Below are 127,962 nucleotides of genomic sequence, written 5' to 3'. Positions count from 1 at the left end.
AAAATACTAGGACTAGGGGGCATGCGATGAAGCTACTACAATGTAGTAAATTTAAAATGAATTGGAGAAAATATTTCTTCACTCAACGTGTAATTAAACTCTGGAATTCGTTGCCAGAGAATGTGGTAAAGGCAGTTAGCTTAGCGGAGTTTAAAAAAGGTTTGGACGGCTTCCTAAAGGAAAAGTCCATAGACCATTATTAAATGGACTTGGGGAAAATCCACTATTTCTGGGATAAGCAGTAAAATGTTTTGTACATTTTTGGGATCTTGCCGGGTATCTGTGACCTGGATTGGCCACTGTTGGAAACAGGATGATGAGTTCGATTGAGCTTTGGTCTTTCCCAGTGTGGCAATACTTACGTACTTATGTTATGTAGCTTATGAAAAGAGACCAGCCAGCAAAAAAGTTAGGGGCCTTTTCATAAAGGCGTGGTAGGCTCTATGCACTTGAAGCATGTGTCAAAATGAGACTACCGCCAGGCTAGTGCATCCCCCCTGGCAGTAATTTCGGATTTGGCATGTGCCCATACTGCCAGGACAAATGATTTTTTCAATTTCCTACTGCACGTGGCGTTACCGGTGTTAATTGGCACTTGTTGCGTACCGACCGGTCACCGCCCTTACAGCTAGATCAATGGGTAGCGTTAAGGGCTCAGGCCGTAAATAGGCGAACGCTGGTTTTAGTTTTACCGCAGGCCCTTTTCCCGGCCCATTGAAAAAAGCCCTTTTTCCCCAGACACGGTAAAAACTGGCCCGGCACACATCAAAGTCAAGCACCCAGACTACCGCAGGCAAATGTTTGCTGTGGCTTAGTAAAAGGACCCCTACCCTAAATAAACTGCCATGAAAAACTGTAGCACTGAATTAACACTTGGCAGCTCATATGGGAATGAGTTCCAGAGTCGTGCTCCCTCGACCTGAACCATTGTCGAACTATAAATATCAAGTCTAATCTGTCTAAATGTAGAAACACCCAACAATAATTTATTAGAAGATCTCAGGTTACAATTTGGATGGTATGTTCTGAGAGCAGCTGCCAATGCCAGTTGGTTATCTGACATTTCTCATGTCTGTTCCTTACTCTGTCGCCTATTCTCCACGTGACCTTGGTCAAATTTCTCTATGCTTCAGCTCAGATTCTGGCGTTGCCATTGTCTTTCAGCTGATTGACAGCAGGTGGCTTTAATTTCCTCTACATCATTTCTAACCTTGCTTTGTTACTCTCTTTGACTTTAGTCAGGTCATATTATCTGCCTGTCCCTGAGTTCTAATCCCAACTCTGCCACCTACAGTCTATGTGTGACCTTGGTCAAATTGCTTCACCTCCCTGTTTTGTGCCATTATCTGCGATTATGGGAAGGTCACTTTGAGGGGCATTTTCGAAAGGGACGTCTACGTTTCGATTTGATTTGCAAAACGTCCCGATCCAGGGGCGGGGAAACTCCTATTTTTGAAACAAGATGGACGTCCATCTTTCGTTTCAAAAATACCGTCAGGGATGTCCAAATCCTTAAATTTGGCCGTCCTTAGAGATGGACGTACCTAGACATGGTCATTTCTGTTTTACAGCGATAATCGAAACCAAGGACGTCCATCTCAGAAATGACCAAATGCAAGCCATTTGGTCATGGGAGGAGCCAGCATTTGTAGTGCACTGGTCCCCCTGACATGCCAGGACACCAACTGAGCACCCTAGGGGGCACTGCAGTTGACTTCACAAATTGCTGCCAAGTACATAGCTCCCTTACCTTGTGTGCTGGGCCCCCCCGAGGGCGGGCGGGTGAGTCTGCAGCACCAGGCCCCACTTGGAGGCCCGGGCCTGGGGAATTTTGCTCCCCCCTGCCCCCCCCCCTTGGCGGCCCTGTTGAAAGTACCACATTTCTCCAGCTAGGTGTTCGGACAACACGTACAGCATCTGAGATTCTCCACATCACTGTTTACATTATCAGAATATCCCCAGCCCAGCTCAAATTTATAATTTGGATAATGAAGTACATAAAATACGTCTTTCAGAACAAACTGAAATTAGAGCTGTTTCTTTTCAGCATCAGAACTGATACCTAGTGGCATAGGGCCAACCTAACATTTTATTTTATTTTATTTTTTGAGGGGGGGGGAGGCAGTCTTTCCCCTAGCTTACTAATTTTGTTCTGCTATGACATCTGTGCACTGTGAATGAGGTGCCTGAGGATGCTCGTAATTCAGCCATCCTGCCACACTTAACACAGCAGTCTGCGCCTGGCCCCTGTCTACCATATGGATGAATAACATTCATCGAACAGTCGTTCCTCCTTTTACCACCTTGTCAGGCACTTCTGAGCACAGAACCTGAAAGCTCTCAGGAAAACATATTTTTGGAAGCTGTCTTGTCAAAGCTCGTTGAGAGCTGTTAAAAGAGAGAGTGTTTCTTGCCAGAGTAGGACTCAGGGACTGATACATGTGCAAAGACACCGAAATAGCTTGAAAACTTGACAGAACATCTTCTAATCATAAAGCTAAGAAAAATTGTTTAAGGGGGAAAGGGGAAAGATTATAAAGCATCTTTTTATTTTGGAAACTGGGATCAACCGTGCAATAATTTCACTTAACCATTTTGAGAGCATTTCTGTAACTGAATGGTTCTATTTAGGTGCCCGAGGGAATGCTGTGTGGACACCCAGATTTCGTTATTTATTCAATGCTGGGCCATGTCTGGTCTTTGGAGCTGAATTTCCGGTTTCCAGAGCTGTTTAAGGGCCTTTTGTACTAAACTGAGCTAGTGATTCCCGGTGCGGCAATGCGACATAGCCTATTAAATTGAAACGGGCTGCCTTGCATTTGCTGCGCAGTAATTCCTAGCGCGGTTTAGTAAAAGAGACCCTAAGTGCAATATTCCGCAGTTAACCGACTGTGGGTTGCTTCATAAAGATAGGACTTACTTTTTTGCTGCCTATTTAGGGGCATAATCGAATGGTGCCAGCCAAATAGCTGGCCGGCCATCTTTGGGGCCGGCGCCGTAAGTGGGCGGAGCCAACCGTATTTTCAAAAAAGTGGCCGGCCATCTTTTTCTTCGCTAATACGGTTGGGCCTGGCCAAATGTCAGAGTTCGCCGGGTTTGAGATGGCTGGCATCGGTTTTTGGCCATAATGGAAACTCACGGCGGCGATCTCAAACCCGGCAAAATCCAAGGCATTTGGTCGTGGGAGGAGCCAGCATTTGTAGTGCACTGGCCCCCTCACATGCTAGGACACCAACTGGGCACTCTAGGGGGCACTTCTAAAAATTAAAAAAAAAATAGCTCCCAGGTGCATAGCTCCCTTCCCTTGGTTGTTTAGCCCCCCAAATCCTGCCAAAAACCCACTCCCCACAACTCTACACCATTATCATAGCCCTAAGGGGTGAAGGGGAGCACCTACATGTGGGTACTGTGGGTTTTGGAGGGTTCCCATTTACCACCACAAGTGTAACAGGTAGGGGGGATGGGCCTGGGTCCACCTGTCTGAAGTGCACTGCACCCACTAAAAACTGCTCCAGGGACTTGCATACTGCTATCAGGGAGCTGGGTACGACATTTGAGGCTGGTATACAGGCTGGCAAAAAAGGTTTTTTGTTTTTTTTGGGTTGGGAGGGGGTTGGTGACCTTTGGGGGAGTAAGGGGAGGTCATCCCCGATTCCCTCTGGTGGTCATTTGGTCAGTTGGGGCTCCTTTTTGAAGCTTGATCATGAAAAAAGGGACCAAGTAAAGCTGGCAAAATGCTCGTCAAGCCTGGCTTTTTTTTTTTCCATTATCGGGTGAAGCAGGCCATCTAGTGAGCACGCCCCCGTCCCGCCTTCACTACCCTACCGACACGCCCCCTTGATGTTTCACCGGCTCCGCGATGGAAAGCAGTTGAACCTGGCCAAAATCGGCTTTCGATTATACCGATTTGGCCGGGTTCATGAGATCGCCGGCCATCTCCCGATTTGTGTCGGAAGATGGCCGGCGATCACTGTCGAAAATGAGCTGGAAAGTCACATTGAAAATTAGCAGTTAACCCAGAACAGGAGATTTAACCGGCTAGTAGCCATTTCTGTCTGGTTAAATTGCTTTGAATATTGAATATTGTCCCCTTAGTGACATTTTGAGTAAAAGTTTACGCGGTCCGCCCTAGTACATTTTCAGAGGCCAGTTTAGCAGCATAACTCTCAAAAGGGTTCTTTTACTAAGCCTTGGTAAAAGTGGCTTGCGGTAGTGCGAGCACGTCTTTTGGCCGCACGCTGATCCACTTTTTACCGCATCTAGGAAAAAGGGCCTTTTTTTTAAAGGCGCCGGAAAATGGACACGCGCTAAAATCGAAACCAGCGCACGTCCATTTTCAGCCTGACACCTTACATCACCCACTGACTTAGCGGTAAGGACTCACATGCTTTATGTACGGTGACCGGTTGCCGTGCGCCAACCGCCGATTAATGCCAGAAACGCCGCAAGCGGTAGGAAATAAAAAATAATTTGTCCCGGTGTTATAGGCACACACCAAATCCAAGGTTACAGCCAGGGGGCGCACTAGCCCGTGGTAGTCTCGTTTTGGCGCACTCTGCACGCACATAGAGTCTACCGCACCTTTGTGAAAGGACCGCAATGTTAGGAGCATAAATCCTTTGAATAAAGGGCCCATTGATTTTTCTCTAACCATCTGTTTTCTTGCTCCTGAGTGTGACGCGCAATAGGAATTTCATGCAGCAACAGCATAATATGATTTTCATACATGATTCTGTGAATTGCATGTGGCTTGTGTACTTAAATGCATATGAAGTATGTATGTATGTACTCTATGTACTGTAGGAAATATACATTATAGCAACTTAGTGCCATCTAGTGTCACATAAGAGTATTGCAGTTTTAACCATATTGAATAGATGACGTTTTTGATGGAGTCTTGTAGGTTCTGATATTTGAGGACCGTTAAAAAAAAAGATGTTGTAATACATGAGCTTCACAAACCTCACAAACTTCTTCCTCAGATGTGATTGCAGAGCTAGAGAAGGAAATTTATAGAGCCGAAGATTACTGTAGAGAGTTATCAGGAGGTGTCTGCAGGAAATTGAAGTACCACCAGTCACTGGAAATGTGACAGTTTTTCTGGACAGGATGTTCAGACAAAAACTCATCAGGGCTGTGAAGAGAAAGCGTTAGAGGCTTCCATAATCAGTCCTGAAGGCAGTGTCTTGATTCAGTGCCCTCTTTTCTCATTAAAAAAAAAAATATGAATGATTTCAGTTACAATGGCTGTCTTTCTCGCAAGCATTTGGATAAAACGGTGCTGTAGCCGCGTTAATCCACTTTTAAGGTAATAAACACAAATAAAAATTTTAAAAAAGGAAATAACATGATACCTTTTTTAATTGGACTAACAATATATTTTTGACTGGCTTTCAAAGGCAAAATACCTTCTTCAGAACAGAAATGAGCAAAAGATGACAAATAATTAGAATATATAAGTGAAATATAAAAGCATTCCAATGACAGTCTGAGGGGGAAAGGTAGGAGTTGGGGTGGGGATGAGAAACAGAAAGAGATGGATGGGTGATCAGAGGGTGATGAAGCAGTATCCGCAGGGCCGTGCCAACCCAGTAAGCGAGGTAAGCATGGCAGGAGGGCACCGACCTCTGGAGGGCGCCGCTGTGCCATGCTTACCCTCGTGGCATAGGCGCCCTGTATAAGAGGCTTGGGGAGGCTAAGCCTCCCCAGCCCAACCGTAACCTTCCCCTTGCTGCTACCCCCCCCCGCCCCCAAACGCGGGGCTGCCTGGCACTGCAGCCAAGCAGCTCTCTGATGTTTTCTCCGATCCTTCCCCCCTCAGCTGAGCTTCCCCATGACAGCCCTCCTCTCTCCCTCCCCCCCCCCGGCGCATGTTTAACTGTTTTACTTACTGGCAGCGAGTGGCGACGACAGTGAAGAAGAAAGCACTGCGAGCTCCTCCAGCTTCTCCCTTCCCTTCCCTCACATGTGTCCCGCCTTCTGCGATGACGTATTTCCTGTTTCCGCGAGGGCGGGACACTGTGTGACAGAAGAGAAGGGAGAAGCTGGAGGAGCCCGCAGTGCTTTGTTCTTCATCACTGTCGTTGCCACTCGCTGCCAGTAAGTAAAACAGTTAAACCCGCGCCGGGGGGGGGGGGGGGGACGGAGAGAGGAGGGCTGTCATCGGAAAGCTCAGCTGAGGGCGGGAAGGATCGGAGGGTAGGGGCACCGACTAATAGGTTGCAGGGGGGCGCCAGAAACCCTAGGCCCGGCCCTGAGTATCCGGACGATATTTAAAACCATTTAACCAGCCAGGAACGGCACCTGGCTGGTTAAATAGTACTTAGCCAGCTATCTGCCGAAATTCAGAGGGAGATAGCCAGCTCCCACTGAGTGTCGCTGGTTAGCATGTAACAGCTGGTTATATCGCACGATATAACTGGCTATCTGTCAATTTTCAGCATATCGCTGGCCTAGTGGCCAAATATGGCCACGTCAATCCCTGGAATATCTTTGGCCAGTTCCAACTTAACTGGCCAGCGTTGCCCGGTTAAGTTGGAACCGGCCAAAAATAAACCTAATATTCAATGACGGCCACCGGAAATGGCCCAGTATTGAATGTAGTAAAAGCGGTTAGTTTAGCGGGGTTTAAAAAAGGTTTGGATGGCTTCCTAAAGGAGAAGTCTATAGACCATTATTAAAATGGGGAAAATCCACTGCTTATTTCTAGGCTAAGCAACATAAAATGTATTCTACTTTCAGGTACTTGTGACCTGGATTGGCCACTGTTGGAAACAGGATTCTGGGCTTGATGGACCTTCGGTCTATCCCAGTATGGCAATACTTATCCAGGCTCAGCCCTGACTGCGGGAGGCAGCCTGGGTACCTCTCATGGTCTCAATATCAGCCTCTATAATTTTATGTTTTATAATGTGATAGGAAACGCAGATTTTGTTAAGTCCTGTCTGGTGGGTGTCAAAATGTGTCATCAGTTCCTGGATTGTTTTTACAATTTCCTTTTAGTATAAAGTCATTGATGCAGTCCTGTCATCTGTTTATTTATTTGTTGCATTTGTATCCCACATTTTCCCACCTTTTTGCAGGCTCAATGTGGCTTTCATATTGCGTTAACGGTGTTAGCCGATTCCGGTCTAGAGAACTTTCCCATGGACCTGTCACCCTGATTAGCTTCAGTGGCGTAGGAAGGGGGGGGGCAGGCGGTGGGGCGGTCTGCCCCGGGTGCACGCTGCTGAGGGGGTGTCGGCTCCGCTGGTTCACTGCTCTCTCTGTCCCGGAACAGGCTACTTCCTGCAGAACATGTGAAGGAGGATGCCATGTTGGAGAGACAGGCCAGATGCTACAGACAAAAATCAACTTACACAGGCACCACATTAAAAACCGCAAAGATAGCCAAGGTGATATTTCTGTGGGGGAGCAACTTGCGAGACCGGAGAACTGCATCATTGATTTTATAGTCAGAATATTAATGTTTCAAAAACAATTGAGGAACGTAAGACCTTTGAAGTGAAAATGTTGAAATATTTTGACATCCACCAGACAGGGCCTCTTTTACCAAGCTGCGGCAAAAGGGGGCCGGCGCTGGAGTCGGTGCGTGTTTTACACACACGTTGTTGCCTCATTTTACTGCAGCTGGTAAAAGGGAAGTTTCGCTTTCCTACAGGAAATGGCCAGGCGGCGAGTAAACCACTTGCCGCATGGGCATTTCGGGGGGTGGGGGGAACCCTTACCACCACCCATTGAGATGGCGGTAAGGGCTCCCGTTTTAACCCGGCATTAACCGGGCAGTGATTACCACCGGGTACACTGGAAATGACGGTGCGCTAGAGGTAGGAAGTATCGCCAGGCTGCTACGGTAGCCCAGCGGTACTTCCTGTATAGCGAGCGGTACACCTGCGTTGGGCTTACCACCACTTAGTAAAAGGAACTCTTAACAAAGACCTGGGTTTCCTACCACATTATAGAAAATATAATTAAATGGCTTTCTCACCTTCTGATCACTCACCACCTCTCCCTGTGCCCTGCCCTCCCCTACCTTTCTCCTGAGACTGTCATTGCAGTGCTTTTATGTTTCAATTGTGTCTTCTGATTTTTGTCTTTTTGCTCATTTTGGACCCAAAAGCTAGTCAAAAAAATGTTTTTTAAGATATTCCAGTAAGAACGGTATCCTCTTTTTTTGTTTGTTTTTATGTCTGACTATTACCTGCAGGCTTTTAAAATTCTTTACTGGACTAGAACGTGTAGGTTAGAAGCTGAACAATCATACTGTACCTGAGAGAACGGCTGTCCCTCAGGTGTGTTGCTGTTTGGGTTAGACACAGTGGGGATAATATCGTAGAGATGTTTCAGAATTGCACAGAGGTACATGTGCCTAGAAAGTGTGCACACTAACGGGCCCTTTTAATAAGCCGTGTAGGCGCCTACGTGCACCCAAGGCGCGCCAATTTGGAGTTAACCACCAACGTTGGTCAAAAAAAGTGACTACCATACTGCTACGCAGAGCTGCCAAGTTACCCATTCCACCTCATCCTGGTGCATTCTGGCACCATGGCCCTCCACCCTGTGGTGTCAGATGCCTGGACTTGCTTCTGTTTTCTAGGTAAATTTAGGAAGTCCAATGTGTGTGGGGAGAAAAGGGGACCCTTGGCAGGTTATCAGACCTCACATTCAGCCAGTTTAGGAATAATCCATACACATAGGTTCCTTCGTCAGATGTGAGAGAGAGACAACAGAGATGCAAGTTACCCAGTTTCAAGCTGGAGATATCGGGACATTCCTGGTCCATCTCAAAGTAGCGTGAGATTTGTAGTGCCTGATCCTGCCCATTGCACTCAGGGGGTCTTTTACAAAGCCTCACATTTTTTAGCTCGTGGTAGAAATCAGCTGGCGGTAAACGCCGAGACACCTATTAAATTCTCATGGGCGGGAGGCGGTGGAGATGAAAACGGCAGCGGAATTCAAGCATGCGTGGGATAAACATAAAGGAATCCTGTGCAGAAGGAATGGATCCTCAGAAGCTTAGCCGAGATTGGGAGGCGGGGCTGGTGTTTGGGTGGTGGGGCTAGTTCTGGGCAAGACTTCTACGGTCTGCGTCCTGAAAATGGGGCTAGTTCTGGGCAAGACTTCTACGGTCTGTGTCCTGAAAATGGCAGATACAAATCAAGGTAAGGTATACACAAGAAGTAGCACATATGAGTTTATCTTGTTGGGCAGACTAGATGGACCGTGCAGGTCTTTTTCTGCCATCATCTACTATGTTATGTCACAGCATTTACTGCCAGCTAATTCTACTGTGAGCTAAAGAAATGCTACCATGGCTTATTAAAAGACCCCCCCCCCCCCTCCAGGTGCTGTAAGCCTTATAATGCACCAGGATGGGGTGAACAGAAATCCAGGACTGTCTCAAAATCCCCTGCCTGGAACTAGTTAACGTGGCATCTCTGAAAAAAACAAACAAAAAAACAGCACGACGGGCCTTTAAAAATGCCTTGTTGCTTTGTAGCTTTTACTATATGAGACGTGGGGACCCCTGACGCAGGCGCTAGTCACCGAAACACGGCCCGTGTCGTGTCTTTTTGTCAAGGCTTATTCATTAAAGAACTGTGTTCCATTTTTAAAGGCCCGTGGTGCTGTTTTTTTTTTGTTTGGACTTTAGTTTGTACTTCGTTTCCTCTCTTTTGCTATATCTCTGAAAAAAACAGCAGAATCCTTGGGGGCCCTTCCTTCCGAATGCCAGTTGCATGGGAGGGATAACAGGGAAGAGTTTTCTCCCTTTTATGAGTGCCTGGCCCCCTCATAAACAGCTCTCTTCTGGGTAATGCTTGAAGCAGTTTTTAAAAAGCTATCTGTAATTCCTTCATCTGGTAAGGAAGCAGCTCTCTCTAGACAAAGGTAAACATAGTTCCACAGTGACCGAGAATGAACACCACACCTTCAGAGCTGCACCCGCCCTGTACCCACATGTGACAAGAGTCACCAGCGGGATCCCACACCAGGTTTCTGCTGCTCTGGGCGAAGTGTGACCCCCACTCATTGGCAGCAAAGCCTGAAAACCTCCAGCACTCCTCTCTCACCCTTCAAAGAGACAACATAACCAGGCAGTCACCCTCTCTACAGGAAGACAGCCAGGGGAGGAGGGTTTCCTGGCACCAGCAGCAACTTCCTAGTTTCATCTCTCTGACAACTAACTGAACCAAGAAGCAGCTTGGGGTGAGAGAAGTGAGAGCCAGAAAAAAGAGAAATCCAGAGGAGGCATAGTCCATCCCCAGGCAGGTAAGACAAACACCTTACATCCAGGGCTGGACTTATATGTATCACAACCTCTAAGTTTAACATTTAGAGCCCCCCCCCCCCCCCCCCTTCGATTAACCAGGAAATACATTTCAGGTTTAATACTTTTCTGTGCAAGTGAACTGAGAGGCCCCTTGTTAGCTGTAGCTTGTCTATCTTTTACCTAAATCCAGCCCTGTTTACCCTCTGCAAACAGCATCTCCCTTTCTTGCATCCAGCCTGCAAGAATTGGAAGAAGGGATGCAGCCTGGAAATCAGGGTGGCAGGTGCAGGAGCAGCGAACCAGGAAGTGAGGCACCAGGTACAAACAGCTGCAGCTGCTGGAAAGCAGTGCACTTTTCCCCATCTCAGGTTCAGTTCACTGATCCCTGGGACTGTTGTGCAAGGGGGAATCACTAGTGGTCCGGCAACAAAAAACATTTATCCATGGCTGACTGTCAAGTTGTAGGGTGTAACTTGTAGGCTTGGACGTGAGAGTATTGTGTCCCTGTTTTAAGGACGAGGAATGCAAGTTTCGCCCATAGGCAGCAGGTGGCTTCTTCCTTTTGTTTGCATTTCTCAGTTACTGAAAATCAGGTCGGAGAGTCTGCCAGCTTTAGCCGCCTGCTTTTTTCCTGAAAGGCAGGATGGATCACCCTGGCTAGTAGCCCTGCCAACACACACCTGGCGAGATTTCACCTGAATTCTATACAACAGTGGTTCCCAGACCTGGTCCTGGAGGCACCCACCAGTCAGGTTTTCAGGATATCCACAATGAATATTCGAGATGGAGATTACCCCTCAGGTTGAGAAGGATTCAGAGTTTTGACCTATTTCAGAAAGGGTTGAAGACATTTTTGTTCATCTAAGCTTATGGTGCAGACTGACATTTCTATGTTGAGAACTGAGTCTTGTACTATCAGAATTAGAGGAAGATGAGTATTTGCAGCCGGGGGTGAAATTGTTGTAAGGATTTTGAGATTGCTTGTCGTATTCTATGTATGTCGTTTGATTTATTTTACTGCCAGGTACACTGTGGGGCCCTTTTACTAAGCCGCGTAAGTGTGTACGCCAGGGGCTTAGGCAGACTTCAACAGTAGGGGGGTCCAGAGCCGAGGTGAGGGGGCACATTTTAGCCCCCCCCCTGGCGCCACCGACCCCACCTGCCCGCCCGCCATTGCTGACACCTCCAACAACTTTGACCCACCGTTGCCTACCACCTTTGCTGGCGGGGGACCCCAACCCCCGCCAGCCGAAGTCTTCTTCCTTTGTTTGGTTTCTGACTGAGTCTGACGTCCTGCACGTACAATGTCAGAACCAAACGAAGGAAGAAGACTTCAGCTGGCGGGGGTTGGGGTCCCGCCAGCAAAGGTAGCAGGCGGCGGGTTGGTGGTCGGAGGGGGGAGGGTTGAGAGGGTCTCTGGCAGGTGGGTCCAGGGCCAAATCTACGGGGGCCCAGGCCCCCGTGGCCCCATAGCAGCTACGCCCCTGGTGTACGCATGCCCAACATGCACCAAAATGGAATTACCGCCCGGCTACTGCGTGGCTCTTGCGGGAATTTCATTTTTGGTGCACGTCTGATATGCGTGTGCGAAAAATAATTTTTAATTTTGGACGCGCATATCGGACACACACCAAGTGGCATTTGACGCAAGCAGGTCATTACCGGCCAGTTACCGTGTGAGACTTTACCGCAAGGTCAATGGCTGGCGGTAAGGTCTCAGACCCAAAATGAACGTGCGGCAATTTTCATTTTTTTTGGCAAAAATTTTAAAAAGGCGCCAAGAAATGATTCTACGCATGCCCAAAACACGTGTCTACATTACCGCAGGCCATTTTTCAGTGTGCCTTTGTTAAAGGGCCCCTTGGCATTTCCTGTTCCCAATGTGAGGTAGTGGAGGGTTAAGTGACTTCCCCAAGATGACGAAGATCTGCAGTGGGATTTGAACTAGAGAATGATCCAGGGACGGGGAACCACAGTAACCGTGGGGCTGGGGACGGGGACAGAGCTCACGGGGACAGGGTGGGGACAGAGCCCACAGGGAAGGGGACAGGGGACAAACTTTGTCCCCGTGTCATTTTCTACTTTGAAGCCTGTTAATGAACTGGACTGTTATTTATGTTTAAGTGATGCCTACAAAGATATTTTGATTTTTTTGGAAAAACAAGCAAACATACTGGCCACAACTAGCAAAATTTGCATGGGGGGGATCCTGTACATCCTGCTACCAGCACATCTTCTAAGAAGACAACTTCTATTCCAGGAAGGACTGTGGAAGACAGGAGAGCTAGACTGAATCCTGAGATTGTTGATGACTTCTTATTCATCCACAGATTAAAAAATCATAACAGTGCTTCATAGGTCATATTTCTCCCCTCTAGGGCATACAGAACGGTTGTATTTTGTACCCCTGGACATTTTAACAGTGTGGATTAGGATTCCTTGGGGTAGTAGAAGTCAGCTATTGTTGGGGTTGGAAGGGTAGAGGGTGGTGGTGAGGAGGGTTGTTATAGCTGCTCATTGTTATTATTGTTCTCTATTTGTAATTTATACACAACAGTTGCACAGCATATTGTTCCTTTTTATATTTTAATACAAAGATTTGAATATAAAATCATAAGGGTTCAAGGCTTCTGCAGATGAGGACAGAGCCCACGGGGACGGGACGGGGACAGAACCTGTGGGGACAGGCCGGGGATGGAGACAGGGCCTGCGGGGACAGAAACAGAACCTGCGGGGAAGGGGTGGAGACAGAGACAAACTTTGTCCCCATGTCATTCTCTAATTTGAACCCTGACTTCCCTGGTTCTTAGCCCACTGTTCGACTATTAGTTGGAAAAGTAGTTAGAATACAATGTATAATGACCTATTAGTATTATTACTGCCAGCAATAGATTTATTACATTTTTCTTCTCACATTGAAAGCACTCGACCATCCTTGGACATTTTTGGGAGAAAGTTCTTCGCTCTGGATTTTTAAAATTAGTTTACGGCACGCAGATCACTAGTTTCCCTCATGTTTACAGGTTCCAAAGATGTCCCAAAGCAGCGGAAGCACGGATTTACGAGCTGTGGAGCTGGGAGAAGACAATAAGCAGAAAATTCCTCTAAAGACGGATGATGACGATGCTGCCACCGGGGAGGCCGGGAAGCAGAACCAGGAGAATGTTCTAGCATCGCCTCCAGTACCATTGGACCACTATGTTCGCAGGAAATTCTTCGTTGCCAGGGTAAAGAGTTCCCCTTCACCCCCCAAAGTCTCTCTTTCTAAGGGGTCCTTTTACTAAGGTGCGCTGAAAAATGGCCTCGGTAGTGTAGGCGCATGTTTTGGGCGCGTGCAGATCCATTTTTCAGCGCGCCTGCAAAAAAAATACCTTTTTAAAATTTTTGCGGAAAACGGACGTGCGGCAAAAATCAAAATTGGCGCACGTCCACTTTGGGTTTGAGACCCCACCGCCAGCCATTGACCTAGCGGTAAAGTCTCACACGGTAACTGGGTGGTAATGACCTACGCGCGTCAAATGCCATATTGGATGCGTGCCAAAAATGAAATCACTGCAAGGGCCACACAGTAGCCGGGTGGTAACTTTATTTTGACGCTTGTTGGGCACGCGTATAGTAAAAGGGGCCCCTAAGTAACACAGGAATTTTGCATGGGGGGGGGGGGGGGAGGGAGGAGAGGAGAAGGAGGAGGGAATGTGAAGCAGGTTCAGCGGCTGTGCTGTTCCGTTGGGAAAGTTCAGCTCAATTTCCGATTATGGGTCTTGGTTTTAGAAATTACAAACTGAAACTGCTGTCCACTTCCCCTCAAGACTGGTAAATTCATTTCTAAAACCATAATGACCTTCATGGGTTTAAAAGGGGGACAAGCACAGAGGGCCTTTAAAAACAAAAGGGACAGAAAACTTATATATTTGACATTTACACTGAAGGAGTGCGTGAGCTCAATCTCGTATGATATATGGAGGAAGGAATATATTATAGACAACTTTGAAAATGAACAGATGTTCTGAATTTGTCTGTATAAGCCTCCTCGTTACTGGTGTGACCCCTGACGCAGGTGCGGTAGCACCGAAACACGGCCTGTGTCGGGTCTTTCTTCAATCTAATTTCATAATTAAAAGTATTTTTTTAATATATAAGTTTTATGTCCCTTTTGTTTTTAAAGGCCCTCTGTGCTGTTTTTTTTTTTTTTTTTGCTTGGACTTTGTACTTTGTTCCCTCTCTCTGTTACTTTAAAAGGGGGGCCCCACATGTGAGATGTGTCTGCACAGTGGGGGCAACCCGGGCAGATATTGTACATCACATAGGGATGGGCCGCCGAAAGATTTTCATTGGGGATGTTTGTTTTATTCCTGTTCATTTGCCCATGTTTTTTGCTCAAGGAATCAAAGTCGTTGCGTGCACATTCTTTCTGACAGAGTGTGGAATTGTATTATTTATTTATTTAGGACATTTGTATCCCACAATTATCCCAAACAAGTGTTCAGGTTCAATGTGGCTTAACATTAAAAGTAGAACATTTGATTTTTATTTTTATTTATTTGTATCCCACATTTTCCCACCGATTTGCAGGCTCAATGTGGCTTACATTTGCCGTAATGGCGGTTGCCATTTCCGGGTAACAGAATTACAAATGGTATTGCGTTAAGGTGCATACATGCATGGTAACATACATGGAACATAACATATGTGGAACAGATCATGGTATATATATATACAACATGTGCATACATATATGTTGAAGAAGAATAAATTATGGAAGTGCATGAAGGTTCCTGAGTAGTAAATTGGAGAGTAACAGCATAAGGTTTAAAGTGGTATTGCTTTATCATTAAATCCAAGTTACATTAGTTATAAAAAACAGAAACCTATGTGAATTAGTTGCTTTCGTCAGTGAGAGACGATCTTAATAAGTAACTTTTTAGAGGTGGCTGGAACATGTGCTATGGATGTCCTCTTTGCAAATTCCATCATGTCGAAATAATATTAACATAGTAACTCGTAACATAGTAGATGACGGCAAAAAAAAACCTGCACGATCCATCCAGTCTGCCCAACAAGATAAACTCACATGTTCCATTTTTTGTGTATACCTTACCTTGATTTGTACCTGTCTTTTTCAGGGCATAGACCGTATAAATCTGCCCAGCACTATCCCCGCCTCCCAACCACCAGCCCCGACTCCCACCACCAGCTCTGGCACAGACCGTATAAGTCTGCCCAGCACTATCCCCGCCTCCCAACCACCAGCCCCGCCTCTCACCACCGGCTCTGGCACAGACCATATAAGTCTGCCCAGCACTATCCCCACCTCCCAACCACCAGCCCCGCCTCCCACCACCAGCTCTGGCACAGACCGTATAAGTCTGCCCAGCACTATCCCCGCCTCCCAACCACCAGCCCCGCTTCTCACCACCGGCTCTGGCACAGACCGTATAAGTCTGCCCAGCACTATCCCCACCTCCCAACCACCAGCCCTGCCTCCCAACCACCGGCTAAGCTTCTGGGGATCCCTTCCTTCTGAGCAGGATTCCTTTATGTTAGACCCACGCAAGTTTGATAGTGCACATTCTCTTGAATGAGTGCACAGTATTGTCCGCAAATGATAAAACATTAATTTTCATGTTTCTCTGCCTCTTTGATAATGACATTACATTTCCCATATCAAACGTCCATCTCATGCATATTTACCTGGCAATTCTTAAATGCAGACTGATTTACAACCCTCCTGGATTAGATTTGTGGATCCCTGGTTTAGATAATTAATATTTATCTATATACCTTACACGAAATTCTAACCACCTTCAACCCTACTGATACATTTTAAAATGTTGCATATTTTTTTTACTTGTACAGGGATCGGAGTATTTCCAAAGCAAAAGTGTGCGACTACTTTTTAAAAAAAATTACTCCAGGAAATTTATGATTCTTCATTGACACCTGTTCTTTGGTTATAAGTACATATGTGTTGCCATACTGGGAGAGACCGAAGGTCTATCAAACCCAGCATCCTGTTTCCAACAGTGGCCAATCCAGGTCACAAGTACCTGACAGAAACCCAGATAGTAGCAACATTCCATGTAGAACCCCAAAGAGTAGCAAGATTCCATTCAGAATCCCAAGCACTTAAGTGTTGCCATACTGGGACAGACCAAAGGTCCATCAAGCCCAGCATCCTGTTTCCAACAGTGGCCGATCCAGGTCACAAATACCTGGCGAGATCCCGAAAAAGTTCAATACATGTTATGCTGCTTATCCCAGAAATAAGCAGCGGATTTTCCCCAAGTCAATTTAATATTGGTCTATGGACTTTTCCTTTAGGAAGCCGTCCAGACCTTTTTAAAACCCCGCTAAGCTAACTGCCTTTACCATATTCGCTGGCAACGAATTCCAGAGTTTAATTACAAGTTGAGTGAAAAAAAACTTTCTCCCCCTAGTCCTAGTATTTTTTGGAAAGAGTAAACTGACGCTTCGTGTCTACCTGTTCCACTCCACTCATTATTTTGTAGACCTCTATCATATCTCTCCTCAGCAGTGTTTTCTCCAAGCTGAAGACAGTTGGGTTAATTATTGTGTCTGACAGGGCACCTTTGGTGTGCTGAAATGGCAGCTCTAGCGTTCCCTGTCCAGCTACTGAACTCTCTTCATTTTCCCCGGTATGCGTTCTTCTACTCCATCTATCTCCTTGTTGCTTCTTTCAGTGTGTTTCTCCTTGATGGCTTGACGAGGTTGGATCTTACCATTTCTGTTTTCCTGCTGTTCTCCCAGGTTCCCTTTTTCTCTGAATCTGGCAAGAGTTAAACTGGAAACTGAAGAAAACCCTTCACAAGTTTGTCGATTTCAAGCCTCATTAATTGTATGTGGGGGTGGTTAGAAACTCATTTCATAGGCTCCTTTCTCAGTCTGTTGTAAAAATATGCATCAAAATCCTGTAATCTGTGTGTGCAGGGTCCTGCTTATCCACTTGAAACCTTTGTGCTTTCTTGAAATAAAGTGGCACAGAGGATTATAGATGCAACATAACCCTCCCTCAGAGCTCAAGGGCAGTAGGGACAGACTAAACCACTCCTGTGACATCTAGCTCCAACTTTTTAAAAAAGGCAGGACCTTAAGTCTGTGGATGCAGTGGAATTAAAACCAGGATTGGATAAGCTATGATCTGGAGCTCTGTGGTAACCCTAAATATACAACTGAATCTGGCAGGTGCATCTGTCATCTGGTAATGGAGGCTATGGATTAACATAACATGGTATAACATAGTAAATGATTGCAGATAAAGACCTGTATGGTCCATCCAGTCTGCCCAACAAGATAAACTCATTTTACATTGTGATACTTTAAATGTATACCCGTTTGATTTGTCCCTGCCTTTCTCAGGGCACAGACCGTAGAAGTCTGCCCAGCACTGTTCCTGTACTAAAAGTTCTGAAGCTAACGTCAAAGCCCCTTAAAATGTACACTCCAGCCCATCGCTATCTATTCAGTCACGATCAGGGCATAGACTGTAGAAGTCTGCCTAGCACCAATTTTGCTTCCCAATTACTGGTGTCGCCACCCAATCTCCGCTAAGATTCCATGGAACCATTCCTTCTAAACAGGATTCCTTTGTGTTTATCCCACGCATGTTTGAATTCCATTACCGTTTTCATCCCCACCATCTTCTGTGGGAGGACATTTCATATATCGACCACCCTCTCCCTGAAAAAAATACTTCCTTACATTACTCTTCAGTCTGCCCCCCTTCAACCTCAATTCATGTCCTCTAGTTCTACCGCCTTCCCGTCTCCGAAAAAGGTTCGTTTGTGGATTAACACCTTTCGAATATTTGAACGTTTGTATCATGTCACCCCTGTTTCTCCTTTTCCTCTAAGGTATACATGTTCAGGTCGGCAAGTCTCTCCTCGTACGGTTTGCAAATGCAAATCCCATACCAGTTTTGTAGCTTTTCTTTGCACACGTTAGTACTAGAGATGGTGATAAGGGATCCCGCGGTAACCCAGTGGTAACCGGGCAGCACACAGCGATGCTCAACTACCCCCAGGTTACTGCTGCTCTAACCAATCTGGGGTTTTTTCCCCTTGAAATGAACAGCGTTTTTTTCCCTGTAAGTTTTTGGGGTTTTTTTTTTCACTGTTTCGTTTTTCTCTTTGGCTAATGAAACCGGTGATAATCTCAATTGAAGGGAGAGTCAGCTATTTGCAAACATCACCCGGGGTTTAAGGTTTCCTTTATTGAATTATATTGGGTATGAAGTATCATTCTTCACATTTTGCTAATTGATAGTCTATATAATGTGATGTAACCCATGAAATCTACCATCATAATAGAATCTACGTGGACAATGAAATATCAACATTCTCATTTTCAAAGCACATAGACTTACAAAGTTACATAGAGGGGCATTTTCGATATGACGTCTAAGTCTGACTGCGGATGTTTTGCAAAAAACGTCCATAACTTGATTAAGAAAGGTTAGTGACCACTGGGGGAGTAAGGGGAGGTAATCCCCAATTCCCTCCGGTGGTCATCTGGTCAGTTCGGGCACCTTTTTGAAGCTTGGTCACAAGAAAAAATGGACCAAGTAAAGTCGGCCAAGTGCTCGTCAGGGACGCCCTTCTTTTTTCCATTATCGGCCGAGGATGCCCATCTGTTAAGCACGTCCTAGTTCCGCCTTCGCTATGCTTCCGACACGCCCCCGGGAACTTTGGTTGTCCCCGTGCGGAAAGCAGTTGAGGACGCCCAAAATCGACTTTCGATTATGCCAATTTGGGCAACCCTGGTAGAAGGGCGCCCATCTCCCAATTTGTGTTGGGCGCCCTTCTCTTTTGAAAATAAGCCTGCAAATCACTAGAACCAACAAGACTGAGGATCCAGTCTCCCTACGGCCGGATCTTCTGCCTTAGGGCAGTCTGTGACTCAGAGGAATACCTGTGGATCAGACTGACTTGTCTGTACAGTTCAATACAGGTTGGAAACACTTGGATCTGCTCTTTAATGCTTCAGGAGACAGCTGGCAGCCCCTGTATTATTAATCCTTCTCCTGTCTTAGTTTCCCTTTGCTCTGGTGGGTCCCTGTGTGGGATTCCCCACTCACTGCTTCTCTACATCCTTAGCTGGACTCCCTTTTGGGGAGGAGGGACATGGCTCTTCCCTTGATCTTGGGTTGTATATTTCCCTTCAAAAGCTTATGGTTGTATCCTTATGGATCACAATCTGTGAATGTAAGCCCTACTGATACACTTCGATTGGCGCCTGTTTTCTTGAAAAGGCGCTAGAATGTATTTTGCATCCTGCTACACAGTAGTGAAGTTTAATCAATTATCTGGTCATCTTTAATATATCATGGATCCAGCTTCTCATATATAAGTACACAACTCTGGAACGCACTCCCAAAGGCCGTGAAAACTACGTATGACCACCTCAACTTCCGGAAATCGTTAAAGACTTATCTGTTCGAAAAGGCATATCCTAATGATCCAACTTAATCAACTGAATCCAGCGACTCAAGTTAACTTAGGCTTGTTTTGAACTTAGTGAACTTTACATAACTTCCCTCTCTATGTTTCCTAATGTGTCTGTACATATCTATTTCATTTGTAATACATTGCTCTGTATTTGTTTATTGACCGGAGGAGGCTTTCGCACCACGGCGCTATGTGAGCCACATTGAGCCTGCAAATAGGTGGGAAAATGTGGGGTACAAATGTACCAAATAAATTATGCCTGTTCAGCAGTGGTGAAGGAGTCCCATGGCCGGTAATTGTAAAAATGGATTTGGCCACCAGTTTTCAATCAGTGCGTGGTTATGTGACTACCAAGAATCAAAGCTACTTTGGCATGGCACAAATCAGGAAAACGTTGAGGATGTGCTTCATATTTTTAATGAAATGAAAGAAAAACAAATAAAATCTACAACCCCCCCCTGAAAAAATTGTTACAAGAGTTATGGGCATGAACGTTTCTTAAGAGAAACTGGAGTGATAACTCCACAGACACATACACAAGATCAGTCTGTCTCTCATGACATGGAGGTTAGGGTTACCATATTTTGTCCCCCCAAAAGGAGGACACAAGCCCCGCCCCACCACGCACCCCGCCCCACCCCTGTCACACCCTCACTCCGCCCCCTGTCACATTTTCCCCTCCCCCCTGTCACACACCCCGTCACCCCCCCTCCCCTTACCTTATTACTGCCCTGGTGGTCTAGTGACCTCTTCGGGGCAGGAAAGAGCCCCCTCTTTCCTGCCCGCATCCTTCCTGTTCCTGATCTCGGCTCCGATTCAAAATGGCCGCCGAGAGTTGAAGTCTCGCGAGGTCACTTCAACTCTCGGCGGCCATTTTGAATCGGCGCCGAGATCAGGAACAGGAAGGATGCATGCAGGGCAGCGCTCCGGTTAGGAAAGAGGGGGCTCTTTCCTGCCCCGAAGGCGGAAGAGGCCACTAGACCACCAGGGCAGTAGTAAGTAAGGGGAGGGGAAGCTAGCAATCTGCCCGCTTGTCCGGATTTCTGGATCCTATGGGCGGCCCGCCCACCAGCCTGCCCGTTTGTCCAGAAATCCGGACAAACGGGCAGATTGGCAAAACCCGCCCGGTTGCCTGGACATGTCCTCAAAAAGAGGACATGTCCGGGTAAATCCGGACATATGGTAACCCTAATGGAGGTTCCTGGCAGTCCACCATTTGCCCTCTCATCTTTGGAAACCATCTACCAAACCAAGCCCCAATACTGGCTGCCAGAACTTCCATCTCAGGAGTGGCTGACAGCATCTTTCTGAAGTCCTGTAGATAACAAAAGCACATTGGGAAAAAGGCATTTGCTAAACCTTACTTAAAAGTTGAGTGAAGTACCAGAGCTTGAGGACATTTGCTTACGTGTGTTTTTTCTTCAGCCAGGGGCACTGGACCAAGCTGTGGAGGACCTGAAGTCCCAGGTGCTGGTGAAGGAAAATGCAGTGGTGCAAAGCGTCTGGCTTTTAACGGAGTGAGTCTATGTGTGTGACATCGGCTGTGCTTTGTTTCATGTCACCCTCCTCTCTCTCTTTGAGATTTCCAAGATCACAAATCAGGATGCACAGAAATATATATTTATTAATTTTTTTATTCTATTTGTTATTAACTTTTATTAACACTTGATTCATTCAACAAATGCCAAACAATCTACAGTAAACACTATAGAAAAAAATGAATCCCAACTGTGAACACTACATTAGAATGGCAATCCTTCCCATCCTCCATCCTACCAATACCCCCTTTGCTCCTCCTCCCTCTCCCCCTACCACTCCCCTCCCCTCCATTAACAAGAATATACTGAAAATTACTACTACTACTACTACTACTATTTAGCATTTCTATAGCGCTACAAGGCATACGCAGCGCTGCACAAACATAGAAGAAAGACAGCTAACCATGATTCCTTCGGTCAGCCAGTTACTACCCCACACCCGATACCTTTAGATTGTAAGCTCTCTTGAGCAGGGACTGTCCTTCCCCATGTTTAAACTTGTACCGTACAGCGCTGCGTAACCCTGGCAGCGCTATAGAAATGCTAAGTAGTAGTAGTAGTACCCAATATTTATTAATTAAAATTCATTTGATAGTCTATTTTTTCTTAGGGAATAGAAACAAAACATATTGCATAAGTACATAAGCATTGCCATATTGGGACAGACCAAAGGTCCATCAAGCCCCGCATCCTGTTTCCAACAGTGGCCAATACTGGTCACAAGTACTTGGCAAGATCCCAAAACAGTACCATACATTTTACGCTGCTTATCCTAGAAATAAGCAGTGGATTTTCCCCAAGCCTATTTTAATAATTGCTGATGGATGTTTCTTTAAGGAGACTAGCCAAACCTTTTTTTAAACCCCGCTGAGCTAACTGCTTTTACTGTATTCTCTGGCAACGAGTTCCAGAGTTTAATTACACATTGAGTGAAAAAGTATTTTCTCCGATTCATGTTAAATATACTACTTTGTAGCTTCATTTTGTGCCCCTTAGTCCTAGTATTTTTGGAAAGAGTAAACAAGCGATTCACATCTACCTGTTCTACTTCACTCATTATTTTATAGAACTCTATCATAGCTCCCCTCAGCCGTCTTTTCTCCAATCTGAAGAGCTCTAGCTGCTTTAGCCTTTTCTCATAGGGAAGTCGTCCCATCCCCTTCATCATTTTGTCACCCTTCTCTGCACCTTTTCTAATTCCACTATATCTTTTTTGAGATGTGGTGACCAGAATTGCACATAGTACTCGAGGTGCAGTCGTACCATGCAGCAATGCAAAGGCATTATAACATCCTCATTTTTGTTTTCCATTCCTTTCCTAATAATACTTAACATTCTATTTGCTTTCTTAGCCGCAGCAGCACACCGAGCAGAAGGTTTCAACAAATCATCAATGATGACGCCTAGATCCCTTTCTTGGTCCGTGACTCCTAATGTGGAACCTTGCATGACGTAGCTATAGTTTGGATTCCTCTTCTCACATGCATCACTTTGCACTTGCTCATATTAAATGTCATCTGCTATTTGGATGCCCAGTCTCCCAGTCTCGTAAGGTCCTCTTGTAATTTTTCACAGTTCTCTTGCGATTTAACAACTTTGAATAACTTTTGTGTGATCAGCAAATTTAATTACCTCACTAGTTACTCCCATCTCTAGGTCATTTATAAATATGTTAAAAAGCAGCGGTCCCAACACAGAGCCCTGGGGAATCCCACTAACTATCCTTCTCCATTGAGAATACTGATCATTTAACCCTACTCTCTATTTTCTATCTTTTAACCAGTTTTTAATCCACAATAGAACACTACCTCCTATCCCATGACACTCCAATTTCCTCTGGAGTCTTTTATGAGGTACTTTGTCAAACGCCTTCTGAAAATCCAGACACACAATATCAACCGGCTCACCTTTATCCACATGTTTGTTCACCCCTTCAAAGAAATGTAGTAGATTGGTGAGGCAAGATTTCCCTTCACTAAATCCAAGTTGACTTTGTCTCATTAATCCATGCTTTTGAATATGCTCTGTAATTTTGTTCTTTATAATAGTCTCTACCATTTTACTTGGCACCGACGTCAGGCTCACTGGTCTATAATTTCCCAGATCACCTCTGGAACCCTTTTTAAAAACTGGCATTACATTGGCCACCCTCTAATCTTCCGGTACCATGCTCGATTTTAAGGATAAATTACATATTACTAACAATAGGTCCGCAAGCTCATTTTTCAATTCTGTCAGTACCCTGGAATGGGCATCTTCGGATCCAGGCGATTTACTACTCTTCAATTTGTCAAATTGCGCCATTACGTCTTCCAGGTTTATAGAGATTTCATTAAGTTTCTCTGACTCGTCAGTTTCGAATACCATTTCTGGCACCGCTATCCCTCCCAAATCTTCCTCGGTGAAGACTGAAGCAAAGAATTCATTTAATCTCTCTGCTACGGCTTTGTGTTCCCTGATTGTCCCTTTTACCCCTCGGTCATCTAGCATCCAACAGATTCTTTAGCTGGCTTCTTGCTTTTATTATACCTAAAAAAGTTTTTACTATGGGATTTTGCCTCCAACACAGTTTTTTTTTTCCAGAAGCCCTATTTTCCTTCCTTATCAGTGCTTTGCATTTGACTTGACATTCCTTATGCTGTTTCTTATTATTTTCAGTCGGTTCCTTCTTCCATTTTCTGAAGGATTTTCTTTTAGCTCTAATCGCTTCCTTCACCTCACTTTTTAACCATGCCGGCTGTTGTTTGGTCTTCCTTCTTCCTTTTTTAATACATAGAATATATCTGGCCTGGGCTTCCAGGATAGTAATTTTGAACAGCACCCTCGCCTGATGTAAATTTTTGACCTTTACAGCTGCTCCTCCAAGTTTTGTTTTTTCATCGTTTTTCTCATTTTATCATAGTTTCCTTTAAATGCTAACGTATTGGATTTCCTGTGTGTACTTACTCCAAAGCCGATATCAAATCTGATCATAGTATGAACACTTCTCTGAATCTGTGCCGAATGACTTCTAGCCTCATTACTATTAAACAGGTTCTGGGGTGACTGCATAAGGCTTCAGCATGGTTAGCTCATGCGCAAAAAAACATTTTTACACAGGGTGCCCACAAAATTGTACGCAAAGCCTGGCGCACTTTACAGCACTGGCCCCAATATGTCTGCCTAGAATGGGCGATAGACACATGAAACAGCCTCCCCTGGGTGGGGTGAGAGCGGTGGGGCGGGGGGGGGGGGGGGGGGAGCAGCAGAGGCAAAAACAGTGAAGGAATTAATTTATGTGAACTGTCTTGAGTTTAAAACATTGGGGACAATATGTACATTTATTTATTAAAAAAAAAAAATAAGAAATATAAGAAAGCAAGGGATAAGCATAGGAATGGGGTCATCTTTGATCTCTTCCCTCTCCTTCTCTGCGCATATCCAGCAGATAGCCAAGACCTGTCGCTTCTTCCTCTATAACATCAGCAAAATTCACCCCTTCCTGTCGGAGCACACCACCCGAACTCTCATCCACTCTCTCATTACCTCTCGCCTTGACTACTGCAACCTACTCCTTATTGGCCTCCCACTTAGCCATCTATCCCCCCTTCAGTCCGTTCAGAACTCTGCTGCATGTCTTATGTTCCGCCTGGACCAATATACTCATATCACCCCTCTCCTCAAGTCACTTCACTGGCTTCCGATCAGGTACCGCATACAGTTCAAGCTTCTCCTACTAACCTACAAATGCACTCGATCTGCAGCCCCTCCCTACCTCTCTACCCTCATCTCCCCTTATGTTCCTACCCGTAACCTCCGTTCTCAAGACAAATCCATCCTTTCAGTACCCTTCTCCACCACTGCCAACTCCAGGCTCCACCCTTTCTGCCTCGCCTCACCCCATGCCTGGAATAAACTCCCTGAGCCCATACGCCAGGCCCCCTCCCTGCCCATCTTCAAATCCTTGCTCAAAGCCCACCTCTTCAATGTCGCCTTTGGCACCTAACCATCAGGAAATCTGGACTGCCCCTACTTGACATTTTGCCCATTAGATTGTAAGCTCCTTGGAGCAGGGACTGTCCTTTTTGTTCATCTGTACAGCGCTGCGTAACCCTAGTAGCGCTCTAGAAATGTTAAGTAGTAGTAGTAGTAGGAGGGTCAACTGAGAGCTTTAGCACTGTAGTACAAATGGGGTTGTGTAGAGCAGGTTCCTGTCTGATACTGGGCTTCAGTACTGCCATCATATAAACAGCCTGTGCTGGGGAGGATCCTTGGCTCAGTGTGGGAACACCTGCTCCCGTAGTTTGCCATCACCAGCTTTCCCCAGGGGCCTCCGATTCCTTCCATGAAAACAACAAACTGAAAGTGAGAACATCAAACCCCACAAAACAACAATCCCTCATCCTAAGTCAAAGCTATAAGTGACAGACCTTAAACAAAGCAACATTATCGAACTCCTGAAATAGTCTCTCTCCCGACAATCATAGCAAACCACTCTTAAAAGTCCTTTCTCCATAAACTGAAATGGTCTTTGCCGTCCTCTCCCTCTGCTCACTTCCTCTGAGAGTTTTCAGTAGAATGTGGGGTTGTGTTGTCCTGCTACATCAGAACAAGCTTCACTTGTGAAGTGTTGCGGAGACCCAGCAAGAGACGGGTCAGGGCACAGAAAGGGGAATTTCAGGTGCGAGATGACGTCTGCAAACAGGCAGTGTGTCAGGCCTTTCAACTGGGCTGACGCTTGATACAAGTGCAGTGAGCTTTCCAGAACGGTGCTGCCTTCATCCAGGGCATCGCAGATTCGTCATGATTTAATCCAGTCCGTAGGTCTTGTCTACAGCTGGCCTGTTGGGCTAACGTGACAAGTGGGCAACTTCATTCAAGATGCGACACAGACACTCATCTTACCCGGATCTTCCAGACGGGCACTGGGAATTGTTGGAGAGGGTGGTGGACGCTTGGAATGCCCTCCCGCGGGAGGTGGTGGAGATGAAAACGGTAACGGAGTTCAAACATGTGTGGGATATGCATAGAGGAATCCTGTGCAGAAGGAATGGATCCTCAGAAGCTTAGCTGAAATTGGGTGGCGGAGCAGGTGGGGGGAAGAGGGGGTGGTGGTTGGGAGGCGAGGATAGGGGAGGGCAGACTTATACGGTCTGTACAAGAGCCGGTGATGGGAGGCGGGACTGGTGGTTGGGAGGCGGGAAATACTGCTGGGCAGACTTATATGGTGTGTGCCCTGAAAAGAACAGGTACAAATTCAAGGTAAGGTATACACATATGAGTTTGTCATGGGCAGACTGGATGGACCATGCAGGTCTTTTTCTGCCGTCATCTACTATGTTACTATGTTACTATCCTATATGATGGTCATGTACAGTGATAACAGCCTCTTTGGACTACTGATGTACATACTTTACAGCAGATACTTCAAGTGGCCTATGCAGCTGAGACGGAATATTGTTTGCTCCATTTTAAGCCCGTGGGAGTGAAAAAGGAACAACATAAATTAGCTACTAGCTATTTTATAATGTATTTATTTATTTGCTGCACTTGTATCCCACATTTTCCCACCTATTTGCAGGCTCAATGTGGCTTACAAAATGTTACAACGACTTATACACATTATAGAATAAGAATTTCAGAATATGGATACAGATAGGTGCATAAGAATATCATAGCAATCATATTAACGGAATAATAATTTTACAATTGTTACAAATAAGAGTCCATAAGTAAATCATGTAGGATTGGAAGAGGATTGATAGATAAACATAACGTACTATATCAGGACAAGATATAATATTCAGTCATGAGGATGTAATTAGGATGAACAGATAGGAGGGTTCCATAATCGTTGTAACTGGAATAATTTGGGAGTCAGATCGTTATGGGGAATCTTTTTTGTACGTCTTTATGAATAAGTAAGTGTTTAGTAATTTTTGGAAGGTTGTCAAGTCAAGTCAAGGCAAACTGGTATTGGCGGCCAGTTGGAAACAAAACAGTCACAACAAGGGCAATGAAAAAAGGGGGGGGGGGTTATTTATTTATTTATTACATTTGTATCCCACATTTTCCCACCTCTTTGCAGGCTCAATGTGGCTTACAATAAATCGTGGCTAGTGGAAATGAAAAGAGAGTTGACACTTAGTATTACAGAAGTGTTTTGGGTTGTATGGTAATAGAAAACATGATGATGGTATAATGTATGGCGTTCTTAACATTGCTTGCTAGATATATGTGGGAATTTCATATGTATTGGTCTTTGTGATATGTCTTATCGAAAAGATGGGTCTTCAGCAATTTGTGGAAGTTGGTCAGTTCATAGGTCGCCTTTAGGTTGTAAGCTCTTCCGAGCAGGGACCGTCCTTATTGTTAACTTGTACAGCGCTGCGTAACCCTAGTAGCGCTTTAGAAATGTTAAGTAGTAGTAGTAGTAGGTTACGTGGTAATGCGTTCCAGAATTGCGTGCTCATACAGGAAAAGGTTGATGTGTGCATTAGTTTATATTTTAGGCCTTTGCAGTTGGGGAAATGAAGATTAAGGAATGTGCGAGATGATCTTTTGGCATTCCTGGGTGGTAGGTCAATCAGGTCTGACATGTAGGCTGGGGCCTCGCCGTGGATGATCTTATGTACTAGGGTACATACTTTGAACGTGATGCGTTCTCTGAGTAGAATAGCAGATGATGTAGAAAATTCCACTTTATTGAACATCCAGGACTCGACACTAGCCGTGTTTCGGCCCACAAGGGCCTTCTTCAGGAGTCACTAAGAACATATATACAAATTAAAAAATTACAAACATATTCATTGACACAGATAAAATATAAATAAGAATACAATAAAATGTAAACAAAACGGATAAAGTTTCCAAAAGTAACAATACGATGCATGAAATGTAAATGGTAACAGATAAATATAATCGGATCTAAATGTAAACATGGTCCAAAGATAATCCAACATAAAAACTTTAATAATGTATAGACCAATAGTGAGCATAAAAAATACAAACGTACAGCACCATACCTTGGAAACGGCCACATGTACCTCCAGAGGACAAGCCCCTTCGTGAAATGGACTATATTTATCAGATGACTAAACTTTACTGCCATACAGCATGGTCCAGATGCTTTCTTTTCATAAGACTTGGGATTTTTATCGTCCTTGGTGATCGTCTAAGGTGTTGGGCCCCCTCTAGGGGTCCTGAGTAAATTAACACTGTGGAGTTTTTGTTGGGGGGGGGGGGGGGGAAGGGACCTTCCTGTTTTAATGAATGCATATTGGCCTCCCGTAGGAGGAGTTTGGAGTTTGGGTTTTTTGACTGTTTGGGAACGGGAGGGTTGGGGAGTGTTGGGGTTAGGAAGGTGCTGGGAGGGATTCTTTGGATATTTGATTGCGTGCAATGTTTTGTGATATTTTGTTTTTCTTATTAAAATTCAAAAGATTAAAAAAAAAAGTGACACTGAAAAGATGTGACAGAGGAAGAAATGAGCAAAAAAATCTTTTCCGGAGATGGGAAGGCGGTAGAACGAGAGGACATGAAATGAGATTGAAGGGGGGCAGACTCAGGAAAGATGTCAGGAAGTATTTTTTCACGGAGAGGGTGGTGGATGCTTGGAATGCCCTCCCGCGGGAGGTGGTGGAGATGAAAACGGTAACGGAATTCAAACATGCGTGGGATAAGCATAAAGGAATCCTGTGCAGAAGGAATGGATCCTCAGGAGCTTAGTCAGGATCGGGAGGCGGGGCTGGTGGTAGGGAGGCGGGGATAGTGCTGGGCAGACTTATACGGTCTGTGCCCTGAAAAGGACAGGTACAAATTCAAGGTAAGGTATACACATATGAGTTTGTCTTGGGCAGACTGGATGGACCATGCAGGTCTTCTTCTGCCGTCATCTACTATGTTACTTTTTCACGGAGAGGGTGGTGGACGCTTGGAATGCCCTCCCGCGGGAGGTGGTGGAGATGAAAACGGTAACGGAGTTCAAACATGCGTGGGATATGCATAGAGGAATCCTGTGCAGAAGGAATGGATCCTCAGAAGCTTAGCTGAAATTGGGTGGCGGAGCAGTTGGGGGGAAGAGGGGGTGGTGGTTGGGAGGCGAGGATAGGGGAGGGCAGACTTATACGGTCTGTACCAGAGCCGGTGATGGGAGGCGGGACTGGTGGTTGGGAGGCGGGAAATACTGCTGGGCAGACTTATACGGTCTGTGCCCTGAAAAAGACAGGTACAGGGGTCTGTGCTGGGTCCGTTGCTTTTTAATGTATTTATAAATGACCTAGAGATGGGAATAACTAGTGAGGTAATTAAATTCGCCGATGACACAAAATTATTCAGGGTCGTCAAGTCGCAGGAGGAATGTGAACGATTACAGGAGGACCTTGCGAGACTGGGAGAATGGGCGTGCAAGTGGCAGATGAAGTTCAATGTTGACAAGTGCAAAGTGATGCATGTGGGTAAGAGGAACCCGAATTATAGCTACGTCTTGCAAGGTTCCGCGTTAGGAGTTACGGATCAAGAAAGGGATCTGGGTGTCGTCGTCGATGATACGCTGAAACCTTCTGCTCAGTGTGCTGCTGCGGCTAGGAAAGCGAATAGAATGTTGGGTGTTATTAGGAAGGGTATGGAGTCCAGGTGTGCGGATGTTATAATGCCGTTGTATCGCTCCATGGTGCGACCGCACCTGGAGTATTGTGTTCAGTACTGGTCTCCGTATCTCAAAAAAGATATAGTAGAATTGGAAAAGGTACAGCGAAGGGCGACGAAAATGATAGTGGGGATGGGACGACTTTCCTACGAAGAGAGGCTGAGAAGGCTAGGGCTTTTCAGCTTGGAGAAGAGACAGCTGAGGGGAGATATGATAGAAGTGTATAAAATAATGAGTGGAATGGATCGGGTGGATGTGAAGCGACTGTTCACGCTATCCAAAATACTAGGACTAGAGGGCATGAGTTGAAGCTACAGTGTGGTAAATTTAAAACGAATCGGAGAAAATTTTTCTTCACCCAACGTGTAATTAGACTCTGGAATTCGTTGCCGGAGAACGTGGTACGGGCGGTTAGCTTGACGGAGTTTAAAAAGGGGTTAGATAGATTCCTAAAGGACAAGTCCATAGACCGCTATTAAATGGACTTGGAAAAATTCCGCATTTTTAGGTATAACTTGTCTGGAATGTTTTTACGTTTGGGGAGCGTGCCAGGTGCCCTTGACCTGGATTGGCCACTGTCGGTGACAGGATGCTGGGCTAGATGGACCTTTGGTCTTTCCCAGTATGGCACTACTTATGTACTTATGTACTTATGAGTTTATCTTGGGCAGACTAGATGGACCATGCAGGTCTTTTTCTGCCGTCATCTACTATGTTACTATGTTACTATGTAGTCCTACCGCCCTTTAGTAAATAGGCCCTGTAGACAGTATCAAATACCAGCTTAGTGTTCATTTCATGCCTAACTTTGGGCGCGATTGTTTATGCCTGCCAAAGGCTGGTGTAAATGCTGGCGCCATCTGATGGCAGTTAGGTACAAATGCAGGTATTCTATGACATCGTGCCTCATTTCTGGAAATGCCCCTAACCCGCCCCTGCCCCTCCCTTGGCCACGCCCCCTTTGGAGGCACACGCTATGAAATTTAGGAGTGCATGTTACAGAACAGGGCCTAGGCAGATCCACACGTAACTGCTAATTACTGCCAATTAAGTGCTTATTAACTCCAATAATTGATTCTTTTGCATCTAATTGACTAATTAGTTAACATGCAGACCTGGGATCTTTGCCCAAATTTGGGCGACCTATACAGAATCCGGGGGTAAGAGCAGATATTTGGTGCTGTACAAGTCTGGGCCAAAATTTTCATGCCACGTTAGCATAATACATACTTTTAAAAAAATGATATGATGTAATAAAAGATGGCCCATATGTGAACTATTAACTTTTCATGCCCCTGACTTTCTATTTTTTAGTGTGTATAATTCTGACAATTCACTTGTGTGGCTGGAGCACCGTGCTACAGATATATTTCTTTTAATTTTCATCCTCCAGGCCGTTGGCATTCGTAATCCTCTGTCCCCAGAACTATCCAGGTACATCTCCCTGTTCAAATACATCAGTAGCAGGATGAACTTTTTCCACTTGTGTTAGAAAGGACAGGGTGACTGTCTGGTGCCATCTGGTGGTCACTGTGCAGTATGTTTGCTCTGCAGCATTTTTGGAATCTGTATGCCGAATTCAAGTGTTTTGAGCCTTCTGGATATCCTGGCAAAGAAGGATCAAAACTGACCACTATCTGGAAGGAAGAGTTTAAGAAGGCTCAGTGGGGCTGAACATTGCGTTTCATATACAGGACAGTGGGACTAAAAATGTTTTAATCAGTTCTGTCTCCGTCCTCACCCCATGCCCGCAGGTTCTGTCTCTGTTCCTGTCCTGTCCCCACAGGCCCTGTCTCCGTCCTCTCCCCATCCCTGCGGGTTCTGTCCTTGTCCCCGCCCCATCCCCGTGGGCGCTGTCTTCATCTGCAGAAGCCTCGAACACTTATGATTTTATATTTAAATCTTTTTATTAAAGTATAAAAAGCAACAATATGCTGTGCAACTGTTGTTTATAAGTCTCAAATAGAAAACAATAATGATAATGAGTAGGGTTACCATATGTCCGGATTTACCCGGACATGTCCTCTTTTTGAGGACATGTCCAGGCAACCGGGCGGATTTTGCCAATCTGACCGTTTGTCCGGATTGCTGGACAAACGGGCCCGCCCACCAGCCTGCCCGTTTCTCCAGCAATCCGGACAAACGGGCAGATTACTAGCCTCCCCTCCCCTTACTTACTACTGCCCTGGTGGTCTAGTGACCTCTTCCGCCTTCGGGGCAGGAAAGAACCCCCTCTTTCCTGCCCGGAGCACTGCCCTGCATGCTTCCGTCCTGTTGCTGATCTCAGCACCGATTCAAAATGGCCGCCGAGAGTTGAAGTGACCTCGCGAGACTTCAACTCTCGGCGGCCATTTTGAATCGGTGCCGAGATCAGCAACAGGACGGAAGCATGCAGGGCAGTGCTCCGGGCAGGAAAGAGGGGGCTCTTTCCTGCCCCAAAGAGGTCACTAGACCACCAGGGCAGTAGTAAAATAAGGGGAGGGGGGTGATGGGGAGGGGGGTTGACAGGGAGGAGGGGAAAATGACAGGGGGCGGAGCGAGGGTGTGAAAGGAGGCGGGGTGGGTATGTGGTGGGGCGGGGCATGTGTCCTCCTTCTTGGGGGACAAAATATGGTAACCCTAACAATGAGTAACTATAAAAACCCCCACCACCAACCTCTACCCTTCCAACCCCAACAATAGCTGACTTCTACTACCCCAAGGAAACCTAATCCACCCTGTTAAAATGTCCAGGGGTACAAAATATAACCCATTCTATTCATCCTAGTGGGGGAAAATATGCCCAATGATGCATTGTTATGATTTTTTAATCTGTGGATGAATAAGAAGTCATCAACAATCTCAGGATTCAGTCTAGCTCTCCTGTCTTCCACAGTCCCTCCTGCAATAGAAGATGTCTTCTTAGAAGATGTGCTGGTAGCAGGATGTACAAGATCCCCCATGCAAATTTTGTCAGTTATGGCCAGCACTTTTGCTTCTTTTTCAAAAAATGAAAACATCGCCTGCATCACTCGAACATAAATAACTGTCTAATTCATTTACAGCCTCCAAAGTTTGTCCCCGACCCTGTGGGAACTGTCCCTCTCCCTGTCCTCATCCTCGTGGTTACCGCGGGTCCCCGTCCCCTTGTCATTCTCTAATGGAGAAGGTCCTCTTTACACTGCCATCTCATGGACATATGTAGTAATGCACTTGGAAACAGGGCAGTTTGTATCTGGTTAGTAAAGTTCATGTGCGTAGGGTTCTTCATTCGCAGCAGTAAGTGGTGACCTCTCTCTTCTCCTGAGTGATTTTCTGAATGAAGGCTCATGGGCCGATGATCAGAAGCAAACACAGCTGCTAGAGGCTGTTTGCGCCATACTAACACCTGCGTTTGCCACCGCCCCATGGTCAGAGCCCCTGAGCACGTGAGACAACGCACTTGTGGGCTCTGAACGCAACTAGCATGCAAAACAGGGCTTTTAGCACAAGTACTTAAGCACTGCCATGCTGGGAAAAGACCAATAGTCCATCAAGCCCAGCACTCTGTCTCTGCCAGCAGCCAATCCAGGCCCCAAGAACCTGGCAAAAACCCAAAATTTAATAACGATCAATGGATTTTTCCTTCAGGAATCTGTCCAGACCCCCTTTAAACTCAGCAAGGCCTCCGAATCCAACCCAGGAACCACACGGTGGTCAGGAGAGTCAAGAAAAAGGAACTGAACTTTATTTAACAAATTAACGGTTGTCATTAAAGTCCTCAGCGTACAGTTACGATGGCATCACAGGCTTGATCTTACAGAGCAGGGGTATAGCTACGTAGGGCCATGGGAGCATGGGCCCCCACAGATTACGCCCTGGCCCCCTCTACATTTGACCCCCCCTGCCGCCGCCCGCCCTGCCCTGCCGCCGCCTACGCATCATCAGGTACCTTGTTTGCTGGTGGGGGTCCCCAATCCCCACCAGCCGAAGAGTCTTCTTCAGCGCAGGTCGACTCCAGCGCCTTCGTTTTGTGATCATCTGTTTCTGACGCCTTACATCCTGCACCATGCATGTAGCCCCATGCAGGACGCAAGGTGTCAGAAATAGATGATCACACAACAAAGGCGCCGGAGTTGACTCTTCGGCTGGCGGGGATTGGGGACCCCCGCCAGCAAACAAGGTACCTGATGTGGCGGTGGTGGCGGGGAGGGGGTTCCATAGTGACGGCGGGGGGAGGCGGCTAAACAGTGCCCCCCACCTCGGGCTCTGGCCCCCCCTCCCGCCGAGGTTGCTACACCCGTGTTACAGAGTCATGAGAGCTTATAACCTTTCCTTCTTGGGTTATGCATATGAGCAAAACCCCTAAAGCCTGACCTGTAGCCAGATAACACCCCACAGTCAGTTTTCTCCAATGTAACATCACTTTCATCGGAGATTTACATCCAGCATTACCGTCTCAGCCCCTGAAAGGAATCACCAGCCTCGGGCACACAGCTTCCTACCCTTGAACTCTGTTTGCGGCAAGACTCCCCAATCTCATCCCGCAGGTTGGCTCCTCTGTTGGCTAAGGAGATTAACGGCAATGACCCTGATCCTGCTCTACTGTCAGGGTTGACTCAGCAGGTACCCCTCTCGCTTTTCAGCGGGTCACTTGGCGGGGGTAAAGAAGTTCTCAAACACAGTCTACCAAGGACAAATCTTACAATACTGTCCTTCCTTATATAGCAATTATAGATCCACCCCGCACCAAGATTCCACGAATCAGGGCAGTCTCAAGTGTGAGATGGACTCATGACCAGGGGCGTATCTGCGTGGAGCCACAGGGGCCTGGTCCCCCGCAGATTTCGCCCTGGACCCCCCCCTACTGCTGCCGTCACCTACCTTTGCTGGCGGGGGACCCCAACCCCCGCCAGCCGAGGTCCAATTCCTCCTGCCGCTGGTGCCTTTAAAAATATTCCTTCAGCTGGCGGGGGACCCCAACCCCTGCCAGCCGAGCCGAGGTATTTTAAGTTGTTCTCCGTCCTCCCACTCCTCCGTGCTGCTATTCAAAACTGCGGAATCCAGTTTCGGAGTCTGACGTCACTGCACGTGCACGACGTCAGACTCTGAAACTGGATTCCGCAGTTTTGAATAGCAGCACGGAGGAGTGGGAGGATGGAGAAGAACTTAAAATACCTTGGCTCGGCTGGCGGGGGTTGAGGGTCCCCCGCCAGCAAAGGTAGGTAATGGCGGCAGGGGAGGGGCGGTAATGGCGGCAGCGGCGAGGGGGGCTATAATGTGTCCCTTCACTCTGGCTCTGTCCCCCCCCCTACCGCCGAACTTCAGATACGCCCCTGCTCATGACTACTTCCTTGCTGGGCTCCTCCCACCCAGGGTTCCAGTATAGCAAAGGGTAACACTTAGGAATATAATGGGCTGCGTGGCATTTAACGCACACTAAGGCCCCCCCCGATGCTGAAAGGTAAACGCAGGGGAAGCGATGATACTGGGCAAATTCAGTCTACCGGATGTGGAATGGAGTATCCCATCTGCAAATCTTGAAAGAGGTGGGGATTGTCCAGCAAAGCCTCTTGTAAAGCATTCACAGATGATGAGGGAACCCAGTCTAGGGTTGCCAACTAGATCCAGATTCTCCCAACAAAGATGATCGAGTCCTGGGTTTACCCCAATGCATGCAGGGACTTGTAGCCTTGCTTTTCTTAGGGATTGCTGCCTTTGATGAGCGGCGTTCTATATGGCGCATAAATACATACCCTGGAGGAAAGGAAAAACAGGGGTGATACAGACGTTCAAATATTTGAAAGGTATTAATCTGCAAACGAACCTTTTCCGGAGAGGGGAAGGCGGTAGAACGAGAGGGCATGAAATGAGATTGAAGGGGAGGGGGGGGGGGTAGACTCAAGAAAAATGTCAGGAAGTATTTTTTCACGGAGAGAGTGGTGGATGCTTGGAATGTCCTCCCGCGGGAGATGGTGGAGATGAAAACGGTAACGGAATTGAAACATGCGTGGGATAAACATAAAGGAATCCTGCTCAGAAGGAAGGGATCCCCAGAAGCTTAGCCAGTGGCGAGAAGCAGCAGGGCTGGTAGTTGGGAGGTGGGGATAGTGCTGGGCAGACTTATACGGTCTGTGCCAGAACTGGTGGTGGGAGACGGGACTGGTGGTTGGGAGGCGGGGATAGTGCTGGGCAGACTTATACGGTCTGTGCCCTGAAAAAGACAGGTACAAATCAAGGTAAGGTATACACAAAAAATGGCACATGTGAGTTTATCTTGTTGGGCAGACTGGGTGGACTGTGCAGGTCTTTTTCTGCCGTCATCTACTATGTTACTATGTTACATGTTCCCTCGCCCTTCCATTACTGGAGCTATGGGAGTGATAAAAGGGCTCAGCTGACGACGCTCACGACAGAGTCATTTCGAATGTCCCAACCCATCCGTAGTTCTTATTACGTTTGTGATTGTCTCATTCTCTAAATCTGGGCATTGGATACCTTTAGTTCTGCCAAACCAAAGAAGCTAATAAAATGTCTGGAACAGTTTCTGAGAGGGAGCTTATAATTAAATGGAGTAACGTCATCCCATGGCCATTGTTGGCGAATGTCACTCGCATATAGGCTGGTAGTGTAGCCTGTGGCTGGGAAGGAGACTGGTTTGTAGGATTTTCCGAGACAAGGTGAGTTGGAAGCTGGTGATTAAAAAGTGAGAAAACTGCAATGAACCCCTTTGACTAGAAAATTAAGGACCCTGTTTACTATGGCACGCTAGCTTTTTTAGCATGCGCTAAAATTTTGTGCTCGCTAATGCTTGAGACATATTTTCCTATAGCATTACAGCATGCTAATTTTTAGCGCACACTAAAAACTCTAGCTAGCTTAGTAAACAGGGCCCTAAATTAGTTACAGACTGGGAAATAAATACGAGCCAGCCGATATTCGAAGCAAGTTAACCGTCTGGAAACGGCTGCTGACTGGTTAACTTGATTGGTTGCGGCTATCCAGTCATTTTCTGCGGCACTTAACCAGTATCTGGGATAAGCAGCATAAAATGTATTGAACATTTTTGGAATCTTGTCAGGTATTTGTGACCTGGATTGGCCACTGTTGGAAACAGGATGCTGGGCTTGATGGACCTTTGCTCAGTCCCAGTGTGGCAATACTTATGTACTGCCCCAATTTGACTGCCCCTATCGGACTGACCGTTCACTTGTCTATTAGATTGTAAGCTCTTTGAGCAGGGACTGTCTCTCTCTGTTAAATTGTACAGCGCTGCGTAACTCTAGTAGCGCTCTAGAAATGTTAAGTAGTAGTAGTAGTAGTAGTATTACATATAGCAGTGATTTAACCAGAGCTGAGATTGTGATGTCATAATGCCTCATTCCACCAATGCCTAAGAGCCAACCTCATCAGTGATGTCACAATGGCTCGACTGTCCTATACTTGGCCCACTTCCCCCCTTAGTGTGAAGAGTTTCAGTCTCTGGTATCCAGAGCTGAGATTGTGATGTCATAATGCCTCATTCCACCAATGCCTAAGAGCCAACCTCATCAGTGATGTCACAATGGCTTGACTGTCTACATAGGCTTACTATTATTACATATAGCAGTGATTTAACCAGAGCTGAGATTGTGATGTCATAATGCCTCATTCCACCAATGCCTAAGAGCCAGCCTCATCAGTGATGTCACAATGGCTTGATTGTCCTATATTTGTCTCACTCTTATCTATTAGATTGTAAGCTCTTTGAGCAGGGACTGTCTCTCTCTGTTAAATTGTACAGCGCTGCGTAACCCTAGTAGCGCTCTAGAAATGTTAAGTAGTAGTAGTAGTACTTATGTACCCTCTTAAGTTTTGGAAATCCAACAGGAAAACTGTCTGACCTTATATTGTTTGACCTTATATTGTCCTTGTTGCATTCTCTGTTCAGGATTGACCACTGGAACAACGAGAAGGAACGCATCGTGCTGATAACCGACCAGTCTCTCCTGATCTGTAAATATGACTTCATCATGCTTTGCAGTTTGCAGATCCAAAGCGTGCCCCTCAACTACGTGGACAGGATCTGTCTGGGCCAGTTCACCTTCCCTCCAAAATCTCTGGACAAGTGAGTAACTATGGCTGGCGCCCAGGGCACTAAGGGCAAAGCCTGGGTCGGAAACAGCAGACACACTCTTGTGTGCGCCCGTGATATGTTAGCAGTCCTACTACTACTACTACTATTTACCATTTCTATAGCGCTACAAGGCGTACGCAGCGCTGCACAAACATAGAAGAAAGACAGTCCCTGCTCAAAGAGCTTACAATCTAATAGACAAACAATAAATAAAGTAAGCAAATCAAATCAATTAATGTGAACGGGAAGGAAGAGAGGAGGGTAGGTGGAGGCAAGTGGTTACGAGTCAAAAGCAATGTTAAAGAGGTGGGCTTTCAGTCTAGATGTAAAGGTGGCCAAGGATGGGGCAAGACTTAGGGGCTCAGGAAGTTTATTCCAGGCGTAGGGTGCAGCGAGACAGAAGGCGCGAAGTCTGGAGTTGGCAGTAGTGGAGAAGGGAACAGATAAGAAGGATTTATCCATGGAGCGGAGCGCACGGGAAGGGGTGTAGGGAAGGACGAGTGTGGAGAGATACTGGGGAGCAGCAGAGTGAGTACATTTATAGGTTAGTAGAAGAAGTTTGAACAGGATGCGAAAACGGATAGGGAGCCAGTGAAGGGTCTTGAGGAGAGGGGTAGTATGAGTAAAGTGATGCACTGCTGTTTTTCTGTTCTTACAGTGGAGTGAAATGTACTTTGGGGTACATTAGGCACCCCAAAAGAATATGCTAAGCGTAATTTTATAATTGCAATTCTGCTTCGTGCACTCCCAAGCGACAGTCGGTGTCTCCCACCCATCCCCCGCCCCACAATAATGCAGTTTAAGCTGCTCTGTCTTCCTTCTAATTGTTCATGGCAACAGCTGTTGGGTTCCATTTAGATTAAGGTGGACCCTGTCCTACAGCACAAGGTTTCTCATTTCCCAAAAGGTTCCCCAGGTCCTAATGAATCTAACCCCCCCCCCACCACCGACCCCCCCCCATTGTCAGAGCCCCCACCGCCACCAATGACTCTCTCCACCCCCCCTCCCGCTGCCAACCCTCCCCCGCTGCCGTTGCTTACCTTTGCTGGCGGGGGGCCCCAACCCCCGCAAGCCAAGGTCCGCTTCCACCTGCCGCTGCCTTAAAGACTACTTCTTCAGCCGGCGGAGGACCCCAAACCCCCGCCAGCCGCCCCGAGGTGTTTAAAATTCATCTTCGGCCTCCGTGGCCGTGCTGCTGTTGATAGGAGCTGTTGAATCCACTTCGGAGTCTGACGTCGTTGTATCAACAGCCGGGGCGGCTGGCGGGGGTTTGGGGTCCCCCGCCGGCTGAAGAAGTAGTTTTTAAGGCAGCGGCAGGTGGAAGCGGACCTCGGCTGGCGGGGGTTGGGGTCCCCCGCCAGCAAAAGTAAGCAACGGCAGCGGGGGAGGGTTGATGGCGGTAGGGGGGTCCAGGGCAAAATCTGCGGGGGCCCAGGCCCCTGAGGCCCCACGCAGATACGCCCCTGTTCCGTGCTACCAATTGCAGAGCGAGCAGCGGTTTCCCCGTGTCTGTCTCAAGAGCAGACTATGGACTTTTCCTCCAGGAACCAGTCCAAACCTTTTTGTAAACCCAGATACGCTAACTGCTGTTACCATATCCTTCTAGAGCTTAACTATTCTTGGAGTGAAAAAATATTTCCAATTAGTGTCATTGAACATCCCCTGGTCTTTGTACTTTTTGTTTTTTTTAATTATTTTATTTATAAGTTTTAACAAATTATTACAAGAACACTTGTAATGGAAAAAATGGAAGAAATTACCGTATTTTTCAGACTATAAGACGCACTTTTTTCCCCCAAAATTTGGGAGGAAAATGGGGGGTGCGTCTTATAGTCCGAAGGCCATTTTGAATCTCACCGAGACCGTCAGAAAGCATTGAGAAGCACGGAGAGCAGCGCGATGGGCAGGAAAGAGGGGGCTCTTTCCTGCCCCAACGTCACTAGACCACCAGGGAACATGGAATCCTGTAAGTACGGGACGGAGGTCCAAAACCCGGACAAGACGCACCGGAGCACCTAGGTTTTAGAGGAGGGAAAGAGGAAAATTTTTTTTTTCCTATTTCCCTCCTCTAAAACCTAGGTGCGTCTTATGGTCCGGTGCGTCTTATAGTCCGAAAAATACTGTATATATCATTTTCATAAGAAATTCAAAATCTAAAGAAATTACTTTATCTCGTCCATTTCAAGTCCACCATTTGAGAGGAGAAACAAGGTAAAATTCCAGGAAAACTTATTCTCATTAATACATAAGATAGAAAAAAAAAGGAAGAGAACATAATATGCCTGTTACTATCCTATTTACGGAGTAGATGTAGACAGAACCTGCATTTGCTGACTAGGATTAGCTGCAAACTTAGAATCAAGAAAATTACTTAATTGAATTGCATCATAAAAAATATATTTAACTGAGCTAAAATCAACTCACCTCCACCTGCTCCACACCACTCAGGATTTTGTAGACCTCAGCCATATTCCATCCCCCCCCCCCCCCCCCCAGCCATTTCTTTTCCAAGCTGAAGAGTCCTAACCTTCTTTAGCCTTTCCTCATACGAGAGGAGTTCCATCCTCTTTATCATTTTGGTCGCTCTTCTTTGAACCTTTTCTAATTCCACTTTATCTTTTTTGAGATTGGGCGACCAGAAATGAATCCAGTACTGAAGGTGAAGTCTCACCATGGAGCGAAACAGAGGCATTATAATATTTTTGGTCTTATTTTGCATCCCTCTCCTAATAATTCCTAGCATCCTGTTTGCTTTTTTGGCCGCTGCTGCACACTGGGCAGGAGACTCCAGAGCTCAGCCTGTCTCTGGGATCCTCCTGGGGGGATTTCTTAGAATGTCACCCCAGAGATTCTGATTTTGAATATCCTCCCTAGGGGCCTCCCTCCGGCACCTTCCTATGTCATTGGTGCCCACATGGAACAAGAGAGCCAGCTCTCCCCAGTACTTTCTAGAATCCTATCTAGGTGAAACATGAGCTGTGTCTCCTTTGTACTAGGCAGCCAAATTACTTCCAAGCAGTCTTCACAGCCTCCAGCACTCAACAGTCTATATTCGGAATAACTGATTGACCAATAACAACTGCGCTTTTATCCAACAGTTGAAGAGAGAGGACTGGAAGAGTAGCCCAATGATTAGGGGAACCAGGCTCAATTCTCAGTGCGGCTCCTTGTAGTTCTGAGCAAATCATTTAACCTTCCATTGTTCCAGGTACAAAATAAGTACCTGTATATAATATGTAAACCACTTGGATTGTAAACTCAGAAAGGCATAAGTACATAAGCATAAGTACTGCCACACTGGGAAAGACCAAGGGTCCATCAAGCCCAGCATCCTGTCTCCGACAGCGGCCAATCCAGGCTTCAAAAACCCGGCAACCCCCCCCCCCCCCCTACAAAAAAAAATAATGTTCAATGGACTTTTCCCTCAGGAATCTGTCCAAACCCCCTTTAAATTCCGTAAGGCCAGCTGCTGTCACTACATTCTCCGGCAACGAGTTCCAGAGTCCAACTACACGCTGAGTAAAGAAAAACTTTCTCCTATTTGTTTTAAATCTACCATATTCTAGCTTCATCTTGTGTCCCCTGGTTCTATTATTGTTTGAAAGTGTAAACAAACGCTTCACATCTGTCCGCTCTACTCCGCTCATTATCTTGTAGACGTCTATCATATCACCCCTCAGCCGCCTTTTCTCCAAGCTGAAGAGCCCTAACCTTCTCAGCCTTTTCTCATAGGGAATTCGTTCCATTCCCTTTATCATTTTCGTCGCCCTTCTCTGCACCTTTTCTAATTCCTTTATATCTTTTTTGAGATGCGGCGACCAGACTTGGACACAATACTCGAGGTGCGGTCGCACCATGGAGCAACACAACGGCATTATAACATCCTCTTGTTTGTTTTCCATCCCTTTCCTAATAATACTCAACATTCTGTGCGCTTTCTTGGCTGCCGCAGCACACTGGGCAGATGTTTTTAATGTCTTATCAACAATTACTCCCAGATCCCTTTCTAGGTCCGTAACTCCTAACGCGGAACCTTGCATGACATAGCTGTAATTCGGTTACCCTACCCACATGCATCATTTTGCACTTGTCAACATTAAACTTCATCTGCCACTTGCATGCCCAATCCCCCAGTCTCGCGAGGTCCTCCTGTAATCTTTCACACTCCTCCTGCGACTTGACGACCCTGAATAATTTTGTGTCATCTGCGAATTTAATTACCTCACTAGTTACTCTCATCTCTAGGTCATTTATAAATATGTTAAAAAGTAGCGGTCCCAACACAGACCCCTGAGGGACCCCACTAACTACCCTTCTCCACTGAGAATACTGGCCATTCAACCCTACTCTTTGCTTCCTATCTTTCAACCAGCTCTTAATCCATAGTAATACCCTACCTCCGATCCCATGACTCTCCAGTTTCCTTAGGAGTCTTTCATGAGGCACTTTGTCAAATGCCTTTTGAAAATCCAGATACACAATATCAAGTCCCATTCCCTATCTGAAAATCCACTTGACATATTTTGGAATATCCTACATAGTGTTCCTTGGATCTGTTTCAACCACAGGAGCTGGATCTGTTGATGCTTGAGCAGTCCCCAATATTGAGCAAATTTCCTTGCCAGTGTCCAGGGAGGAGTAATTTTCATAGGGTTTATCACCCCAATCATTTTGAAAAGTTGGCTCCTATGACTTCAGCTTTATTCTATTCCTATATTTATATACTGCTTCTTCCGGTAGGAGTGAAAGGAGTTCCGAAGGTGAGTCAACATAATCTGTTGAAATTTACAAACAATATTTAAAATATAGGTCTAAAAAATACTAAGAGCCCTGTTCAGTGGCGTTCCTTGGTCGGCTGCCACTTGGGATGGATAGCACACACCCCCCTACTCTGGGTTCAGCGTCGTCGTCATCCCCCCTGGATGTAGCATGATACTCCCCCTGGGTGCAGTGTTTCCCCCCGGCGCATCACTTTCAACCCCCCCCCCCCCCGGGTGCATTCTTCTTACCTGCTGGGGTGCTGGGAGCAGCCGTGCGCCATCATGCATACTCTCCACCCCCAGATACACCACCTCCGAGAAAAATTCAGAAATATTTTTTTAGCATGTGGTTCACCTGCCCCCATTGGGATTTTACGGCCGGATGTGTCAGCGCATCTTAACGCAGTTTAGTCAAAGGACCTGTTAGAGTTCTATGATCCAAGCAGGGAAGCCTTAAACTCAATGCGAGCCTGGACGGGTAACTATTGAGAAAATGTGAAGTGTACGTTTTGTCAGGTTTAGTCTGGGGAGGGAGAGGGGTGAGAGGGACAGAAAGCAAAGGAAAATAAGATGGGTTCTTCCTGGCACATCTTGGTCACTTTCAACGCTGTAGCTGCCCATGAAGCAAGCTGACTTCCACTTCATTTGATTCATTGCACCTTCTCATGCTGGTTAAAGATGTCTCTGCTCACAAAGAATATTCCCCAATTTTTTTTTCTGTTTTAAGGGTTTTAGATTTCTTCATTAGGAGGAAAAAAGACCTCAGAAGTCTACCGGTCTCAGTGCCACAGCTCAGACAGGTTTTAGCACTAAATAGGTACACAGCTCAATCATGGGTCAAAAAAAAACCTCTGTTTTTTAAAAACGTTTTTTCTTTGCAATTAAAATATCAAAATCGAACTTCTTTTATCAAGCACAAATAGCCAGCGCTTAACTTCTTGCAGCAATCCCGACGGGGACCCGTTTCGCCACCGGCTTTTTTCAAGGGAACTACCTGCTTTTATCTTGTGCCTGAACCCCATCTGCCATTATCTGAGCAGCATTTTCAGGTTACCAGGGTTCAGGCACAAGATAAAATCTGGGGAATATTGATCGTGTTAACACTATTTAAGATTGTGCCGAGTGTATGGTTGGAACTTGTTCTTTATATGTCCGCTGTGGTTTGTGTATGATCTGCTCGCAAAGAACCTGGGAGATGACGTGAGACCCTCATTCTTTACTCCCCGCTCCGAACTTTTCGGTAAAAGCATTTCCGTGATTCTTTCATGGGAGAGGCGCTAGAGACCACAGTTTGGTGATGCCTTGTTTTGGCTGTTCCCACCCAAACACTGTTGTGTCCTGGTGGGAGGCAGGGAGTTTTGTGTAAGCTCTTCTGCCAGCTATACAGTCAGAACTTAAAAATTCTTCAAGCTTTTATCCTTGAGCAAAGGTGGGTGAGGGACAAAAGTGCTGGCAGGAACAGCTAAACACATATTTGGCTTTTGGGAGGTAACAGCACAGCTAACATTAAAAGAATTCTGCTGCTTTTTCAGCTCTTCTGTCACCCCCCCCCCCCCCCCCCCCAGCCTTTCCTCATGGGGCGTGTGGATTTAAGGGCTGTACCTTTATCTGTAATTATATCTGGTTATTACAGACATCATGCGAGTACATCAGTGCAAACTCCTCCCTGAAACAGATAATTATTGCATAGCTTATGAATGGAAGGGTCTGAAAGCCTGCAGAAATAACGTGTTTCAACACATCTTGCATTCCTGCCACTGAATAGCTGTGAGTTATAGTTATTATCCTTTCGGAGTGGGTCTGGATTGGGTCCATGGATGATAGGTTTATGGGTTCACTTTTAATATGCCTGGCACGAATTTGCCCCTCACACTCAGTCAAAGGGATTAGGATTCACTGGGTAGAGAGATCAGATACTTTGTCACCCTGAGAGGAGGCATATTTAGGTTTTACTGCTGCTGCCTGTGTTGTCTCTGTTCTGTGGTAGGGGCAGATGTATGTGTGTGTGTGTGTTTGTATATCAGCACTTTTAAAAATGCTTGACAGTGTGTGTGGAGCATCACAAGGCAACTCAGACTCTAAGCTGGAGCTGCAATAAATGATAAAAAGAACAGGGAGGGAATCCCCTGACCAAAGTGTCCTTGTCAAGGAACTGTCCTCTTCTGAGCAGACGCTGTCAGGCAATTCAAACAGTACCCAGTGGCGTAGCAAGGGCGGGGCGGTCCGCCCCGGGTGCACGCTGCTGAAGGGTGCAGAGAGCAGCCGCGCGCCTGTTGGCTCCGCTGGTTCCCTGCTCCTCTGCTCCGGAACAGATTACTTCCTGTTCTGGGGCAGAGGGAGCAGGGAGCCAGTGGAGCCGACAGGCACGCGGCTGCCCTCTGCACCCTCCAGCAGCCAAGAATGCACCTGGGGGGGGGGGGGGGCTTGATGCACCAGGGGGGGGGGGGTCATTGCACCGGGGGGGGGGGGGGGGGTGTCGTGCTGCACCCGGGGGGGGGGGGGGGGGGGCACAGCGGCAATCTGCCCTGGGTGGCAGCCGACCTAGGATCGCCACTGATTGTACCAGATACATTGAAAAGACATACGAGCCCTTCAGCCTTCAGTAAGGAAAACAAACACATTTCACAGAAGCTCTTGACACACATGGATTCCTTAAGCAGTCCAAGGGTAAGGGGGTAATTGAGCATGCCTGATAAGAGCCTATTGTATAATGGCATCTAGGGGACCAGATTTCATTATCAAATACAATTACGCACCTGCAGCTACAGCAGCCATAAACCTGGCGTGATGTAAGTTTTGCGTAAAATTGTGAGCTCTGCCCATGTGTACATCCCATTGCATTTATGCACTATCCCCAGACTCTAAATGCAGGGTCATGCACTTGGGGTACAAGAATCCAAGGGAACGGTACATTATAGGGGGTGAAGTGCTTCTGTGTATGAAAGAAGCGGGACTTGGGGGTGACTGTGTCTGATGACCTTAAGGTGGTCAAACAGGTAGAAAAGGCGAGGTCCAAGCCAGAAGGATGCTTGGGTGCATAAGGAGAGGGATGACCAGCAGGAAAAAAGAGGTGATAGTGTCCTTGTATAAGTCTCTGGCGAGGCCCCGTTTAGAATACTGCATGCAATTCTGGAGACCGCACCTACGAAGAGATATAAACAGGATGGAGTCGGTCCAGAGGGCGGCTACAAAATTAGTAAGCGGTCTCTGTCGTAAATCATATAGGGACAGGCTTAGGAACCTCAAAATGTATACACTGGAAGAGAAGCGAGAGAGAGGGGATGTGACAGAGATGTGTAAATACCTCAGCGGCGTCAATATAGAGGAGGTGAACCTTTTTCAAATGAAGGAAAATTCTGGAATGAGTTATGATGAAGTTAAGAGGAAATCGACTTAGGAGGAATCTAAGAAAATACTCTTTCACTGAAAGGGTGGTGGATGCGTGGAATGGCCTCCCGGTGGAGGTTGTGAAGGCCAGGAGTGTGTCAGAATTTAAGAAAGCGTGGGACAGGCATATGGGATCCCTTAGGAAAGGAAGAGTTAGTGGTTACTGAGGATGGCCAGACTGGATGGGCCATTTGGTCCTTATCTGCCGTGATGTTTCTTTCTATAGTTGGCAGCTAGGGTCCAGCATCCAATTTATTTAGATTTTGCTCACACCTTTTTCAGTAGTAGCTCAAGGTGAGTTACATTCAGGTACTCTGGATATTTCTCTGTCCCAGGAGGGCTCACAATCTAAGTTTGTACCTGAGGCAATGGAGGGTTAAGTGACTTGCCCAGGATCACAAGGAGCAGCAGTGGGATTTGAACCTGCCACCTCTGGATTGCAAGACTGGTGCTCTAACCACTAGGCCACTCCTCTGCTTGTTATTCTTTAGGGTTCTACATGGAATGTTGCTACTGTTTGAGATTCTGCATGGAATCTTGTCACACTTTAGGATTCCAGAATCTTGATATTCTTTGGGGTTCTACATGAATTGTTGCTATTCTGTGAAATTCTGAATGGAATCATTATTTATTTAGATTTTGCTCACACCTTTTACAGTAGTAGCTCAAGGTGAGTTCCATTCAGGTACTCTGGATATTTCTCTGTCCCAGGAGGGCTCACAATCTAAGTTTGTACCTGAGGCAATGGAGATTTAAGTGACTTGCCCAGGATCACAAGGAGCAGCAGTGGGATTTGAACCTGCCACCTCTGGATTGCAAGACCGGTGCTCTAACCACTAGGCCGCCACTCCACTCCAATTGTGCAGCCCGTTATATAATAGGGTCAGTTAAGAGCATGACATAATTGTCGTGTAAAAGACTTGCGCCTCTACTGAGCGCCTAACTTCTTTCATGTGCAACTGCAAAGGGGGAATTAATGTGGGAGGGGCATGGGGCGTGTCAGGGGCGTTCTCACTATTCCTGCGCAAGCTGTATAGAAGAGTTGCCATAAAAAAAGAGCAGAACAGACCGATCTGCTCCTTTTTTGTTGCCATCTTGGAGTTTGCAAACAGACTGCCCTGTTGTTTCCTTAGACATGGCGTAAGTGCTGGCGGCTAATGTTTGGCACGTAACTGTGGACTTATACTAGTCCTTCTATAACAGATTTGGCAGAACTCTTCAATCTTCAAGTCTTTGCTTAAAACCCACCTCTTCAATGCTGCATTCGGCACCTAACTCTTACCATTCACTAAATCCAGACTGCCCCAATTTGACCGCCCCTATCGGACTGTCCGTTCACTTGTCTCTTAGATTGTAAGCTCCTTTGAGCAGGGACCGTCCCTCTATGTTAAATTGTACAGTGCTGCGTAACCCTAGTAGTGCTTTAGAAATGTTAAGTAGTAGTAGTAGTAACTCTGCCCTAATAAAATACTAAACCTAATGCCCAGTGTTTTGGTGTAATGGTGTAGCCTAATGGTTAGTTCCTTTATAAAAGACCTCTTTTATGCGGTATCCCATAGCCAGATAAGTGCTGAATATTGTACTTAACCGGCTCCGGAAACCCGGAAATTTAGTGTCCGTGCTTGGACATGGCCCTACATTGAGTATTGCAAATAACGCCGGAGGCAGTCAACAAAACGTTGAATATCATGCCCGATGTGGATCTCATCTTCTTATTCGTTTCCCACTTGTTTTTCCTCCTTTGCTGATCTAGTTCTTTAAAGATTTCTTGTCTTGTCTTTTGCAAATTCCGTTGCTTCCTTCCCTTTGGGCACTGAAGGATTCTCACTCATTCCTTCTACTCGTTGATGGATTCTGGACGTTTACTTCCATATCTCAACACTTTTTTGCATATTTGGATCTGGGGAAAAATAACGGGGGGAAAATCCCAGTATCTCTTGACCAAGACTTTTTTCAGGGTCCAGCTCTGTAATGGAGGGAATACTTTTACCAGCATCAGTAATTCACATAGACAAATGTTGGCTGTCAAGTAAATAGGATGAAGTGGAGATGTTTTTCACTTGAACTGATAAACTAGGAGGTAATCAAGACCAGTTCACTGAGCCCTCCAGTCCCAGATGTGACAGACTCTGTAGACCTGAGCCTATCCCCTGATTCCTCCAGTCCCAGAGGTGACAGACTCTGTAGACCTGAGCCTATCCCCTGATTCCTCCAGTACTAGAGGTGACAGACTCTGTAGACCTGAGCCTATCCCCTGATTCCTCCATTCCTAGAGGTGACAGGCTCTGTATCCCTGTGTACATCCCCTGAGCCCTCCAGTCCCAGAGGTGACAGACTCTGTAGACCTGAGCCTATCCCCTGATTCCTCCAGTACTAGAGGTGACAGACTCTGTAGACCTGAGCCTATCCCCTGATTCCTCAAGTCCTAGAGGTGACAGACTGTAGACCTGAGCCTATCCCCTGATTCCTCAAGTCCTAGAGGTAACAGACTCTGTAGACCTGAGCCTATCCCCTGATTCCTCCAGTACTAGAGGTGACAGACTCTGTAGACCTGAGCCTATCCCCTGATTCCTCAAGTCCTAGAGGTGACAGACTCTGTAGACCTGAGCCTATCCCCTGATTCCTCCATTCCTAGAGGTGACAGGCTCTGTATCCCTGTGTACATCCCCTGAGCCCTCCAGTCCTGGAGGTGACAGACTATCCTTATGCCCATTCCCTGTGCCATACCAGCTAAAGAGGTGAAAGACTCATTCCCTGCTGATGATCACAGGCTGTCTGTCCCTGATTCCCATCTCCTGAGCCTTCCAGTTCTAGAAGTCAAAGTTCTGCACCCCTACGCAAACCCACAGACCCCTTCAGTCCCGGGGCGGGGTTTTTCTCTATCCCTGTGAGTACTCGGCATCCATCTTTGCTGAACTTGTTGATAGTTTAAAATGTTTTGCCAACTGTATATCCTTGGACCGCAGGTCTCAGTTAAATTCCCACCAAAACTAATTAGCTGGCGTTTTTGCCATTAAGCTGTAGGAGCACATCCAACTTAATTTAAACGTTTCCTTGAACTCCACCAACAAAAGTCAATAGGTCAGCCAATGTTCTACCACACAACGCAACCGAAAAGTATAATAAGTGAGAAAGACCTCACTGTTCTGCTTGCTTAGCCCCACCAACACAAACAGCTGAGCTCCATACGGTGGTAAAGAGATGTTTCATTTGAGCGAGGAGGATGCTTACCTCAACACTTTATTTTTAAAGTACCACCTACAAGGGAAGCACCTGCTGAAACATGAAGAGGCCAGAGGCACTGTCGCCAGCTTCAGCAGGGATGGCGTGGGACAGTCTCTATGCACAAGGGCCTTCCCGCCCAATCCTTCCTCCGAAGAAACAAGAGAATGCGCCAAAGAACCTGCTACAGAAACAGTTTTGTTTTTGTAATTTTTTTTTTGTTGGGGAGGAGGGAGGAAGTTCTGATGCTTTGCATAAATAAGCTGTTAATACAAATAAAAAAGTGATATCCAGTCACCCACATCAAAGACACATTATTCCTCTGCTTAGACTAGAAGATCAAAAGCTTGGATATGGTTGAGAACTTGCTCTCAAGGAATAACTATTAGACAAGTTGATGCACAGCTCCAGAGTGTGGCCTGCCATTGTTTGATGTGGATAACATGTGTCACTGTGTGTTTGTTGACGAGTCTTCCATGAACCGTCGCTTGCATTTACTTTGTGCTGGGATCACAGATCACCCTTGCTTAACACGGTCATTATGTTGTGCAAAGCATGGCCTCGGATTGCTGTCTGGTGCTGTTTGCTTTGATTTCAAACATCAAACTAAAATGCAATAAAAGAAACACGCAAAAGATAAAGTCATACATTAATACAGAGCAAAGGGGGCCTTTTTACAACAGGGTGTCTCTATTTAGGTGCCTGGGTAATACGGAATGAGGCCTTGATGCTCAAAGCTTACTGTGCTTGCGACGTTCGATTTAGATTGGTTGTAGCCAGTATAGAGTGAAAGTTATTCAGCATTTAATTCACGAAGGGGTTCTGCGTCGCTTTTACCGTTCGCTGTAGCGGCTACCGATAATCCTACGCAAATGTATTACAACAAGTTCATTAGTATTAAAATGAGCATTCCGTGCGATGCACAAACGTTTCCGTGCAATGCACAGAAAGGTGCACCTACCTTTAACGTGCCAAATTTTCCGGCATGTCTGGAGCTGTCATTGCATGAGGGTGACTTCTCGGTGGAGCTTGCATTTTTTAATAGTATCTGCACATGTGTGTATGAAAGGTGCCTTGTGTGTGTGTGTGTGTGTGTTTCCCACGCACAACAGTAGTGTTAAAAAGTTGTCGTGGAACAAAAAAAAATAAAAAGGAAGCTCTGAATATGACACCACTGGACGCACGCATTTTTTCGTGGGCATGCTCAGTGCATGGACCCAAACCGAGAGACTGTTCTGCACTTGTGCTAGGTGCCGCTTGCAGAATTTCTGCACATCTCATTTGCATGCGATTTCCTTTGAGCATCGCCAAGCCCCCTCCCTACCCATCTTCAAATCCTTGCTCAAAGCCCACCTCTTCAATGTTGCTTTCGGCACCTAACCTTTATACCTTTCAGGAAATCTAGACTGCCCCTATTTGACTGACTGTACATTTGTCCTTTAGATTGTAAGCTCCTTTGAGCAGGGACTGTCCTTCTATGTTAAATTGTACAGTGCTGCGTAACCCTAGTAGCGCTTTAGAAATGTCAAGTAGTAGTAGTAGTAGTAAGTTCAACCACGGCTACAAATGCTTGCGGTATTTAATGGTGACTTTTGAGTATCAGGGTCTGAGAGCCTGGGTGTCCAAGTGTCTGTGTAGTGTATTAGTGTACATTTGGGTGCCCCCATTTACACCTGCCATAGGCCTGGCATAAATGTAACAGGCATATGGGCAACTCACAGTATTCCAGAAAGCTTCTTACACTCTCCACTAGAAGATGGTTCTTGCCTCTCTATGGCTCATTCCATTGATGCATCTCTGGCAGGGGTGGATTGTAAACTCTGTCAATCAGAGATGGTCTCCTACATGTTTGTGTACATCTATTAGTACTGTAGAAATTATAAGTAGTAGAAGTAGTGATAGACCCCACCATTAGACCCCTGATGTAGGAACAGGACATGCTGGGAAGCCCAAGGGATCCCTTTCATGTTTGTTCCAATTGAGAAGTTATATAAGGTGTACGTCACAGTGGCGTAGCCACAGGTGGGCCAGGGTGGGCCGGGGCCCACCCACTTAGGGCTCAGGCCCACCCAAAAGTAGCACATGTTTAGCGGTAGCTGGTAGGGATCCCAAGCTCCACTAGCTGAAGATTTCCCCCTGATGGTAACGAAAACGCTACTCTCCACGATACTGGCACCTGCACATGCTCAGTTTTCAGCGCATGCCTGCTGCCCACTGCCAAGGTAGAAAGAAGCATTTTCCCGCCAGCTGAGATATTTTTTTGGTGGTGGTGGTGGTGGTTGTGGTGGTGGGGAGAACATTTGATGCCCACCCATTACTTGCCCTTGCCCACCCAAAATCTGTTGTCTAGCTACGCTCCTGGTACATCACTGAAGGAACAAGGAAAAATAAGAAACCCCAAATCATGCTGGAATTATTCATTAGTTCTCAAACCTCTTGATCCTCTGGGAGGAACTCTACGGTCACTGGACCAGAATCATTTATGTTTCTTAACAAGCTTGCTATACTCCCTTTCACTAATACAATAACAAAGCAGTTTACAGTTCTAATCTAGTAATTCCTCCTCTGTCCAGAACTAGATTAAATTGTACAAGGGATTCAGTGCAGTGGCGTAGCCAGAAGACAATTTTTGGGTGGGCCAGCGGGTTGGATGGGTGGGCACTACAACCCCAACCCCCCCCCCCACGCAGCGCACAGCACCTTTAAAGTTATCGACGCTGCCTCCAATCACCTTCTCCCACCGTGGCGCTGACTCGTCTCCTGCACTTCATGGTCTCCGTCTCCCACTGCCGCGGCAGCGCTCTATCGGCGCTGCCTGCCTGACAGCTGACAGACGCGACGCGACGACGTCCTGCTCCGGGACCTTCCCTCTGCCGCGTGCAATCCACCCTGCGTAAACAGGAAGTTGAATCAACGCGGCAGAGGGAAGGCCCCGGAGCAGGAGGACGTCGCGTCGCGTCTGTCAGCTGTCAGGCAGACAGCGCTGATAGCAAATTGAAAGCGCTGCCGTGAGGGTGGGAGACAGACACCGCGAAGTGCAGGAGAGGAGGCAGCGCTACGGCGGGGGTGGGAGAAGGTGAGGATGGGCCTGAGACGAAACTGGGTGGGCCTGGGCCCACCCAGGCCCCCCCGTAGCTACACCCCTGATTCAGTGTATTCTGCCTCCCGTTGGTGTGGAGGCAGATGATAGGATATCTAAGACTACCGATCCCTATAATCCCGTCGTTCCATGTAATAAGCTCTTTCAGAGCACATGTCCAGCTACCTGTGTCTTATGGGACTCCTATTGGTTTGCCTTGTTCTCTGTGCAGGCTGGGCTCGTTGCCACTACTACTACTAGCTAACATTTCTAAAGCGCTACTAGGGTTACGCAGCGCTGTACAATTTAAACATAGAAGGACAGTCCCTACTCAAAGAGCTTACAATCTAAGTACATAAGTACATAAGTAATGCCATACTGGGAAAAGACCAAGGGTCCATCGAGCCCAGCATCCTGTCCACGACAGCGGCCAATCCAGGCCAAGGGCACCTGGCAAGCTTCCCAAACGTACAAACATTCTATACATGTTATTCCTGGAATTTTGGATTTTTCCAAGTCCGTTTAGTAGCGGTTTATGGACTTGTCCTTTAGGAATCCGTCCAACCCCTTTTTAAACTCTGCTAAAAGACAAGAGAACAATCTAAAGACAAGTGTACAATCTAGAGGACGAGTTAATCTGATAGGGTGGATAGATTGGGGCATTTTATATTTCTCGAGCGGTTAGGCGCCGAAGGCAGCATTGAAGAGGTGAGTTTTAAGCAGAGATTTGAAGATGGGTAGGGAGGGGGCTTGGCGTAGGGGTTGAGGAAGATTCTTCCAGGCATAGGGTGAGGCAAGGCAGAATGAGCGGAGCCTGGAGTTGGCAGTGGTGGAGAAGGGTACTGAAAGGAGGGATTTGTCCTGTGAGCGGAGGTTGCGGGTGGGAACATAGGGGGAGATGAGGGTGGAGAGGTAGTGAGGAGCCACAGACTGGGTGCATTTGTAGGTAAGGAGGAGGAGCTTGAATTGTATGCGATATCTGATCGGAAGCCAATGAAGTGATTTGAGGAGAGGGGTGATATGAGTATATCGGTTTTGGCGGAATATAAGACGTGCAGCAGCGTTCTGAACGGATTGAAGGGGGGATAGATGGCAGAGTGGGAGGCCGGTGAGGGGTAAGTTGCAGTAATCAAGGCGAGAGGTAATGAGAGCGTGGACGAGAGTTCTGGTGGTGTGCTCAGAGAGGGTCTGTACGAGTTAGTCTGCAGCATATCTCCTCTGTGAACGGAAACTGTTTAAACTGTATTTTACTGTATGACCCCTTCAAGCTACTGTAACTCTATCAAGATTTCTCCAGTGTAAAAGTCTAACCGGCATCTCTACGTACCGCGTTGCTGAATTTTCTCCCAGCCTGTTTTGCTAGAGAGAGCTGGTTAAGAACAGACTCCCAGTTTGGAAGGCAAAACTCTTGTCCAGCACATCTGAACTGTAAGTTATTTTTTCCTTGTCTGATTACTGCATTAAAGAAGATTTTGGTTCAAGAGTTCTGAGTCTTCAGATAGTGATGGTCCATATTCTGGTTTAAACGGCAGCCAATCACCTAGCGATAGGGCAGAACACAGCATTCTTTTTCTATTTTGGAATGTAATAATCTGGAACCGGAGCCCAGGGGAAGGCTCATGGCGCTGTAGTCCTAGTTCTAACAGAACCAGAAGTCCAGTGTCTCACTTGGACTCATCTGGATGTCTAGAAGCCGTATTGGTCCTGGAGATGACTGTTTAGGCTGGCACAAGATCTGCCTAAAGATGAGGCTGTCCTGGCATTTTTGAGGCTGTCGAAGTCTCTTCTTTAGAAGTGAGCGCACAGTGTGACCCATCTGAAGAAAGGACTACTGCGGTCTGGAAGATTGCGGGACAGACCTTTTCCATACATCTAGGCGGCCTTCTTCTCTGCCCATGAGTAGACGAGGCATTAGAGCCGTCTAGTAACAAAGGCACAATGAACAAAGCACTGTATGTGCCTCAAAAGCCGACCTGCTGTCTCTTCTTCTCCTTTGTTAAACATGATGTAACTCCAGCGCTCACTTTGCTTTGGTTTAGCTTTGTGTGTGGGTGCAAGCTAATATTTATTTATTTATGTATTTATTTATTAGCATTTTGCAACTTTTTTTTATTTTTGTTTTGGCCCATTTAAAATAGGTTTTGCAACACTTAATAAAGTGTGTGTTTTCTTTTTGCAATCCCTTTGGTTTATTCCTAGGAGGCTAGAGCTGCATTTTCTCTGCTTTCCTTTGGCAATCCCTAAGTTGTATTTATTTCTTTAGTTTTGGCAGCTAAGTAGTTTTTACAATTTTATTTTACAACGCCTTGTGCTATGCCTGTTTTCCTCATTTAGGGGTCCTTTTACTAAAGCGTGTAGGTGCCTACGTGCGTCTAACGTGCGCCAAATTGGAACTACTGCCCTGCTACCGCGTGCCCCGGGTGGTAGAAAATATTTTCTATTTTCTGCCATGTGGCGGTTAGCTTGGCAGAGTTTAAAAAGGGGTTAGACGGTTTCCTAAAGGACAAGTCCATAAACCGCTACTAAATGGATTTGGGAAAAATCCACAATTCCGGGAATAACATGTATAGAATGTTTGTACGTTTGGGAAGCTTGCCAGGTGCCCTTGGCCTGGATTGGCCGCTGTCGTGGACAGGATGCTGGGCTCGATGGACCCTTGGTCTTTTCCCAGTGTGGCATTACTTATGTACTTATGGTGGTAATCAGCAGTTTATGCACTCTGGCCGCTTACTGCCCGAGATCTTACCGCTAAGTCCGTGGGTGGTGGTAAGGTCTCAGGCTGAAAACGGATGCGTGCTGGTTTTAATTTTGCCACACGTCCAGGCATGCTGAAAAATTGACCTGTGTGCATCCAGAACACGCACCTACACTTGCGCAGGCCACTTTGGATGGATGGCATTGCAAACCACAACTGAATCACCCTGGACCACCGGAACGTGACCATGTGGTCCCCTTGGTCCAGAAACAGAGCACTGAAGTTATTGGAGACTCTCCGAACTGCATGGAAGTCTGTACAGTAGAATCAGCCTTAATCCCGGCTGCCTGAGATAGTTTCACGGCTGTCAGGGTGTTATAATCACAGTTGTGAGTGTGGCTGGTGTATCAGCTCTAAACCTTTTCTCACTGCTGCACAAACAACATCTCCTGTCTAGACAATCTAATTACGAGAGCAGCAACAATTGCACAATTTAAGACCTGATTTTGTTTCCATGACTGGCTCTTGATCTAAGGACACTTGGGTGGTTTAGTCCCAGCAGTTTCTTATCTCTTAATTAGGAAAACAGAAAACAGACCTGTCATCTATCCACATTTTATGCTGCTTATCCTAGAAATAAGCAGTGGATTTTCCCCAAGGTCCATTTTTTAGCGCACCTGCAAAAAAAGGCCTTTTTTCCTTGTGGACGAAAATAGACGTGCGCCAAAATTAAAACCAGCACGTGTCCATTTTCGAACACCCATTAACTTAGCGGTAAGGTCTCATGCGTTAACTGGGCGGTAATCGTCAGCGGGCGTACACTGCCGATTACCGCCCAGTTAGCGCCACACAGTAGAAAATAGAAATTATTTTCCACCGCGCGTTTTGGACGCGCGTCAAAAGTAGAATTACCACCCAGGGCACACGGTAGCCGGGCAGTAGGTCTAATTTGACAAGCCTGGGACGCATGTAGGCGCCTACGCATCTTAGTTAAAGGGCCCCTTTCTGTTGTGATTCACTTACTGCGTTCTCTCCTGGAGCAGATTCCATACAATATTTAAGTAATGGAGTAGCCTAGTGCTTAGAGCAGGAGGCTTCTAGAGAGACCAGGGTTCAAATCCCACTGACACACCTTGTGGTCTTGAGCAAGTTGCTTAATTTTCCACTGCCTCATGTACAAAATTAGGGGTCATTTTACTAAGGCGCGCTAATGGATTTAGCATGCGCTAAATGCTCTGCATCTCATAGGAGTATAATAGGCTGCATGGCGTTTACTGTGCCTTAATAAAAGGACCTCTTAGATCGTAAGACCTCTGGAGAAAGGGCAATATCTGCTGTACCTGAATGTAACTCACCTTGAACTACCACTGGAGAGGTGAGAACTAAATCCTAAATAATAATAATCCGCTATAGGCTAGATTCTATATATGGCGCAAAATAATCAGAGCCAAAAAAGTGCTATTCTACAAGCCCCGCTTAAAGTTAAGCACGGTTTATAGAATAACACACACCTAGGAATGTCGGGGCCATTTGCGCCAAGCGAAACATGGTAGAAGTGTACACGCCTACATTAGGTGCGCATCCCCGTTATTCTACAACAATTCACATTAATTTTAGGAATGCCCATGATGAGCCTCTCATTTCTGCGCCCCCTTTTTCAAATGGCACGCAAATTTTAACTGTGGAATTTACGCACTTAAAGTTCAATTAAATGTAATTGATGCCGATAACGACTTGTTAAATTATTGGCACTAATTGGCTTGTTATTGAATTAAATTGCACAGGCAAATTAGGTGCACACCCAAATATGCGTGCACAGTTTTTGGCAACTTTCACAGAATTGGGGTTTATGTGCATATCTCCATCATCCAGGCATAAGCATTGACACCATCTCTTTGGCTGGAATAAGTGCTCATTCTTAAAATATAGGTTCATATATCACTTATTTCTCTAGGATTATATTAAGGAAAGTAGGTATGTGGTACTTCATATGCATTCCTGGTCTAGGTTTGTCCTTGCCATTTTCAGGGCACTGACCATAGAAGTTTGCCCAGTACTGGCTTTGCTTCCCAATTGCCGGTGTTGCTTCCTAATCTTTGCTAAGCTTCTTTGGATTAATTCATTCTAAACAGAATTCCTTTGTGTTTATCCCACACACTTTCGAAGTCCGTTACCATTTTCATCTCCACCACCTCCCGTGGGAGGGCATTTCAAGTACTGTAATTGAATTACCTCTCCCTCCTTGTGGATGATCCACGACTACCTCTTTAATGCTATTTACCCTGAAATGTTCTGGCACTTTTTTCAAATAGCCATTGACAAGTTGCGGCTTCCTCACTTTTCTACAAACTTTGGATGCACCTTTATTTTGGAATGGATGTTAAGCTGCTCTATGGGCAACACAGTAAGCTCGGAGAGGGACCTTGGGGTGATGGTGTCCGAGGATCTGAAGGTGACGAAACAATGCGACAAGGCGGTGGCCATGGCCAGAAGGATGCTAGGCTGAATAGAGAAGGGGTATAACCAGTAGAAAAAAGGAGGTGTTGATGCCCCTCTACAAGTTTTTATTTATTTATTGCATTTGTATCCCACATTTTCCCACCCATTTGCAGGCTCAATGTGGCTTACATAGTCTTGTTATGGTTTTGCCATTCAAGGATATTAGATATGATTAGTGATGTAAAAGTGTTAAATAGGGAAAGAAGAAAAGGTTTAGGTGGATAAATAAAAACGTTAAAGAAATTAGACTGTCGTTGCTGGGCGAGTTGGCGAGGTGATTTTAGTAAGTTATGGGTTTTCTTTGTGAACCTTGTTGAAGTGATTTAGTAAGGTTATGGGTTTTCATTGTAAGCCTTGTTGAAGAGATGTGTCTTCAGAGATTTTCGAAAGTTGGTTATTTCTTCGATGGTTTTCAAGGTAGTAGGTAGTGCATTCCACAACTGCGTGCTCATGTAAGAGAAGGTAGTTGTATGCATCAGCTTGTATTTTAGTCCTTTGCAGTTGGGGAAGTGTAGATTCAGAAATTTGCGCGATGATCTTTTGGCATTTCTGGGTGGTAAGTCTACAAGGTTTAGCATATAGGTTGGGGCGTCTGCGTGTTGTTGGTGAGGACCCACTTGGAGTATTGTGTTTAGTTTTGGAGGCTGTATCTTACTAAGGATGTAACAAGATTTGAAACTGTTCAAAGAAAAGTGACGAAAATGGTATGAAACGTGCGTTGCAAGATGTACGAGGAGAGACTTACTGTCCTGCATATGTGTACCCTGGAGAAAAGGAGAAAAAGGGGTGATATGATACAGACGTTCAAATATTTGAAAGGTATTAATCCGCAAACAAACTTTTTTCCGGAGACGGGAAGGCGCTAGAACTAGAGGACATGAATTGAGGACGAAAGGGTCAGACTCAGGAATAATATCAGGAATTATTTTTTCACAGAGAGGGTAGTAGATACTTGAAATGACCTCCCACAGGAGGTGGTGGAGATGAAAATGGTAACGGACTTCGAAAGTGAGTGGGATAAACACAAAGGATTCCTGTTTAGAAGGAATTAATCCAAAGAAGCTTAGCAAAGATTAGGAAGCAACACCGGCAATTGGGAAGCAAAGCCAGTACTGGGCAAACTTCTATGGTCTGTGCCCTGATCGTGGTTGAATAGATTAGGATGGTTTGCAGTGGAAGTTTTCAGGGGCTTCGACATTGACGTCAGAAATTTTAGAACAAGGACAGTGCTGGTCAGACTTCTACGGTCTATGTCCTGATCGTGGTTGAATAGATTAGGATGGGCTGCAGTGGAACTTTTCAGGGGCTTTCGACATTGATGGCAGAAATTTTAGAAGAAGGACAGTGTTGGGCAGACTTCTACGGTCTATGCCCTGAAAATGGCAAGTGCAAATCAAGACCAGGAATACATATGAAGTACCACATACCATATGTAATGAGTTTATCTTGCTGGGCAGACTTAATGGACCGTACAGGTCTTTATCTGCCATCGTCTACTATGTTACTATGCTATGTTACAGTAAATATATATTTCCTATTATTCTCCATGACTTTGGAGCTGTCGTTGGGATCATGTATCTATCATGGTACCCAAGGCTTCAGTTACTAGCTGTGGGGAAAACATCTCGTTGTGCTTCAGACTATGACGGTAAAGAACTGGATACTGTAACTGAAGTGATTTACACCCAAGAATAGTACGATATAGGCTGCTTGTTTCTGATACTGTATGCTTCTGCTTCAACATACCGTCCAGTAGTGAGGAGATTATGAACTTCAGTTCGGCCTCCTGCCCTGTGGTTGGGCTCGTGTTTCACATACCATTACTGATACTGCAGGCAACAAATCCTTCATGGTTTCCAATGACCTTGCATTGCTGTCTCTGAGCCAGGAATGTTCCATGTTTCACCAGGGTGGGGTGTTCAGCATAATGCTCAGAGGAGTTTGATGACAGGGATCAACGGGCATTGAATTGCTGGAGCATTTATTGGTATGTTTGTGACAGTTCTGCAAATATATCACTAGCCTCTTATTCTGGGATGGAGTTGAGCCAAATTATTTCTCTGGCTTGCATGATGATCACGTTTTTTTTTCTTCTTCCTTCATTTTGATTAACCTGTAATACAAAATGAATTCCAAAATTGGTCACATGTCCATTATTGTAACTTACGAAGACACGCAGCAGTCCCTCCAATGAATAAAAGCATTGACCTGAGAAGGGCAATTCGGTGGTTTCCTCTTCCCATGTGGTATGCTCCTGTACCTTGAGTAAATACTGCTCATAGTGAGAAGAAACACTAGGTCAGGTTTCTGTTGCAACAACTGATCTGTGGCTTTAGGACATTGGATGTGTGAAAGTTTTGCTTTGAATGTCTATACATTATAGGTAACTGAATTGTACTGCTCTGAACACGAATAGTTAATCTCTGGAACTCACTACCAGAGGATGTGGTAATGGCGATGAGTGTTTCTGGGTTTAAAAAAGGTTTGGAAAAGTTCCTGGAGGAAAAGTCCATGGTCTGTTATTGAGATGGACATGGGGGGAAGCCACTGCTTGCCCCGGGATTTGTAGCGTGGAATGTTGCTACTATTTGGGATTCTGCCAGGTACTTGTGTCTTGGATTGACTACTGTTGAAAACAGCATACTGGGCTAGATGGACCATTGGTCTGACCCTGTATGGCTATTCTTATGTTCTTATGACTGTCTGAAGAAATAACTTTGCATGATATTGGTTGAAGACAACCCCTTCCAGACCTTGAGGTGATCTCTGTCATGCCCTAGCATGGTGCTCAACTGAATGTAGATAGGTTATAGAAAGAAGTTTGTGGCGTTAAGATTACAGTGGTTGGTTTTATGACCTGATGGCTTGCAAGGCACTTCTGCCTTCTCTCTATAAAGTAACAACCATTGAGAAGATCAAATCTCAAAGGAGTAGGTTCAAAGCTTGTAATATCCATGTGCTGGTCTCAAATGCTTAATGAACAAAAGGGAAGTGTATTGCTAAGCAAAAACAAACAAAAAAAAAAGATTCTTTGTATAGCTAGCAAATTATAGACACAAATGAGTCTCCAGGTAATCCTACATTGACAATGAGGCTCATGCCAGCCTTGATTGTTCACTTTAAAGGAAGGAGAGAGAAATGAGGTGTCATAGATTACTCTACTATTGCTGGCATAAAATGGATGTGCCCGTCAAAATTATTTATTACCTAGTCAAGGTCTGATTACTGGGGCACCACTTGGATTTGAAGCATTATCCTTTCTGTTGGTTCTTTGAACCTTGCGTGCTATTTCTTGAGTTTTCAACCTGTTACCATCTTTGTTTCTTTCATACAGTAACTGCTGTGATCATTGCAGACTGTAGTTCTGGGAGGGGTTAGTAGTATGTATGTGTGTGTGGTTTTTTTTTTTTTTTTACATTTGTACCCCGCGCTTTCCCACTCATGGCAGGCTCAATGCGGCTTACATGGGGCAATGGAGGGTTAAGTGACTTGTCCAGAGTCACAAGGAGCTGCCTGTGCCTGAAGTGGGAATCAAACTCAGTTCCCCAGGACCAAAGTCCACCACCCTAACCACTAGGCCACTCCTCCACTGTTGCTACTATTTGAGATTCTACATGGAATGTTGCTATTCCAACATTCCATGTAGAAGTCGGCCCTTGCAGATCACCAATGTGGCCGCGCAGGCTTCTGCTTCTGTGAGTCTGACGTCCTGCACGTACGTGCAGGACGTCAGACTCACAGAAACAGAAGCCTGCGCAGCCTTCTACATGGAATGTTGCTAGTGGAATAGCAACATTCCATGTAGAATCTCCAATAGTAGCAACATTCCGTGTAGAATCTCCAGTAGTAGCAACATTCCATGTAGAATCTCCAATAGTATCTATTTTATTTTTGTTACATTTGTACCCTGCGCTTTCCCACTCATGGCAGGCTCAATGTGGCTTACATGGGGCAATGGAGGGTTAAGTGACTTGCCTAGAGTCACAAGGAGCTGCCTGTGCCTGAAGTGGGAATCAAACTCAGTTCCTCAGTTCCCCAGGACCAAAGTCCACCACCCTAACCACTAGGCCACTCCTCCACTGTTGCTACTATTTGAAATTCTACATGGAATGTTGCTATTCCACTAGCAACATTCCATGTAGAAGTCGGCCCTTGCAGATCACCAATGTGGCCGCGCAGGCTTCTGCTTCTGTGAGTCTGATGTCCTGCACGTACGTGCAGGACGTCAGACTCACAGAAACAGAAGCCTGCGCAGCCTTCTACATGGAATGTTGCCCAGAGTCATAAGGAGCTGCCTGTGCCTGAAGTGGGATTCAAACTCAGTTCCTCAGTTCCCCAGGACCAAAGTCCACCACCCTAACCACTAGGCCACTCCTCCACTGTTGCTACTATAACCACTAGGCCACTCCTCCACTGTTGCTACTATTTGAGATTCTACATGGAATGTTGCTATTCCACTAGCAACATTCCATGTAGAAGTCGGCCCTTGCAGACCACCAATGTGGCCGCGCAGGCTTCTGCTTCTGTGAGTCTGACGTCCTGCACGTCGTCAGACTCCCAGAAACAGAAGCCTGCGCAGCCTTCTACATGGAATGTTGCTAGTGGAATAGCAACATTCCATGTAGAATCTCCAATAGTAGCAACATTCCATGTAGAATCTCCAATAGTATCTATTTTATTTTTGTTACATTTGTACCCTGCGCTTTCCCACTCATGGCAGGCTCAATGCGGCTTACATGGGGCAATGGAGGGTTAAGTGACTTGCCCAGAGTCACAAGGAGCTGCCTGTGCCGGGAATCTAACTCAGTTCCTCAGTTCCCCAGGACTAAAGTCCACCACCCTAACCACTAGGCCACTTCTCTACTCAGTGTGTGTGTGGGGGGGTGTGGGTGTGTGTGTGTGTGGGGGGGGTGTTTGTGTGGGGGGTGTGGGGGGGGTGTGTGGGGGCATGTGGGTGTGTGTGAGTGTGTGGGTGTGTGTGAGTGTGTGGGTGTGTGGTGGGGGTTGGAAGTTACAGCACACAGATGAAATAACAGAGGGCTAGAGGTCTTTGTAGCACCGCATGCATGAAGTGTGACATCTGGCCCAAGTATTATAGCTGAATGTTAAGATTTCTAGACATCTGCAGGCACATGTGTGAATACAAATGCATCCTGTGCCTGCATAGTCATTTTGTTTTGGTCTGTGGATGGCAGCAGAAAATATTTCAAATTGCACCACAGTTCTCAAAGGACTGGCATATAGTGACATACAAATGAAATAACAGCAATATGGGAAAATTAGAATCTGTGACCAGCTAAAGAACATAAGCCTTACAATGGAGCAGACCAAAGGTCTATCAAGCCCAGTATCCTGTTTCCAACAGTGACCAATCCAGGTCACAAGTACCTGGCAAGATCCCAAAACAGTACAATGCATTTCATGATGCTTATCCTAGAAATAAGCAGTGGATTTTCGCAAGTCCATCTTAATAATGGCTTATGGACTTTTCTTTTAAGAAATTATCTAAACCTTTTTTTTAAACCCTGCTAAGCTAACTGCTTTTACCACATTCTCTGGCAACAAATTCCAGCGTTTGCTTACACGTTGAGTGAAGAACTATTTTCTCCAGTTAGTTTCAAATTTACTACTTAGCAGCTTCATCGTGTGCCCGCTAGTCCGAGTATTTTTTGGAAAGAGTAAACAAGCGATTCACGTCTAACATTTCCACTCTACTTAATATTTTATAGATTTCTATCGCCACTGTACTTTCTGGGTGTAAGCAGATAAGGGGCACTATCAAGTGGTCCTATGCCCCACAATTACCTCTTCAATTAATACTGCCAAACATTTGTTAGGGTAACGCATACATTGTGTAATATATTTGCCTAACAGTTAGAAGTGTAGAATTCTTAGTTATGTATCACCATTAAGGCTTGTGCATTTGTTTGGAAATGAAATGAAAAATGCAACAAGACAGATCATTTCGTTTTGTTTTCTTTCAAAACGAACCAAAAAACATCCAGGCATATTTCTGTTTTGTTTTCCTTTCATTTTGTTACTAACACGCACTGGGGGTCATTTACTAAGCTATGGTAGTATTTTTAGCTCATGGTATCAATAGAAATCAAACAAAATAAAACATGGAAAAGAAAATAAGATGATACCTTTTTTTATTGGACATAACTTAATACATTTCTTGATTAGCTTTCGAAGGTCGCCCTTCTTCCTCAGATCGGAAATAAGCAAATGTGCTAGCTGACAGTGTATATAAGTGAAAACATTCAAGCATTACTATGACAGTAAAATAGATACCATTGGAGATTCTACATGGAATGTTGCTACTATTGGAGATTCTACATGGAATGTTGCTATTCCACTAGCAACATTCCATGTAGAAGCCTGCGCGGCCACATTGGTGATCTGCAAGGGCCGACTTCTACATGGAATGTTGCTAGTGGAATAGCAACATTCCATGTAGAATCTATAGAAATCAAACAAAATAAAAGATGGAAAAGAAAATAAGATGATACCTTTTTTATTGGACATAACTTAATACATTTCTTGATTAGCTTTCGAAGGTTGCCCTTCTTCGTCAGATCGGAAATAAGCAAATGTGGTAGCAGATAGTATATATAAGAGAAACATCAAAGCATTACTTTGACATGGTAGAAATCAGCTGGCGGTAAATGCCGAGACACCTATCTTCATACTTTCACTGCCCGCTACTGTTTTTTCATTTTTTTTTAATTTTGCAATTACATTGTCAAAGATACACTTTGATATGGAAAATGTGAATCAAATACATATTTATAAACAGTGAAATGTAATGAAATTCACATAATATTATACCGCATTAAGGAAGGATGGAAGCAGAGGAAGTTGGATAAAGAAAAAAGTTATAAGGAATATAACAGTGATAAGACTTCATTTTCAAATAAAGCCCAGGATAGAGGAAAATAAGGACTACATCATGGATTCTTCTCTCTCTCCTCCCCCCAAAATTGCAACTTTGATGGATCATAGAAGACATATGAATTATTATCCAAAGAAACCGCACTACTGCCCACTAATGCTTGGATCAGGCCTCGGCACAGGATGGTACTTTTTCGTCAGGCCAATCTTTTGTTGTCACCTAACAACTCTCACACTGGTCTGTACGGGCTGCTCTGAGGACTAATACAAAACATCGCTGAGCATCCCTAAGCTTGGAGATCACCCTCTTGGATTTGGACTTGTGTGCCTGACTCAGTCCTGCTTGTTGAATGAAAAGACAGTATGGCTCTCGTGCAACAAGCAGATACATAGCACACAAATCCTCCTACCTCCCCAAGAATTGTCTAGCTGTGTTGCGCTTGGGAACTGAGGACCTGAGAAGATTGCTGCTTTCGGGAAGGGCCACACTCACTCAGAACTTTGAAATTTTGGAACGAGTTAAAAGTCGATTTACATCTACTTGTTCTACACCAAGCAGGCCTACAAAATCCTGAGTGGTGTAGAACGAGTAGAAGTAAATCGATTTTTTACTCATTCCAAAAGCACAAAGACTAGGGGACACTCAAGGAAGTTACATGGAAATACTTTTAAAACAAATAGGAGGAAATATTTTTTTCACTCAACGAATAGTTAAGCTCTGGAACTCTTTGCCGGAGGATGTGGTAACAGCGGTTAGCGTACCTGGGTTTAAAAAAAGGTTTGGACAAATTCCTGGAAGAAAAGTCCATAGTCTGCTATTGAGACAGACATGGGAAGCAACTGCTTGCCCTGGGATTTGTAGTATGGAGTGTTGCTACTCTGAGATTCTGCATGGAATCTTGCCACTCTAGGGTTCTACATGGAATGTTGCTACTCTTTGGGATTCTGCATGGAATCTTGTCACTGTTTAGGGTTCCAGAATCTTGCAATTCTTTGGGGTTCTACATGGAATGTTGCTACTCTTTGAGATTCTGCTTGGAGTCTTATTACTCTTTAGGATTCCAGAATCTTGCTATTCTTTGGGGTTCTACTACTACTACTACTACTATTTAGCATTTCTATAGCGCTACAAGGCATACGCAGCGCTGCACAAAGATAGAAGAAAGACAGTCCCTGCTCAAAGAGCTTACAATCTAATAGACAAAAAATAAATAAAGTAAGCAAATCAAATCAATTAATGTGAACGGGAAGGAAGAGAGGAGGGTAAGGTGGAGGCGAGTGGTTACGAGTGAAAAGCAATGTTAAAGAGGTGGGCTTTCAGTCTAGATGTAAAGGTGGCCAAGGATGGGGCAAGACGTAGGGGCTCAGGAAGTTTATTCCAGGCGTAGGGTGCAGCGAGACAGAAGGCGCGAAGTCTGGAGTTGGCAGTAGTGGAGAAGGGAACAGATAAGAAGGATTTATCCATGGAGCGGAGTGCACGGGAAGGGGTGTAGGGAAGGACGAGTGTGGAGAGATACTGGGGAGCAGCAGAGTGAGTACATTTATAGGTTAGTAGAAGAAGTTTGAACAGGATGCGAAAACGGATAGAGAGCCAATGAAGGGTCTTGAGGAGAGGGGTAGTATGAGTAAAGCGACCCTGGCGGAAGACGAGACGGGCAGCAGAGTTTTGAACCGACTGGAGAGGGGAGAGGTGACTAAGTGGGAGGCCAGCAAAAAGCAGATTGCAGTAGTCTAAACGAGAGGTGACAAGGGTGTGGATGAGGGTTTTGGTAGAGTGCTCAGAAAGAAAGGGGCGGATTTTACAGATGTTGTAAAGAAAGAAACGACAGGTCTTGGCGATCTGCTGGATATGAGCAGAGAAGGAGAGAGAAGAGTCAAAGATGACCCCAAGGTTTCGAGCATGGTTCTACATGGAGTGTTGCCATTGGTCTGACCCAGTATGGCTACTCTTATGTTCTTATGTAACTAAAGTTCTGAGCTCTGGGAGAGCAGTTTTGTCCTGGAGCTGCTGGATGATGTCACTACATTGTATGCCTTATCAATCTTGGGGTCAATATTCAAAGTGATTTAAATAGGCGGGAGAGGCTCCTGGTCATTTAAAGTGTTTGTAAGGGGTAACCAGCTATATTCAGCAACGCTTAACTGGATAGAACCACTGAGAATACCCAGATAGTGCTCAGGCCAAAACTGGCTATTTTATGGGCGATCCAGGAATGGCGCTGGCATTTATCTGGTTAAGTGCCGATATTCAGCACTTAACTGTATAAGTTAAACCAGATAAATAGGACACCATAAAACACAGTCCTATCTTTTCTGGTTTAACTTATCCAGCTAAGTGCTATCTGGTTATTTCTGACCAGATATTCCATGCCAGTGTCCAGCATGGAATACTCTAGGCAGCAGCCGAAAGATCACTGACCGGCGACGGCTGAATATCAACCCCCTTGTTGTCTGTTACAGGTGAGCAATGTTGCTTTCTGAGCGGGAGAGGAATTTTGTGCAAATTCTGTATTTTGCAGTTGTGTGGAATTCCCCCAGGAGTGACACTGGAAAAGTTACTGTTTTGATAAGGTATCAGCACACACACACACAGCTTGTTCGTTTATTGGCACAAAACCATAGTCCGTGCCTCGTGTCAGTTCTTTTACTTGACTGGCAGTGGATGAGAATAATGACAGATTTGATAATAATTAATATTTTCTGTGTCTGAGTAGTGAAAGTCCCGTCTAAATCATGGAAGAGAGGGTAAGCTGTTACTGCATCTAATGAGACCGAGCATGTTGAGGCTGGTTTCTAGGAGTGATGCCTTACTTGAGGAATTTTGTGGGTTTTTTTTTTTATTATAGCAAAAAGCCCAAGCACATTATTTTTTAAAGGAAGCTTTCTCCACACCCAGCTAGAATCAAATTCCTTGGGTATTTAGTTTAAATATATGCTGTCTGCCCATCTACTGAGGGTGAGGAAGATGTTAAAAACTGATTTACAATAAGCAGCAACATCCTACAAGATGCCACAGTCATAGGAGCCAACTTTTCAAAATGATTGGGGGTGCTGAAATTTTTTTTTTACAGGTGGTGCATTCCCCCTCCCTCTCACCTGTCCCTCCTCCCTCATCCCCCCTCCACCTCCCTCCGAGTTCCAGGCCCCCTCCCTCCCTCCCCCCCCCCTCTCTCTCTCTCTCTCCCCCTCTCTCTCTCCCTCCCTCCCCCTCCCTCCCAGTTCCAGGGTCCCTACTACTACTACTACTACTACTACTACTTAACATTTCTAGAGCGCTACTAGGGTTACGCAGCGCTGTACAATTTAACAAAGAGAGACAGTCCCTGCTCAAAGAGCTTACAATCTAATAGACAAGTGAACGGTCGGTCCGATAGGGGCAGTCAAATTGGGGCAGTCTGGATTCACTGAACGGTAAGGGTTAGGTGCCGAACGCAGCATTGAAGAGGTGGGCTTTAAGCAAAGACTTGAAGACGGGCAGGGAGGGGGCTTGGCGTAAGGGTTCAGGAAGGTTGTTCCAAGCATAGGGTGAGGCGAGGCAGAATGAGCGGAGCCTGGAGTTGGCGGTGGTGGAGAAGGGTACTGAGAGGAGGGATTTATCCTGTGAACGGAGGTTACGGGCGGGAACGTAAGGGGAAATGAGGGTAGAGAGGTAGTGAGGGGCAGCAGACTGAGTGCATTTGTAGGTAAGAAGGAGAAGCTTGAATTGAATGCGGTATCCGATCGGAAGCCAGTGAAGTGACCTGAGGAGAGGGGTGATATGAGTATATCGGTTCTGGCGGAATATGAGACGTGCAGCAGAGTTCTGAACAGACTGAAGGGGGGATAGATGGCTAAGTGGGAGGCCGGTGAGGAGTAAGTTGCAGTAGTCCAGGCGAGAGGTAATGAGAGCGTGGACGAGAGTTCGGGTGGTGTGTTCAGAGAGGAAAGGGCGAATTTTGCTGATGTTAAAGAGGAAGAAGCGACAGGTCTTGGCTATCTGCTGGATATGCGCAGAGGAGAGAGAGGAGTCAAAGATGACTCCGAGGTTGCGGGCAGATGAGATGTCCCTCCCAGTTCCAGGGTCCTCCCTCCGAGTTCCACAGGGCCCCCCCTCCATTCCACAGGGGGGTCCCTCCCCTCCATCCCTCCGAGTTCCACAGGTCCCCCCTCTCCCTCCCTCCCTCCCTCCGAGTTCCAGGGCCGTCCCCACCTCCGAGTTCCAGGGTGGTCGTCCCTCCCTTCCTTCCTCCCTCCATCCCTCCTTTCAAGTTCCAGGCCCCTCCCTACGAATTTTAAAAGTCATCTTGACTTACCTCGTCGGGGTTATGGCGGCCGGCAGCAGTGGTAAAAAGCGTGCAGGCTCGGCCCTTAGTTCAGTTTTCCCTTCTCTCTCTCTCAGCTCTGGTTCCGCCCTTGCGGAAACAGGAAATGAGGGAGGGAGGAAGGAAGGGAGGGACGACGACCCTGGAACTTGGAGGGGGGACGACCCTGGAACTTGGAGGGAGGGAGGGATTGAACTTCCGGTGGGTGAAATATTGGGGGTGCTCGAGCACCCACAGCACCCACGGAGTCGGCGCCTATGGCCACAGTTCTGTGGTTGGCAGCTGGGATTTGTCCTCATTTGTGCATTATTTGGGGGTCCTTTAACCAAGCTGCGGGGGAAAAGGGCCCTGTGCTAGCGGCGGGGGCTGATTTTTCCCATGTGCCAGGGACCTTTTTACCGCGGCGGGTAAAAAGCCCCCAGACACACATGGCCATGCGGTAAGAGAACTCTTACCGCATGGCCATACGGCGAGGAGCCCTTACTGCCACCCACTGAGGTGGCGATAAGGGCTTCTGCGCTAACTCGGCGCTAACCAGGTAGTGCGTGGCGATGCCCAATTACCGCCGGGTTACCACCGCGCAAGCCATTTCTGGGGGTTTTCTTTTTCCCCCGGAAATGGTGCACGCTCGGGGTGGGACTACCACCGCGTTGGACTGGCAGTAGTCTCAGAGGAGCGAGCAGTAAGCCCGCGTTGGGCTTACTGCCGCTCTGTAAAAGGACCCTAAGTGGGCAAGTCGGTCTTTTTCTCCCATCTGCTAGTTTACTATTGGGCTCATTTTCTAAAGAGAAAAATGTCCAAAAAGTGGCATAAATCTACATTTGGATGGTTTTGTTTCCACCAAAACGTCTAAATTGGTATTTTCAAAACCAATTTTTAGACGTTTTTCTATGAAGTCCGTCACAAGTGCGTTCAAATCACAAGGAGGTGTGCCAGGGGCGTGTTAAGGGTTGGATTTGGGTGTTCCTAACACTTAGACGTTTTTCAGCTATTATGGAACAGAACAAAACTGTCCAAGACTAACACTAAGACATTTTGAGCCAGACCTGTTTTATAACAAGGCACAAAAAGGTGCCCTAAATGACCAGATGACCATTGAAGGGAACAGGGGTGACTTCCCCTTACTCCCCCAGTGGTCACTAACTCCCTCCCACCCCCCCAAAAATGTGATGAAAAACATTACTTGCCAGTCTCTGTGCCAACCTCAGATGTTATACTGAGGTCCATTAGAGCAGCAGGCAGGTCCCTGGAGTAGTCTAGTGGTGGATGCAGTGCACTGCAGACAGGTGGATCCAGGCTCCTACCTCCCCCTACCTGTTCCACTTGTGGTGGAAACTGTGAGCCCCCCAAAGCTCACCAGAAACCCACTATACCCACACATAGGTGCCCCCTTCACCCGTAAGGGCTATGATAGTGGTGTACAGTTGGGGGTAGTGGATTTTGGGGGGCTCAGCAGACAAGATAAGGGAGCAATGGTGAGATGTGTACCTGGGAGCATTTGATGAAGTCCACTGCAGTGCCCCCAAGGGTGCCCTATTGCTTTCCTGGGATGTCAGGTGGACCAGTGTACTAAAAATGCTGGCTCCGCCTACATCCCAGTGGCTTGATTTTGTACGTTTTGCACTTGGACATTTATTTTTTTGAAAATGGACCGAAAAATAAAACGTCCAAATCACAAAACCTATTTTCAAAAGTAAAAGATTTTTTGAAAATGACCTTCTTTCCTAGTCAGATTTTGGCAGACTTAGACGTCATATCGAAAATGCCCCTCCTTATTAACTCTTTAAGTTGTGTTTGTTCTGTGAAAACAAATTTATGTGGCTGACTACTCAGTGCTCATGTTTGGGAACTGTTAGCTGATGGTCGGAATAGCATTCCTAATGAAATCAGTCAAATTCAGTGCCTTTCAAGGGGGCCATTTCAGGGGCGTATCTGACCTTCAGCGGTAAGGGGGCCAGAGCTGAGGTGAGGGGGCACATTTTAGTCCCCCCCCCCCGGTGCTGCCGCCGCCGCCATCATCATCGCCAACACCCCCCCACCGCTGCCCCTCTCAACCTCCAGCCCGCTCGCCTGCCTGGGCTGGCGGGGACCCCATCCCCCGCCAGCTAAAGTTTTCTTCCTTCCTTTCAGGTTTCTGAGTCTGACGTCCTGCACGTCCTGCACGTCCTGCACGTCAGACTCAGAAACCTGAAAGGAAGGAAGAAGACTTCGACTGGCGGGGGATGGGGTCCTTGCCAGCCCAGGTAGGCGACGGGGAGTGAGCGGGCGGGGGGGGGGGGGGTGTTCGACGGTAGGGGGGTCCAGGGCCAAATCTATGGGGGCCCTGGCTCCCAAGACCCCATAGCAGCGACGCCCCTGGGCCATTTAGATATGACCCTTTGTACTACTGAAAATGACCTGCGTTCAAATTGTGAAATATTAAGCGCTTTAGTTTGGTTTCTCATTGGCCGTGTCCTTGTTGACTTGCTAATGGTTTCCGTTCCTCTTTGCTCCTTGGGACAAGCCCTCAACAAGTAATTTTGTTGTTGTTGTTTTTAGGTGGTGAAAAGTGGCCGGGGGTAGTGTAGGCAGTTGTAATGTGTGTGCGCCGGGCCAGTTTTTACAGTGTCTGCAACAAAGGGCTTTTTAAAAATGGGACAGGAAAAGCGCATGCGTTATAACTGAAACCGGCACGCGTCCAAAACCAGCCTGAGCCCTTAACGCCACCCATTGTTCTGTCAGTAAGGGCTCACCGTGCGGGAAATAAATAAATAAATCAACCAGGCATTATGGGCATGTGCCAAATCTAAAATTACCGCCAGGGAGGCGCGGTAGCCTGGCGGTGGTTTTGTTTAGGCGTGTGCTGCGTGCATGTAGAACCTAACGTGCTTTTGTAAAAGGGTCCCAAAATGTATTGATTTCTTTAAAAAACATTTTTTTTACTAAACCTATTTAAAATGTTGTGTCTGTTGGGTAGAGGGCGATAGAGTGTAACGCAATACATTCCAGACTGTAAAATGCTGAAATAGTTCAATGCAGTGAATGTATTACACACTGAACAGCTTAGTGTATCCTAATATTATGAAAACTTTAACCAATTTTAAAAAGCTATAATGTTGCTCACTTGTATCAGTGGCGTAGCCAGACCTTATGGTGGGAGGGGGCCAGAGCCCGAGGTTGGGGGCACATTTTGAGTGCTGCTGCGCCGCCCCCCCGCCACGCCTCGCCGTGCCTTGCCTAGCTTCGCCTCACCTTGCTGCACCCCCCTTCGCCTCCTCACACCCCCCTCGCATCACAAATATCTTTGCTGGCGGGGGTCCCCAACCCCCTCCAGCCGAAGCCTTCTTCAGCGATGCCCGTTTCCGGCCCAGCCGCATTCCTGCCCTGCTCTTCTTGCTCCTCCTGTCCTGTGCGCGCTGACGCTCCTTTTTAGTTTCACGTAAAGGAGCGTCAGCGTTCATAGGACAGGAGGAACAAGAAGTACAGGGCAGGAACGCTTCGGCTGGTGGGGGTTAGGGACTCCAGCCAGCCAATCCAGGGGCCCATACATAATTTGAGGGGACCCAGGCCCCCTTGGCCCCCCCGTAGCTACGCCCCTGACTTGTATGGGTAGGTGGACACACATTCCTCATATTTCAGTCCTTGGATAGGCAGTGCCTTTTGTGGATAAGGAGGGAAATTTTCTCACGTAAAAGGGCATTTTGAGAATTGCCTCCCCCTTCCCCTGCTGGAAAGGAGAAACAGGGGTGACATGATACAGATGTTCAAATCTTTGAAAGGTATTAATCCGCAAACAAACCTTTTCCGGAGAAGGCGGTAGAACTAGAGGACATGAATTGAGGTTGAAGGGGGGCAGACTCAGGAGTAATGTCAGGAAGTATTTTTTCACGGAGAGGGTGGTGGATATGTGGAATGCCGTCCCGCGGGAGGTGGTGGAGATGAAAACGGTAACGGAATTCAAATGTGCATGGGATAAACACAAAGGAATCCTGTTTAGAAGGAAAGGATCCACGGAATCTTAGCGGAGATTGGGTGGCGACGCCGGTAATTGGGAAGCGAAACCAGTTCTGGGCAGACTTCTATGGTCTAAACCCTGATCGTGACGAATAGATAGAGATGGGCTGGAATGTAAATTTTAAGGGGCTTCGACATTAGCTTCAGAACTTAGTACAAGAACAGTGCTGGGCAGACTTCTACAGTCTGTGCCCTGAGAATGGCAAGGACAAATCAAACTCGGGTATAAAGTATCACATACCATGTAAAATGAGTTTATCTTGGTGGGCAGACTGGATGGACCGTACAGGTCTTTATCTGCTGTCATTTACTATATTACTATGCTAATAATTGAGACAGGGATTATGGGAGATAACATGAAAAATAGATTACACAATGGATCCAGGATCTGAAATCTCTTGAAATTAGATATCTGCTTTCCCGTGGAAAACTGCAGTTCTCTACCAGCTAATACAGCAGTGCCCAGGAGATGAATAATCTATTTCATTATTTACTTATTTGGATCTTGCTCACACCTTTTTCAGTAGTAGCTCAAGGTGGGTTACATTCAGGTACTCTGGATATTTCTCTGTCCCAGGAGGGCTCACAATCTAAGTTTGTACCTGAGGCAATGGAGGGTTAAGTGACTTGCCCAAGGTCACAAGGAGCAGCAGTGGGATTTGAACCGACCTAGGCCACTCCTCCACTCCAGCCCCCCAAAGAATCTTGTTACTCTTTGGGGTTCTACATGGAATGTTGCTACACTTTGAAATTCTGCATGGAATCTTGTTATTCTTTCGAATTCTAGAATCTTTATTTAGATTTTGCTCACACGTTTTTCAGTAGTAGCTCAAGGTGAGTTACATTCAGGTACTCTGGATATTTCTCTGTCCCAGGAGGGCTCACAATCTAAGTTTGTACCTGAAGCAATGAAGGGTTAAGTGACTTGCCCAAAATCACAAGAAGCGGCAGTGGAATTTGAACCGGGCACTAAGCACTAGGCCACTCCTCCACTCCATTACTGTAGTCTGTTCCCTACCATTCCTCTTTAGCGGGCTCAGTTGTGAACAGTTATCTATCAGCTAGCAGGGCAGGTAGATTCCTTTGAATCTACAATGCTGCTGTGAGCTTGCATGTGTTGCAAATCACCGCGTCCTGTGACACATTGCAAGTCAGTGGCATAGCCACAGGAGGCCTGGGTGGGCCAGGGCCCACCCATTTAGTGCTCAGGCCCATCCAACAGTAGTAGCATTTTCCCGCCAGCTGAGATATTTTTTGGGTGGATTGGGGGGAGGGAGAACACTTGGTGCCCGCCCACTTCTTGTCTAGGCTCACCTTAAATCTGTTGTCTGGCTACGCCCCTGCTGCAAGTGCCCTGGTTGGACCTGCCCACGCTCCAATCATGCTCCTCCCCTGTGAATGCCCCCTTGCATTTATGCGTTAAGCAAGTTGTGCATATTATTTCTAGAATAGCACTGAGCATACACCTGGCACGTGCATGCACAAGTATTCACCTATCTGAATAATTGTTAGTACGCTATAAGCACAGAAATGACACTTAGGTGTCAAGTTACAGAATGAGGGATGTTAGTGTACTGTTCCCTTGAAGCTGAGCTGGAGTCCTCCACCTACAGTCTTGCCAGTGGGTGGAGCTGTTTCACTATCACATTTTCACTAGGGAGGGGCAAGCAAGTTCTGAGCAGGACTCCAGAGAACCTTCCTGTCCCTAGTGATTGAAAACACAGTATTGTAGCACCGCCCTCTACTGGTAGCAATGTAGTTGGAGGACTGCTGCTGAGCTTAGAGGGAACAGTGGTTAGTGTACTGTTCTTGTAATATGCATTGACTGTATTATTAAAAAGCAAGTTAATCCAGAACAACAGTCATATGAGAAGCCCCGAGTAACATGACAGACTTGATCGACTTACCAATTAGAAATACATCCGAATCAACACGATCTTATCTAAATCTGCACTTCCCAAGCTGCAAAGGACTTAAATACAAAACAACTTACGCATCTAGTTTTTCCTACATAAGCACCCAACTGTGGAACGCATTACCAAAAGACTTGAAAACGACGTACGACCACCAAAACTTCCGGAAAATACTAAAAACCAACCTGTTTATAAAGGCCTACCCTACCGATCCAACTTAAATGCTTAATCTCTGCAACACAACCAAACTAAAGCACGTAATGGACATAACACAACTCTTCCATTCTCCGATTCCCTAGTGTGGCTGTGCCACATGAACTTGATCTTACCACAACATCACCCTGTATTTGTTCACACTGGAGCCTGCAAAGGCCTCTCCGGTACTATGTAGGCCACATTGAGCCTACAAATAGGTGGGAAAATGTGGGATACAAATAAATAAATAAAAGCCTAATTTTCTTAATATCCAACTGTTTTATTGCAAGTAAGTAAATGAGGAACTTACTGTAGACTGTTAAAATCAAGAGCGCTGCAAGGATTCCGGTTTGGTAGCGGAGGGGGGGGGGGCGGCAGACTAAAATGTGCCCCCCCCCCCACCTCAGGCTCTGGCCCCCTCCCACCGCGAGGTCTGGCTTCGCCCCTGGTTCAGCAGGGAGGGCATGATTCGGTCAAGAAGTTAATTATAAGTTATTCAGTTGGTTGCTAGTTGGTGTACATTGAGGACTGACGACACAGGAGGGGCGATGATTGGAAAGTGACGGATCGTCCGCTATCTGGCTATGCTTCACAATTCTGAGCACCAAAACATTTTTCTAAACAATTTTTTATATAAGGATTAACATAACTTGTAGTCTCTTTATTGGTTTACTACTTGATTCAGACAGGCTACGAGATCCAGGGAATTACAGGAGCAGCGCTCCAGCATATGATTTTACAACTTATGTGTAAGATAACGATAGACTGGTGGAGAAGACAGGCAAAGCTTTGTCTGGGAACCTTTTGAAAGTCCTGATCCTTTGTGGCCTGGCCAGAGTCAGGCCTGGTTTTGTTTAATAATTAAGTCAAGTGCGTACTATGACTGTGGGGCCTGGCAGGCCCATGGGAAGTTTGTAGCTGACTTTTATGAGACTTTGGGACTCATTTTCAAAACACTTAGACAAAAAAAAGTTCCATAGCTTACTAGGCTTGATGGACCATTGGTGTGACCCATATGGGTAGTTCCTAACTGTTGTAACTCTGGTCTTGAAGAGGCAGTGCTGCTTTTCAGGGTATTCAAAATATGTTAGCTGGGACCCTACAACAGCTACATACATAGTAACATAGTAAATGACGGCAGATAAAAACCTGTATGGTCCATCCAGTCTGCCCAACAAGATAAACTAATTTTACATGCTATATGATACTTTATATGTATACACGAGTTTGATTTGTCCTTGCCATTCTCAGGGCACAGACCGTAGAAGTCTTCCCAGCACTGTTCTTGTACTAAAAGTTCTGAAGATTCTGGAATCCTAAAGAGTTACAAGATTCCGGAATCCCAATTAGTAGCAACATTCCATGTAGAACCCCAAAGAGTAACATAGTAACATATAGTAACATAGTAAATGACGACAGATAAAGATCTGTACGGTCCATCCAGTCTGCCCAACAAGATAAACTAATTTTACATGGTATATGATACTTTATACCCGAGTTTGATTTGCCCTTGCCATTCTCAGGGCACAGACCGTAGAAGTCTGCCCAGCACTGTTCTTGTACTAAGTTCTGAATCTAGCGCCGAAGCCCCTTAAAATTTACACTCCAGTCCATCCGTATCTATTCTCAGGGCATAGACCATAGAAGTCTGCCCAGCTCCTGTTTTGTTTCCCAATTACCGGCGTCGCCACCCAATCTCCGCTAAGATTCCGCGGAACCATTCCTTCTAAACAGGATTCCTTTGTGTTTATGGCGCACACGTTTGAATTCCATTACCGTTTTCATCTCCGCCACCTCCCGCGGGAGGCCATTCCACATATCCACCACCCTCTCCGTGAAAAAAATACTTCCCGACTTTAGTCCTGAGTCTGCCCCCCTTCAACCTCAATTCAACTATCCTCAGATGTACGTGAGCAACATGGGATTCTCAAATACTCGAAGTCGCCCAACCTAGCTTTAGACTTCAGCTTTCCCAGCTCTAGTGGCACTGGTTCCATGGAAGTTAAGATACAGGAAATGCAAGGAAAGATCACCTAGTCTTCTGAACTACCTCAGGGCTTTATGGAATGTGTGAAGGACAGTGTACTGCATTCTTGGAGAATAAAAACTCTACAGTTCTTGGGAAGAATTATCACTTGGTCTTGACAAACTGGCACTTAAAATGGGCTCTGTTTGCCAGTAAAGATTAATTTCCTGTACTGCCACTCAGATCGCACAAACATCCTTTGATAGTCGACCAAAGCGTTGTGTTGTTTTTAGTAGAGACAGTACTGTAGTGTGCCCCTAATGCAGAATTTTGATTAGATCACCACCGTTTAAAGATGGGAAAGATTAGAGGTGGTAGAGAAAGATCTATGAATATCAGCTGGACTTTTTTTTAAAAGTTAGAATAATATTTGTAGCTGGATTTGGTCTCCTCACACTGTTATTGATTTTGCATGAATTAGCTGTCAGGGTATTTTGAAAATATACTGATTTGTAGCACCGGATGCAGGGAAGGCGTTGAGAAAATATCATTTTCTGCTATCTTCACTTTTCTCTTCCCGCTGATAATACCGCGGAGGGACACTTCCCCAGCTTCAGAGGAATTAGCAAAATGATTCTTCTGAGCCCAACTCACAAGCAGATGAGGGCTAAGTTCTACAAGTCTCTATGACTTTCTGCCTTTATTTCTTGAAACCAGAAGCCCTTTCATCTTCAAAGCTGACTTGCAAGGGGCAATCAGATGGAATGTAGATTCTGGGGGGATGTGGTTTCCAATCCCAGTCTGGATTAGTTGGTTCTTGTGGTTGTTGCAGAGTGTAAAGGACCTCCTGAGGTGATTTTCCACTCTGGGTAGGACTAACCAGCCCCTTTGTGAATGGTACATTTCTCAAAAGCTCTGTAGGAATTTCAGACACCTACCTTTAAGAAAATCACCTTCTTGACTCTGAAATGACCACTGCAGACTGTTCAGTTCAGGCACAGATCAAGGGATTCGGTGGTTCCAGACAAGGAGAACTGAATTTACGGAGTCCCGACTTAAAGGCTTTACAGGTGGCAGTGCCGTAGCGAGGGCTAACGGCACCTGGGGTGGGTCGCTGCTGCGCACCCCCCCCCCCCGGGTGCAGCACAGCACGATCCCCCCCCTCTGTGGCACACACCCCCCGGAGCGCAACCCCCCCCCCCCGGACCTCATTGTTACCTGCGGGAGGGCCGATCCGCCCCGAGTGCACGTCACTCGGAGCTGCGTCGGCCCCGCTGATTCCCTGCTCTCTCTGCCCCGGAACAGGAAGTAACCTGTTCCGGGGCAGAGAGAGCAGGGAACCAGCGGGGCCGGCACCCCCCTCCCGCGTGCACCCAGGGCGGACCGCCCCTCCCGCCCCCCCTTCCTATGCCACTGACAGGTGGTTCTTCTAAAACAATACAAAAAGAGACAAGTGTCAGCGTACTGTTCCCTAAATGTCTCACAGGCAGATGATCAAAAGCCCCGCGCTTTTCCAAACAGCGCTCTAAAATAGCGCTGGAACAGAGCGGGGCGCTATTAGACCTATGATCAGAGATAATGCATGCAAATTTAAGCAGCGCAATTATCTCTGATCATGGGGTAGAAGTGCGGGAGAATTGTGCCTGAGCAGGTGCGCAGCACAATCCTCCCGCACTTGTTTGACAGGTCTGGGCTGGAGACGGACGTCCATCTTTAAATCGGAAGATGGACATCCTCAACTGCCGTGTTGCAGGGACGGCCAAATTTCAAGGGGGGTGTCTGAGGTATAGCGACGGGGCAGTTGAGGACGTCCAAATTTTGGACGTTTCTGCAGTGGGCGGTTAAGGACGTCCAAAATTGGATGTTTCTATGAGAAAGATGTCTTTCTCATAGAAACATCCAATTTTGGATGGCCTTAACTGCCCATTGCAGAAAGGTCCAAAATTTGGACATCCTCAACTGCCCCGTCACAGAACCGTCCAAATTTTGCACATCCTCAACTGCCCTCGCTGGCAGGTTTGCTGTAGGGGGGAATGGGGGCCTGCCAGCATGCAAATGCATGCTGGACAGGTGTCACGTCTGTGGCCGGGACCACCCTCATACTTACCCTATTTCTGGGAGTCAGTGGCTGTGCTGGCTTCTGCTTGTCTCTGTGTCTGTCTCTGTCTTAGTTTCTCTCTGGCTCTGTGTGCTGATTGCCCTACTGAACCTCACCTGTGTGGGCTATGCCTCTTCCAAGATGGCTGCCACCTCTTCGTCTCTGCCAGTATCCAAGATGGCTCCCGCTGTTACTTTCTATGGGATGCCTGCTCTGAGTGTCAAGCCTCTGTTTGGTTGCAAGGTGATTGCTGCACCTGTGGCTCTGGTGTTGATGGGCTTTATTAGTCACCTGAAGACTACAGTCCTGGCCTTTGCATTGCCATTCTCTCCGCAGTGCTTTAGGTCCCGAGGTTAGTGTGCTGTTAGCACGGTTTGCTTTCCTTGTCTTTTGCTCTGGGGGTTTTCAGCCCTTCTGTGTTTAAGGTTCTGTAGGTTCCTGCCCTTCTGTGTTTATTGCTCTGTGGGCTTCTTACTCTTCTGTGTTATTTGCTCTGTGGGTCTCCTACCCTTCTGTGGGTTTTCAGCCCTTCTGTGTTTATCGCTTGTGGGTTTCCAGCCCTTCTGTATTTATTGCTCTGTAGGTTCCCTGCCCTTCTGTGTTTATTGCTCTGTGGGCTTCTTACCCTTCTGTGTTATTGGCTCTGTGGGTCTCCTACCCTTCTGTGGGTTTTCAGCCCTTCTGTGTTTATCGCTTGTGGGTTTCCAGCCCTTCTGTATTTATTGCTCTGTAGGTTCCCTGCCCTTCTGTGTTTATTGCTCTGTGGGCTTCTTACCCTTCTGTGTTATTGGCTCTGTGGGTCTCCTACCCTTCTGTGGGTTTTCAGCCCTTCTGTGTTTATCGCTTGTGGGTTTCCAGCCCTTCTGTGTTTATTGCTCTGTGGGTTTTCTACCCTTCTGTGTGTATCGCTTTGTGGGTTTCCAGCCCTTCTGTGTTTCTTGCTCTGTGGGTTTCCAGCCCTTCAGTGACCATTGCTTTGAACCTGCCTACTGCCAGCACCCGGACATTCCCTGCCTGTCTGCCTTGCCATCGCCTAGGGGCCAGGGGGCACTCCTGGACCTTCATTCCTGCGGTTCCTGTAAGTCCTACCGGCTGCCAGAACCTGAGGGCTCAACCCGAGGGGGAAGGCAGTCAAGTGTAGGTGAAGCCTAGGTCCAGTCCGGGTTCCAGTCCAGCGGGTTTCTCTCCTGTATGTTCCTGTCCAGTGGGGCCACTCCAGGGTGTCCAGTCCAGCGGGCCCCACTCCAGTGCGCACCCGTCCGGTGCGTTCCAGTTCCGAGTGTTCCGGTGTAGAACTCCAGTCCGGAGTTCCGGTCCAGTTTTGTTTCCTCTCTACCTGGAGGGTGATTTTGCCTTAAGGACTCACAAACCCGCGCTTCCGGGGAGGAAGCCTGAAGGTATGCCATGGTCCTCGAGAGCGCGGCAAGCGCGAGAGGCGCGACACAGGACTCACCATTCCTCCCCAATGATATGCAAACCCTAACGCCAGCTCGGAGCTGGCGTAGGGTTTGTCGCGGCCAGCGACCCAATCTTTGGCGCACTGGGCGCTGATCATTGGGGGTGAATGCGTTAAGAGCTGATTAGCATGCATTTGCATGCTACTTGCGCTAAGAGCCCTCGAGCGCGTTGTTTCACGTGCTTGAGGGCTCTGATCAAGGGGCGGTAGCAAACGACGGCACTAGTATGGCGCTAACAGCCTCTAGCGCCGGCGTTTGCTTCTGATCATCTGCCTGTCAGTGAGACAACCAAACTCAAAGCTCAACTCCACAGTTCAGTTAGATAACTGGAAAAAATCTCCAGACTGTTTTTTTTCTACTCTCAGTCTCATCTGCCGTAACCTTGGAGTCATCTTTGACTCCTCTCTCTCCTTCTCTGCGCATATCCAGCAGATAGCCAAGACCTGTCACTTCTTCCTCTTTAACATCAGCAAAATTCGCCCTTTCCTCTCTGAACACACCACCCGAACTCTCGTCCACGCTCTCATTACCTCTCGCCTGGACTACTGCAACTTACTCCTCACCGGCCTCCCACTTAGCCATCTATCCCCCCCTTCAATCTGTTCAGAACTCTGCTGCACGTCTCATATTCCGCCAGAACCGATATACTCATATCACCCCTCTCCTCAGGTCACTTCACTGGCTTCCGATCAGATACCGCATTCAATTCAAGCTTCTCCTTCTTACCTACAAATGCACTCAGTCTGCTGCCCCTCACTATCTTTCTAACCTCATCTCCCCTTACGTTCCCGCCCGTAACCTCCGTTCACAGGATAAATCCCTCCTCTCAGTACCCTTCTCCACCACCGCCAACTCCAGGCTCCGCTCATTCTGCCTCGCCTCACCCCATGCTTGGAACAACCTTTCTGAGCCCTTACGCCAAGCCCCCTCCCTGCCCGTCTTCAAGTCTTTGCTTAAAGCCCACCTCTTCAATGCTGCATTCGGCACCTAACCCTTACCGTTCAGTGAATCCAGACTGCCCCAATTTGACTGCCCCTATCGGACCGACCGTTCACTTGTCTATTAGATTGTAAGCTCTTTGAGCAGGGACTGTCTCTCTTTGTTAAATTGTACACGCTGCGTAACCCTAGTAGCGCTCTAGAAATGTTAAGTAGTAGTAGTAGTAGTCTCTCCTCTATTCCTCTTATCCTTCCAAAAAACAGACGGGTAAGTATTCAGTTGAGGTGCTCAGAATTCTTTTTTTAAACACTAGCCACCATGGTTGAGATAAATCCAGATATTTAGCGCAGGCATATGAATAGTGGCCGGCGCGGAATATCCAGATAGGGCAGAAAGCACTGGCATTGGTCAGAAAACTGAAATATTCAGCCTGCTAACTGAATAAAGTTAAGACAGTTAACTGTATAACTCTGGGGACCACCCTTGCTCTGCCCACAGGCCGCCCTGGCGCTATGTGGCCAGCGCCAGAGATACATGCAGTGATTTTCACCAGGATTATGCGGACAATGGCACTGAAAATCTTGAACTGGCTGCAGTCAGTGGCACTTACAGGATAATTTTATTTTGTTACATTTGTACCCCGCGCTTTCCCACTCATGGCAGGCTCAATGTGGCTTACATGGGGCAATGGAAGGGTTAAGTGACTTGCCCAGAGTCACAAGGAGCTGCCTGTGCCTGATGTGGGAATCGAACTCAGTTCCTCAGTTCCCCAGGACCAAAGTCCACCACCCTAAGCACTAGGCCACTCCTCCACTGTTGCTACTATTTGAGATTCTACATGGAATGTTGCTATTCCACTACCATGTAGAAGTCGGCCTTTGCAGATCACCAATGTGGCCGCGCAGGCTTCTGCTTCTGTGAGTCTGACATCAGGACATCAGACTCACAGAAACAGAAGCCTGCGCAGCCTTCTATATGGAATGTTGCTAGTGGAATAGCAACATTCCATGTAGAATCTCCAATACTAGCAACATTCCATGTAGAATCTCCACTAGTATCTATTTTATTTTTGTTACATTTGTACCCTGCGCTTTCCCACTCATGGCAGGCTCAATGTGGCTTACATGGGGCAATGGAAGGGTTAAGTGACTTGCCCAGAGTCACAAGGAGCTGCCTGTGCCTGAAGTGGGAATCAAACTCAGTTCCTCAGGACCAAAGTCCACCACCCTAACCACTAGGCCACTCTTCCACTGTTGCTACTATTTGAGATTCCCCTTGCAGATCACCAACAGATCACCAATGTGGCTGCGCAGGCTTCTGCTTCTGTGAGTCTGACGTCCTGCATGTACGTCAGACTCACAGAAACAGAAGCCTGCGTGGCCGCATTGCTGATCTGCAAGGGCAGGCTTCTACATGGAATGTTGCTAGTGGAGGAGTAGCCTAGTGGTTAGTGCAGTGGACTTTGATTCTGGGGAACTGGGTTTGATTCCCATTGCAGCTCCTTGTGACTCTGGGCAAGTCACTTAACCCTCCATTGCCCCTGGTATAAAATAAGTACCTGAATATGTGTAAACCGCCTTGAATGTAGTTGCAAAAACCTCAGAAAGGCGGTATGTCAAGTCCCAGTTCCTGTTCCCTTTCCCACAGCTTGGTAAAAGGGGCCCAAAGTGCTCTAATTATTAAGCTTCTTCTCTGCTCTGACGCTTTTTCACCACCAGTTTCCTACACATATAGAGCCCAATATTCATCCTATATAATAATTCTCACCTCCAACGTTCTGACTTGCTGCTTGGGACCGTGGTTCATTTCAAGTTGGTCTGCTACGCTCCTTAGATCAAACTGACATCACTGTAGCCATTATGATGTCAACTTTAGAACCTGGGGGGGGGGGGGGGGGGGGGGTAAAAAAACATGCCTCACAGCTGATCCATGTCCAGAGGAGGGTTGCTGGACATGGGTGGCTGGAAGGGGGGCAGGGGAGAGAGGAGGGTCGCTGGACATGGGTGGCTGCAGGGGGAGAGGAGGGTCGCTGGATATGGGTGGCTGCAGGGGAGCCGAGGAAAACCTTGCCAGCGCCCGTTTCGCTTTTGTCAGAAATGGGCCTTTTTTACTAGTAGGAAATAAATGCCTTATTGAGTATAACATTCTTAATTTATAATAGCAACATTGAGCATGGCATATGTGGAAGACCTGAAAATGTACAGTTAAATGAGTAATGTGTTTGCCACCTGCAGAAAAATGTATAGTTCACTTAAAAATATTGCATCCTAGCTTTTTTTTCCCCCCCCTTTATAGACATGGAATGAGAGAGAAACCTAAGTAAATCAGGAGCGTTGGGTAAAGGGGGAGTGATCAATAATTAAGGATGCCGAAGTTGGAGAAATGAAAGATGTAGTCAAAAACTGAATTATGATATTATTATTGGACATAGATATAAACAATGTGTGTGCTGGGGGGGGGGGGGGGGGGTTGCCATCTAAGATTCCTTGGAGAGGAGAGGTTTTCTGGGGATACCCGTTAATTCAACAGAAGGTGGTAAGCACTGATGCACACTGCTGCCACCTCCAGAGGGAAAGTGATTGTCAGACGTATTATTTAGGACACATTAAAACTCTCTCTTAATGTCTGTAGTCAGCAAATTGTATTTTCCATGGCATTTTAATGATGGTATGCGCAGCAGGAATAATTATGCACATTTCGAAACCATAAATATGCATGCTCATTAACTCGGTTGTGTAAACCATCTTTTCAAAGACAGCCCAGCAGTTACACAGGCAAACAAGATTCCCAAATCCCAGGCTTTATTAGCAAGCTGCTTTGCCTTCTGGTCATATCTTTTTAAAAGACATAAAAGCACAGTGAATCGCTTTCACTGGTGCTGGAAGCAAGGGCAGCTAACATGAGATTTCCGAAGCATCTGATGAAAGTCAGTGCTGTAGGTAGGATTTGAACTGATAAGCACAAAGTCATACCTGCTCTGTGCTGGGCTCGGCTGGGCTGAAGGAAGGGTCATGGCCCTTGGCACGTCATATTGGTCTCTGCTGTAGTCCTATACTGGGGGCTACTTCCTGATTCCACAGTGTGCAATGTCTAAAAAGTGAGGCATTCATGCCGACGGATTCTCTTTAAAAGCAATGGAGTTTGTCGTAGTCTGAGGTTCTCAGTGATCGGCGAAGCGTTAATTAGGTCATGGATTCTCAGCCCAGTGGAGGAGTAGCCTGATGGCTAGTGCAGTGGCCTGAGAAACAGGGAAACCAAGTTCAGTTCCCACTGCAGCTCCTTGTGACATAGTAACGTATAGTAACATAGTAGATGACGGCAGAAAAAGACCTGCACGGTCCATCCAGTCTGCCCAACAAGATAAACTCATATGTGCTACTTTTTGTGTATACCTTACCTTGATTTGTATCTGTCTTTTTCAGGGCACAGACCGTATAAGTCTGCCCAGCACTAACCCCGCCTCCCAACCACCAGCCCCGCCTCCCACCACCGGCTCTGGCACAGACCGTATAAGTCTGCCCAGCATTATCCCTCTGGGATAATGTGACTCTGGGCAACTCACTTAGGTCCGTGTTTACAAAGGTGCACTAGCATTTCTAGCGCATGCTAACCGTGTAGACGCCCATAGGAATATTACGGTCATTTACATGCTTAGCGTGCACTAAAAACGCTAGTGCACCTTTGTAAACATGGCCCTTAATCTTCCATTGCCCCAGGTACATACATATAATATGTAAACCGCTTTCATTTTGTAACCACAGGAAGGCAGTATATCAAATCCCATCCCCTTTCCTTTCTTGAGACATACTTAGCCAATCAGATGTTCAGGATACCCACAATCAGTGCATTTTTTCAAGCAAAAAAGGTGCTGGTACTCAAATGCTAGGCTACCCTTCAGGGTGGGGTGATCACTGAGGGACCCACCCCACAATAGCCAGGCCCCCCGCAACTAGTCACAGAATCTATGACCAGGCAGAATTGTTGTGTAGAGCCTGAACTCTTTCATTAAAACTTTGGGACCATGGGTCGATTTTAGCAGACAATGGAAAAGGTTCCGGTACTCAAATGCGAGGCCACCCTTCAGGGGTGGGGTGATCACTGAGGGACCCACCCCACAATAGCCAGGCCCCCTGCAACCAGTCACAGAATCTATGACAAGGCAGAATTGGTGTGTAGAGCCTGAGCTCTTTCATTAAAACTTGGGGACCTTGGGTCAATTTTAGCAGACACATCTCATCGTTGCTCCCTTATCTTGTCTGCTGAGTCCCCCAAAACCCACTGCCCACAACTGTACACCACTACAATAGCCCTTATGGGTGAACGGGGCAACTATATGTGGGTACAGTGGGTTTCTGTTGAGTTTTGGAGGGCTAACAGTTTTCACCACAAATGTGACAGGTAGAGGGAGATAGGGACCAGAGTCCCCCACGCCATGGTGCATTGCACTGACCACTACACTATTCCAGGGACCCGCATGCTGCTCTAATAGACTTGGCTCTAACATCTGAGGCTGTCATAGAAGCTACTAAATTATATTTGTATTCACATTTGTGGGGGGGTGGGAGGGGGTCAGTGACCAATGGAGGGGTATTGGGGGGGTCACCCCTTATTCCCGCCAGTGGTCATCTGGTCATTTAGGGCACCCTTTTGTGCCTTATTCGTTATAAAAACATTGTTCCAATATGGCTGAAAATGTCCAAGTGTTAGGAACGCCCAGATCTTGCCCTTAACACGCCTCTGGCATGCCCCCTTGTGATTCGAATGCACTTCTGACGGACTTCATAGAAAAACATCTAAAAATTGGTTTTGAAAATACCAATTTGGAAAATTTTTGTGAGCAAAGCATCCAAATACAGATTTATGCCGCAGAGATGGCTGTTCCGGCCGGGACCGGAGGCCGGCGACTGCGGCCGCCGGTCTCTCGGTCGCCGGTTGTGGAGGCGATGTTCGCGCCGCCGAAGGAGGCGGCGCCAGAATGCGATGGTCGGCGTCTTCCTCCCTCCTGGGCAGGAGGGCCCGGAGCTCCGCCTCTGAGGCGCCGGATTGGGAGGCCAAGTTGGTGGTCCCGCCTGGGAAATCGGACAGAGCCAATCAGAGGGGCTCTGCCGATACCCAGGGCCGGATTGGTGGGCTGCTCCTATGGGGGCGGGGCGGCTGATGTGGTACTGTATTTAAAGAAGGGAACTGAGCTAGCACTTTGCTTCAGGTTCTGTTCCCGAAGCCTATCTCCGTGGTTCCTGTGTTTGGTTGTCTTCCTGATTTTGCGGACTTTGGAATTTGGACTGTTTCCTGGTATCTCTGCCTAGCTGCCTGCCTCAACCTCCAGCCTGACTTTGACTTCTCTACTAGCCACCGGCCTTGACCTCTTGCCTGACCCGACTACGCTTTTGGCTGCCGGTCCTGATCTGCTGCCAGTCTTTGGACTCTTCTTTCCACCTGCCCGCTTCTCTCCCGGTTCCAGCCCAGGCCAGTCTGGTAACCCCGCGGTTCCTGAAGTCCCGTTGACCGCCTGCAGCTGGGGGCTCAACCCTTGGTGAACAGCGGTCACCGCGGGTGAAGACTTGGGGTTGCGCGGCTGTCCTTTGAGGTCCTTTTGGGCCTTGCGGGACCTAAGGGCTCACCCTCCTTGTGGACAAGACAGGACGTAGCAAATGTCGTCAGATAAAGACCTGCACAGTCCATACTATCTGCCGAACGAGGTTTCCAGAGTTGACTCTAGCGCTCTGCAAAGGTTCCTGTTCATTATGATTAAACATCGATAGACTTAATCTCTATCTTTCCCTGCCAATTTTGGGGCACAGACCATAGAAATCTGCCTAGTCCCGGTCCATTTTTACCGCAGGCCCTTTTCCCGTCCCATTAAAAAAGCGCCGGTTTTTTGTAGATGCGGTAAGAACTGGCCCGTCGTGCAACCAATACATGCGCCTACACTACCGAGGCCACTTTTCCCGAAGGCGTATTTATTTATTTGTTACATTTATACCCCACATTTTCCCACCTATTTGCAGGCTCAGTGTGGCTTACAAAGTACCGTAAAGGTGTTTGCCATTCCGGTTGATAACAAATACAAGATTGTGTTGTGGTCAGATGAGATAGAGGTGAATCAGGCGTCATGGGTCAAGGGAAAGAGGATTGTCCACTACGATCTTTGATTATGTTGCGTTGCAGGATGTGGGGTTGTATGTTGGATCGTTGGGATAAGCTTTTTTTTGAAGAGGTGGGTTTTTAATGACTTCCTGAAATTTAGGTGGTCGTGTATTGTTTTCACAGCATACGGGAGTCCATTCCAAAGTTGTGCGCTTATGTAGGAGAAGCTAGATGCATAAGTTGTTTTGCAGTTTGGGTAATGTAGGTTTAGGTATGATCGTGCAGATCTGAGTCTGTTTCTAGTTGGTAGATCTATTTGGTCTGTCGTGCATCCTGGGACTACGCCGTAGATGATTTTGTGGACCAATCTGCATATTAATGACATATACAGAGGGGCATAATTGAACGAAAACGCCTATCTCCATGGGCGTTTATCTCCGAGAACGGGTCCGTGAAGGGGCGGACCGAACCGTATTTTGGGAAAAAATAGACGCCCATGTTTTATTCAACAATGTGTGAGCTGGGCGTTTTTGTTTTTCAGCGATAATGGAAAATGAAAGCGCCCAGCTCAAAAACGAATAAATCCAAGGCATTTGTTCGTGGGAGGGGCCAGGATTCATAGTGCACTGGTCCCCCTCACATGCCAGGACATCAACCGGGCACCCTAGGGGGCACTTTTACAAAACCAAACAAAAAGGTAAAAGAGCTCCCAGGTGCATAGCACCCTTCCCTTGTGTGTTGAGCCCCCCAAATCCCCCTCAAAACCCACTGCCCACAAGTCTACACCATTACTATAGCCCTAAGGGGTGAAGGGGGGCACCTACATGTGGGTACAGTGGGTTTGGGGGGGTTGGACGACTAATAAGCATTAAGCAGCACAATTGTAACAGGTAGGGGGGATGGGCCTGGGTCCACCTGCCTGAAGTCCACTGCACCCCCTAACAACTCCTCCAGTGACCTGCATACTACTGCCAGGGAGGTGGGTATGACATTTGAGGGTGAAAATAAAAAGTTGAGAAACTTCATTTTTTGTGGTGGGAGGGGGTTAGTGACCACTGGGGGAGTCAGGGGAGGTCATCCCCGATTCCCTCCAGTGGTCATCTGGTCATTTAGGGCACTTTTTGGGGCCTTATTCGTGAAAAAACAGGGTCCAGGAAAAGTGTCCTAAATTCTAGCTAAAAACGCATACTTTTTTCCCATTATCGGTGAAATGCGCCCATCTCTGTTCGGCAGATAACCACGCCCCAGTTCCGCCTTCGCCACACCTCTGACACGCCCCCATCAACTTTGTCCGCATCCGCGACGGATTACAGTTGAAAACGTCCAAAAATCGGCTTTCGATTATACCGCTTTATTCGTTTTTGTGAGATAAACGTCCATCTCCCGATTTAGGTCGGAACTTGGGCGTTTTTCTCATTCGATTATAAGCAGGACAATGTCCTTAGTAAAAGGACCCCTTGACATGGCACATCATATTAACCTATTGTGTGCGCCATGAAACGTAGGAAGCGCGGTCGCTGGTATACAGTTCGTGGTATCTGTGCACCAGTTGTCTGCAGTTACTGACAGAAATGTTAGAAAATGCCTTCTGCATAATGAGTTCCTTGCTGTATTAGCGTAATGAAGGCTTTCTGTTATGTCAGCTGTTCCCCATACTTCATGGGCACTTCTTCCTTCTCTTCCATTCCTAGAACCTGACACCCTTTTTCATAATAGAGGCTTAGAGTATTACTCAAGACACAGTGAGTAACTTGACACGAAATCCTGTGCTCCATTAAGATTGGCAGTGATGTCATCTGCAGTGGAAGTGATGTGCCATTCATAGTAAATGACGGCAGATAAAGACCTGTACGGACCATCCAGTCTGCCCAACAAGATAGACTCATTTTACATGGTATGTGATACTTTATATGTAGACCCGAGTTTGATTTGTCCCTGCCTTTCTCAGGGCACAGACTGTAGAATTCTGCCCGGCCCTGGTTTTGCTTCCCAATTACCGGTGTTGCCACCCAATCTCCGCTAAGATTCCGTGGATCCATTCCTTCTAAACAGGATTCGTTTGTATTTATCCCATGCATGTTTGAATTCCGTTACCATTTTCATCTCCACCACCACCCTTTCCGTGAAAAAATACTTCCTGACATTACTAAGTAGCACATATGAGTTTATCTTGTTGGGCAGACTGGATGGACCGTACAGGTCTTTATCTGCCGTCATCTACTATGTTAAGTATGTATGTTACTCTGCCCCCCTTCAACCTCAATTCATGTCCTCTAGTTCTACCGCTTTCCCATCTCCGAAGAAGGTTTGTTTGTGGATTAATATCTATCAAATATTTGAATGTCTGTATCATATCATCCCTGTTTCGCTTTCCCTCCAAGGTATACATGTTCAGGTCAACAATTCTCTCCTCGTATGGTTTGCAACGCAAATCCCATACCATTTTTGTAGCTTTTCTTTGTATTGCTTCCAGTCTTTTTACATCTTTAGCAAGATACGGCCTCCAAAACTGAACACAATACTCCATGGTTTGATTTAGTAAGTAAATGGCAGCGTACCCAGATTTTTCATGGTTGCTTTGGCTTATGAGTGGCTACTACTCGTAAGGCATATCACAGGCCCTCTACACATTCTTATGTCATGTTCTTCCATGTGTGCCATCTCTCCCTCAGTTGATTGCATGATATAAGAAGGGATATGTCACTGTAGTTGGGTTATCCAGTGAACAGTAGCATCAGTGTGCAGCTTCACTTGCGTTCTTTGTAATCTGTCAGTTCCATGAAATATGCTTTCGTGGATGCTAAGTCTGCACAGTGCAGGCCACCTGAATAAGCCTGCTGTGCTATAGCTAATTGAAGTAACTCTTCCAGAAGCTTCTGAACTAGGGGCGTAGCTACGTGGGGCCATGGGGGCCTGGGCCCCCGTAGATTTGGCCCTGGACCCCCCTGCCGATGGAAGGGGTGTGTCAGGCACAGAGAATGTGCATGGATGCACTAATCGGCGTGCTGACAGTAGTTTAGCGCATCTATAATGCAGGAGTCCTTAGCACTGCTTAAATAGGAGGCAGTACGTGATCCTGTAGTAATTTTTTTAAATGGGTCACTCGCTAATAAAACAACTAGAAAAAAGCCTTTTTTTTTGACGGCCGCACTAAAAAAAGGCTTACCGTTCTGAAAGGCCCTTGTGAGGGCCATGCTAAATCAATTTACTAGCTCAGGTTAGTCTAAGGACACCTTAGATCGTAAACCTTGCAGGGACAGCGTCTGGTCAGTTGTTAGAAATCCAGGACTGGCCTGAAATCTTCCTCATGAATTGGGTAATCTGGCAGCTCTGAGAATGCTTGTATCAGGCAAGAAAGTGACCTGTTTCTCAACGCTGAAGGAAGTGAACAGAGAACCACCAAGGCCAAGCCCATGAGATCTTAAGGAAGTTTCTTTCTTCATTTTGGATTAGCTTCCCCACTCCCACCCCCTTCTAGACACTGTATATTCTGCTTGGTTATTTAGGTGTTTATAAATCAGGGCGCTGTACCTTCTCATCACCTGTTGCAGTCACTGACTAATACCTTCCAGCTTGTGTTTTTTGCCTGAGGGGATGATGGAAATTTGCCCTGTTGAAATAGTAACCTGCCCATCCCAGCCAGGATTGCTGTATAGCTATAGAGGGTGGCCTGTGAATGAAGGATTTCTAAATAATTGTATTGTGCTGTCAGAGGTGCAGAAGGTTATTTATGAATGTGTACCATGAAGAATGTGTACCTTTACGCTACAAAAGTTATTTTCATTTTCAGTCTTTATAAAAAAAAAATCCTTCCTGTTGTGCACAAAGTTTTCTGTCTGTTTTCCATTATCTGCTTGTCTCTTTTTTTTTCACCATCACTGTCTCTTTGTTCCTGTCAGTCTCTTTCATTATTTGTGTGTCCATCTCAGATACAGAAACCCCCATAGCCCGACATTTTGTATCCGTGCTGCCAAAACACTTCATAAAGGTATAAATTAAATGAATTGCCAGGTACCAAAAGAAACATAACAAAGACAATTTCAGGATTCTGAGGTTGCCTCTCACCAGATTATTTATTCCCTCTGTTTATTGTTCTAGCCCATTTTATCTAGAATTGAAAGCAGGTTACAAATGAAAATACATAAAAAAACACCCATTAAAATAAAATGGAATATAGGAAAATAATACAATCAAAATGGAAGGGATCCAAGATGGCCGCTGCATCGTGAGCTCAAACAAATGTTAACAACTTTCATTTCTCTTTATCATTTATTAAACATTTGTTATACCGCTCTAGTTGAGCATAAATCAGAGCGGTTTACAAAATAACAATAAAATCAGAAAATGAAAAGAACTCCAAAACTGTACAAAGGAAAATAGAATAGACATATGCACACAACAATCATACAAAAAGTAAAAAAGAAAAAAATAGAGGAAGGAAGAAAATGGGAAATGGAAGGGAAAACTACAAGGTTAGGGGAAAGATAATTAAAAATATATAGTACTGGGAAAGGAAAAAAGGGAAAGCTACTGTGTTTTTTTACTCAATCCCTCATGGCAATTGTGGTGTCATGTTGAAAAAGCTCAGGAAAAAAGATGGTTCTTAACAGCAATACAAAACTGAGAATAAGAGGATTCTTCTCTGAGAATGAGGTAAAGAGATCCACAGTGACAGAACCAGGAAATAAAATGCTGAATTTCTTGGGGGGGGGGGGGGGAGGTTTGGGGGGGGATTTGGATTTTGCTCACACCTTTTTCAGTAGTAGCTCAAGGTGAGTTACATTCAGGTACACTGGATATTTATCTGTCCCAGGAGGGCTCACAATCTAAGTTTGTACCTGAGGCAATGGAGGGTTAAGTGACTTACCCAAGATCACAAGGAGCAGCAGTGGGATTTTCCATCTAGCATGGGATGGAGGTGGAAGAACAAGTCGGTGATCGTTTATAGAACGCAAATAGCGGACTGGGGTATAAGGGAGAATGTAAGATGCAAGATAATCAGGTTTACCATTGTGAAGAAATTTGAATATAAGAGTCAATATAATATTTTGTGCTGAACCCGGAAAGGGATTGGAAACCAATGTAAGGATTTAAGCAGAGGAGTTGTATGATCCGTGCGAGAAGCTTTGCAAAGCAACTCTGGTTGCCGTATTTTGTAGCATCTGAAGACTGTATTTACATATGCATGCAATACCAATGTTGGAAATAATCAAACAAAACTAATATGTATCTTCGTGAAAGACCTCAGCAGTGTCACTTGTGGGCTCATTGCCTAAAGAGAAGGACGCTCATCTTTTGACACAAATCGGTGGATGGGTGTCCTTCTCCCAGGGTCGTCCAAATCGGTATAATTTAAAGCCGATTTTGGATGTCCCCAACTGCTTTCCATCACAGAGACGGCCAAAGTTCAAGGGGGCGTATCGGAGGTGTAGCGAAGGTGAGACTTGGGCATGCCTAACACATGGACATCCTCGACCATAATGGAAAAAAAGGGCGTCCTTGACGAGCACTTGGATGACTTTACCTGGTTGTGTTTTTCTTATGACCAAGGCACAAAAAGGTGCTCGAAATGACCAGATGACCTACCCTTACTCCTCCTGTGGTCACTAAACCCCTCACACCCTCAAAAATCATCTTTAAAAATAGTTTTTGCCAGCCTCAGATGTCATACTCGGGTCCATCACAGCAGCACCTGGAGCAGTTTTAGTGGGTGCAGTGCACTTCAGGCAGGCGGACCCAGGACCACCCCCCTCCCTACCTGTTATGTTTGTGGAGGAAACAGCGAGCCCTCCAAAATCCACCAGAAACCCACTGTACCTACATCTAGGTGCCCCCCTTCACCCGTAAGGGCTATGGTAGTAGTGTACAGTTGTGGGTAGTGGGTTTTAGGGGGGGTTGGGGGGCTCCGCACACAAGGTAAGGGAGCTATGTTCCTGGGAGCATTTTATGAAGTCCACTGCAGTGCTCCCTAGGGTGCCAGGTTGGTGTCCTGGCATGTCAGGGGCACCAGTGCACTACAAATGCTGGCTCCTCCCATGACCAAAGGGCTTGCATTTGGTCGTTTCTGAGACGGGTGTCCTTGGTTTCCATTATCGCTGAAAATCAGAAACGACTGTCTAGGGATGACCATCTGTAAGGACGACCAAAATTTCCAGGTTTGGGTGTCCCCGACCGTATTATCGAAATGAAAGATGGATGTCCATCTTGCTTCGATAATATTTCCCCGCCCCTCCATCGGGACGTTTTGCGAGGACATCCTCAACAAAACTTGGGCGTTCCTTTCAATTATGCCCCTCCACGTGAGCATAGGTCAACCTCGTCGAGATTTCAGCATCATATTCGTCACTGGTCTTTTCACGTGTGTACATGCTGGTATTTCCATGTGGATATGTTTCTAAAATAATGGCCATTGCATACCAGGATGAATCGACATTGTCTATAAAGCTTTCCTATATTTGATCAGAAAGAAAAAATCTAGAGCAGGCTAATATTGTCCCTGAAATACCTACTTCCAAGAGACCTATGAATCAGTCAACCATGATCTATAGCTGACTTGTCTACGTTCAGTCCTCAGTGTTGCAAGCAAATCGGGATATCCTTAATGAATCTGCTTGCAGTGCATGTAATGGGCACGCAGGTCTTACCATGCATATTCATTAAGATACCCTTTAACTTGTGGCCTGTTTGCAGCCCTCAAGGACTGAACTTGGACAAGCCTAACCTATAGTGTTGAATGTTGCAGAGATATTAAAAAAAACACCAAAATATATTGCTACTTTCAAATCCCCTACAAACAAAGTCAAAGCTGGAAAACATAAGGACGAAACCCAAACTGGAAGGGACCTAGTATTTTGTGAGTGTCACTAGAATCTTGCAGTTGCTTAAATGCCATCTTTTTTATAAACTTTAGCCAAAAATGTTAAGAATGATATGGGCTGATAGTTACAGATTTGATTGTTTAAAGTGTGATTTGGATGAATGCTAGTTTGATCTAACTGAACTGGTACACATCCTCCAGCTGGCGATTTATTAACAACCAGCATGATCGAACTGGTGATATCAACACTTAGCATTTTGAAAACAGATGTAGAGCATAAACGTGGAGGGCTCGATAAATTTAGTTCACACATTGCATACTTTATTTCCTCAGCTGAAATAATAGGGGAAGTATCCCACTTCTAAAATCATCATTAATCAAAGCTGCGATACAATTTGGGTGAAAACCCAGTTTCCAGTGTTTTTCGGATGGAAAATTCCTATGCGGGTATAGAGGATTGGTTATCAACAATCTTTACCATCTTGTTAAACTATTTACTACATTACACAAAGCTTTTGGATGACTAAGAGCAGATGGTATCTTCCTCGATCAAAGGGCCCTTTTCTCATTAAAAGTTAATTCTTGATATTCAGTAAGCTGCATTCTTATAATCAACTTTTAACCCTTCATTAGAGTCTTTACAATGGTGATGCTCAGCCTTTTGCAATAACCTTTTTTAAGTTCTTGACCTTGAAGAAAACCAAGCAACGTGATTTGTTGTTTTTGTTGTAATTTCTTTTATCAGTAGGTAAGATATTCAAACTTTATTCCAGCGTCTAAATCAAAGTCTGAATTAAAATTCAAACACGATCTCACAGAAATTACAAATGAAATTAAACCCAGTCTCCAAATCATGAATTCATGGGTGGATGCATTTCAATTAAAACTCAACGCAGAAAAAACACAATGCCTCATCCTCTCATCGCAACACGTACAAACCCACCACCATAAATACCCCAGAGTACACCCTTCCTGTTTCAGAAACCCTGAAAATTCTCAGTCACAATTGATCTCACTCTAGAAATCCAAGCGAAAAACACAACAAAGAAAATGTTCCATTCAATGTGGAAACTCAAAGGAGTAAAACCTTTCTTTCCAAGGGAAACATTCCGCAGCCTGGTACAATCAATGGTACTAAGCCACCTAGATTACTGCAACGCAATCTATTCCGGATGCAAAGAACAAATCATTAAGAAACTCCAAATTGCTCAAAACACAGGCAGCCAGACTCATTTTTGGAAAAACAAAATACGAAAGCGCCAAACCCCTAAGAGAAAAATGACACTGGCTCCCACTTAAAGAACGTATTACGTTCAAAATCTGCACCCTGGTACACAAAATTATTCACGGCTGTCATGTACGAACTTTACTACAATACCACTGTGTGTTTCTTGATCCGGAATTGGCAATCGCCATTATGGTACAATGTAAGCCACATTGAGCCTGCAAATAGGTGGGAAAATGTGGGATACAAATGCAACAAACAAACAAACAAACAATTAAAATTAAGCTTCCGCTATAACCAAAGTTACTTTAGTTGAGCAATATCGTGTCTACCACTTCTCAATCACACTACATTCTTAGATTTGTTACTAGGTTTCTGCTATGCAGTGATAATGTCAATTTAGATTACTACTACTACTACTATTTAGCATTTCTATAGCGCTACAAGGCTTACGTCAGGCCAGGGAATTGCAGTACTAGGTAAAGTACAGTCAGTGGCGTTTCTAGGGGCACTGACACCCGGGGCGGATCGCCGATGCGCCCCGCCCCCCCGGGGTGCAGCGCACCCCCCCCCGGCGAAAAGACACCCACCCACCCCAGCGAAAGAACCCTTTCACCCCCGGGTGCACACCGCTAGGGGGGGGTGCCGCACGCCGGTCAGCGTCGTTCGTTTCCATGCTCCCTCTGCCCCGGAACAGGAAGTAACCTGTTCCGGGGCAGAGGGCACATGGAAACAAACGACGCTGACCGGCGCGTGGCACCCCCCCCAGCGGCGTGCACCCGGGGCGGACCGCCCCCCACCGCCCCCCCCCTTGGTACGCCACTGAGTACAGTTACTAATTGAGATCCTCAGTGTTCATCTGGGATAATTATGGAAACTGTTTGAGTCCAACCCAGTGAATTCAGCCATGAATAAATGCAGTATTTAAGGTTTGGTACTTTTATGCAGATTGTTTTCTTTCCATATGCGTGCTATATATAATTTTTGGAACACTTTCATATATTTTTAAGTTTACAAATATGTAAATGCCAATTATTTATTAATTTCTTTTAAGATTCCTGTGTTCAACCATGGTGTCTTTTATAAATTTTTTGATATTTTTATATTTTTTTTATGATTTACTTCATGGTTTTATGTGAGTCATTGAGTGATACGTGTTTTTATATTTTTGTGTTCATGTTCATTTTCATTTTTATCTACTCATTATTTAAGTTATATGCGCAGTTCGTAATCACGTCATAGCCACGTCGATGCATTGGGACGTCGGCATCGCTACGGTGTTATGTCATCAACTGCATGCATGAGTTGAAATTCTTGCGGCTTAGTGGCCTTGGAGAAGCCTTGCAGGAAGAGGAGGAGCCAAAGATCACTTCCGGTTTCATTTTGTTCGCTTTGCCAGTGCTGGAGCAGAGGGGTACTGCACAGCCTTTGCTGCAGATTTGCAGCCACAGGAGAGACAAGAGGAGGAATGACTGCCTTGGGTCCGTCTGCACAAGCGGCCAGGCGGCCAAAGCAGAGAAGAATTGCTGTAGGAGGAGAAGAACAGGTGCAGCTTTCCTACTTTCAGGAAGAGGACTGAGTCTGGATAGGCCAAGGGTAACTTGTAGACAAACAAAAGTGAGCTGGCGAAGGTAGTTTGAGTCTGAGTTGGGGAATGAATCTTGGAAGGAAATTTGAGCTTGTGCAGCCGGGAGGGGGGGGGGGGGGGGGGGGGTTGCTGGCTGTGGCTGTAGTGATTGGGAGGCAGTGTACTAAGCCTGGGATGGGGGCAACCCTGATCTGAGGGGGTACTAAGCCTTGGGAGGGGCAAGAATGATCTGGAGGGAGTATTAAGCTGCTGGAGAGTCGAGAAAATAGGTAAAAGCCGGATCCAGTGTGTAGCACGTTAAATCCAGAAGATCCAGCTTTTAACCAGCCAGCCATGCTCTTATATCCTGTGCTGCCTTGGTTGGGCTCTGCTCTGCCCTGGCCAGATCCTCTACTGCCTCAATGCTGCTGCCTTGCTTCAGAAAGTACAGGTTTATCATCACATTAAAGTTGGATCTGGAGGTCTCTTCTGGATCCAACTTTATTCTTGAGAACCAATCTTCCTGGGACTGTTTAGAGACAGGTCAAGCAGGGCCAGTCCTAGGGTCTCTGGTGCCCTCCTGCAGACTATCAGTTGGTGTCCCCCGCCCCTCCTAGCATCTCCGCCCTCTTCTCCCCCCAACATTCCCCTTTTTCTTCCTGCCACCCTGCGTGGTTTAAGTCTTTTTTAATTTACCTCCGTCCCAGCGGCCGCGTCATTTCAAAGCCTTGCCCATCTCTAGCCTTCCCTCCCTTCGTGAGTTCATTCCCTCAGAGTCCCGCCCTCGAGGAAAGAGGAAATAACGTCAGAAGGCGGGACTCTGAGGGAACAAACTCACGAAGGGAGGGAAAGCTAGAGACAGGCAAGGCTTTGAAATGACGCGGCCGCTGGGACGGAGGTAAATAAAAGATTTAAACCCCCAAGGGCGGCGCGGTATGGCGGCGCAGCGGCGCCCTTGAAGGCAGGCACCCCTCTGCGGTGCTTACCCCGCTTACCGGGTTTGACCGGCTCTGAGGTCAAGACAGGATCAGGAGGACACCTCCAGATCTAACTTTTATGTGAAGAAACTCCCCCCAATATTCCTAGACAAGTCTGACTGGGGCAGAACAGGGCCTGGTCAAGGCAGCAGAGAATCCATGATGTGACCGACTGAGTAAAAACCAGATTAAAGGCGGTATACATGGGATCCACAGGATCTGATTTTTACTCAGTTCCAGATCCAAATGTAAGTAATTGGTGTAGTGGGGTAGAAACATGAAGTGAGCTGGGGGATCATGTACAAAGTAGAGGGATCAAGCCCAGTGTTCTTCCCTGGACCTTTTGAAGAGAGATAGGAAAGCAGAAAAGAGAAACTGGGATCAACATTACTGAAAAACAAAATGCCCACACAACAAAAGGTAGAAAAAAGTTTTTAGTAACTGGTATATGTTGGTTTTGGGAAATATGGATCGTGGATGTCTTTGTATTGCATTCAGTACAAAAGGAATTGCATGTCTGTTTTATTTCTTCGGTGATCCAGTACATGCTGAGTTGATGTCCTGGGGTTCTCAGTTCAGTTTTTGTCTTCATATCTCTATTTCTTATTTGTAATCTCTTTTCTCAGTTTGGTGAGGGTCTGTCTGTGTTTTGCATGTGGCTGAGGTACGGTATTCTGTTTGCATGTAGTTGCTGTGTAGAACTGTAGCAGCCCCACTTGTTCTGTTTGAATAGTTTGTTGGTGTTCTAGGCAGGACTGTAAAAATGTACTGACTCCGACTTCAAAATAAAAACTGACAACATTATAATATATGGTAAATTTATCATGTTATATAGATAAATAGATAGATAGATAGATATATCAAAAATGCTTAGAAGCTTAGCTGAAATTGGGTGGCGGAGCAGTTGGGGGGAAGAGGGGGTGGTGGTTGGGAGGCGAGGATAGGGGAGGGCAGACTTATACGGTCTGTACCAGAGCCGGTGATGGGAGGCGGGACTGGTGGTTGGGAGGCGGGAAATACTGCTGGGCAGACTTATATGGTCTGTGCCCTGAAAAGGACAGGTACAAATTCAAGGTAAGTTATACACATATGAGTTTGTCTTGGGCAGACTGGATGGACCATGCAGGTCTTTTTCTGCCGTCATCTACTATGTTACTATGTAAAAATGAAAGTAGAGAGGACCAATACAATTCCAGCTCAAGGGTAAAAAGCAATTTTATTAGTTGGACGATGCAGATCTGTGTTTCGCTGCAAAGGTGCTTGCCTCAGGAGTCAACAAATCAATCCAGATAGGTGTGGATATTGGTGCACGCAAACTCCTGCAGACACTTTACAAGGTGTGTGGAAAAAAAAAAGCAAACTTAAAAAACAACTAAACTCCAGGTTTCAAAAAACGTGGTCACAAGGAAAATGTGTCTGTTAAAATATGGATGTTTGAAATAAAATAAGATGAGAAATTTGTATTGTCTACACAGTGGATATGCGTGTGTGCAGGTACCTTATTGGTGTAATTTTCAAAGTGAAATTGTGCATACTTACCACACGTTAGGTTGGCAGGCAAATGTCAGTATTGGAGAACGAGTTGTTGGCAGCAGCAGGTCATTTGCTAGGGGAGCCAGAGTTCGAATCCCACTGAGGCTCCATCTGACCTTGGGCAAGTCACGTCACCCTCCATTCTGCGAGGGGAGCAGGAAATATACACTGTACAGGGTTGTGTAACTAAAATTGGTTGATTTGCAGTCGATCAATTTGCATGCATTAAAAAAATGTTTATTAAACCAAAGGCGTGAAACAAACTGAAAAACACCTCAAAATTAGGAATAAAGCACCCAAAAATCAGAAAGAATTCTGAAAACCAAGCACACATTTTTGCCTGTAGAGAACCTGAAATGATATCAATAAAGAGGCCTGAGCAAAATGCAGTCAATTACTCACTCGGTCGTGCACTAGAACAGAAATTACATACATTCTCCATTTAATAAAGGAATAATACATTAGATTTTAGTGGAATACGACATTGCGGGTGCTTCTGTTTCAGAATGCTCTGGAAAACCCAAATGGAGCCCAAAGAAGCCACCGTAGAACAGCAGGCATTTCCAAAAATGTCACACAGTTGTGCATTACCCGACCTCACCCGAGACCCATTTGTTGGCAAAATTTGAACATAGTAACATAGTAGATGACGGCAGAAAAAGACCTGCACGGTCCATCCAGTCTGCCCAACAAGATAACTCATATTTGCTGCTTTTTGTGTATACCCTACTTTGATTTGTACCTATGCTCTTCAGGGCACAGACCGTATAAGTCTGCCCCGCACTATCCCCGCCTCCCAACCACCCGCCCCACCTCCCAACCACCGGCTCTAGCACAGGCACAGGCACAGACCGTATAAGTCTGCCCAGCACTATCCTCACCTCCCCAGCCCTGCCTCCCAACCCCGGCTCTGGCACAGACCGTACAAGTCTGTCCAGCACTATCCCCGCCTCCCAACCACCAGTCCCGCTGCCCACCACCGGTTCTGGCACAGACCGTATAAGTCTGCCCAGCACTATCCCCGCCTCCCAACCACCAGCCCCGCCTCCCGATCCTGACTAAGCTCCTGAGGATCCATTCCTTCGGCACAGGATTCCTTTATGCTTATCCCACGCATGTTTGAATTCCGTTACCGTTTTCATTTCCACCACCTCCCGCGGGAGGGCATTCCAAGCATCCACTACTCTCTCCTTGAAAAAATACTTGCTGACATTTTTCTTGAGTCTGCCCCCCTTCAATCTCATTTCATGTCCTCTCGTTCTACCACCTTCCCATCTCCGGAAAAGGTTTGTTTGCGGATTAATACCTTTCAAATATTTGAACATCTGTATCATATCACCCCTGTTTCTCCTTTCCTCCAGAATATACATGTTTAGTTCAGCAAGTCTCTCCTCATACGTCTTGAACATCTTTGATTTGAGTATTTGGAAGTCCCAAACTTGCTGTCGTTTACTGTGCGGCTGATTCACAGGCTTCTTGTTTTTCTTGTTTGTTTTGCCAGAGTTAGCAAATGGTTAATTAATTTTTTTTTTTTTAAAGTTCTGGAACATTCTAGTGGGGTGCAAAGTAAATAAATGCAGCACCTGCCTATGGATGTGGAACAGCCTGGGGCACGGAGAGGAGGGATACAGACTCTGCAATCTTAAAGTCTGACTGGCTGCCAGCATCTTAAGGTTCTTGTCATGGAAAATATTTCATGTCAGGTTATTCAGTCGGGGGGAAAAAAACCAGCACTTAATTCCCTTCTCACTGCCAACATTTTTCAGTTCCTTTGTGCTGATAAATAAACAAAGAAGGTGGGGGTAGACGAAAACATTTCATGCAGCCAAGAGCTTGATTTCATTGAGAAGGCAGACATTTCATTGTATTTCTAGAGAGGGAAACACAGGTTCCCCTCTGTTTTATTTCCTTGGCTTAGCTCATTTCTTACCTGTTGCACGCAACCAAAGTCTTAGAGCTGGAATTAAGGGCTGTGTCTTCCTCTGAGCCCTACTCCTTGCTTTGTGCTTGAGGCGGTGGATTTTAGTGTCTGTTGCAGTTTTCCAAACTGGAGGGAGAGAGAACCAGGAAGAGGTTGATGGCTCTGATAATAATAATCTGCTCACTTTTTTCAGCCTCCTAGTTTTTGAAAGAGGTTGCTGTGTATTCTGTATTTTGACCCATAGTAAATGACGGCAGATAAAGACCTGTACGGTCCATCCAGTCTGCCCAACAACAAGATATACTCATTTTACATGGTATGTGATACTTTATATGTAGACCAGAGTTTGATTTGTCCTTGCCATTCTTAGGGCACACAATGTAGAAGTCTGTCCAGCGCTGTTCTTGTACGAAAAGTTCTGACGATTCTGGAATCCTAAAGAGTTACAAGATTCTGGAATCCCAAATAGTAGCAACATTCCATGTAGAACCCCAGAGAGTAACATAGTAAATGACGGCAGATAAAGACCTGAAAGGTCCATCCAGTCTGCCCAACAAGATAAACTCATATGGTATGTGATACTTTATACCTAAGTTTGATTTGTCCCTGCCATTCTCAGGGCACAGACCGTAGAAGTCTGTCCAGCGCTGTTCTTGTACGAAAAGTTCTGAAGATTCTGGCACACCCGCCAGCCTGCCCGTTTGTCCAGAAATCCGGACAAATGGACAGATTGCTAGCCTCCCCCCCCCTTACTTACTACTGCCCTGGTGGTCTAGTGACCTCTTCCGCCTTCGGGGCAGGAAAGAGCCCCCTCTTTCCTGCCTGGAGCGCTGCCCTGCATGCATCCTTCCTGTTGGTGATCTCGGCGCCGGTTCAAAATGGCCACCGAGAGTTGAAGTGACCTCGCGAGACTTCAACTCTCGGCGGCCATTTTGAATCAGCGCCGAGATCGTCAACAGGAAGGATGCATGCAGGGCAGGAAAGAGGGGGCTCTTTCTTGCCCCGAAGAGGTCACTAGACCACCAGGGCAGTAGTAAGGTAAGGGGAGGGGGAGGCGGGGTGACGGGGTGTGTGACGGGGGGAGGGGAAAATGTGACGGGGAGGGGAAAATGTGAAGGAGCGGAGCGAGGGTGTGAAAGGGGGTGGGGCGGGTGTGTGGTGGGGGCGGGGCATGTGTCCTCCTTTTTGGGGGACAAAATATGGTAACCCTAACTGAGCCCAACATCCTGTCTCCAAAGGTGGCCAGTCCAGGTCAGAAGTACCTAGTGGATTCAATAAAGAAGCTCTATTTCCCATGGCTAATTTCCAGGGATGAACAATGGCAGTCCCAAGTCATAATTTTTATCTGCTTTTCCTCCCAAAACTTGTCCAAACCTCTTTTGAATCCCGCTATGTTGGTCACCTTGACCACCTCCTCTGCCAACAGATTCCACAGCTTTAATTACATGCTGCTTGAAAATAATGAATGAATAGATTAAAACTTACTATGATCAATTTTCAATCTGCTGTACATTAATTTCAAGGATTGTCCTCCTGTTTGCACGTTGTTTGACTGGTTAAATAGCCGTTTCACTCCATCCATTATTTTATTATCTTCTATCATATCCCTTTCAGTCATCTTTTCTCCGAGCTGAAGAGGTAACTTTTGTTCTTAATGAGGTATTGCATCCTCTTTATCATATTTTGCTCAGGGTGAATATATCATTTCCACTTTCCAGGTCCAGGGAGTTAGAACAAACTGGCGTACTAAGGAGAACTAAACTTGGCAAACATGGCTTCATTTTTGCTATGCTTTTGCAGGAACGGGATGATCTTGTAGCTAGAACCTCTTCCCTGAGGAAGGAATCGAAACTTGGCCATGTTGGCGGAGGTTCTCCTGTGGCTTACGTGTTGCCGTTACTAAAGATAAGTGCTGCTTTTGAGTTACTTCAAGCAGTTAAAGTGCAGTTAAGATATATCTTCTTGAATTACGAGACAATATATAAAAAAGAGAAAAAAATGTTTAAAAAAAAAAGCAAAAATCAAGCTTCCTAGAGAATAATTGGGTTGATGTATGAGGATTTGCGCCTCAGCCATTCTGTTGGATATTATGTTTGTATGGTGAGAGCAGCATTAATATCATAGAATCCCCAAAGGAATGTAGATAGTACATCAAAGTGACTATTTTAGAGTGTGATGAGATGAGTAATGGTTAAAGGAATTGAAATTAATTGATTGGCAGAATACATTGTTGTTTGGGACAAAATGTATGTGATATTTCTAGGATAAGCAGCATCAAATGTATTGAACCTTTTTGGGATCTTGCCAGGTATTTGTGACTTGGATTGGCCACTGTTGGAAACAGGATGCTGGGCTTGATGGACCTTTGGGTCTGTCCTAGTATGGCAACACGTATGTACTTATGTGCTTGGGATTCTGAATGGAATCTTGCTACTCTTTGAGGTTCTACATGGAATGTTGCTACACTTTGAAATTCTGCATAGAATCTTGTTATTCTTTAGAATTCTAGAATCTTGCTACTCTTTGGGGTTCTACGTGGAATGTTGCTTTTCTTTGTTTTTCTGCTAGGCATTTGTGACCTGAATTGGCCACTGTTGGAAACAGGATGCTGGGCTTGATGGACCTTTGGTCTGTCCCAGTATGGCAACACGTATGTACTTATGTGCTTGGGATTCTGAATGGAATCTTGCTACTCTTTGAGGTTCTACATGGAATGTTGCTACACTTTGAAATTCTGCATAGAATCTTGTTATTCTTTAGAATTCTAGAATCTTGCTACTCTTTGGGGTTCTACGTGGAATGTTGCTTTTCTTTGTTTTTCTGCTAGGCATTTGTGACCTGAATTGGCCACTGTTGGAAACAGGATGCTGGGCTTGATGGACCTTTGGTCTGTCTCAGTATAGCAATACTTACGTACTTATGTTCTGCCCTATTTATGCCCTAATTGCATTTGTGCATAATAGAACTTACACATAGAACAGCGTTTTCATGGCATTTCCCATATATGGAAGCTTGATAGTAATAGCTCAATATTACTGCTAGAGATCTTGGTGGACATTTTCAGACCTAGTGTCCATGAGATGAGAGCTAGTGGGCTTTGCTGTGGCTTCACTAATTAAAAACACTAGATACCAGGGACCCCTGGTAAGCTCAGAGAGTGGGTCAGGTGGCAGGGTGGCAGAGGTCTTGTGGCCTAAGGGCAATTTTAGAGGGCTTTGAGCCCTGGTGGGGGGGGGGGGGGGGTAGTGTCTGGGGAGGATGGGTGTGTTTGATGTTAGGAGTGGGGTGGGATGATGGCAAGGGTGCTTTGTTGTGTTGACTGGGTGGATGTTGGATAATGATGGATGTGCTTTGCTGTGCTGATGGAGGGTTTAGGTGATGGTGGGGAGGGGGCTACTTACTCTGGCAGGGAAAATTAGGAAAGCTGGCATCAGGTTGGGAATGTGAATGGGGGAGGGTGCCGATGCTGGGATTGGGGAGCAGCAATTTTAGAAAGCTGCTCCCACTTCTATGTGGAAGAGGGAAGTACTTTTTTTTTTGTTAACCATGTCTAGTTATCAAAGATCACTTTTCCCTCTGCATGAAGAAAGGCTGGAACACAGAGCCCTGCTCTTCTCGGAGTAAAATAGTATGGGAATGCTACACGTCCTGACTTGGAAGTTTGAATCCCCTTCTTCGCATCCTTTGTTAAAATTTGCCCACAGTGGGTTTAGTAACTTGTCAAGGAGTGTCAGTGGGCTTTGAACCCTGGTTTTTGTGGTCCTCAGCCCACTCCTCTCAGCACTAGGCTACCAGCATGCCCTTCCCTTTATCACATCTCCGATCCATATTATTGGTATGATATATTCCAGAATCCCTGATCTAAATAATGCTAGATAATGCCATATTGTACTATTGTTACCAAATAAGAACCACGTAAGTCTCTTCAAGAGTTCCTTCAACTTACAAAGCTGATATCATAAGAACCTGGGGACCACCAGACCCACCAGCATAGGAAGAGAGGATGCTGCTTGGACCTTGCTCATAATCTTCTACCTGCTCTCTAAGGCACTGCAAGAATTCCCCTGGTACTTTTGCTAATTTTGCTGAACGTTCAGCTACCTTAGATGGTTCTTTATGTCCTGAATGTCAGTTCCTTGGAGTTGGACACAGTAATGTTATGATGTAGGAATAAAAGGCAATGACCCAGCCAATGAACTGCACTCCGAGAAAGACCTGGCAGCAGTATAATGAGTCTCTTATTCAAGCTAGATTGAAAGAAGTTCATCCCCTTTGGACAAGAATCCTTGTACACGGCACACGCATTGATTATATGAAGCGGTAAATATATTCCATTGTTTAAGGAGGATGTTGTGGCAAAAAGCCAACATGCCCCATTAACCACACATACAGCTGGGCTCGATTGCCAGGCATGAAACCAGCCACCTCTCTCAAGCTAAATTTGGAAAGATATGTTTTGCAATAATGAGGTGCATAAGAATATGCCTGAGTGCCATGGCTTTATTTTCCTTAAAGGATTGCATTAAAAAAATTATTGGGTTTCAGCTTTCAAATCTAATTGCTAAAGTTTGAAAGCGGGAGATGCTTATTGCCAAGTTTTGTTTTAGAGACTGTCGTGTCTTGGCTACCTGTGTGATATACCAGGTTTAGTCCTTTCCAATACAGAGAAAGCCCAGTGCTCTGAACTACAAAGCCCTTGTGCAATTAAAAAAGTTTCACACTGGCTTTCCAAGGTAGTGTCTAGCGAAAAAAAATTAGGGGGATAAATATCCAGCCAGTGATGGTCAGCAATATTGTGGCTGCTGCTGGCTATCCCTGGATATTCAGTGCCGGCCTATACAGCTGGCTAACGCTTATGCGGTTAAGTTCACTATTCAGCTTTTAACCGCATAAGGTAAACTGCATCAAAATAGGACTCCGTTTTCTGTGGTCCTATTTATGAGGTTACTTTATGCAGTTAAGCGCTGAGGCATAAGTGCAGACTCCGCCCCCATAATGTCCATAATTTAGCTTAAGAGTGGAGGAGTAGCCTAGTAGTTAGTGCAGTGGACTTTGATCCTGGGGAACTGAGTTCATTCCCACTGCAGCTCCCTGTGATTCTGGGCAAGTCACTTAACCCTCCACTGTCCCTGGTACAAAATAAGTACCTGAATATATGTAAACCGCTTTGAATGTAGTTACAAAAACCTCAGAAAGGCGGTATATCAAGTCCCAGTTCCCTTTCCCTATTTGAGATTCTACATGGAATGTTGCTACTATCCGAAGTTCTATTGCTACTATTTGAAGATTCTACATTGAATGTTGCTAGTGGAGGAGTAGCCTAGTGGTTAGTGCAGTGGAACATGGAATGTTCCTACTATTTGAGATTCTGTTGCTGCTGTTTGAGATTCTACATGAAATGTTGCTGCTATTGGAGATTCTAGATGAAATGTTGCTACTATTGAGATTCTGTTGCTACTATTTGAGATTCTACATGGAATGTTGCTATTCCACTAGCAACATTCCATGTAGAAGCCTGCCCTTGTAGATCAGCAACGCGGCCACGCAGGCTTCTGTTTCTGTGAGTCTGACATCCTGCACGTACGTGCAGGATGTCAGACTCACAGAAACAGAAGCCTGTGCGGCCGCATTGCTGATCTGCAAGGGCAGGCTTCTACATGGAATGTTGCTAGTGAAGGAGTAGCCTAGTGGTTAGTGCAGTGGACTTTGATCCTGGGGAACTGGGTTCGATTCCCACTGCAGCTCCTTGTGATTCTTGGCAAGCCACTTAACCCTTCATTGCCCCGTTACAAAATAAGTACCTGAATATATGTAAACCACTTTGAATGTAGTTGCAAAAACCTCAGAAAGGCAGTATATCAAGTCCCATTTCCCTTCCCTTCCCTTTAAGCATTAAGAGGGAGATTCTGTATATGGCTCCTAAAAAATCAGTGCCGACTAAGCATAGTCTATAATTGCCTAGATTTAGGTACCATACCGAGGGCACTCGGGTTATCTATCAGTCGCCTGTGTGGAACCATGTCAAAGGCTTTACCAAAATCCAAGTACACCACATGTAGCGCCCTTCCCGTGTCCAACTGTTTGATCACCCAGTCAAAGAAATCAATCAGATTTGTTTGACACGACCTGCCCCTAGTGAAGCCATGCTGCCTCGGGTCCTGCAGTGCATTCGATTCAAGAGACCTCACGATCCTCCGCTTTAGAAGCGTTTCTATTAGTTTACTCACCACCGAGGTCAGACTGACAGGTCTGTAATTCCCAACCTCCTCCTTACTTCCGCTCTTGTGCGGAGGGACCACATTCGCCCTTTTCCAGTCCTCCGGGACCACTCCAGACTCTAAGGAAGCATTGAAGAGGTCTGTCAGCGGAGCCACCAGAACCATCTCCAAGTTCCTTGAGTACCCTCGGATGTATCCCATCAGACCACATCACTTTTTCTACTTTTAGTTTAGCTAGCTCCTCATGAACACAATCAGTCCCAGTCTGCCACACATCCATCCCCCTTAGCGTTTGTTTTCTGCGGTCCTACCCCCCCCCCCCTGGCCTTTCATCCGTGAACACAGAACAGAAATAATTGTTCGGCAGTTCAGCTTTATCCTTATCAGCTTCTACATCTTCCTCCCCCTCACAATGCTATTTTGGCACTTCCTCCTGTCACTTACATATCTGAATACGTCTTGTCCCTCAATTTTACCATCTCTGCTATCTTTTCTTCCATTTGCCTCTCTGCTTTCCTTACAGCTTCGCTTAGCTTTTCCAGCAATTTATGCCTGTCTTCCTCTTTCTGAGTCCTCTTGTAACTTTTGAAGGCTAATCTTATTTCCCTGCATTCGAGAACAAGTTCAGCTTTCTTTTCATCTTACCTCTTATGTAATTTCCTAACATAAAGGTTTGTCGCCTTTAAAATAGCTCCTTTCAGTTTCTCCCACTGCTGTTCTTCTTCCTTCAGCTGTTCCCATCCAACCAACTCTTCCTTGAGAAATTCCCCCATCTTGGCAAACTTTGTTCTTTTGAAATCTAGGACCTTCAATCTCGAATAAGCTTCTCCCCCTTGTCATAATATTGAAACCATACCATTCAGTGATCACTAGATGCCAAATGATGTTAAAACATAAAAAGTTAGGAATAGGTAAATAAATATCTATAGAATACACCATTGAAATGTATCCTTCTGATTTATATTCATTGGCAAAAATGAGGTCACTATTTTTAAACCACACGATATACCATTAGTTTTATTAAATTTGTAAAATCTATCAAGCCCACCATCCTGTCTCTGATGCCAGCCAATCCAGGTCACAAATCTGATAGGATCCCCAATGATCCATTTCTTACCTCTCATAAGCAGAGAAAAGTGCTGGCTAACCATGGTTTATGGGCTTTCCCACCAGAAACCTGTTTAAGCCATTTTTGAATGGCCTTGAGTACATCTTTGGGCAACAAATTCCACAGCTTAATTCTCTGTTGAGTGAACAATGACTGTCTCCTATGGGTTTCATGGAGTGTCTCTTCATCTTTCCACATCTGAAAGTAGACATCCTTTACCCATTTACCCTTTCCACTTCACGCATTATTTATAGACCTCTACCACCTCTTCTCAGCCTTCTCTAAACTTAATCTGGTCTATATCTTTTTTTGAGATGGGGCAAGTACAACTGTTCACAGAGCTGAAGGTGCAGTTGCACTAGGGATCAATACAGTTTTGTTCTCCATTCCTTTTGGAATAATTCCTAATATCTTGTTTGCATTTTTGGCCATCACTGATAACAAAGTGGAAGTAGCCAGGCTGACCTAAAGAAGTGATGAATGTGGAAGAGGTTTACCCTTGCAGGCACCATGCAGATAGAAGGTTAATTTATAACAGGGTGTCATGGGTTGGTGCCTACAGAGGTGCAAATGTTTTTTTGATATAAGAAGGCACTTTTTTCTCGTTATAAAATAGTAGATGCACATTTATGCAGGTACATGCATCGATAAAGGTATTTTATAATCTACATTCACTTCACCCAGACTCTGCCCTTTGCACGCCCAATCATGTTGTCATTTACACCAATTGGTATTTTATGAGTCATTTACACAAACTTGAGACCATGTGATTCAGGAATGACTTTATAAAATTACTTCTGCAATCCAATGCAGACTGTTCAGAAGTTCTGCAGGTTCCCACAAGAACCTCAATTTCTTTGAGATTTGCACAAAAATCACTCTCTGGTTGGCAGTCTGCTCAGCTTATGCTATTTCATCTGGATGAGTTCCGTAATGTTCAAACATAGGGACAAGACACAAGTTATATGACCTCCTTTCCCTGAAGGAGTTCCGAATGATAATAGTCTTTCTGTTGTGTTGTTTCTAGACGAGAAGGAGAAGGCTTACGCATCTACTGGGATAAACTGCGTGAGCCATCATTTCTGTCCCGTTGGAACCCATGGTCCGTTGATGTTCCATATACCACATTCACTGAACATCCAATGAAGAACTGCAGTGAGAAATTCACCACCATTTGCCAGGTAATACACATCATTCATAGTGGTGACCCACAACAGCAGTCATGGAAACCCTTATTCATTGCACTGAGAGATTTCTTTCACACCTGTCGTGTTGAGCTAGTTTGCAGAGGGAATTATGCCAATGGATTCAGCCAGCTAACTCCTTCTTAGCAAGCTAGATCTGTTTGAAATTTCACTCCTCAAAGTCATTCCCAAGGGGTGTTATGAAGGGCAACGATGCACACCTGGCCATGTTGGGGAACTATCTGTATTACAAACAAAAATAAGGGAAATTTAAGGAAATTCTTAAATTTCCCATTTTCACATCCCCATTTATAGAAGAGAAGCAGAAAGCAAATAAAAATAAGTAAAAAGAAGGCCAAACAATTAACCCTTTAACATCAGATTATGATTGACAAAGCCCATCCCGCTTCTACAGCCAAGCACTACTCACGGTCAGCCAGATGTTCCACCAGTCAGCAAAACTTTCTCCAGATGTTCTGGTTCCAAAATGCATTCTTAGGGGGGAATTCTAAAGTTCACTTTTTTACCTCACCTTGATCTCCCGTGGGATTCCGAGACATGCAGGATCTGGGTACCCGCAGGTTGCTGAATCCTGCCTAAAAAGGCACAGGAAAAAGCTAGGGTTATTTTACCACCTCGGAGCATCGAGCTGCAAAGCCGTGGCCTGATGCTCCCAGACCAACTGGGAGCATCAAGCCGCAGGGCTGGGTCCCCCTCTCCCCGATCAAGCCCTCCTTCCCAAGCAAAACCCCCTCTGGCCTTGGACTCACCTCTAACAATACCCCCTGCCCCCATCCCCCACAGGGGCTACTTGTCACAGCATTAGTGGTCCAGTGAGGGAGAGTCCGGGGGGTCCCAAGGGTCTTCAGGCAGGACCGATGCCCGTTCGCTCCTGCTCCATCCAGTGCCACTCTCCAAATGGCAATTTCCATATAAGGATCTTGGTACCCCTAGGGCATCATTTGGAGAGTGGCGCTGAATAAGGCAGGAGTGATTGGGCATTGCTCCAAAGACCACTTTGACCCCCCAGGATTTGTCCTGAGAGCGGAGGTTATGGGTGGGGACATACGGGGAGAGGAGGGTAGAGAGGTAATGGGGGGCTGCAGATTGAGTGCACTTGAAGGTCAATAGGAGAAGCTTGAACTGTATACGGTAGCGGATCGGGAGCCAGTGAAGCGACTCGAGGAGAGGGGTGATATGAGAGTATCGGTTCACGCGGTAGATAAGACGTGCGGCGGAATTTTGGACAGATTGGAGGGGGGATAGGTGGCTAAGCGGGAGACCAGTGAGGAGAAGGTTGCATTAGTCAAGACGAGAGCTGAGAGTAGATAACTATATAGTACTTGAGTGTAATGTGTGCAGAACTTCGAAGCTACATGACTTTCATCCTTTCAGGATGATTTCCTCACAAACGACAACTTTTTTTTTTTTTTCAATGATTTTTATTGATAACAAATTCAAGCTACCAACAGAGCTATGCAACACAGTTAAATATTATTTGTGCGCTATCAAACATTATGTAATTTAATTAATCCCTGCCCTCCCTCCCACGACCCACCTCCATGGTAACTAATTAACGAATTAACTGATAGTGTCAATAGGGATGTAAAAATTAAGTGGCCAGCAATTGCCTTCTCGCTGATGGGTGTAAAGTGGCCCAGAAGGTACTCCAAGTCTGTTGTAAACGTCTCCCTTCCTCCGAGTCCAACGCTCGGGCTCCGCATCGCTCAAGCTTTGACAAATCAATCATAAGGATTCTCCATTGGGTGAAAGTGGGGCCTGTCTGATCCATCCAAGTATTCAAGACCACTTTCTTGCCCAACAGAACTGCTCGTTGCAAAAACCTCCGGTAACCCGGCAATGACGGTTTAGCATATTTATACACATCAAATAGAGTCAGCGGCTGTAACACAGTCTTTCTTTTCCATTGTGTCCAAACCGCTTCATGTATCTGTCTCCAGAAGCTCTGTGCTCTAGAACAGGACCAAAACATGTGCCCCAGCGTGGCTCGTGCAGAAGCACATCTTGGGCAGCGTCCTGTGGATCCAAAACCCGCTCTCTGGGCTCTGTATGGCGATATATACAGGCGAAGCACAAATTTACCGTATTTTTCGGACTATAAGACGCACCAGACCATAAGACGCACATAGGTTTTAGAGGAGGGAAATAGGAAAAAAAAGTTTTGCTTTTTCCCTCCTCTAAAACCTAGGTGCTCCGGTGCGTCTTGTCCGAATCCCTCCCTCCAAGTTCGGGATCGCCCTGGTGGTCTAGTGACGTCGGGGCAGGAAAGAGCCCCCTCTTTCCTGCCCAGCGCGCTGCTCTCCATCCTCCTGTATGCACTGCTGCCTGACGGTCTCGGCGAGATTCAAAATGGCTGCCGAGAATTGAAGTCTCGGCGGCCATTTTGAATCTCGCCGAGACCGTCAGGCTGCATACAGGAGGATGGAGAGCAGCGCGCTGGGCAGGAAAGAGGGGGCTCTTTCCTGCCCCGACGTCACTAGACCACCAGGGAAGATCGCGTGAGTAAGGGGAGAAGTGGTGACAGGGCCGGGGGGAGGGCGATCCCGAACTCGGAGGGAGGGAGGGAGGGTTGGCGGGCGGCCTGCCTGCCTGCCAGCCAGCCAGCCAAATCTCTACCTACGGACTATAAGACGCACCCCCCATTTTCCTCCCAAATTTGGGGGGACAAAAGTGCGTCTTATAGTCCGAAAAATACGGTATATTGTAGTTCCCAATGTCTTGTGAAAGCAAAACTGTGTAGGATAGTTAACAAAAAGCTTTGTATCACGTTGTCCGATATTTCTACACCCAGATCTGCCGACCAGTCCCGTGCTCGCTTCTTATAGTCTGTGTCCTCTGTCATGTCTAACAAGTGTCTATGATGATACTTTAAGGGGACTTCATTTTGAGATCCCAGCGTCAAGGCTGTACTGAGAATGTCTTGTACATCCTCACTTAGGTTAATCCAGCCTACCGATGTTGCATAATGTTTCACCTGCATGTAGGCAAACCAATCCGAAGCTGGTAATGAGTATTCTCTTTGCATGTCCGTGAAAGACTGAAGTTGTCCTTCTTCTGTTACCAATTGATATAAAAAGCGAATGCCATTACTATGCCAACGAGCTAAAACTGCTGAGGTCATACCGACCGGAAAGTCTGGGTTATGATATAGTGACAAAAAAGGTGAAGAACTTGCCGAGAAGCCTTGTCGTTTACAGAGCCATTTCCAGGCTGCCCGAGCTGAAAACACAAACGGGTTATCAGAAATCTTGATATCTGTCCTATGTTGAGTAGAGTGTAACAAACGACAACTTTTATGTGATGAATGAAACCCTTAAACTGCTCCTCCAGTTACCCCCTTTATACCTGTTGTAATATACATGTCAAGACTTGGTTCTTTGACATTGGCATTGGCTTGCGGGGCAGCTCTGCATTGCTTCTGGCATCAGAACTTCAGCCAGAATGGAATATTGGTGGCTGTCTGCTCACGGGATAGACAGATAGATGTTCATGATTAATTCCTCAGGGTTGGAAAGTAGGATGTAGTCCAGAGGTTCTCAAGCTTGGTCCTGGAGGCACCCCAGCCAGTCTCAGGTTTTCAGGATATCCAAAATAAATATTCATGAGAGAGATTTGCATGCCATGGAGGCAGTGCATGCAAATCTCTCTCATGAATATTCATTGTGGATAACCTGAAAATCTGACTAGCTGGGGTGCCTCCAGGACCAGGTTTGGGAACCACTGATATGGTCAACAAAAACACTGTTAAAGCATGAGATATCATTTGCTCTGTGAGCTTGTAATTGGTCACAGGTAAAAATGGGCTTAAGTCTAGCCATCTCTAATAAAGCCAGCGTTCTTGCCAGTGAGTAACTTTCTGAAAATTCACCGCTTTGGGAACCATGTTAGGCTGTATTGCAGGGGTGCTCAATGTTGGTCCATGAGGTCTACAACCCAGTTGAGTGTTCAGGATTTATATAAGAACATAAGAGTAGCTATACTGGGTCAGACCAATGGTCCATCTAGCCCAGTATCCTGTTTTCAAAACAGTGGCTAAGCCAGGTCACAAGTACCTGGCAGAAACCCAAATCGTGGCAACACTCCATACTACAAATCCCAGGGCAAGCAGTTGCTTCACTTGTCTGTCTCAATAGCAGACTATGGACTTTTCCTCCAGAAATTTGTCCATTTTTTAAAACCCAGATACGCTAACTGCTGTTACCACATCCTCCGGCAAAGAGTTCCAGAGCTTAACTATTGTTGAGTGCAAAAATATCTCCTCCTATTTGTTTTGAAAATATTTCCATGTAACTTCCATGAGTGTCCCCTAGTCTTTGTATTTTTGGAACAAGTAAAAAATCGATTTACATAGTAACATAGTAGATGACGGCAGAAAAAGACCTGTACGGTCCATCCAGTCTGCCCAACAAGACAACTCATATGTGCTACTTTTTGTGTATATCCTACTTTGATTTGTACCTGTGCTCTTCAGGGCACAGACCGTATAAGTCTGCCCAGCACTATCCCCGCCTCCCAACCACCAGCCCCGGCACAGACCGTATAAGTCTGCCCAGCACTATCCCTGCCTCCCAACCACCAGCCCCGCCTCCCACCACCGGCTCTGGCACAGACCGTATAAGTCTGCCCAGCACTATCCCCGCCTCCCAACCACCAGCCCTTCTACTCATTCTACACCACTCAGGATTTTGTAGACCTCAATCATATCTCCCCTCAGTCATCTCTTTTCCAAGCTGAAGAGCCTTAACCTCTTTAGCCTTTCCTCATACGAGAGGAGTTCCATCCCCTTTATCAATTTGGTCGCTCTTCTTTGAACCTTTTCTAATTCCGCTATGCATTATGGTATTCTTTCACCGACTCCAAGCAAGACAATCTTGTAGCTCAACTTCAAAACTTTCGCAATAGTTGCGGGGTTCTGACAGCCAATGCATTTCAGGAACATGGGGCTGCGGAACTTTGGTCAGGATAATTTCAGGCAGACTGGATGAAAACTATCAAGAGCATCATAATCTCATCATGAGAAGCTAGTGAGCATACGATTACTAATATAACTTATCCTATAATGCTTAGCAGAGGAGCTTTCCTTCAAGTTCAATCTGTGATATAATTTGCTTTCATAGAGAGAGAAACATGCTTTTCGGCACATACTTGAGGGCTGACGTTTTCACCATGGCCTCAAGCAGCCATCTTGAAAATCTAGAATAACTCATTAGCTTCAAGAAACACAAATCTTCAGAGCAGCATCATGAAACTTATGCACCGTCCCGCTGTGATTTTGATGAAATTGACTCACTTCTGCCAACAAGGTTACTCATCTGGTGGATTTGCTCTGTTCAGTTTCAACCTTCTCTTGCTGCGTGGATGCAAAGTCAAGAGAAATGTCACAGTTTTGCCATTTCCCGTAGTGAGTGAGGAGAGGCAGAAGCTGAGGTTTTTCTAGGAGTTAAAGGCCTGCATTGTGTTTCTTATATGGGCAGACAGAGACGGGGTTAGAGAGAGCCTGGTGGCTTGCGGGATAAGCCGATACCATATACTCTCATGCGGCTGCCAACTAGCGTCTGAAGCTAACGTTTACATGCAAGGATGAATGGATAACTGTTCATCGCTTGAGCTCTACAAGCCATGTGCAGAAGGTGTTGCTGCCTCCTACCTTGTCTCAGTCATTTTTCTCATTAGCTGTGAAAGCAAGCCAAGGGCTTTGCTGAAAAATGAAATGTTTTCCCTGGCAGGGGTACAAGAGGAGAGGAACAAAGCATTACCATTGTACATCTTTTGTTACAGATGTAATAGAAGTAGCCCCTTTCCGCAGTAATTAACACAAGGCCTTAAAGCCATGTCTTATCACACGGATAAGTGAAATCTATTTGTATTCTTTTCATTGTACAGTATTTTCCTGAACTGCCCTTAGGAAAGTTATTCAAATCTCCCCGCAGCTACTGTCACAGGCAATATGAATACTGGGGGAAACGTATAAACATTGCAACGGAGAAAATGATTTATTTATTTATTGCATTTGTATCCCACATTTTCCCACCTCTTTGCAGACTCAATGTGGCTTACAATACATCATGAATAGTGGAAATACATAAGAAAATAGACATTTAGTATTACATAAGGACCTTGGGTAACATGATAGTGATAAAGCATGATAGTAGTGTGTCAAGTAAATATCGTAAGGCAATTCTGGATATGTGTGTTGGAGTTCACACATATCCACATGACGGCAAATTAGACTATATGGCTTATCAACTCAATCTACTATCCATTCCTTTCCCTTAGAAGACCGTATGTGCTTGTCCAACTTCCTTGAATTCAGATATAGTCTTCATCTCCAGCACCTTCACAGGAGGCCGTTCCATGCATTTACCAACCTTTCTGTTGAGAAGTATTTCCTTAGATTACTCCTGAGTCGGCCCCTTTCAGCTTCATCCTATGTCCCCTCTTTCCAGAACTTCCTTTCAATTGAAAGAGACTCACCTCCTGTGCATGTATGCCGCAGTGGTATTTACATGTCTCTAACTTATTTATCACATTTCTACCCCACATTTTCCCACGTGTTTGCAGGCTCAATGTGGCTTACAATAAACCAAAAAGGCTATCGCCAGTCCAGTAGTTATACAATTACAATATATTGTGGAAGTCAGCGAGGATAGAAAGAACAAGGTAAAACAGAGAAAAGTGGGAAGGGTAAGAGAGTCCAAAATGGTCCATTTGTATGCTGTTTTGAAGGACTTTAGGATTTATGTTGGATCCTGGTGGTAAGCCTTCCCGAATAGGCTGGTCTTGAGTAATTTCCTGAAGTTGACATGGTTTCGAGTAGTTTCCTGGCAGAACATTAAAAATACTTACTCTTACCTTTCCTTGTACAAAGCTGGTAGCATCTTCACTTGAATCAAACACAGATAAGGTCTTCATAACATTCTGTTCCAGCCAATCCCAATGTTTAATTATCTCCTCTCTGCTAGCTCCGCATACAATGGACCAGTTGATCTGGGAGTCAGGAGTCTGATGTAAAATTCGAAAGGGAGCTACTTTAGCAGTAGAGTCCAAGACAGCATCAACTGTGCCCACCAAAAGACCTGTCAGCCCGCCGCTCTCCTCCCTGTAGCCTCTTCTCCTCTGCAGGATGAAGTACTCGTTGCATTTCTCCGTCACCCATAGCTTCAAGGCATTCTTGAGCAGCACCTCCTTGGGTTTCAACCACATCTTGCCAGCCCCTGCTCATCGCCCTGGGGGAAGAAGGAGGGAGAGGTGGGGGAGTCCCACGCCACCTCTCTACAGCTCCTCTCCGGGGATGCCTTTACGCGTTCACCACCCAGCCCCTAACATATCTCTCCTCTGCTGCCTTTCTTTCAAAGTATACGTATTGAGAACATTTTTCTGTCCCTATATACTTTAAGATGACGATCACTGACCATTTTAGTAGCCATTCTCTGGACTGACTCCATCCTGTTCATACCAGAGACTTATACAGAGGACTACACACCGAACCCTTGCTTACTCTTTAACATGAGGTGGAAAAAGGGATTCTAGTACAATTGGGGGGGGGGGGGGGTTGAAACATGTGAGCTAAATGGTAAAAATAAATAACTAAGGGCCCCTTTTTACTAAGTCGCGGTAGGCTCTACACATGGCCAACGTGCGGCAAAACGGACTTACCGCCCGACTACCACATGCCTTTTGCGGTAATTTCATTTTTGGGCGCTTGTCTGAAAAATAATTTTTATTTTTGGACATGCATAGTGGACACGCGCAGGTCATTTCCATGCAGATTCTTGACCACTAGGTCTATGGCTGGCGGTAAGGTCAGACACCCAAAATGGACGCGCAGCAATTTTGATTTTGCCGCACGACCATTTTCAGCAAAAATGTTTAAAAGGCATTTTTGGTGCGTGCGCTGAAAAATATTTCTGCGCATGCCCAAAACCCGCGCCTACACTACCTCAAGCCACTTTTTACTGCGGCTTAGTAAAAGGACCCTTAAATAAATGAGCAGTAATCGACCAGACCCTCTGGTGGGGAACACACTGATTTTTGACTCTGGATGCCATGTAAGACTGAATTACCCTGACCAAAACCAAGAAAAGAAGAAACGTATCCAGAGGGTGCATATGGGGGTCATGATTTTCCACAGAATCATATTTAGTTTGCGTGTACAGGGAAAGTCTCTGTGAAAATGGGGGCCCATAATTTTTTTTAGAAGGTTGTGCAGACAGGAATTGTTGAGGGTTCAATACCATGAAACTGTCTCTTTTCTTTCTAGTTCACAAACTAGTGGTCAGGAGAGAGATGGAGACTAATAGACAGAAGCTTTGCAAAGGCAACTGTTTCCATCTAGTGATTTTCGCACATTTCACCCCACCCCCAATGAAAAGAGACCTGAAGGACAGATCCAATGCAGGCCCCTGTGCTGAAGAGAAGAAGCAGATTCACAGGAGCATTTAGCTCTAAGGAGGAGATGAGGGCCTGTCAGTGTATCACAGAGAGACAGTTAAATCCAGCCTGTTCTGGGGAGACTTTTGATGTTTTTCACTCCCTTCCCCTACCCCCCACCCCTCCCCGCTCCATTTAAATGCAGCAGCAGCACCGAGGAGAGAGTAAAAGACTCCGAAAAATAGACCAGAATACAGAGAACACATGTAGAGATATTAAAAAGCATGAAAAACGCTTAGATAGGTTCATGGTTCATCTCGCTTAGACTATTGCAACTTACTACTACTACTACTTAACATTTCTAAAGCGCTACTAGGGTTACGCAGCGCTGTACAATTTAACATAGAAGGACAGTCCCTGCTCAAAGAGCTTACAATCTAAAGGACACGTGAACAGTCAGATAGGGGCAGACAAATTGGGGCAGTCTGGAATTCCTGAAAGGTAAGAGTTAGGCGCCGAAAGCAGCATTGAAGAGGTGGGCTTTAAGCAAAGACTTGAAGATGGGCAGGGAGGGGGCTTGGCGTAAGGGCTCAGGAAGGTTGTTCCAAGCATAGGGTGAGGCGAGGCAGAATGAGCGGAGCCTGGAGTTTGCGGTGGTGGAGAAGGGTACTGAGAGGAGGGATTTGCAACTTGCTTCTTACAGGTCTCCCACTTAGCCATCTCTCTCCTCTTCAATCTGTTCAAAATTCTGCTGCACGACTAATATTCCGCCAGTGTCATTATGCTCATATTAGCCCTCTCCTCAAGTCACTTCACTGGCTTCCTATCCGTTTCCGCATACAGTTCAAACTCCTCTTATTTACCTATAAGTGCATTCACTCTGCAGCTCCTCAGCACCTCTCCACTCTTATCTCTCCCTACATTCCTCCCCGGGAACTCCGTTCACTGGGTAAATCTCTCTTACCTGCACCCTTCTCCTCCACCATAACTCCAGACTCCGTTCCTTTTATCTTGCTGCACCATATGCCTGGAATAGACTTCCTGAGCCGGTACGTCAAGCTTCATCTCTGGCCGTCTTCAAATCTAAGCTAAAAGCCCACCTTTTGATGCTGCTTTTAACTCCTAACCCTTATTCACTTGTTCAGAACCCTTATTTTATCATCCTCACTTTAATATTCCCTTATCTCTTGTTTGTCCTGTTTGTCTGTCCTAATTAGATTGTAAGCTCTGTCGAGCAGGGACTGTCTCTTCATGTTCAAGTGTACAGCGCTGCGTACGTGTAGTAGCGCTATAGAAATGATAAGTAGTAGTAGTAGTAAACCAACCCAACTCCACTTCTGATCACAGTCTGAACCCCCTAAGAGCATCACTCGCTCTTCCAATGAGAAGCAACACGAAACAGTATAATTAATATAACAGAAATGTTCACATTGTTTTACCAACCAGCACAGAAACATGAAACATTGTAGAGAAAACTCCTGTACAGCCCGCTGACTGTCTCATGTTTATTTTATTTTCCCTCAGCTGGATATCTTCACTACTCAGCTGGTACAAGCCGTTCAGAACGCCCACGCGAAGAACCCTGTCCCTGGAAGAGCCAACGGAGCTTTGGTCTTAAACCAGCCTATTCTCATTGAGACGTATACGGGGTGGATGGCCTACATCGGAAACCGGAACAAACTTGGCTACTCGCTTGCCCGGGGTAGTGTGGGCTTTTGAAATACGTTTTCCATTTTGGCCAAACTCAAAATGAGCATCTTTAGGGCATTTCTATAACTGGGCGCCTGCGGTTGCGTGCACTTTGCATGTCTAACTGCTGAGAAAATTGACATCTACATGCATAATTGCAATATGCACTATCCTATAAGATAACACCAAGGGCCTTAGTGCATAACTGCAATGGGATGTACACATGGGTGGAGAATGGGAGGGGCATAGGTATGTCTCCAACTTGCGCACATACTCGCATTGCGTGGCACACTTAGGCGCGTTCATTTTTGCCGCCCACTGACTTCTTGTAAGTGATATTACCAGTGGCGTACCAAGGGGGGGGGGCGGTCTGCCCCGGGTGCACGCCGCTGGGGGGGGGGGGGGTGCCGTGCGCCTGTTGGCTTTGCTCGTTCCGTGCTCCCTCTGCCCCAGAACAGGTTACTTCCTGCAGAGGGAGCATGGAACGAGCAAAGCCGACAGGCGCGCAGCACCCCCCCCCCCAGCAGGTAAAAATGCACCCGGGGGGGGGGATGTTCTTTCGCCGGGGGGGGGGGTCACGCTGCACCCGGGGGGGGGGGGTGCATCGGCGATCCGCCCTGGGTGTCAGCCACCCTAGGATATCACCCAAATGTAGGTGCGTCAATTTGGATTTATGCAAGTATTCTATGACGGCATCGTGGTGCAAAGATGCTGTTTTAGAATTGGTGCTCATCGTGCAGCATCGACACGCCTAACTGGAGACGCCAAGTTATAGAAATTCCCCCAATTGTCCGTTCTTTTTTTTTTTTGTTGTTGTTTGTGTTTTAAAAGCATTGTGATGAGTTCTTATCATTATTTCCTTGTATGAATATAGTGGGGTCGATATTCAGCTGGTAGTATAGAGCGTTTTTTTGACCACCGTCAGTGTTGTGCCACGGAATTCAATACCAGGGCCATGTCCAAGTACAGACGTAAAAGTTTTAGGTTTGCGGAGCCGGTTAAGTGCGATATTTATGGCCCTACTTATGCAGTGACTTTGGCTACTTAAGAGCTGAATATCGACATTTAACCAGCCAAGTGCTTAGTCTGCTTCTGGAACGTCCCCAAAATAGCTGGTTTTGTGTTAGGCGTAACTGGTTAGGTGCCACTGAAAATTAGCATTTTGCCCCGTACAAATGCCAGGAGCCATTTCTTGCATGTTAAATCGCTTTGAATATCAACCCCAATATTTCTTTCTATAATAGTTGATCTCTGTGCAAGAAGGTCTCCACGTGCTCAGTCCCAGGAGGCACTTCATGCTGCACGAAATATTGGTTTCCAGATCTGACCTTTGCTCTCTCGACAGCATTGATTTTGTAAGTCGCATGTGTGCCAACCCTGAAACATCTCTGCTTCTACTGATCTCAAACTTGAAAGGCTACGCCATGTTTTAAATGACTGAACACTTGGAGAATAAGAACATAAGTGTCGCCATACTGGGACAGGCCGGAGGTCCACCAAGCCCAGAATCCTGTTTCCAACAGTGGCCAATGCAGGTTGCAAGTACCTGGCAAGATCCCAAAACAGTACAATACATTTTATGCTGCTTATCCCAGAATTAAGCAGTGGATTTTCCCCAAGTCCATGTTAATAATGGCCTATGGACATTTCTTTTAGGAAGCTAGCCAAACCTCTTTTAAACCCTGCTAAGCTAACGGCTTTTACCACATTCTCTGGCAACGAATTCTAGATTTAATTACACGTTGAGTGAAGAAATTTTTTGCGTGCCCCCTAGTCCTAGTATTTTTGGAAAGAGTAAGCAAGCTATTTGCGTCTACTCGTGACAAGACTCTTAGGGAGTCTTTTAAAAAGGTGCAGTAGCATTTTTAGTATATACTAATTATTAGTGTGTGCTAAACACTAGCATTGCCCATAGGAATATATGGGTATGTCTAGCGTTTAGTGCACGCTTATTTTTAGCATGCACTAAAAACGCTAGCGTGCATTTGTAAAAGGCCCACTTAAATTGAGAGGGCAGGAAGGTGCCTATTTTCAGCTTATTTTATAAAGTCACATGGGGGTCAGTGTTCATCCAGTGCTGGTCAGCGTTTTTTTAAATGCTGGCCACTGCTGGCTGAATTTGACCCAGATATTTAGTGTCCGTACAGGTACCAGGAGTGAATATCCGTGTTTCAGACAGCCGCCAGAAGTTACCCAGGTACTGTTGATATTAAAAGACGGTGTCTAGGTAGCCTTTTTTTCTGTCCTAGTTTAACTGGGCGCTGCCTCTGAACATCCTCGGTGCCCACAGAACTCCTGACACTAACTGGAAAGTGCCAGAGCAGTGAATCAGTGTTGCTGGAAATCTGTATTGGATCCTGTGAGGAGGAGTTATCAAGGTTGGAAATGCCTCTATCCAGATGATGTATTTTGAAAATCGACCCCATAGTGAATAGAAGCCTAAATTAAGGAGCCTCAGTTGTAGGCATCTAAGGTTAGGAAAGGTTTATAAAATTAGACACCTAAATTTTGAAGACTGAGTTGCCTAAACTTAGGAATCTTTTTGTTTTTAAATATTGGCCTGTAAGACTTCAGACTGTTATTTTGTTTTTCTCTCTAGTAATCTAGAAAACAGAGACAATGGGGGGGGGGGGGGGGGGGGGGGTCTTTACTAAAGTGGGTAAAGTTCTGTGTAATTGACACATGAACATCCAGGAGTGAAGGAGTGGCCTAGTGGTCTAGTGGTTAGAGCACCGGTCTTGCAATCCAGAGGTGGCCGGTTCAAATCCCACTGCTTCTCCTTGTGATCTTGGGCAAGTCACTTAACTCTCCATTGCCTCAGGTACCAACTTAGATTGTGAAGAGAAATATCCAATGTACCTGAATGACCTTGAGCTACTACTGAAAAAGATGTGAGCAAAATCTAAATAAATAAATAGCAAGATTCTAGAATCCTAAAGAGTAACAAGATTCCATGTAGAACCCCAAAGAATAGGAGTGGTCTAGTGGTTAGAGCACCGGTCTTGCAATCCAGAGGTGGCTGGTTCAAATTCCACTGCTGCTCCTTGTGATCTTGGGCAAGTCACTTAACCCTCCATTGCCTCAGATACAAACTTAGATTGTGAGTCCTCCTGGGACAGAGAAATATCCAAAGTACCTGAATGTAACTCACCTTGAGCTACTACTGAAAAAGGTGTGAGCAAAATCTAAATAAATAATAAGAATAATACATTAGCACATGGTCACATAAGTACAGCTGCATTTAGGGCCCCCCTATTGAGGAGGTACTAACTGAAGCCACACTAAGGGATCCTTTCACAAAGCAGCGGTAGTATCGCTGGGCTCAGCATGTTATATCTGGTGCTACAAAAATACTTTTATTTTTATAGTGCCGGTGTGTGCATAGCGATAATCGGGCAGTGCCACGTACTGCTCGGTTACTGCTGGTTTAGTGCCAGGAGCTCTTACCGTCACCTCAGTGGCCACACGGCAAGTGCTTCACTTGCCTCATGGCCATTTCCTGAAAAAAAACCAAAGACCTACCTTTTACCCGCTGCGGTAAAAGGGGGCCTCGGCGTGCGTCTAAAACGCACGCTGACGCTAGCGCAGCCCCCCCCCTTTTGCTGCAGCTTCGTAAAAGGGGCCCGAACTGCACAACTGCGTACTAACTGCTATGTGCTATCCACACTCAGACCTCCACCCATGACCCGTCAAGATCATTCCCCTAACACAAAAGCACTAATTGCAAATCCAGTGTGGCAGCAGTTAATGTGCGGAAATTTGCGTGTTAAGTGCTTATTACACTTTAGTAAAAGGTCCCAATGTTTTTTTGATTGTTTTGAAGGTGTGTTGTAGAATCCCCAGTCAGCGATGTACCAAGGGCGGGGCGGTGGGGGCGGTCCGCCCCGTGTGCACACCGCTGGAGGGGTGCAGAGAGCAGCTGCATGCCTTTTGGCTCCGCTGTTTCCCTGCTCCCTCTGCCCCGGAACAGGTTACTTCCTGTTCCGGGGCAGAGAGAGCAGGGAACCAGCAGAGCCGAGAGCCGCGTGACTGCTCCCAGCAGCCAAGAATGCACCCGGGGGGGGGGGGGGGGGGGGGGATGATGCGCTGGGGGGGTGGGGGGTCATTGCACAAGGAGGGGGGGGGTTGTGCTGCACCCGGGGGGGGCGTATCGGCAATCCGCCCTGGATGACAGCCAACCTAGGATCATCACTGTCCCCAGTACCTTCACAGTGATGACTGATTAGTTCAGGGGGAAATTCTATAAATAGTGTCAAAACCTAGACACTGAAAAGATTGACGCACTGCATAGCGCACAGATGACGTCTAACTTTGAGTGCCGCGCTTATGCCTGACGTGCAAATTACGTGTAGATTGGCCCAATTCTGTAACTTTTGGGAACGCCCATGATCCGCCTATGCTCCTTCCATGACCATGAGAAAAGATAAGCACCAAATCGTAGAATCCCGTACATGGGAGATCCGCAAACAATGTCAATTAGGCACCAATTCAGTGACCCTATCGGTGCCTTTTATCTCATTGTTGCACATGGATCTTGGATCTGCATGCAAATTCTGGCACCAAACACTCAGCACTATATACAGATTAGTGTCTACATCATAATAAGATTCAGAAAGCATTCTGAAATTCAATATCTGTGTTCAAACTCTACCATTCTCACCAAAGACTTATTGCTCTAGTTACATTTCCTGGGGTTGTAACATGCAGAGGTCAGGGGTGGGGGCTGTAGAGAAAGAAATTCAAATGTTTCTCTTTTTTCAATGCTCTCTGTTCATTCACAAATCTTAAGGAATGTTTGCAGATAAAAAAAGTCCCTGCATTAATGTCTAACACAAACCACAAATGCATCATCTAAGTTCGAGCATCCTGTTCCTCTCTTGGCGTACGCCCAAGAACGGAAAGTGGCGAAGATGACTTGTCATATAAAGAGCATCTTCTTACACATGAGGAAGTCGAGCAACGGCAGGAAGGAGGAATCTACTGTCATTTAGCAGGTTCAGTGCCTCAGAGGTGCGACTGTAGATATTACTGTCTTTAACATAATTCACTTTGTGCCTTCTCGGGAATTGCGGATTACTAAGCAAGATGAAATGAATCGCAAAAAGAGGACATTGTGTTCATACTTCGTATGCTCCTGAAAACATAACATTTCTAATAAAGTAATGTTGAAATCTTTTGCTAACTTTTCGATTTTGAATGAAAACAAAGGGAATTTGTCATTCAAAGGGCATGACTGAAATTTGTATTCATGTTATCTGGATTAAAAAAAAATAACTTTCCTAGCGCAATGTAAGTTTTATTTGTTAAAATTTTGCATTTTGCCGGAGCAAAAGACTTAGTTTAAATTCTTGTGGAAGAGAAGAGTTTATAGACTTACTCCAAGTTCTATATATTGCGCCTTAATTTCCGCGTGGAAATTGAAGTGTATTCTACAACAATACGCGTAACTTAATTGGTTAAGTAGTTAATCAGCGCTGTTAATTGGATGTTAACAAGCAATTATCAGCACTAGTAGGCATTAAGATTTATGCGCACAACTCACTAACTCACTATTCTGTAACATGATCGGTGTAAATTCCAAGTCGCAAAGTTGAAAAGGGGCTGTGGTTATAGATGTGAACTGGGCATTTTGAAAATCTATGCGCATTATTATAGAATACACCCGCTCTGCATCTAATTTAGGCGTCGGGATTTAGGCCAAGTAAAACATGGCCTAAATGGACACGACCAAATATGAATGCGTTGAGAGGCGCTCGGCGCATTCTATATACCATGTGGAAATTTAAGCCGATTCTATAAACTTTAGGCGTACTTTAGAGAACACGCCTAGGCGCATTTTTTACCACGCAGATTTTTCAGGCGCCATATATAGAATCTAGCCCTTAGCAAAGATATGTCTGTCATGTTAATCCTTCTTCAATGTTTTTAATATATATTGTGGGTAAATTTAAAACAGGTTGCCTAATGTGTGTGACAATTAAGCACTTTCTCTTTTAAAATTACCTCACTTAATTTTACTAAATAACAAGTGAGACATACAGAACAGTGTTTTCTGGACGATGAGACACTTATAAAACTGCTTGGAGAGGGAGGGGGAATTCCATAGAGTTTGTATAAGTTTAGACACATATACTCCTGCAGAAATGCATTTTAAAATTATCCCGCCCTCTGTTTTGCATAAATCCCTTTAACCCATGCTTTTCACCGGGACAGTACAGGTAAAGTCATGAATCAGAAATGTGGCCCAGCTTTCGCGTTGTGACCTGTTAGTTCTGGGGCGCTTTCCCAATATTAAGGGGCCATTTTACTATGCCGCGTAGGTGCCTATCAGGCTTATTTTCGAAAGAGAAGGGCGCCCATCTTTCAACACAAATCGGGAGATGGGCATCCTTCTGTCAGGGTCGCCCAAATCGGCATAATCGAAAGCCGATTTTGGGCGTCCCCAACTGCTTCCCGTCGCAGAGACAAACAAAGTTCCCGGGGGCGTCAGCAGTGTACCAAAGGCGGGACTGGGGCATGCTTAACAGATGGGTGTCCTCGGCTGATAATGGAAAAAAGAAGGGCGTCCCTGACGAGCACTTGGTCGACTTTACTAGGTCCATTTTTTTTCACGACCAAGCCTCAAAAAGGTGTCCGAACTGACCAGATGACCACCGGAGGGAATCGGGGATGACCTCCCCTTACTCCCCCAGTGGTCACCCTCCCACCCTAAAAAATTTTTCCAGCCTCTATGCCAGCCTCAAATGTCATACCCAGCTCCATCACAGCAGTATGCAGGTCTCTGGAGCAGTTTTTAGTGGGTGCAGTCCACTTCAGGCAGGCGGACCCAGGCCCATCTCCCCCTACCTGTTACACTTGTGATCGTAAATGGGAGCCCTTCAAAACCCACCAGAAACCCACTGTACCCACATGTAGGTGCCCCCCTTCATCCCTTAGGGCTATGGTAGTGTTGTACAGTTGTGGGGAGTGGGTTTTGGGGGTGTTGGGGGACTCAGCAACCAAGGTAAGGGAGCTATGCACCTGGGAGCAATTGGCGAAGTCCACTGCAGTGCCCCCTAGGGTGCCCGGTTGGTGTCCTGGCATGTGAGGGGAACCAGTGCACTATGAATGCTGGCTCCTCCCATGACCAAATGGCTTGAATTTGGTCGTTTCTGAGAGGGGCGTCCTCAGATTCCATTATCGCCGAAAACCGGGGACGACCATCTCTAAGATTGACCTAAATGTTGGGATTTGGGCGTCCCCGACCATATTATCAAAACATAAGATGGACGCCCATCTTGTTTCGATAATACGGGTTTCCCCGCCTCTTTACCGGGACGTCCTATGGGCGCCCTTAGAGATGGTCGTCCCTGTTTGATTATGCCCCTCCATGTGCTCTCAATGCACGCCAAATTGGAGTTACCGTCCGATTACCGCATGGCTCTTGCTGTAATTTCAATTTTGGTGTGCCTCCGCTACGTGCGTCTGAAAAATATTTTTTATTTTCTGGTGCGCGACAGCTACGCACGTAGACCATTACCGCCCGGTTACTGTGTGAGACCTTATTGCTAGGTCAATGGCTTGTGGTAAGATCTGAGACCCCAAATGGACACGCAGCAATTTTCATTTTACCGTACGTCTGTTTTTTGCAGGTGCGCTAAAAAATAATTCTGCGCGTGCCCAAACACGCATCTACACTACCGCAGGCCATTTTTCAGACACTCTATATTTGTCCTGGAGAATTGAAGGCGATCACATTGCCCAAGTTATCTTGTTGATTTTGAATTTCTCTACCTCCAGAGATAATAACAGATGAGTCTAGTCCAGTAACAACAAGAGGGTTTCACTCTGATTTGTAAAGCCCATTTCACACAGAACGTACACTTTGGAATTGAG

At 46.0% G+C, this 127,962-nt stretch overlaps 1 protein-coding gene across 1 annotated transcript; it reads left to right on the top strand.

The window, feature by feature from the left end:
- The first annotated feature begins 9,974 nt into the window (after nt 1–9,974).
- Nucleotides 9,975–120,426, top strand: TPRG1 (tumor protein p63 regulated 1). The gene is made up of 6 exons (XM_030216403.1): nt 9,975–10,269; nt 13,294–13,497; nt 21,160–21,251; nt 37,787–37,963; nt 109,851–110,004; nt 119,923–120,426. The coding sequence occupies exons 2-6, from the start codon at nt 13,303–13,305 to the stop codon at nt 120,115–120,117; spliced, it is 813 nt and encodes a 270-aa protein (XP_030072263.1). The 5' UTR covers nt 9,975–10,269; nt 13,294–13,302; the 3' UTR covers nt 120,118–120,426.
- The last annotated feature ends 7,536 nt before the right edge of the window (nt 120,427–127,962 follow it).

This window comes from Microcaecilia unicolor, chromosome 10 (assembly GCF_901765095.1).
Source record: "Microcaecilia unicolor chromosome 10, aMicUni1.1, whole genome shotgun sequence".
NCBI classification, from domain to species: Eukaryota; Metazoa; Chordata; class Amphibia; order Gymnophiona; family Siphonopidae; genus Microcaecilia; species Microcaecilia unicolor.
This window is presented reverse-complemented; position numbering and strand designations above follow the sequence as displayed.

What these genes read in the sequence shown, in the direction of transcription:
- TPRG1 (XM_030216403.1), top strand. Translation starts at nt 13,303, where the DNA reads ATGTCCCAAAGCAGCGGAAGCACGGATTTACGAGCTGTGGAGCTGGGA. An exon ending in GGAAATTCTTCGTTGCCAGG is followed by an intron (nt 13,498 to 21,159) that starts GTAAAGAGTTCC and finishes TTTTTTCTTCAG; the next exon opens with CCAGGGGCACTGGACCAAGC. An exon ending in AGCGTCTGGCTTTTAACGGA is followed by an intron (nt 21,252 to 37,786) that starts GTGAGTCTATGT and finishes TTCTCTGTTCAG; the next exon opens with GATTGACCACTGGAACAACG.